Consider the following 121,767-nt stretch of genomic DNA (forward strand, 5'->3'; position numbering starts at 1 on the left):
TTTCATTCATTTTTATGGCTGAGTAGGTAGTATTTCATTACGTGTGTGTGTGTTTGTGTATGTATATATATATATATTTTATATATGTATATATAATACCATATCTTCTTTATCCATTCATCTGTTGATGGACACTTAGGTTGCTTCCATATCTTGGCTATTGTAAACACTGCTGCTATGAACATTGGGGTGCACGTATCTTTTTGAATTAGTGTTTTCGTTTTCTTCGGATATATACCCAGGAGTGCTATTGCTGGATCATATGGTAGTTCTATTTTTAGTTGTTTGCAGAACCTCCATACTGTTTTCCACATTGGCTACACCAATTTATATTCCCACCAACAGTGTACAAGGGTTCCCTTTTCTCCACATCTTGCCAACATTTGTTATTTGTGGTCTTTTTGAATGATAGCCATTCTGACAGGTGTGTACATGTTATTTTCTTAAATATTATTTGAATAATTCAGGGAAGAGCTGATTAGAGTCTGAACCCAGGGCAGGGGCAAGACGGTGAAGGGTGTAGAGAGGAGGGGCCAATTTTTCTCATGGATAGAAAGGACTTGGAAACCAATTGGATATACTTGTGGAGAGCAAAGGAGGGAGGAGTTCAGAGTTTTAACTAGGATGGTAGGGCTGCTCAGCCTGGTGAGAAATGCAGGGGGAAGGGTTGTGGTGCAGGGGGAAGGGTATAATTATCCCTTCCCTTGGCTTCTCAAAGTACTCTGTTTATCTCATTATTACACTACATTTTTAGCACCAGTGCCGTGTGTCACTCTTGGTTGTGGCTGTCTCTGTCTCCCCAGAGGGCGGCAACCCTGGCTGATTCACTCTCTCTGGATTCTCAGCAACTAATGCAGAAGAGCAGTAGCTAGATTGGAGCTAGCGGCACTGTTTCACCCCTCAGCTCATGTAATAGCAATAACTAGCGTTATGTGTGAGCTCATCTTTTATGCCAGGCACTGCTGAGAACTTTATATGTGTTAGGTATATAATCCTCATCATGCCCCTATGAAGTGAAATTATTAATAGCATTATTTAACAGATACAGAAACGAAGTCACTGAAAAGCTAAAGATGCCCAAGGTCACACAGCTCTTAATTATTCTATGTCTTTATAATCATGAAACTTGAACAACTTCTGTGAATTCAGTGTGGTGGGAGCGTCCAATCCCATATGGTAGATGAGGAAAGTAAGGCCCAGAGAGGTGATTTTTCCAAGGTTACATGAAAGGAGCAGTACTAGAAATGAGGTTGAAGTAAGGAAAAGGTGGTAGCATGGATGGATCTTAAAAGATAGCGCTGATTGAAAAAAATTAACAAACAGAAATACATATTAGTATATACATATATAGCTATTTGTGTAAACATGTACTATGCACTGCACATTTTTCAAAATGTGTACAAACTAAAAAATTACACATTAAGCACATTAGAGTGGTTGCCTTAGGCTGAGGAGAGGAAATGAGTGAGCTATGAGGTGGTATAACAGAGCACCACAGACTAGGAGTCTTAATCAACAGATGTTTATTTTCTCATAGTTCTGGAGACTGGAAGTCCAAGATCAAAATGCCAGCAGGGTTGGTTTCTGGTGTGGCCTCTTTTCTTGGGTTGCAGACAGCCACCTTCTCACTGTGTCCTCACGTGGCCTTTCCTTTGTGCATGTGCAGAGAGAGATTGCTGGTGTCCCTTCTTATAAGGACACCAGACCTATAGAATCAGGGCCCCACCCTTCTGACCTCACTTAACCTTATTTCCTCCTTAAAGGTCTTACCTCCAAATATAGTCATATTGGGGGTTAGGGCTCCAACACATGAAGTGGGGGGTAGGGGGACACAATTCAGTCTATAACAGGGGCTAAATGGGAAATAATAAATAGAACCATGAAGAATAGAGAAAGAAAATGGGGTTGGAGCAATAGGCAGGATCCAGATTGAGCAAGGCCTTATAGGCCATACTAAGGGGACTCGCTTTAAAGTTTCAGAGAGGTCACTCAGTTCATAAATGCTAAAGCTAGGGTATGTGTGTGTGTGTATATATATATATATATATATATATATATATATATATATATAGTATATTGTATACATAACTGATTAACTCCAAAGCCCATGTCATCCGAAACCACTCTGAGTCCTGATAACAAAATATAAATGTGTGTATTTCATCTTACTATGAAAAAAATGGAGTTCAGAGAGGGCAAATCACTTGCCCAAGGTCACACAGTAAGTGGGAGAGCTGAGGTTTGGGAAGTTCTTTCTGACTCCAAAGCCAAGCTCCTTTTTTTTTTTTTTTTTTTTTTGCGGTACGCGGGCCTCTCACTGTTGTGGCCTCTCCCGTTGCGGAGCACAGGCTCCAGACGCAGGCTCAGTGACCATGGCTCACGGGCCCAGCCGCTCTGCCGCATGTGGGATCTTCCCGGACTGGGGCACGAACCCATGTCCCCTGCATCGGCAGGCGGACTCTCAACCACTGCGCCACCAGGGAAGCCCAGCCAAGCTCCTTTTACAAGTTCTGCAGCCTGCCAGCCTTTGTCCCGGACTAACTTCAATCACTCACTCTTTCGTGCATTCATTTATCTAGTATATTATTTATTGGCACCTTCTTTATTTTTTCTTTCTTTCTTTTTTTTTTTGCGGTACGCAGGCCTCTCACTGTTGTGGTCTCTCCCGTTGCAGAGCACAGGCTCTGGATGCGCAGGCTCAGCGGCCATGGCTCATGGGCCCAGTCGCTCCACAGCATGTGGGATCTTCCCGGACCGGGGCACGAACCCGTGTCCCCTGCATCGGCAGGCGGACTCTTAACCACTGCGCCACCAGGGAAGCCCTATTGGCACCTTCTTTGTGCCAGGCCCTGTGCAAGACACCAGGGATATAGAAATTAGAAGACATGGTCCCTGTCCTCAGAAAACTCAGCGGGGAGTAGAAGAGACATCCAGATAAGCAAAGGTGGGCAATGGAGGGGCCTGTGAAAGGTGCTGGGGAGTCCAGAGGATGGAAAATGACTCTGCCTGGGGTGGGTGGGGAAGGTTTCATAGAGGAGGAAGAAGAGTCCTTTGAATCAAACCCTAGAAGGATAAAGAGCAGTTCACCTGGTGCAGAAGAAGGTAAAGTTCAATATACACAGAGCCTAGGATATGGGCACTCACTAAGGGTGAGTGAAAGATGGGGTGATGAGGTCAGATGGGGGAGGCTTTGGCTGCCAAGTCAGGACTCAGAATTGATTCTGAGACCACTGGGAAGCCCATGAAGGGTTTCAAGCAGGGGAGTGCCTTGGCCAGGATTCTGAAGGACAGTCTCTCTAGAAGAGGTGTCCAAAGACCTGAAGTCCTTTTAAGAATCCAGTGCAAGAGCTGGCGAGGAAAACTGATTGCCCCTCCCACCCTCAATCTTTGTTATGGCTTTTGGTCCACTCAGACCCTTGGAACATTTTTTTTTTTAACCACCTCTGTCAAAGCCTTCATCTCACTTGCTAGAGAGACCAACCCACTTCCTTCCTCTCTGCTTACACCCTACCTCCCACCAGGGTGGTGGGGTTACAATGGGGCTTGGAATAAATGTGTACAGAGAACAGAGGGGTTGAAGCTTCCTATTGGGGTTATGGGCAAAGGTATCCAGGAATTGAGGACCACAGCTGTTCTTGGTCTCGGCTTTTCCCACCTGTCCGGGCCAGTTTGAGCATCTCAGCTTCCTACATTGCCCGCCCCCTTGTTTGCCGCCCTCAACTTCCTGCCCCACCAGAGGAAGTGGGGAGAGACAGCAGGTGCAGCGACAGCTATCGGGGCCATGGTGAGTCTTTATGCCCAGGAATCCAGGCATCTCTGCCCCCAGTCCCCTACCCCCAGGTTAGCCAGGTCAACCCACAATAGGCTGACTTCTCCTAGCCTCTGAGATCAGGTTATCCTGGGGGCCCTGCCTGCTGCCCCCAGCAGCCTCATATTGTCCACCCCCTGCCAACAGGACAAGGAGTATGTGGGTTTCGCCACCCTCCCCAACCAGCTGCATCGCAAGTCCGTCAAGAAGGGGTTTGACTTCACACTCATGGTGGCAGGTCGGGGGTTTTGGAGAGGGGCCTGGCAAGGGGTCCTCAAGAGACCTTGGCTGTCCCCTCACCTGACCAGTTGGGCCTGTCTTGTCCACAGGGGAGTCAGGCCTGGGAAAATCTACCCTCATCAACAGCCTATTTCTCACCAACCTCTATGAGGATCGGCAAGTCCCAGAGGCCAGGGGTAAGACCCCCTCCTCACCGTGCTCTCCAGGCACTCTGACCCCCTCCTCCCATGTCCCTAGACTGCACTCTCTTCCTTTCCATCTGGGTTTCCCATGACATTCTGGGGGACTCAGGCAGCTCAATGCTTTTCTCCGAGACTCACTCTCCTCCCCTGAAAAATGGGTGGAGGCAACTGTGAGTCTGAGAAAGGAAATTAGTCCTGCCTCAGGCTCCTACCCAGCTCCCTGACCTCTCCCCATCCTCATAGCTCGCTTGACACAAACACTGACCATCGAGCGCCGGGGCGTGGAGATCGAGGAGGGGGGTGTTAAGGTGAAGCTGACCCTGGTGGACACGCCTGGCTTTGGGGACTCAGTGGACTGTTCAGGCTGGTGAGGAACGGGGGAGGACCTGGGGCTCAGCTTCCCAACGTGGCTACTCTGGAGACTGAGGGGTCAGATTATGGGCTGGTCTGCCCTGCCCTACCCCCGCCCCCCGCCAAAGGTGGAGCCTGTTTCTGGTGGCCTTGTGGCCCAAAGTGCCCTGTGCTTCCCGACATCTCACCTGCCAGTTTCCTCTTATGTCTTTGGTTGGAGCCAAAGAAACTACTTCCCACACCCACAGTCCTGGCTAGCCTGTCCCCTTCCCTGTGCTGTGGTCCCTGTTCTCTGACTTGCCGCTCTCTCCCCACACCCCAGCTGGCTGCCCGTGGTGCGCTTCATTGAGGAGCAATTTGAGCAGTATCTTCGGGATGAGAGTGGCCTGAACAGGAAGAACATCCAGGATTCCCGTGTCCACTGCTGCCTCTACTTCATCTCACCTTTTGGCCGGGGGTCCGAGGGGCACCCTGGGGAGTTGGGACATTTGGGGAGGGCTGGAGGGGGAGTGTCTCTGTGCCCTGAAACTGAGCCCTGACCAATCCCTGGGTGCAGGCTCCGGCCCCTAGATGTGGCCTTCCTCCGGGCGGTGCATGAGAAGGTCAACATCATCCCAGTCATTGGCAAAGCAGATGCCCTGATGCCTAAGGAAACACAGGCCCTCAAGCAGAAGGTGTGTGCGGTGGCCTCTGACATTTGGCCTCACATGAAGCCAAAAGTCATGATCAAAATCGAACTCAGCCTTGACTTCTTTGATCTTGGGGTAGCCCTTTTGGAGCGTGATGTGTCAGGCTAGACTGTGGAAGAAAGTTTCTGAGGAAGGTGGGTCATAAGCTGCCTAAGGAAGCCATGTCTCTGGAGGTTTGGAATAGAATCCCTGGGCTGGATGCTTGGCTAAGGCCTGTCTGAGGCCAGGGGTGTAGACATAATGACCAATATTATCCTTCTGGCCCCAGGATGCTGACTGCCCCACCCCCCCACCTTCCCACCCCCCTGTGTCTTCAGAGCCCTTTCCCACTGTTTCCACTTATGCCTCTCTCTCCTGATCTTTCGGTGTCTGCTCAGCTTCAAAACTTCCCAGGCATCAGTCTTCCCATTAGGGTAACTGTCTCAGTTTTTCACCATCTACGTCTCTGTCTCTCGTTGTTTGAGATTTTGTTTTCAGTCATCCCGTATGTCCATCTTTCACCATCTCTGTCTTTCATGTCTTCCTCTCTGTCTCTTCCACCCCATGTCTGCATCTATATCTCACTGTCTCTGGTCATGCAATGCCTGTGGTTCACAGTCTCTGTGCTTCTCACCGTCTCTGCATCTGTCTCCTCCAAGATCCGGGAACAGTTGCAGGAGGAGGAGATCAATATCTACCAGTTCCCCGATTGTGACTCTGATGAGGATGAAGACTTCAAGAGGCAGGATGCGGAGATGAAGGTGCAGAGGCAAAGGAGGAAGGGGCAGAGAAGTCAGGGAGGGCGGATGTGGAGGTGGGAGCTGAGAAAGAGGTTTCTGCCCAAAGGGGGCCAACGGTGATCGCTGACTCCTGCCCTCTAGGAAAGCATCCCTTTTGCTGTCGTCGGTTCCTGCGAAGTAGTGAGGGACGGTGGGACCCGACCGGTGAGGGGACGCTGCTACTCCTGGGGCACCGTGGAGGGTGAGTAAGGCCAGGAACGCATTCTGAGGCCAGCAGGGAGCCCAGGACGCCTCCGAGTCAACCGCACCCAACAGGTGAAGTTGGGGAGAGTTCTGGTCCCGGGGGTCCTAAAAGTCAAAAGAGGGGTCCTTGGGCAGCAGACCCGACCCAAGCCCCCCGACTCTTGCCGGTCCGCCCCCCAGTGGAGAACCCACATCACTGCGATTTCCTGAACCTGCGACGGATGCTAGTGCAGACACACCTGCAGGACCTGAAGGAGGTGACGCATGATCTGCTCTACGAGGGCTACCGGGCGCGCTGCCTACAGAGCCTGGCCCGGCCTGGGGCGCGTGATCGAGCCAGCCGTAGGTGAGAGCCAGAGCTGACTCCTAGGTGTTTCCAAGGCTCCGCGCTCACCATCCATGACCCCGGCCTTCACCTTCTAGACCTCTCTCCCGGAGACTTTCTTTCCCTACCCACTTTGCTTATGGCCTTAACCTGAAGGACATGGTCCCGCCAAACCCCAGGCCCTGCCTCGCGGCAGTGACTCACAACCACGGTTCTCGACTTTGATTCCTGCCCCTTTCCTCCACCCCCTAGCAAGCTCTCCCGCCAGAGCGCCACAGAGATCCCGCTGCCCATGCTGCCTCTGGCCGACACGGAGAAGTTGATCCGCGAGAAAGACGAAGAGGTGAGCAAGCACCTCTCTTTCCCCCAGATCAAGGCCCCAAATCCTCTTCGAAGTCCCTTTCTGGCCTTGCCCGCCCAGTCCCACTGCCTGCAATCTTGCCCCGCACAGCTGCGCCGCATGCAAGAGATGCTGGAGAAGATGCAGGCCCAGATGCAGCAGAACCAGGCTCAGGGCGAGCAGTCGGACGCTCTCTGAGACCCCCGCCCGGACCCTACTTTACCTCGCCTCCGCTTTCAGTTCGTCTCTTGTCCAATCCTCGAGCCCTAGGCTGCCCGGCGCTTAATCCCGGAGCCCCAGCCTGTAAGGCCCGCCCTTGCAAGGGGTTAGCGGGCTAGCAGGTTCTCCCAATCCTGGAGTGTGTAGCCCCGCCTTTGGCTCCGCCCCGACCCCGCCTTGGCTCCGCCCCAATCCGCCTCGGCCCACCTAGCGAGCCAGAGCTTCCCTCCCATCCCCTAACTCTCCCGGCCCCTAACTCTCCCACCCCGCCCCACTTCACCCAAACTGCGACTTCAATAAAAACTGAATTTCCCTGAGGCCACGCAAGTCTTCTCTTTCCCAGCGGGAATAAGCGGCGGGCGTAGCGGGTGGAACCGTTCCACCCAGGCCTCTGGGCCACTATTTATTCATTCATTTGCTGGGCACTCGTTTCGTGCCAGCCGGTGTTTCAGCGCAGCCTCCCACCTGAGCCCTGCTCACACAAACGCACTGAAGCCGTCGCGGATAAGAAACGAGACCAGTTTAATTTATTAGGAGTCAAGGTGGGGTGGTCGCACTGGCAGGAAGGCGTTGCCCAGCAGAGGCCTAAGAGGGTCCGCTACTCCTGGTCCTTGGCGTCGCCATGCGTGATGACGTAGCATATGTTCTTGTAGTCTACGTTGCCGCCCACGTCGGGGGGGAAGGCCGCCCACATATTCGTGATCTGGGGAAAAAACGCAGGGGTATCTCCAACCGGTTCCTTACGTTCCCCTTCCCCCAGCCCTCCGCTTCTCCTAGGCCCTTTCCCCACTCACCTCTTCGTGGGTGAAGCGGTCACACTGCGTGGTAAGCAGCTCCTCCAGGCTGGAGAGAGGTGACAGAGGTTGGGCTTCGTGATTCCTTTCCACTCCCTCCCACCTCATCCCCGTTGCCATTCCCAGTCTTGCCTTGAAAACCAGGGTTACTCTGGATTCCTCTTTGGTCTCCCAAACACTCTGGCCTCCCCCCTTTTGCCCTTCCCCCTGTGTGCTGTGAAAATTTAATCTCATCGCCACAGTCCTAATTTTTCCCTTATCTCTGGCAGTGCCTAACTCTTGGCAGGAATTTAAGGAGGCTTTCTGTGTGGGAGCAGCTGGAGGGTGTCACTTACAACTGCTTCTTGATGGTGCCCTTCCCCTCAGGGTCCAGGACCTTGAAGGCTCCAGTGATCACATCCTCAGGGTCGGCACCTGGGGGGGGGGGGTCAGAGGGCACATGAAGCTGAAGGGTTGCTAAAGGGTCAGTCCCTGAAAGGTCTGGGGAGAGGCATCTGGGGGTTTGGACCCAGGACACTTCATTCACCTTTGAGCTTCTCCCCAAACATGGTCAGGAAGACAGTGAAGTTGATGGGCCCACTGGCTTCCTTCATCATGTCATCTAGCTCCTCATTCTTCACATTGAGACGCCCTGGAACAGGGTGGGGGAAGCATGGAGTGGAGTGGGGTCTAGGGGCCAGGGAATAATGCTTCCCATAAATTCACATCATCCCATCCATTTTTTATCTGGGTAGACTGAGGCCCAGGGTGGACCTGGCAGGGCTGGAACCTAAGGCTGCTGAATTCCCAGGACTCTGTAGCCTTGAATCTTTACAGGTGGAGTAGGCTCACCCATGGCTGCGAAGGTGTCCCGCAGGTCCTCCTTGTCGATAATGCCATCACGATTCTGGTCAATTACTGTGAAGGCCTGTGGAGGGCCAGGATAGGGAGAGGTTAGGTCCCCCATGGCCAGGCTTCAGCATCCTTACTCTAGGCAGATCAGATTCTGAGATTCTGGCCCCCAGCCAGCCGTCCACTTCCACTCCAAGCAGGGAGGAGTACAAGGAATTCTAAACCCTTCCCCTCCCGCCAACAGGTGCACATTCCAGGGAGGGGTGGGGGGAGGGGTAGCAAGGGGAGCCTTTGGTCAGCCTTCAGTCTCCCTTCTCCCCGCCCTTACCTCCTTGAACTCCTGGATCTGGGTCTGATCGAACATGGAGAAGACATTGGAGCTTCCGCCCTCTGCCACTGCCTTTCTCCTGGCCTTCTTGGGTGCCTGAGGGATGAGGGTTGGGCAGAGGGGTTCATGGACCAATCCCTACTCCTCTCTAGAGGCGCTGGAATAGATTCAGGCTTCTTTGAGTCCATTCTTCTAAAGCAACTTTTCTGGCTCTAGGCTTCCCCTTCCTTATGCTGAGGAGACCTGCTGCAGTTGTACCCCCGAATTCCTCTGGGTAGCCCTCAAGTCCCCATCCTTCCGTCCTACCCAACAAGTGGAGTGTACCTCCCCTTCTCAGTGCCCTGACCCTGCCTCCTCTGAGTCCCAGACTTGCTGCGTGACCCTGATCACTCACTCACCTGAACCTCTACTTCCTCATTTATAAAATGGGAGTGGGGACACTTGTCTGGCTGGTCCCAGGGGTTTTAGGAAGATGGAGTGCAGGATGGAATGGAGCATGCTTTGAGAGGGACTGGGCTCCTGCGAGTGGAGTGTCTAGGCAGATTATCCTTGGTTGGATCCTCTAGGATATCATTCTGTACATTCCCCATTAGTGATATCAAGAAAGGGAAGATTCATCTTTTTTCCTCTTGCCAGACTGGGAACCAGCTACTTTCTTTCAAAGGATGAGGCTGCCCTGAGGTCTGAGGGATCTGGGCAGGGGCTGGGGGATTCTCACTCACCATATCTTAGGTCTCCTGGGGGCCAGGCAGTGGCTCTGGCTGGAAAGGAGCAGAGAGTCAGCCTGGGGCGGTCCCTCTGGAGTTATATAGTCCTGCCCCAGGGAGTCATTAACATACCAGGGTAACCTTAGCCCTGTGGGTGCCCACCCCAGATACCAAAATAGCCCAGCTCAGGGCCTCTCCTTTCTTGGGCTGGCAACAGCTGGAGCCCAGGGAGGGAGGGAGGAGGGAGTGAGTCTTGGGATGCAGGTATCACTAGGACCTGGGCAGGAAGGGATGTTCTTTTCCCCCAAAGGAGGCTGGAATGTGCCAGAGTTCAGAGAGGGCCCAGGCTGAGACACAGGACTAGGAAAGAGATGCACCAGGCTCCTGTACCCCTGTGTGGGGTGGGCCCAGATTTAAACCCAGTAAATTTATTGAGTACCTACAGTGTGCCAGGCACTGGTCCATGCTTTGCAGGTGCACTTTGACAAACACAGTCCCCCCCCACTGTGGAGTTCACAGTCAAGGGTATGTATATGTGGGGGTAGTGACAGAGGTTACAGGTGGGAGAGAGCTGCCTGGGGAAGCTGAAGGATCAGGAAGTCTTCTACATCCCCTTCAAGAAGAGGGGGGATTTTTTGAGGAAAGATGTGGGGCATGGAATCACTAGGTATGAAGAGACTAGACAGCCTGGAGCAGAGAGCCTGCTCTGTGACCTTGGGCTTTGCGCTCCAACTCCCTGGGCCTTGGTTTCCCCCTCTATAAAATGGGGATGTAATTCCCATCCCACAGAACTTCTGGATGTGAACACTATTTGGAAACAGTTAGTGAAGTATAATCATTATTTTTATTTTTATTTTTTGGCTGCACCATATGGCTTGTGGGATCTTAGTTCCCCGACCAAGGATCAAATCCGGGCCCTTGGCAGTGAAAACCTGGAGTCCTAACCACTGGACTACCAGGGAATTCCCATAATCATTATAATTAATGTTCAGGCCCTGCCTTGGTAGAACTTACAGTCTAGATGTGGAGACAGGGTAAATGCAGAAAATGACAAACCAGCTGGTCAGGAGTACAGAAGTAGAGGGCATAGCAGCCCTATCTAGGAGTATGGGAATGACGTTATAAAGGCTGGTAGAAGTGAGTCAGGTGAAAGTGGAGGAACAGCCATGCTAAGTGGTGGGCACAGATGGGCAAAGGCCTGGCGAAGTGAAAGATCAGAAGTGTTCAGTTCGCCAGAATTGGGATGGGTCTCGAGCAGAGGATACAAGGGGCTGGACATCAGACACTGGAGGGTCTTCAAATGCCATGCTGAGGGCTGAGACCTTGGGAGCCTTGGAAAGGTTTGAAACAGGAGAAGGACATGGTCTAGTGTGAGTCTATAATCACTTTTTTGGATACTGGTGTGAAAGTTGGAACTCAGAGGAGGGGAGTCAAGGACACCAAGAGGGAAGCTAATTGGTCACCTCCTCCTCGGTGGCTGGGATGGCCAATGGCTTCTCTCTCCAATCTGGGCTAGAACCAGCTAGGCTGACTGTGTGACTTTGAGGTACGCTCTCCCACCCCTCTGGGCCTCGGTGCCCCAGTCCATTCCGTACAGTGGAGGTCTGCGGAAATTGTGGGTGAGGAAGCCCCAGGAGGCCCAAGGTTGGCAAGGACACCCGTGTCTCCTCCTCCTCCTGTTCCCTCTCCTCCTCCTCCTGTTCCCTCTAGGACCTGATGTCCTAAGGAAGTCTCCTCCTCCCCTCCCCCTCCTCCAGCCTCATACCAATGCCTCTAAGACATTTGCTTTTCTGGTCACTGGGGTCCAGGCACCTGTTGTCTCTAAGAAGAGAGACAGAGCCACCCTAAACTTAGCAGCTGCCCTTGGCCTCCTGCACTGGCCCCTCCCTGCCTCAGTCAACAGCTGCCTCACCTTATACGGTTACCATGGGGGTCCAGGCCCAGGGAGGAGCCCACTTATTACTGGGTTCTGGGAGGGGAGGAGAACTCCAAAGAGGGGGATGGGGGAAGTGCTTAGGAAGCTTGGGCCAAATGGAAAGTGGAGAAGTGGAGGAGGAGGAGATCGGGAGTGGCATATCTCAGACACTGGTTCACAGGATCTGAGTCTGAGCTGGGAGTAAGGAGCCTCAGAGAACTCAGCAACCAAGTAACTGGGAAGCTGGGAGCTAGGCCTGACTGAACTTTCAAGATGGTGGACTTTGTATGGAAATTGGAGCCCTCCTGGTGCTGAATCCTGAATCCTGGACCTCAGGGGAATGAGAGCCAGAGAGAGAAGGGGCTGGTAAAGTCAGGGCTTTGTGTTTGTGGTCTAGGGTAGCCTGGAGGGCTCATGAGATTGGGGTCTGATTTCTTAGCAGAGAATGAGGAGCACAGAGGGGTGCAATGAGGAGAGAGGAGTTGATGGAATGGGTCCTGGATCCCCAAAAGAACACAGATATGGGAATTCATGGTATTGGGAATTCACGATTTGGGGTCTGGGATCCCCACTAGAATGGAGGGGGCACTCAGAGGATGAGTTCCAAGGAACTGGAGCCCAGATCCTGGGGAAGAGCTCAGATAGAAGGGGCTGAGGAGAGGGACTTGGGGATTGGGATACCCACAGGAAATGGTGGATCCAGAGAGATGAGTCACTTATAGGATTTTGGGGCTCTGGTTATAGTCGCCTGGGATTTGTTGCGGGCTGGAATGAGAATTAGAGGCTGAGTGAAGGGCAAGAGTACCTGATCAGAGCACTGGATCAAGTGCCCTGTGGTGGGCTTGGGAGCTGAATAGAGAATGGGGCCCACGAGAGGACTCAGGCAGGGCAGCGTGGCGCTCTTATTGGCTAACGGTTGCACCCATGCCCCCGGTCCCCGCCCCCTCTCCGCGCTGTCCCCAACTGTCACCCCCACCTCCCGCGCTTGTCTCCGGTTGTCACCGACATCCCTGGCTTGGCACTGCCGGCTGGCAGCACCCCTTCCCTTTGGATGCTGCATTGGCTGAGACAGCTGTCTATCTTCCTCCTTTTGCTAAAGTGAGAGAATGCATTCATTGGCTGACGAGGTAAATTAATCGCAAATTTGACTCTCCCCTCCCAGCTGTCATTTCTTCCTGACCTTCTCGGGAGACCCAAAGAATCCCTCAGCTCCTATCGACTGCGGATGCTGTCTGTCACCGCCCAAATAGACATCACTGTCTGTCAATTTGACCTCCGCCTACTCCCCTTTTCATTGGCTCCCTTTTAACCATTCCTATTAGGCAGGCCCGCCTCTTCTCGCACAGCACCCGCCTCCTTCTACATCTTTCACTCTTCAGCCATCTTTATTGGCCAGGAGGTTCATCTTCCTGCTTTTCTATTAGTTACTCCCTTCGTCCCGCCTCCTCCTGCCTTCACTCGCCCTCTCATTGGTTTTATAACCTCCGCCTTGTCTGTTTCTTCTTCCCAAATTACCCACCCCTTTCCCGCCTCCAGCCCCACCCACACTTCCAACGATTGGCAGAAACCCAGTTCTCTCTCCTATTATTCGTCCAAGCCCTCTGACGAGGCGGGAGAAAAAAGGAGCGCGATGGGGCCGCCCGCGCGCAGGCGTGAAGCGCCGAAACGCTGGCCTCTTGGCCGGCACCGGGGCTTGTGCGCAGGCGCGAGGTGGGCCGCTCGCCCGAAGCGGGAGGGAGGGGGTGGCGGCGAGAGTGCGAAAGAGGGGAGAGGGCGCGAGCGAGACCCCGGCGCCTGGCGCCCCGGGACCCGTGCCCCGGCTCCGCGCGCCGGGTGGCCCCCCGCGCGCCAGCAACGACCCCGGCGCGCGCCGGGCCGCGCCCTTCGCCCTTTCCCCTTCCTCGGCGGGCGGTGGGGAGCGGCCTGAGGGGCGGCGCCTTTTGCGGCCGCCGCGGCGGGGGGATGTGAGGGGCGGCCCGCGGTCATGGAGACGGGCCCGGCGCCCCTGGTGGCCCCGCCGCGCCGTCATGGCGCCCCCGCGGCCCCGTCGCCGCCGCCCCGCGGCTCCCGGGCCGGGCCCGTCGTGGTGGTAGCTCCGGGGCCGCCAGTGACCACGGCCACTTCGGCCCCGGTCACCCTGGTGGCCCCCGGGGAGGCGCGGCCCGCATGGGTACCGGGTCCAACGCAGACCTCGGACTCGGCCCTGGCCTCCGCCCCGACAGTCACCGGCAGCACGGAGGTGGGGCTGACCCTGGAGGCCTCACCCGAAGCCCTGAGGGCGCAGGTCTCCGACCCAGAGCCCTTGGTGCCTGAGGCTGTGGCAGGAGCCGAGAGGTCCATGGCTCTGGCCCCAGGGGCAGATTCTCCGAAGACGGAGGAGGCCAGAACCTCACCCGATCCTGGGCCAGGTACCCTCACCGGGACCTGCACCAGGACCCCTTCAAGAACGGCTCCTGGGGCCCTGACCGCCAAACCCCCGCTTGCCCCCAAGCCGGGAACCACTGTGGCCTCAGGAGTGACTGCACGGGTTGCAGCAGTGACAGCAGGACAGGTGACAAGTGGACATGGAGCTGCAGCATCAGCATCAACAGGACAGGCACCAGAGGACCCCTCAGGGCCTGGCACAGGCCCTTCAGGGACATGTGAGGCCCTGGTAGCTGTCGTGACGGTGACCCCAGCTCTGGAGCCTGCTGAAAACTCTCAGGACCTAGGCTCCACGTCCAGCCTGGGACCTGGAATCTCTGGGCCTCGAGGGCAGGCTCCAGACACTCTGAGCTACTTGGACTCCGTGAGCCTCATGTCTGGGACCTTAGAGTCCTTGGCGGATGATGTGAGCTCCATGGGCTCAGACTCGGAGATCAATGGGCTGGCCCTGCGCAAGACGGACAAGTACGGCTTCCTTGGGGGCAGCCAGTATTCGGGCAGCCTGTGAGTACCCAGTGGGCACCCAGCGGGCCTGCTTCATGGAAGTAGAGGTTGCAGGGTGGGGGGGATGAAACACCTTGCCCACGCTCTCGCTGCCCATCCTCCTCTGAGGATCCACGGGGTGATTAGTGGGAATGGGAATGCTTAACAATCCTTATCACGCCTAGAGTTTCCTGAGGTTTCTGTGGCACCAGCGTGTTAGGGTTTGAGACCAGGTGTTGGGAGTCCTGGGTTTGAGCCTAAGCCTTGCCTTTGGTGTGTGTGTGCCCTTGAGTTAGTGCCTTCCACATTTGAGTTAGTGCCTCACTTTCCTCCTCTGTGAAGTGAAAGGTTGAATGAGATTGTACCTCAGGTTGTCCCAGCTCCTTGGTGGGAAACTCCAGCTACAGGTCAGATATTCTGGAGGGTTGGCTGGACAGGGGTTCTGGTAGAGATCTTTGGTTCCTTAGGGAGAAAGTCTGGAGGGATGCAGGCAGCTCCCTTCCCCCATAGCCTTAGGTCTGATGTGGTGGTGAGGTGGGGAAGTCTGTTTGATGGAGGAGAGACTCTGAAGGTAGGGCCCGTCTGTGAAACAGAAGAGCAGTCTTGTGTTTTCACTGAAGGAAAGGGGGTGGAGGAGGCCTCTTCCCCATTTCCTCATCTCCCCAGCCGGGCTTACTCTTTCCTAGTTCCCTCCAGGGGCCTGAGTCACTTCTGAGGTGAGGGTGTGATTGCTTCTGACTTCTTCCTTCCCTCTCTTTGGATCATTGTTCCTGTACCCCTTTAACCTGCTGGTCAGTTCAGTTTACAGCACTGCCTGAGAACCCCCAGTGCCAGGCCCTGTGCTGGGTACTAAGGATAAAATAATCATTTCAAGGTGCTCATCATCTAGAGGAGAGACAAATACTTAAACAGTTGGTTTCAATATAATACGTTAGGTTTAGCCTGGAGATCATCACAGGGTTTTGTGAGCAGCTAGGGAAGGGATCTTTTGCCCAGTCTGGGAATTCAGCTGGACTGATCTGAATTGTGAAGAATGAGTAGGATTTAGTCATGGCTGTGCTTGTTGGGGTGAGGGGGACCTGCCTGGTGTTGGGGGAAGCCCTGTGGGAGGGATTGTAATCCAACAAAAAAATCAGAAAATCTTTGAGTACCAACATTCTCGGTCCTGTGTGGGGAGGGCAACTTAAGTTTGACCCTGGTGCTTTCCCATGCATGAGGGGTGCTTTCCCATGCATGAGGGATGCACTGCTCTACCTAATTTATAGATGAAGAAACAGGATTAGAGCAGTTGAGTGACTTGCCCCACTCAAACAATTTGGATCTGAGTGACCAATGGCACTCTCCTCAGTACTCTGCTGCCCTGAGGAACTTGGATTGAATTGGGTTTTAGTGAGCCCCTCTTGTGTACCAGGCACGGTGCGGGGTGCTAATTCTCTGCTTTTTTTTTTTTTTTTTTTTTTACGGTACGTGGACCTCTCACTGTTGTGGCCTCTCCCGTTGCGGAGCACAGGCTCCGGACGCGCAGGCCCAGCGGGCATGGCTCACGGGCCCAGCCGCTCCGCGGCACGTGGGATCCTCCCGGACCGGGGCACGAACCCGTGAACCCTGCATCGGCAGGCGGACTCTAAACCACTGCGCCACCAGGGAAGCCCTAATACTCTGCTTTTAATTTTGTCCCTCTAAAATCCATCTTCCATGCTGGCAGAATCAACTTCTGAGGCAAGGCTGACTGTGGCACACGTTACCTTAAAAGCTGTTAGCAGCTCAGCACTGTCCACAGGATAAAGTGCAAGCGCTTTAGCCTGCGCACAGGCTCCTTATGTTCTGGCTCTGCCAGCCTCTCTGGTCTTCTTTTCCACCACCTTCTCACCATGCACTGTGTGCTGTGGTCCTGTTGAAGTGATTGTAGTCTTTCTCCCTTCATACTCAGGCTGTACCATCAGCCAGGAATGCCCTTCTCGCAGTCTTTCCCTGCCATGTTCTACTCAGTCCTTCATGGCTTACCTCAAGATGTCCCTTCCTCCAGGAAACCTTCCCTGATATCCATTGCCCCTACTCCGATTAGGTGCCTCTTCTGTGCATCTTTGTAATTGCATTTCCCTCACATATTGCAATTATCTCCCCTGCTAGCTTGTGACCTTTTGAGGGCAGGAAAGGTATCTTACTCTTCCTGGCCTTTAGTAGAGTTTGGAATTGCCTTATGATAGAGATGAATGAGAAATCACCTTTTTTTTTTTTGGCGGTACGCGGGCCTCTCACTGTTGTGGCCTCTCCTGTTGCGGAGCACAGGCTCCAGACGCGCAGGCTCAGCGGCTGTGGCTCACGGGCCCAGCCGCTCCGCGGCATGTGGGATCCTCCCGGACTGGGGCACGAACCCGTGTCCCCTGCATCGGCAGGCGGACTCTTAACCACTGCGCCACCAGGGAAGCCCGAGAAATCACCTTTTAGTTTAAGGAGTTTCTGGGACAAAAGAAACTAACTTTAAACCTCCCATTTAACAGTCCTTTGTATACAGTTTCTCAGTAGTCTTCTCATAACTTTGTGATGTAGGTGGTGGCATTCCTTTTTACATTTATAAGGAAGAGACTTAGGTTATCACTTGCCAAGACTCCCCAACTTCTAAGGGACAACTGGGCTTTGAGCTCAGGTCTATCTGGAAACCCAAGCTCTTTCTTCCATTCCACTCACCTGGTACTGGCTCCTACAACTAACTGTTTCAAGACTGATGGGGTATCTCGAGTGCGAAGCTCTGACAGAACAGTGAGCAAACAGTGCAAGGAGAGCTTCATTTGCTTGGGAATGTGGGGTGATTTCAGGGAGGAGGAGGTAGCGGAAATTGCAGATGGTGCAAGGGATCTTGAGTCTTGTAGAAGGAAACTCAGACAGTTGCTTCTAAGGGGACAGGGAAGTATGTTTGTTATGTATTTTATTTTATGGATAATAATTGCTGTTACTTAGTCGCTGCTATGTGTTATCTCATATAACCTCTTAGGTAGATACTATTTTTCTCTCCATCTTACACATGAGGAAATTGAGGCTTAGAGAGTGACTTGCCCAAGGCCACACAGTGAATAGGTGGCAAACCTAGAACTTGGATCCAGGTCTAATGCAAAGTGTAGCTTTTCAGTATTCCGTGCTCTCTCCCCAAACTTGGATGTGTCTTAAGTGGGATTTGAACACAGCCTCTGTATAGCGGTCCAACATGAGAATGTGATCTCTGTTCAGAGATTCCAAGGAAATTCCATTTAGTGTGGTGAACTAGGACCTTGGATGGCCAGAATGACCAGACATCCTAATGTTTGGTATTGGTAGCTCACAAAATGCTTTTATGGTCTGATCTCTCATTTTTGAGCTTGGGGAAGTGGCTTGCCTCAGTTCCCCCAGCAATCTAGATTTTATACTACTGCTACTGACCTCTTCCATACTCCCCATACCCTCAGAGAGAGCTCCATTCCTGTGGATGTGGCTCGGCAGCGGGAGCTCAAATGGCTGGAGATGTTCAGTCACTGGGATAAGTGGCTGTCACGGCGTTTCCAGAAGGTTTGAGAAGGCTGTGGTGGGCAGGGCAATGGACATGGTGGGGGTGGGGAGGACAGGGTGGGCCCATGTGCTCTGGGGAAGCCCAGGAACCTGATAGTATTTGCTCTCCGGACCATGTTGGGGGTAGGTGGTACTTGGGCCTTGGGGGAGGAGTAGCTTTAAAGATAGAAGGCCAGGCGGGGTCCAGTGGAGTGAAGCCTATGGGATGTGGGACGAGTGTCCCAGGGATCCCAAGGACTGCTGGGGAAAGCTTGGAGGCTGTGCCTGCCACTGAAGCTGTTCCCCTGCCTGCCACTCTGCCTTAGGTGAAGCTGCGCTGCCGGAAGGGGATCCCATCCTCCCTCAGAGCCAAGGCCTGGCAGTACTTGTCCAATAGCAAGGAACTCCTGGAGCAGAACCCGGGCAAGTTTGAGGTGCGCACAGCTCCAGGGTGTGGGGACGTGTGACAGTGTCTGTGTGAAGGGTATCATCAGTTCCCCCAGATCCTGAGATAATCTCAGCTGTTCCACTGCAGGAGCTGGAACGGGCTCCTGGGGACCCTAAGTGGCTGGATGTGATTGAGAAGGACCTGCACCGTCAGTTCCCTTTCCATGAGATGTTTGCTGCTCGAGGCGGGCATGGGTAAGGCGACCTGACTATGTGAGTCAGTGGTGGATACAGGGCTGGGTTGAAAGCAGTCTTGCCTTCCAGAACTTCTACAGGAGTGGTCCTTAATGGATTGAGTGTCTAGCCATGTTGAAGGAAGGCTCCTGGGAGGGAGACTGTGATTCAGGGTGATGGGGGTGGGGTGGGGTGCTGGTGAGGGGAAGGGGAGGCACATCAAGGGCTCATTGAAGAGGTTGCATTTGAACTAGGTTTTAAAGGATAGATGGGAGCAGAGCAAGGGGCAGGTTTTTCCTGGCTTGGGGGTTATGTAAGCTGTGTCTGGGCAGTGGGGTTGGGTAGAGCTGAGGCTGGAAAAGCAATTAAGGGCCCTTAAATGCTGTGCCCAGGCCCTTCGATCTTTGTTCTGTTTGCCCGGCTTCCTCACGAAGTCTATAGATCGCTTCCTAGTAGTGTGCGATGTTTTTAGGTGGTTCTCAGCTCCTTGTGGGAGCATGTGGATGGACATTTAACAGTAAGTTCATCCTTTCAGCAAATATTAGTCAAGCGTCTGCTATCTGCCAGGTACTGTTTTAGCTACAGATGACAGCTGCCCCCTCGGGGCTTATATTTTAGTAAGGATAGACAATAAATAAAAGAATGAAAGTATGTTGTATGTACAATGGTGGTAAATAGAAGTGTTTAAAGCAAGAAAGGGGAAAAGAGAATGTGAGCCGAGATTTGGTTACAAGTGACCTGATCTGACTTGTGTTTTAAAAAGATCATTCTGGCACTTCCCTGGCCGTCTAGTGGTTAAGACTCTGTGCTTCCACTGCGGGGGGCATGGGTTTGATCCCTGGTCGGGGAACTAAGATCCCACATGCTGCGCAGCACGGCTAGAAGAGAAAAAAAAGGATCATTTCTGGCTGCTGTGCTGACAATAGACTGTAGGAGACAAGGGCAGAAGCAGAGAGACCAGGTAGGCTATTTCCATAATCCAGGAAAGAGATGATGATAGATAGACCAGGATGGTAGCCGTGAAACTGGATATATTTTGAAGGTAAAGCCAAAAGAATTTGCCAGTGGATTAGATGTGGAGAGAGAGAGAGCGAGAGAGAGAGAGCGAGAGAGAGTGTGTGTGTGTGTGTGTGTGTGTGTGTGTGTGTGTGTGAGAGAGAGAGAGAGAGAGAGAGAGAGAGTAGTTAAGGAAGACTCTCAAGGTTTTTGGTCTTAGAAACTAGAATGAATGGAGTTGCAATATACTGATATGGATGGGAAAACTGGGGGGGACGTAGGCTTGAAGGGTATATCAGGAGCTCATTTTTGGAATGTGAAGTTTGAAATACTCACTGGATATCCAGATGGAGATGCCAAGTAAGCTGGATGTACAGTGGACACAACATCCAGGGCGAGGTTTAAACTGGAGACAGATTGGAAATTGAGAGTTGTCAGGCTCTACACGGGACCAGATCTCACCCATGGGACTAGATGAGGTCATCAAGGCAGCAAGTATAGATACGAAAGGAAGCTGTTCAAAGATTGAGCCCTGCAGCTCCACCATTTCAAGAATGGGAAGATGAGAAAGAACCTGTAAAGGAGCCTGGAAGAAGCTGGTGAGGTATAACGAAAACCAGGAGAGTGTGATTCCTGGAAGCAAAGTGAAGAGGGGTTTCGGGATCAGCTGTATGAAATGCTGCTGACGGGTCAAGTAAAGTGAAGTCTGCAAATCGACCTCTGGATTTAGCAATGTGGAGGTTATTGGTGACCTTGATAAAAGCAGTTTTGTGTGGAGCAGTGGGCTAAAGCCTGACTGGAGGATGGGAGGAAAGAACTTGAAGATAGCGTCTGTACTCTAGGTGGGTTTGGCTGAATAGGTAGGAAAGAAACGGTGTGGTATTCAGAGGGGAAGGCTGGGTAGAGAGAGTTTTTTGTTTGTTTTTTGGCCATGCCCTGTGGCATGCGGGGTCTTATTTTCCCGACCAGGGCTCGAACCCGCACCCCCTGCAGTGGAAGCATGGAGTCTTAACCATTGGGCTGCCAGGGAAGTCACAAGAGGTGTTTGTTTTTTTTTAAGCTAGAAGAAATGACATGTTGGTATGCCAGCCTCTGTAGTTAGAGAAAAATGGATGACGCATAAACAATGGGAAGGTTGCTGGAGGGATGGCCTGTGTAGGCGAGAGGGGATGGGACCCAGTGTCCAAGTGGAAAGGCTGTGGTTGGCCAGGATCACAGATAGTTCACCCATAGCAACAGGGGAGAAGGCAGGGGCACAGAAGCAGGCAGGTGGGTGAATGTAGCATGGGAGCTTAGGGAAGTTACATGTTTATTTTAATATATATTAGATGAAATAACTAGTATATCAAACCTGTCATTTCATGGACGTTATTACAAAGTGGAGAAAAAATAAATAATAGTGGGGTGGTGTGCAGATAAAGCACAAATGAAGATCACACTCCAGTGACTGAATTTTGAGAAACACTGTGTAAGCAGTGGTTAGGAGCGTGTGACTGGAGGCAGGGAGAGGATCTGGGAGGTTATTACATCGTCCTGGTTAAGAGATGAAGGTCTGAGCTGCTCAGTGGCTGTGGCGGCCGAGAGAGGGAATAGACGTGAATAAAATTCAGAAGGTAGTGTTGATACGACTTGATAATTAGCTGTGGGGAGTGATGGAAGGCTCGCTGTTTTCTGATGTGGGGCTGAGGGGATGGGATTCCCACACACAGCGATGGGGCACCCTCAGGGAAGAGGAACAGATCTAGGGCAGAGAGTTTATTCTTTTGGATGCAGAGACAAGAGAAAGGTCTGAGGCACAGCTGGCTTCCCAAGCCTACACCGAGAACCAGGGCTCTGCCCAGGGCGACTGATGAAATCCAGACAGATAAGGCAGGGCCTGCCCTGGGAGAGTGCCTGCTCTGGGGCAGTATAAGCATTCAGACAGTGCCAGAGGAGGGCTGTCGCTGTTGAAAAGCTTCCTGAAGAAGATGACCTTGAAGGTTTACGGGATGGGAGCAGACAGCGAGAGAGCACAGCCCGTGTGGGGACACGGGTGGGGAGCACGTGGGTGTGTAGGCAAGGGCGGAAGCCTAGAGCCCAGAACAAAGCTTAGGTTACGGTCTGAGTCTTTGGCTTAAGCTTGATAGGCAGGATTAGGAAGGTGGATAGAGGTTGTGGTGGTAAAGCTCTGGGGTTGATCTGCCATGGGATATAGGGGGGCTCTGGGGGGGGTGCAGGTTAGTTTGGGGGCGAGAGCTCCCAACTCCTGTGACTTTCCTCATGGTCTTTCCCCATACCCACAGGCAACAGGACCTGTATCGAATCCTGAAGGCCTACACTATCTACCGGCCTGACGAGGGCTACTGCCAGGCCCAGGCCCCCGTGGCCGCAGTGTTGCTCATGCACATGCCTGCTGAGGTCAGCAGATGCTGGGCCTGGGTGGGGAGGGGCTGGGAGGATCTTGGCCTACAGTGGTGATGGGGGAGCTCCCTCCTCCCTGTTTCTCAGGCCCCATCCCTCCCTCCTTGTTCTTGCCCTTCTCAGCAAGCCTTTTGGTGCCTGGTGCAGATCTGCGACAAGTACCTCCCCGGTTACTATAGTGCAGGGCTGGTGAGTGTCTGGAGGCTGGGTGCAACTGGGGCTGTGACTTTTCCCCAAGACTGCAGGGTGGTCCTTGTCCTGCCCCACGCTGTACCATTCTGTCCCTCTGTTCTGGGCCTCTCCTACTGAGGTGAGGATCCCACTTCGTGGATGGGTACTGACTACCAGGGCCGGTTCTACCCCAAGGGTCCACAGCAGGCCTCTTCTCATGGTTTGTCCCACTTCCAGGAGGCCATTCAACTGGATGGAGAAATCTTTTTTGCGCTGTTGCGCCGGGCCTCCCCACTGGCACATCGGCACCTGCGACGGCAGCGCATTGACCCCGTGCTGTACATGACAGAATGGTTCATGTGCATCTTTGCCCGCACCCTTCCCTGGGCTTCAGTGCTACGTGTCTGGGATATGTTCTTCTGTGAAGGTACTTCTGTAGCCATTTCAGGCCGTGACGGGGCTGCAGTTTCCATGGTGGCTGCCAGAGGGTGGCCTGCTGACATAAGGCTTCACTGGAAGATGTCTTGGGGCTGGAGAAGCTGAGGCCTGATCTTGTTGGCTCTGCCAGCAGCCCACAGCTTGCTTTACCTCCCAGGAACCTAAAACCCATGGCAGCTTGTTTCCCTTCTTGGGGCCTCAGTTTCTTCATTTGTAAGGTTGGCAGTAGACAGGGATGGGGGCTGTGAGTCCCTCCTAAATGGGACAGGCTGAGATCCTGGGCTGATCATCCAGCCTCTCTTCCTTGGACCCTGCAGGCGTCAAGATCATCTTCCGGGTGGCTCTGGTGCTGCTGCGGCACACGCTGGGCTCTGTGGAGAAGCTGCGCTCCTGCCAAGGCATGTATGAAACCATGGAGCAGCTGCGCAATCTGCCCCAACAGTGCATGCAAGAGGACTTCCTGGTGCATGAGGTAGGTCCTAGCCTTAGCATACCTCACACCTGCTTTGGCCCATCCCCATCCCCAATCTTATTCCGGTATCTGTTTCTTCTCCGTCTAGGTGACCAACCTCCCAGTGACAGAAGCACTGATTGAGCGAGAGAACTCGGCCCAGCTCAAGAAGTGGCGGGAAACCCGGGGCGAGCTGCAGTATCGGCCCTCACGGAGACTACACGGTTCCCGGGCGATCCATGAGGAGCGTCGGCGGCAGCAGCCACCCCTGGGCCCCTCCTCCAGCCTCCTCAGCCTCCCTGGCCTCAAGAGCCGAGGCTCTCGGGCAGCTGGAGGGGCCCCCTCTCCACCCCCTCCTGTCCGCAGGGCCAGTGCTGGGCCTGCCCCAGGGCCTCTGGTCACCGCTGAGGGACTGCATCCATCCCTTCCTTCGCCTACTGGCAACAGCACCCCACTGGCTCCCAGCAAGGAGGCCCGGAGGCAGGAGAAGGAGCGGCAGAAACAGGAAAAGGAACGCGAGAAGGAGCGGCAGAAGCAGGAGAAGGAGCGGCAGAAGCAGGAGAAGAAGGCTCAGGGCAGGAAGCTCTCGCTGCGTCGGAAGGCAGATGGACCCCCCGCCCCCCAGGATGGCGGGGACAGGTCCTCAGCATCAGAGGCCCGGCAGGATGCTTACTTCTGACCTCTGCCCTGGGGCTGGACTGCAGGGCCCTCTCTTCTTCCCTCAGCCAAGAGCAGGCCTTGGCCTGGGGTGCTGCTCCCGGCCCCCTTGGCAGGCTGTCCCTCCTTCTGAGGAAAGTGGCTTGATTCCCCGTCTCCTTGCCAGCTGCTGATCCCTACACGGCCAGGACAGTCAGAGTACATGGGGCAGCTGCATTTCCCTGGGGCAGCAGCGAACAAGTCTGGAGCCCTCACCTCCAGTTAGGCCCAGCTGGGGTCTCTGTCACTCCTGCCCCGATTCCCTCTGGGATCCCTTCCCAGGTGCTGTCCTGATTGGCCTTTTGTCACCACAGGGGTGACTTGGCAATGGGAGTCAGTGGTTTTCAGATTCTTACACTCCAGTCACTCCCCTTACCCATGAAGTGGAGCTGGGTTCCTTTTCCCTTCTTCAGTCCTGCCTGTCTCCCCCCAGTTCCTGGCGGGGGGCCCAGGCTCTTCGTGTTCTCCTTCTGGACATCTCTGTGTTGTAATTATGTACGGAGGACCCGGTTGGCCCAGGGTGGGGGTGTTCACTCTCTTCTGTCCTTTGGTTTTCCTCCACCATGTTCTTGCACGCTGGTTTATTTAAGGGGACATGCACTGGAGCAGGAAATGTCCCCCACTTCCCCACCACCACCCTCCTTGCTCTCCTTCCTCTTCACCTACCTTTCTCTGTATTCTCAGGCCTCCCCTGCTTTGTCTCACCAGGGCTCCCACCTTTCACCTTGTTCCCTTCCAACCCTCCAGCCCCTACCTGGGTAAGGGGTCTTCCCTTGAGCTCCAGGGGGTGAAACCCAATGTTTACATTTTCTTCTGTCTCTGCCCCCACCCTGTGCGGCGCTTTGAGGAACCGGAAAAGAACCTGCTGTTGTACCTGGGCCTGTCTCCTGCATTGTTATTTGATGAAGGGGGTTAGAATAAGGACAAGGAGGGAGGAAGTGACGGAGCTAGTCAGGATCTGGGTGTCTCTTGAAGCAATCGGCTGGTCTCCTGGTCTCGGCAGGTAGGTACCTTTTGGCCTTTGGTCTATTAGTCACTCATCAACAGACAGTGGTTGAGCTCCCACTCCACCTCTGCCTGGGATCCGCTCCCTCCGTTGTCACTGGCCTCCTGGAGCTGTCTGTGCGCCGCCTGCAGCACCCGGATCTCCTTCCCAGAGTGCTCGTGCAACTCCTGCAAGCTGGAGAGGGTACTGCCCTCTCTGTACTGTGGGGAGCCACAGTCCTCTGGGGGTGAGCTGGTCTCTTGTCCAGCTGCCTGGCACAGCTCCTGGTGCTGGGCCTCCAGAGAGCGTAGAAGCACAGCCAGGCTCCCAGCTTCTGATTTTCTGCTGCCGGCTTGTAGGCCTGCTCACCTTCTACCCATGGGGTCAGGATGGTAAAGGCATAGGGTTCTGTGGCCCCAAGGCGTGGCTTCACTGGCAGTTCTCTAACAGGATGAGGCTCAGGGGTGTGTGGGTCAGCCTGGTACCAGTTCCAGGTAGTAGAGGAGGTTTCCCCGGAGGATGAACCAGCGGTGCTGGTAGCTGGTATTTCTGGCCCCCTTCTTTAGCAGGATGCCCTCCCGGTCCAGAGCCTGTGTTCTGTAGCCACGGAAGAAACTGAGCACGGACTTGTGGTGCAGTTTCATGGTAGTCCATTCTGGGAGGAAACCCTAGGGGCAAGAGAAAGGAGGGGTGGACCATCTGGTATCCTAGGGACCCCAGCTGCCCCCAGTGCCCTCCTCTGGCTCCAGTAGGCTCTTTCTGGGCCCAGCCTTGGCCTACTGGGATTCAGACTCTGAGTATCCTCAAGAGGTAGAGGTCTTATACCCTGAGCACTGGGACCTACTCCCACTTTCCAACCCCAGCTCTGCCCCTTGGGACAGAGTACAAAACCTGGGCAGGGGCTGCTGGGCTGGGGTCCTGTTTTGGCGGGGATGGGGGGCACGGGTATCCACTACTGCCCTTTTCCAGGCGTACCTGAGATGAGGGCACAAGGGACCTCTGGCCTCGGTACTGGGCACAGGTGCCACTGCCACCTCTCCTATTATGGCTCTTCCCACCTCAGAAACCAGGAAATTGCCCAGGTGGTAGGCGTGGGGTAAATGACTTCCCCTGGGTCCTAAAAGGAGCTGGGCTGGGAAGGTGCCCCAGGAGAACCGAGCAACCCCTCTGGGACAAGAGCGAGGCCGCACCTCGAACTAGGAGAGGGCGAACAACGGAACGCTGAGCGTAGGAAGGCAGGATGTCTAATGAGATGATGAAAGGCGCAGAGCCAGCCCTGGAGAAAACGAGACTCAACCGGGGAAAGGGAAACAAGGGCAGGGACCCAGCGGCCCTGCTGGGACTTTGCCCCTCCATCGTGACTCTGGGCGCCCCTTTAGGTAAAGCGCGCTCCGCTTTCTCCCCAGAGCCTCTACTGCTGTAGGAGGGAATCGAGACCACTTCCGGCCATCCCTCTCGTCCGATCAGGGTCTAGGCGTTCATACGCCCCCTCTGCTCGCCATCGTCGCCCCACACGTCTCACGTCACTTCTGGGAGGGGGTGTCTTTCCCCGCTCAGCGCGTACTTCCGCCCTCTCCTTCAGTTAGTCCTCTAGCACGAGTGAAGCCACTTCCGGCCTTCCCTGGCGCCTTCCGCAGTTCTCTTCCGGGTGGTGGCGGGCGGGTGACCCGGATGTAGCCCTGGCGAAAACCAGTCTCCCTGGATTCCCCCGCCTTTCCTGGGTCTTTAGGTGAGCGCGCGCCGGCGGGGTTGCTGGAGTCTTCATGGCTCTGCCGCCTCTCTGATTTGTACACAGCCCAGGACAGTTGGGGGTCACCCCACGGAGTCGGGAGTTCGGCGCAGGGAGGAGCGGGGCTGCCAGTGTGCCAGGTCCTGGGTTCGCCGAGGCCCCGCGGGCTGCGAGGAAGCTGGAGGTGGTTGAGCGGGTGTCTGCTCGCGGAGCAACGTCGCGCACAGGACTGCGGGGGCCGGGAATGGTGGTGGTCACGCGGGGGAGCCCGTCTCAAGGGGGGGGGTGCCCGTGGGGAGCTCCTCCGCGCGTCCACCTCTCCGTCCCCGCTCCAGCAGCTCTTTCGGATGCCAGACCAAGTCCTGGGGGCCTCTTGGCTGCCAGCTCCCCTTTCGGTCCCTGATTCTGTGCTCCCTCCCCTCCCAAACTGGATCCAGTACCGGCTAAGGGAAAGATATGTTGTGCGGGAGACCCTCTCGCGGTGAGTATTCTCCTCACCCAGTTTCTTTAATCTGCACCCTTTTCCTCGGCTCAGCTTGAGAAAGGCTCGTCTGTCCAGTCATGCCAAAGAGGAAAGTGACCTTCCAAGGCGTGGGAGATGAGGATGATGAGGATGAAATCAGTCCCCCCAAGAAAAAGGTGAGGGGGCCGGATTCCTGCATTCTGGGGAGGAGTGACGGGAAGAAAAAAAGCTAGAAGCCAGGAGAGAAATCTGGAGGGACAAAGAAAAGGTGGAAAGGGCTAGCTTTTCTATGTGCTCTGAGAAATGGGTTTGCAGGATTTTCAGTTTGAGTCTAGATCCTAGAGTATTTTGAGTAATAGCCAGTAACCTGCCTCTCTCTCGATTTCTGACTGCTGCCCACAGTTGGTGGACCCTGTGGCTGGGGCAGGAGGTCCTGGGAGCCGCTTCAAAGGCAAACACTCTTTGGACAGCGATGAGGAGGATGATGAGGAAGGGTCCAGCAAATACGACATCCTGGCCTCAGAAGATGTAGAAGGTGAGCTGCAGCCAAGAACAGACTTTCTGCTGGAGAACCAAGTAGGGGTTTCTGAGGTCACAGAGCACAGGAGGCTCCTGTCTCTTCTTTGCATTCCTAGCATGGGACGCCTGTGTCTTTGGTGCAGGTCAGGAAGCAGCCACACTCCCCAGTGAGGGAGGTGTGCGGATCACACCCTTCAACCTGCAGGAAGAGATGGAGGAAGGCCACTTTGATGCTGATGGCAACTATTTCCTGAACCGGGAAGCTCAGATCCGAGACAGCTGGCTGGACAACATTGATTGGGTGAGGCCCAGAGGCTGGCGTGGCTGGGCCTGGGCCTTGCTGGCAGTTTGTCAGAAACAAAACCCTCCCATTTTTACGTTGCAGGTAAAGATCAGGGAACGGCCGCCCAATCAGCGGCCGCCGTCAGACTCAGAGGAGGAGGACAGCTTGGGCCAGACGCCAATGAGCGCCCAAGCCCTCCTGGAGGGCCTTCTGGAGCTGATGTTGCCAAGAGAGACAGTGGCTGGGGCACTGAGGCGCCTGGGAGCCAGAGGAGGAGGCAAAGGGGGCAGCAAGGGGCCTGGGCGGCCCAGTTCCCCCCAGCGCCTGGACCGGCTCTCCGGGTTGGCTGACCAGATGGTGGCTCGGGGCAACCTCGGAGTGTATCAGGAGACAAGGGAGCGATTGGCCATGCGGCTGAAGGGGTTGGGGTGCCAGACCCAGGGACCCCGTGACCCCACAGCCCCACCCTCCCTGGACATGTTTGCTGAGGAAGTGGCGGAGGGGGAGCTGGAGACCCCAACCCCTGCCCAGAGAGGAGGTAAGATTGAAGGGCAGAGGAGGGATGTTGTGGGCAGGGGCAGGCCCCTTGAGGTCCAGATGGCTCTGCCTGTTATTTTAGACACAGAGTCGCCCGGAGATGGTCTGGCCGATGTGATGTGGGAATATAAGTGGGAGAACACAGGGGATGCTGAGCTGTATGGACCCTTCTCCAGCACCCAGATGCAGGTAAAATCCTTTCTTCTTCACTTTGCTTCTTCTCTCCCTCCCCCCACCCCATTAGTCCTCCCCCAGCTCTGCCCTCTCTTCTTGCAGACCTGGGTGAATGAAGGCTATTTCCCGGACGGTGTGTATTGCCGGAAGCTGGACACCCCCGGCGGACAGTTCTACAATTCCAAACGGATTGATTTTGACCTCTACACCTGAGCCTACTGAGGGCTGAGTTTGGTGGCCCCTTCTTTCCTGGATTCTGCGGAGGAGGCCCCAGTTGCCTTAGGCAGTGAGGATATCGGGGGCCACTTTTCAGTCAACTTCCTTTTCCCAATAAAAGCCTTTAGTTGTGTATTAGGGCATTGGCTGGGCTGATGGCCAGAAGTCGGGAACGTTTTCCAGACCCCTTTGGACTTGCTTTGGCCCTTGAGTGTTTCTTTTCATGAAGTTCCTCCTTGGGAGTTTGTTTCTGGTCCCTTGAACCACTTCATCTTTGTTTACCAGTCCTCGGGGCAGAGCTGGGCCTGTCAGGTGTCCTGTGGCCTTCCCAACCTGACTTCGTTCACCATCTAAAAATCTCTCCACTCACATGCCGTTCTCCAGAGTTCTCTGGCGGTTCTTGTTTTGCTGTTTTTAGGTCTTTGGCTTTTAGGACCTAAGATGCTCTGCTTTTCAGCCAGTGCAGGACAGAACCCCAGAAGTGGAGACTTTAGGTCTGGAAAGGCTGGGACATCTGTTGGGAGTGAGCAGGAAAGCTGATACTCACTGGCTCCCCACTGCCTCAGACTTCTTAGAAGTGGATAGAAACGGCCTCTTAGGTAAAGTCTAGACTCAATGTTGGCACTTGAAGGACCTTTCAAGGCCACCTGGGCCAGTCATGCTTTGTACAGGCACAGAGATGGGCAGTGTCTCACCGGAGGTTACACAGCACGTCAGAGGGCGGGCCCAGACCCAGTGGGCTCCCTTCGAAGACCTTTCTTGGCACCAGGGCTTTTCTGTCTGGCCTTGGAAGCCCTGTGGCTTCTGTTTCCTGGGCTTCCACAATGTGTCTGACACTGGTTAGTGCCTTGAGGGAACTGAGAGAACTGGGCTGGTCACCTCCCAGGAATTTAGAGTCAGGGGGAGGGATTGGGAGGAAGACTGATATGCATAATTGTATAGTCTGAACCAAACACCATCCACCTCCCACCGGTGCTGCCTTATGCCTCTCCTCACTCACACCAGTTAGTTCTCTACCTTGGCTCTCTGTTGGAGTTTTATGGGGAGCTGTAACATCACTCCACAGAGATTCTGAATGAATTGATCTAAGTAATGGCCTGGTGTTTGGGGCTTTAAAAAGCTCCCAGGTGTTTCCCACGTGCAGCCAGGTGGAAAACCACTGGGCCTGACTCCAGGACTGAGGTTACACCTGGGGAAAGGGGCCGTTTCGTGGACCCTGCTGTGGTGGAGCTGATCATGGGTGTGGCCGGGGCTCTGGTGGAGTCTGTTACCTATGGGAGAGTCAAGCACCAGAGCCATGGGGGCAGATGGGAGGGTGGAAGGAGTCAGGCTTGGAACCAGGAAAGGCTGGAGGGGCGGCGTGGGGATACTTGATGCTCTAGTGAGGCACCCAACTTATAGAATAATTAACTACTATAATAATTAGGCTCATTCTAGTGCCAGCCCAGACCTGGATTTCATTGACTTCAAGATGCCCTCAGTTATAAGATGTCTTACTTTATGTGTCAGTTAGAAAGAAAAGCCTGCGCATTGCAGTTGTAAGATGTCATTGATTCAGAGCTGCCTCCTGATTTCAGGAATGTTCCAAAGTGAAAAACAGATGTCTTAGGACCAGTGAAATACAGTGTTCACGTTTATATCCCCAGTGACCGACTCATGGGAGGTACTTAGTGTTTGGTGAATAGATGGAAGCTATGGGGGGCAGTTCCCCTGCATGTCCCAAAGGCACCCCGGGCTCCACAATCCAAAGCTGATCTCACCTTCCCCACCCGTACAGCCTCCTGTGTTCACCTCCCTGAAGACATCATGTGTAGGCAGAATAATGGCCCCCAGAGATGGCCACTTGTGAATATATGACTATATGGCAAAAGGGACCTTGAAATGTGATTATGTTAATGACTGAGATGGGGGGATTATTCTGGATTATTGAGGTGGGCCTAGTGTAACCACAAGAGTCCTATTACATGAAAGGGACTGAGGCGGGTCAAAGTGAGAGGGAGATGAAGATGTTATACCCACGGCTGGGTTTGAAGATGGAAGAAGGGGCCATGTACCGAGGAATGCAGCAGCCTGTAGAAGCTGGAAGAGGCAAGAAAACGGGTTCTTCCCAGAGTCTCCACAAAGAAATGCAGCCCCACTGTGGGTTTTAGCCCAGTGAAAACCATTTTGGACTTTTGACCTCTTCTAGAACTAATAAAATCGTGTTGTTTTAAGTTGTTAAGTTTGGGGTCACTTGTTATAGCCTCAATAGGAAACTAACACACCATCCAGCTGAATGCCTCTCCTTCATGAGCGTCAGTAAATTCTCTCTCCCTCCGCCATGTCCCTATTTCAAGCCCCTATCAACACTTAACTCCCTTGCCTTTAAAAAAACAAACTGCATATATTTATGTGTGTGTACATATATAATTTTTATATAAGCTTTGTATATCTTACAGTAGTTTTGTAGATTCACAGAAAATTTCCAAAAATAGTACAGAGTTTACCCAGCTTCTCCTATTGTTAACATCTTTCAGTAGTACGTTTGTTACAACCAATGTACCAATGACCTTGCTATTTTTAAACAGCTTTATTGAGATAGAATCCACCCGTTTAAAGTACCATTGTTTTTAGTACATTCACAGGGTTGTGCAACCATTGCTACAATCTCATTTTAGAACATTTTTCTCTAAAAGAAACCCCACCTGTCAGCAGTTCCTCCCTATTCTCCATCCCCCCTCACCCTCCAGTCCCTGCCAACCTCTAATCTACTTCCTGTCCCGGTAGATTTGCCTATTCTGGACATTTCCTACAAATGGAATCATACCGTACGTGGTCTGTGTTTTCTGTGTCCGCTGCTTCTACTTAGCATGTTTTCAAGATTCATCCATGTAATGTGTAACAGTACTTTATTCTTTTTTATTGTTGACTAACATTCCATTGTATGGACGGATTACCGCTCACTAAACCTCACACTTTATTTATATTTTACTAGCTTTTCCCTAATGCCTCTCTTCTGTTTCAGTGTCCCGATCTGGGACACTGCAGGACATTTAGCTGTCATGTCTCCTTAGCTTCCTATGTTCTGTCTGGTCCTCAGACTTGTTTTCACTGACCTTGACCAGTTTGAGGAGTGCTGGTTAGGTATTTTGTCAAATTCCTAAAGTTTGGGCTCGTCTGGTATTACCCCCATGATTAGTTTGGGTTATGGGTTTGGGGGAGGAAGACCACAGAAGTGAAGTCCCTTGCCTTTCACTGAAACTTTTTTTTTTTATAGGCATCACTTTTTTTTTTTTAACTTATCTTTGGCTGTGTTGGGTCTTCGTTGCTGCGCGCGGGCTTTCTCTAGATGCGGCGAGCGGGGGCTCCTCTTGGTTGTGCGCGGGCTTCTCATTGCGGTGGCTTCTCTTGTTGTGGAGCATGGGCTCTAGGCACATGGGCTTCAGTAGTTGTGGCTCGCGGGCTCTAGAGCGCAGGTTCAGTAGTTGTGGCACACGGGCTTAGTTGCTCCACGGCATGTGGGATCTTCCCGGACCAGGGCTCGAACCCGTGTTCCCTGCATTGGCAGGTGGGTCCTTAACCACGGCGCCACCAGGGAGGCCCCTCACTGAAACTTTTAAAGGCTCCGCATTGCCCTCAAAGTTCGAAAGCTTGAAGCTGATAGGTTTTCCGTGGCCTGGCCTAAGCCAGCCCCTCCGCCTCCACAGCTGCCTTTGCTTTCCTTCCTCCCGGCCGCCCCTGACACCAGGCTCTAGGCTCCGGCCTGCTCCCAGAACAGGACAAATAACTCACTTCTCCAGGCCTGGCCAGTGATGCCCTTCTCTCTTCTCAGACTCTCCAGGGAGACCAGTGACTATATGTCTGTCGTGCCTTAGCTCTAGGCCTCCTTTTCCTAAAGGCTTCCTGACTCCCACTCCCACTTCCCATGTTGGTCAGCATTTCTTCCACAGCGCCCAGTAGCACAGACGTCTGACGCAACACCCAGAGCGGTTTTTCCTGGCCTGTCTTCACCAGTTAGCCTGAGACAGGGAATCAGTGCTGATGAATGAATAGGGAATGAGCCATTTCTTTCCCCCTCCTGTGTGTCAGGGGGACAGCGCCTTCCTGAGCCAGACTGGGGAAGTGGGAACCTGTGGGGCTGTTTGTCTTTGTTGCCCCAGAGGGGGTGAGGTGTGACCTGGATGGGCAGTGTACAGGTGTCTAGACCCAAGCATCCCCCAGAGGGGCAGGGTGGAGGGGTCTTTAGGGTCATTCTAACTCCTGGGGGTGTCACTGACCCATGGGCAAATTTATAGGAGGGGTTCAAGGTCAAACCCTTGACACCTGCAGGTGTCATCGCTGCATCTGGGACACCAGACCCTCTGAAATGCAGCTTCTTGCCTTTGGCAGGCCATTGTCCAGAAGAGTAGCAAGAGTGGGGGAGGGTGAGTCTAGACACTCCTGGTGGAGGGCTGGCGTATCACTCTGCCCTGGGCATCTGGTGGGGCCCTGGGGGAGACAAGGACTGGGAAAGAGCCCAAAAGGGGTTAAGATTAATGAAGAATCAGCATCCACAAAGCCTGAGGAGTTTGGGCACCTTCACACCTTTGACACACCTGCCACCCCTTCCAGACCCGCCTGGCTGGCTCTCATTGCACAGTCACTGAACCCCAAGCTCCCAGGCAGTGGGGAGACCTGAACCTGGCAGCTTGCCTTCCACTCTGCTTCCAGCCAGAACCAAGCTGGAGCCCTGGAGATGCCAAGCTCTTTCTGGTGCTGAGACCCGAGAGGAATTCCTCTCAAGGGTGGATTGATTGATTGATTGATTGATTTATACATACATGCATACATACATACATACCTCGCGGCTTGCAGGATCTTAGTTCCCTGACGAGGAACTGAACCCGTGTCCTAATCAGTGAAAACGTGGAGTCCTAACCACTGGACCGCCAGGGAACTCCCTCAAGGGGGGATTTAGTAGCAGACGTTTTGCGCAGGATTCCAGGGTGGATAATGTTCCTTCAAGTCAGTAGCCATTTCTGAACTCCCTGTGGAGGCTGGGCTGCCCCTGGCCCTTTTCGGGCATTCCCCAAGTTCAATGATACACTTTCATTGTGGTGGGTTCACCACTTCCCAGACCAGCTTCAACCTCCTCCCGGGGGAGCTTCCCAGCACACATCTCCAGCTGGCTGGCTGGGGGCTGCTGCTGCCCTGTTCTCTAGGAGGCTTGTCTGGCTCAGCCTGCCCTGTAGGTAAGACCCCACCTCCCTGTGTAAATACTGCATGTGACAAGTGTGTAAAACCTAGCTGCAGACGCTGATGCTGAGATTTGCTTGGGCAGCCTCTGGTTTTCCTGTTCTGATGCTATCATCCTCGTTCTTACTTTCCTGTTCTCCACCCACTACCCCACATATCTCTACCCAGAGTATCTCTGAAGCTCTCAGTGGCATCAGGCCCTGCGGCTCCCATGCCCTATTTTGGACACATTTCTCTGTCTCAGCCTCTTCACACTCACTTCGACACAATGTGGGCTTTTGCCCTCTGGCCTAAGGGCGCTGCTGCCTCTTACCTGACCCAGACTTCTGAGGCTAAACCCATCTCTACTTGATAAGAGAAGAGGAGGGTGTTTGACATTTCTTTTTTTTTTTCCGGTCGTGTGGGGTGAGATAGGGGTAGAGGATTAAAAGGTACAAACTACTATGTATAAAATAAGTAAGCTAGTGGTTAAGAATCTGCCTGCCAATGCAGGCGACACAGGTTCGAGCCCTGGTCCGGGAAGATCCCACATGCCGCGGAGCAACTAAGCCCGTGCGCCACAAGTACTGAAGCCCGCGTGCCACAAGTACTGAAGCCCGCGCGCCTAGAGCCCGTGCTCTGCAACAAGAGAAGCCACCACAATGAGAAGCCCACGCACCACAACGAAGAATAGCCCCCGCTGACTGCAACTAGAGAAAGCCGCGTGCAGCAACAAAGACCCAACGCAGTCAAAAATAAATAAATAAATTTTAAAAAATAAGTAAGCTGCAGGATGTATTGTACAGCACAGGGAATATAGCCAATATTTTATAATAACTTTAAATGGAGTAAATCTATAAAAGTTTTGAATCACTATAAGATATGCCTGAAACTAATATCATATTGTAAATCAACTGTACCCCAATTAAAAAAATAAAGTGACAGGCTGGTGCTCAGATCCTCTTATTCTATTTTTTTTTTTTTTTTTTGGCCATGCTGCGAGGCTTGTAAGATCTTAGTTTCCCAACCAGGGATTGAATTCAGGCCCTCGGCAGTGAGAGTGTGGCGTCCTAACCACTGCACCGCCAGGGAATTCCTGACATTCCTTAAGTATCTAAATAAGTTATAGGAACATTATGTTTAATCTCCCCGACTGCCTACTATTTAGTTACGTATTTTCCCCATCTTGCTGATGCGAAAAATGAGGCTTAGAGAGATGAAATAAACTGACCTGCCCAATATGGCAAAGTCTGAAAATGGTAGAGCTAGGATTTGAACCCAGGCCTGTGTGATCCTAAAGTCCAGACAGAATTTTTGGTGAGCTGTCTGTTCCAATTTATGGCCTATTTTTAAATTGGGTCTTCTTCTTGAGTTGTGAGACCTTAATATATCTCAGATACAAGGGCTGTGTCAGATACATATTTTGCAAATATTATCTCTCAGTCCATAGTTTTTCATTTCATTTTTAAAAATCAGTATCTTTTGAAGAACAACAAATTTTTAATTTTGATGAGTTCAATTTGGTAATTTTTTTTCTTTTATAGTTTGTGTTTTTTGTGTCCTATTTAAGAAATCTTCATCAAACCTGGGGTAACTAAGATTTTCTATGTTTTCTTCTAGAAGCTTTATAGTTTTAGCTTTAACATTTGGGTTTATGATACATTCGACTTAGCTTTTGTATATGATTCATTTCTTTTTTTTTTTTGCATATGGCTATCCAATTGTTTCAGCACCATTTATTGAGAATATTCTCCTTTCCCCCATTGTATTGCCCTGCCACCTTTGCTAAACATCAATTGACCACATATATGTTCATCTTTTTCTTAATTATTTATTTAATTTCATTAATTTATATGTTTATCTCTACACCAAAACCATGTCTTGATAACTGTAGCTGTATAGTGAGTCTTGATATCATGTAATGTACTTCCTCTTTTTTCTTTTTAAAAATTGTTTTGGCTAGTCTATGTCTTTGGCTTTCTATATAAATTTTAGAATCAGCTTGTCGGTTTCTCAAAAACCTTGTTGGGATTAGACTGGGATAATGTTAAGTCATGTAGAATTGATATCTATTTCTTCCTAATAATATTTATTGATATTATTGAGTTCTTCCTTAAATATTTGGTAGAATTTACCAGTGGAGCCATCTGTGCCTGGAGTTTTCTTTGTAGGAAAGTTTTTTTCCTTTCCTGAATATTTCCATTTATTACCTTCAGTTTATGGGGAACGTGAAGGAATTCAACTGACTTTACAATGTCACCAGGAAAGAAATGCTGGAAACCTGAGGGTGAATCCTTTATGCTTCCAAATATTTTGAAAGTTGGCTCATGTAGAGACAAAAACAAAAACAACAACAACAGCAAAACCACACCCCAAAACCCTCCAAACCAATAAATTTTGTATGATGAAAGAGTATTTCTGGGAATGAAAAAGAAAAAACTCTGCCTCTCAATGCCTAGAGGTCTGTGCTAGTTTTTGTTGTTGTTGTTTTGCGGTACGCGGGCCTCTCACTGTTGTGGCCTCTCCCGTTGCAGAGCACAAGCTCCAGACGCGCAGGCTCAGCGGCCATGGCTCACGGGCCCAGCCGCTCCGCGGCATGTGGGATCTTCCTGGACCAGGGCACGAACCCGTGTCCCCTGCATTGGCAGGTGGACTCTCAACCACCGCGCCACCAGGGAAGCCCAGTCTGTGAAGGTTTGAAGATAAAGCTTTTATTTTAGGCACAGTGCTCAAACTGATTTCATAGGAAGGTTTAACTACAAATTGTTTCATTAATTATGTAAGGCTAATTCAAGTTTTCTTTTTTTTTTTAATATGTATTTATTTATTTAGGCTGCGCCGGACCTTAGTTGCAGCATGCAAACTCTTAGTTGCAGCATGCATGTGGGATCTAGTTCCCTGACGAGGGATCGAACCCAGGCCCCCTGCAATGGGAGCACAGAGTCTTACCCACTGGATCACCAGGGCAGTCCCCAAGTTTTCTATTCTTGAGTGAGCTTTGGTAGTTTATTATTTTTAAGGAATGTTTCCATTTCATCTATGTGGTTGAATTTACTGGCACAAAGTCGTTTATGGAATTGCTTTCTTTCTTTCTTTTTCTTTTTTTCTCTTTTTGCTGTGCAGCTTGCGGGATCTTAGTTACCTGACCAGGGATTGAACCCAGGCCCTCGGCAGTGAGAGTGTAGAGTCCTAACCACTGGACCACCAGGGAATTCCCTGGAATTGCTTTCTTAATTTCATTTTTGAATTGTTTGTTGCACTTTGCATAAGTCATTCTACTACCTTCTGGTCTCCATTGTTTCAGATGCAAAGTCGGCGTATATCAGTATTGATGCTTCCCTACACGTGATGAGTCTTTTGTATTTGCTGCTTTTATGATTTTTCTTGTTGTCTTTCAACAGTTTGGCTATAATGTGTCTGACCATGGATCTTTTTGTATGTATCCTACATGGTATTCATTGAGTTTCTCAGATGTGTAGATTATTTTTTCATCACATTTGGGAAGTTTTTGGCTATCGTGTCTTTTTTTTCCTTTTCCCTGGTAAAATACTTTATGTTACTAGTTTCTATGAAGACATATTCCATGAGCAAAGTGATTAAGATTTTGGTTTCTTAGTCAGATAGTCCTGGGTTTGAATTCCAGCTTTGCTACTTCTTAGTGGAAGACAAGTCACTTCATTGCTTTGTGTCTAGGTTTTTGTTTGCCAGTTTATTATACAGAATACTATAGAGGATATAGATGAACACCCAGATGAAGAAGTACATAGGGCAGGGTCTGGAAGGGTCCTGAGCACAGGAGATTCTGTCCCCATGAAACTGGATGTGCCACCCTCCCAGTATGTAGATATGTTCACCAACTGGGAATCTCTGCCATTGTTTCTTCAAATATTTTTTTCCGCCCTTTTCTCTTTTTCCTTTCCTGTTGGGACTCCCACTATGCTTATGTTGGGACACCTGTTGTTCCATAGATAACTGAGCAAAGACTTATTTTTTAAAAAATATATTTATTGGGCTTCCCTGGTGGTGCAGTGGTTGGGAGTCCGCCTGCGGATACAGGGGGCACGGGTTCGTGCCCCGGTCCAGGGGGAATCCCACGTGCCGCAGAGCAGTTGGGCCTGTGGGCCATGGCCGCGGGGCCTGCGCATCTGGAGCCTGTGCTCCGCGGTGGGAGAGGCCACAGCAGTGAGAGGCCCACGTGCCACACACACAAAATATATATTTATATTTATTTATTTATTTATTTAATTTATTTATTTTGTCTGCTCCAGATCTTCATTGCGGTGCACAGGATCTTTAGTTGCGGCATGCGGACTTCTTAGTTGTGGCATGCAGGTGGGATCTAGTTCCCCGACCAGGGAAAAAACCAGGGCCCCCTGCATTGGGAACACAGAGTCCTATGCACTGGACCACCAGGGAAGTCCCATGACTCATTTTTATTTGCCTTTTCCCTCTATGTTCTTCAGATTGGATAGTTTCTACTGACCCATCTTCAAGTTCACTGATTCTATCATCTGTCATCTTAAATCTTTTGTTGAGTCCCTTTAGTGAATATTTCACTTCAGTTATTATTGTTACTCTCAACTCCAGAATTCCTTTTTTTTTTTTTAAATGATGGGAGTATGGTTTATTAGGCTGCACCTTAGTACAGGCGCTGGGGCTTGCCCATGGTGCTCTTAATGTACAAAGCCCGGATGTTCTGCCAATTTTTCTTGAGCAATGACACCAGGAAGTTGACAGCTGATTGTATGTTGTGCACAAGCTCATCATCTTTCACCTTCATGTGGCCAACAGCCACTGCCAGACACAGTACCTTCTTTATCTGGAACTTGATCATGGACTTCACTTCATCAACTTTGGCCACCATGTTCTCATTGTGGGTCAGTTAGGGAGGGAACTTGCCAGACTTATTCAGGCCTGCACCCAGGATTCATGGGATCCGCTTGATCAGAGACTCTGAAGCCAAAAACGCATCATACTTTTTGGCCAGCTTCTTGACCAGTTTCTTATTCTTGTTGAGTTTCTTCGGCACCTTGATGTCCATTTCCAGAAGTTTTTCATCATTCCAACAGACACTCTGTACCCTAACTAAAAAACTCCCCATTCCTCTCTCCCTCCAGTCCCTGATAATCTCTATTTTTTCTGTTTCTATGAATTTGCCTATTCTAGGTACCTCATATAAGTGGAATCATACAATATTTGTCCTTTTGTGTCCAGTTTATTTCACTTAACATACTATTTTGAAGGTTCATCCATGTTGTAGCGTGTATCAGAACTTTTCTGTAAAAAAAAAAATACATGATTTCTACCCCCTTATCAAGATGATCTATTTTTGATTCATTGTTGTTACACTTTTCTTTGAATCTTTGTTTTGCTGTCACACTTCTTTGTTTAGTTCTTTGAACATATTTATAATAGCTACTTCAAAGCCTTGGTCTATTAAATGCAACATCTGGGGGCATTCAGAGACAATGCCTACTGATTACTTTTTTCCCCTGAGTTTAGACTGGATTCTGATGCCCCCTAAAGGTTATTGGTGTCATGGTATGTTTGTTTGTTTAATAATTGGCCTAGGCAAAATCTGTGAAATCTGCCTCCTTCATGGTGTGTGGCCACTGACCTTTCTACCCTGTTTTTTTTTTTTTAATTAATTAATTAATTAAATCTATTTTTGGCTGCGTTGGGTCTTTGTTGTGGCATGCAGGCTTTTCATTGCAGTGGCTTCTCTTGTTGCGGAGCACAGGCTCTAGGCGCGTGGGCTTCAGTAGTTGTGGCGCATGGGCTTAGTTGCTCCACAGCATGTGGGATCTTCCTGGACCAGGGCTCGAACCTGTGTCCCCTGCATTGGCAGGCGGATTCTTAGCCACTGCACTACCAGGGAAGTCCCTACCATGTTTTAAAAAACTCTTTTTTTTTTTTTTTTTTAATTTTAAAGTTTGCGTTCCTAGGTAGACCTCTGTGTCAGTGTAGCTTAATGGTCAGCCAATTTTTGGATGGAGGTTGTACTCAGTTACTTTGCGTCAGTGAGAATTCTGTCTCTGCCAATGGATCTGTGTGTGGGTAGGAGAGCACAAAGTTCCCGTTGTTTTCAAGTTGGCCCCAGCCTTACTTTCCACTGAGCCCTTCTGAGTCTTCTCTGTACATGTAGCCCCAGGGTTAGCCAAGCGTGTAAGGGTGGAGCGGGCCCTCTGCCCTCTGCGGCAAATGCACACAGCCTCAGCTAGGAGTATGCTTGCCTCGTCCACAGCCACAGCGTCAGGCTCTTCACTTGCATGCCACACATTTAGCTACTTATATCGGCAACGTCGCTTGGCATGGGCATTGTCTGGGTCTCTAAATCCAATGAGTCCCCTTCAGCAGTGAAGCTGCTGGTCCTCAAGACCTGCCCCACCTTGGCAGAACCTATCAAGCTGGGAAGGGGGCACGATGGAGCAACCCCAAGCAAGAACACCACAGACTCTCACTGTTCTAACTCAGAGTTGAGCAGTTTTCAACCCAATTTGCTTCTTGGATTGGGGTATGCCTTTGGTCGATCTCAGAGCCCTGAAGTAGCTGTTTTGTCTAGTTTGCCCAGATTTACAGTTACTTTTGGAGAGAGGATTTGCTGACCTCCTCACTCAACCATAGGTGGAAATCTCCTCCTCCTTATTTTGGGGCAGGGGTAGCTGTGCCACACAGCATGCGGGATCTTAGTTCCCTGAACGAACCCGTGCCCCCTGCAGTAGAAGCGCGGAGTCCTAACCACTGGACCACCGGGAATTCCCGGAAATCTCCTCCTTTAAATATTTTGAACTTTATTGTGGTAAACAGTTATGTTACTTGGCCAAGCAGTTCCGGGGAGTCTTAATGCCTTGGAAACAGTTTGATTCTTTCAAGACTTGCTTTTACAATTTGTTAGGACCAGAATAGCCTTTAGTCTAGGGTTAATTTGGCCCCCATGCTGAGGCAATGCCCTTCTGAATCCTCTACCAGATGCCTATGTGTTTGGAGGTCTTTTCACTCTCCCCAGTGGGACCAGCAGCTACTCCCACTCCGCATGAGCCCTGGGGATTTTTTCCCCTGCTCAGTACTCAGCTGAAGTCTCATGGCAACCCTCTGCCAGGGTCCAGGGTTCCCTCTTGGTGCAGTTCCCTCCTTCATTACTCTGCCCTGTGAATTCTGATGGCCATGGCCTCCACAAATTCTCAATGTCTCCTCCTCAACTCAGGGAGACTGCTGGAGTCTATTTGGGTTCTCTCTTCCTGTGCTTCCTGGGAATTCTCTCCCAGAGAAGAATAAACTAGGGCACAGAGCTCATCATCCTGCACTGCCTGTTGTCCAGTGTCTGAAAATCCTAGATTTTGGGTGGCTTTTTACTTGTTTAAGATAGGTAAGTATATCCAGCCCCCACTACTCCATTGTGGTCAGAGCCCCAGTCAGGCTCTCTTATTACACTGTGCTGCACCCCAGCCCAGCCCCACCTTGTGCCCCAGTATCAGTGGCAGAAGAGGCAGTAAACGGCAGCTCCTGGTTTTCTACAAATGTCTCCAAAGTTCTCCATGGAAGTCAGCAGGAGGGCCCATTCTCTGTGTTCATGAGCACCCATGCAATGTGGGTGAGAGGCAGGCATGGGGGAGCAGGGTGGTGGAAGGACCCGGGCTTTGAATGTCATGGCCATGGGCTTTTTACTGAATTCAGGTAAGGCTGCTCATTGCTCAAGAGTCCAATACTTAGAGACAAGTGTTGCGTAAAAGGAAAGATAGCTTTATTGAGGAAGCCAACAATCCTGGGGAGAAGGTGGACTCATGTCCCAAAGAACCACTCCCCATTCCCCAAGTTTTGCTTGGAGATTATATAGGGAAATGAGGAAGGGGCTACATGCTGAGGAGAGGGTTGCAGGGTGCATGATCAGTTCGTGGACATTTTTCTGATTTGTTGGTGGTGAGGTAACCGGGAGTCAATATCATCAACTTTCTGCTTCCAACCGGTCTGGGGTCAAAGTTCTTGGGGCAATATACAGTTAACTTCTTCCACCTGGTATCTGCAAAAGAGCTCAAAATATTATCTATAGCCCTTGAGGAGGAATTAAATGTCCTTGACTTTGTTTAATGCCTAAACTATTATTATTTTGTCTTGCTTGACTATTTTCCTTTGTTTCTGCATTTTCTCATTTCTCTGACTAAAGTTATTCTTTGGAGCTTGGGGAAGGCCAGAAGGCTAAAGTTTTTCTATAGGAAAAAGGCAGGCACAGGATGGGCAAGGGGCAGGGAGCTGTCCTGGGAGGGCCCCATAGGGTCCTACTCAGTTACAGGCTCCCTGCAGTCCTTCTGCCACCAACTATTCTGGGATTCATGAGGAGGCAGGACATGTAACATCTACCTGAAACCCACAGGAGGTTTATCTTCTGGGGAGCAGACTTTGCTCTGAAGTTGTCTTGGTGATAATAATAATAGCCTACATTCATTGAGTACTAATAATGTGCATTTAGGCACTAGGCTTAATTGTACATACATTAGTCCTCATGATAACACAGGGGCAGGGTGTACTATTGCTCTTCAGGTGTGCAAACCTATCAGTAGCAGGAATGTGGGCCCTTCTGGAGTTTCCTGAAGGAGTAGCCAGAGTGCCTGGTGTGGGGGTTACTGGAAGGATTTCTTGGGCCAGTGGCTCTTTTTTAATTTTTCTTTTTGGCCACGCCGTGCAGCATGCAGGATCTTATTTCCCCAGCCAGGGATCAAACCCGTGCCCTCCTGCAGTGGAAGCGTGGAGTCTCAACCACTGGACCACCAGGGAAGTCCTGGGCCAGTGGCTCTTTACGTAGAGGTACAGAACTATTCCAGTATCTTAACAATTGGAGAGCTGCACCAGTGTGTGCCGACTCAACTTTTGTGGGGAATCTCAGGAAGACACTGGTGTTTGCAAGTTCTAACATAAGCAGTAAATGGCAGGGCACCAGCATGACACTGCCTGGGGTGCCATTACTGTCAAGGCTGCCTGTGGATCCCAGGCCTGCCACAGAATAGGAAGCTTGGCAGGTTTGTTATTGCCTGTCCTAACAAGGCCCTCAGGCCTGTGTTTACTGCTCACAGCACATCGCCCGCCCCACATGCCAGTCACAGTGAGTTGCTTCCAGCAACTTCTACACCACAGGCTCCTTATTGCCTCCAGGCCTTTGCTAAAGCTCTTACCTCTTCTTGGAGTTCTCTACCCTCTTCTCTCTGCCTGGTTCACTTCTACTATTCATCCTTCAGGTACAGTGAATGTATCACTTCCTCCAGGACGCCTTCCTTGACCCTCAGGTTTGAGTAGGGGCTTCTGTTATGTGGTCTCATAGGTCTGTGCTTCCCCTTCGTAACCTTGTCAATGGCTGCAGCAAGTTCCATGAGAGCCAGAAACCCTGCAGAGCCCGTGTACCTCCAGCACTGAGTGCCATGCCTGGCACACAGTAGGTGCTCAATAAATATTCATTGAAAAGGGTTTTGAAGAGTGGTCTGAGATGGAGGCCAGGCCGGCTTATAACCCAACAGTCTCAGCAGATAGATAACAGCCCAAGGGAGGAAACTGAGACCTGGGGTCCAAGGGACCACGAAAAATTGAGAATTGGGATTTTGTCTATCCATGCGTTAGTTGATGGACACGTAGGTTGTTTCCACTTTTTGGCAATTAGAAATAATGCACATTGTGAACAAGTTTTTGCATATGTATAAGTTTTTATGTTTTCAGTTCTCTTGGGTATATACCCAAAAGTGGGGTTGTTGGGTCATATGGTTATAAACGTTTAGTATGTAAAGGAACTGCCAAATTTTTCCAAGGTGGCTGCACTGTTGCATGTTCCCGCCCTCAGTGTATGAGGGTTAAACATTATGTCTTCTTTTTTTTTAGGAATTCATTTATTGGACTTCCCAGATGGTGCAGTGGTTAAGAATCCGCCTGCCAGTGCAGGGGACATGGGTTCGAGCCCTGGTCCGGGAGGATCCCACATGCCACAGAGCAACTGAGCCCATGCGCCACAACTACTGAGCCCACACGCCTACAGCAGCAAGAGAATCCACCGCAATGAGAAGGCCGCGCACCACAGCAAAGAGTAGCTTCTGCTCACAACAACTAGAGAAAGCCCGCGTGCAGCAACGAAGACCCAACAGAGCCAAAAATAAATAAATTAATAAATTAAATTTAAAAAGAAAGTACATATGCCAAAAAAAAAAGAATTTATTTATTTATTTGGTCGTGCCACGCAGCATGTGGGACCTTAGTTCCCTGACCAGGGATCGAACCCATGCCCCCTGCAGTGGAAATGTGGATTCTAAACCACTGAACCACCACGTAAGTCCCTAAACATTATGTCTTGAATACCTGTTAGAATAGTTGAAAACAAATGACAGTTTAAACTGGATTCCCAAATATATAAACCAGATAAAAGTGCCTTGGGGGCTTCCCTGGTGGCGCAGTGGTTAAGAATCTGCCTGCCAATGCAGGGGACACGGGTTCGAGTCCTGGTCTGGGAAGATCCCATATGCCGCGGAGCAACTAAGCCCGTGAGCCACAACTACTGAGCCTGCGCATCTGGAGCCTGTGCTCCACAACAAGAGAGGCCACGACAGTGAGAGGCCTGCGCATCGTGATGAAGAGTGGCCCCGGCTCACCGCAACTGGATAAAGCCCTTGCACAGAAACGAAGACCCAACACAGTCAAAAATAAATATTAATTAATTAATTTAAAAAAATGGTCCACATCAAAAAATAAAAAAAGTGCCTTGGTTCTGACGGATGTGGGGGAAGGTAGGTACCAGTCCAGCCCAACAGGAAACAGAGTCTAACTCAGCTGGTTCTAGAGCAGTGCTGTCCAATAGAACCACCTGTCATGATCAGATTTCTATATCTGCACTGTTCAAAATGGTAGCCACTATCCACATTGGCTACTGAACACTTGAAATGTGTCTAGTGCAATGGAGGAACTGCATTTTAAATTGTATTTAATTTAATTATTGTAATTTAAATTCAAATACCTACATGTAGCCAGTGGTTATTATATTGGACAGCACAATTCCAGAGGCTTTAATATAGGGACTCCTGGTAGAGATATGTGTATGGTTAAAGGAGGCTACAGAGAGGACTTCCCTGGTGGTGCAGTGGTTAAGAATCCACCTGCCAATGCAGGGGACACAGGTTCGAGCCCTGGTCTGGGAAGATCTCACATGCCATGGAGCAACTAAGCCCATGAGCCACAAATACTGAGCCTGCGCTCTAGAGCCCACGAGCCACAACTACTGAGCCCACGTGCTGCAACTACTGAAGCCCACGCCTAGAGCCCGTGCTCCACAAGAGAAGCCACCGCAATGAGAAGCCCGAGCACCAAAACGAAGAGTAGCCCCCGCTCGCCACAACCAGAGAAAGCCCACGTGCAGCAACAAAGACCCAACGCTGCCAAAGAAAGGAACCTACAAAGGATGTTGCCCCCAAGGACTAAAGGAGAAGAGGAAGAAATAGTGTCGCTGAACCCCAGTGAAAGCTGGAGACATAGAGGAGGAGGTAAAATTCTGATCATCAATTCCAGTGTGTGTGTGTGTGTGTGTGTGTGGTTTGGGGAGCTCCATGCCAGAAACGGGGACAAAGGTCAAATGTATATTTCTTATTGCAAATCACAATATCACAGGAGGCCAACTCACAGATGCTATAGACATGGGTAGGGAGATAAAGCCACTGCCAGAGGCGTGATCCAGAGCAGGGAAGAAATGTCTTGACTCTCTTCACTCTTCCTCTGATCTCCAGGCTGTCCTACCTTTAGCTGAACCCAAGTGGGAGCCAGAGGGCAAGGGAGCCTCCAGGGCAGAGAGCAGGGCAGAGAAGGGATCTGGGGAGGGCAGCTGTCAACCAGCCCAGGGTGACAAGCCCCAAAGCACCACCTCTGAACCCCAGGGTGGAACTCTGTCCTAGGTGGGACAAGTCAAACTGAATAAATTCCTGGGGTAGGGGCAGGAGGGAACCCTTGGAAGTCATATGGCTTCCATATTCTTAATGGCTGAGGCATGAGATGAAAAATAAATTAAACTCTGTGCCAGGGCTTGCCGTAAGCTGAGTGACCTCACTGATATTTTCTTGTTTAACCTTATAACAGCCCTGGAGAGATGAGCACCATTACCTTTAATTTAGGATTGGGATGAGGGCAAGTAGTTGGTGACAACTATTGGTGAGATTTTTCCAGACTGGAGGAAGGCTGCAGGGGTGTAATACCGAGTACTCCACTAATTGTTCTGGGGCTGGGATGGATCCAAAATCATGTCTTAATGTTCAATATCTCCAACTTTCATAATCTAGTATTTTGAGTCCTATCACCTCCGGCTTTGCAAAGCACACAGATCTGCCCTGTCTCCGTGTGTGGAAATCCCATCAGACGTCCAGGCCCAACCCTGGACTCCTGATTCTCTAGCTGTTTTCAAAGCTCAGCTGAGAAACAACCGAGGGCTTCGGAACCTGAATGAACACCAGTTAAATCCTCTAAGTGTTCTAAATTATAGCCCTGGCTCAAATTAGATCAAAAGAAGCTTATATAGACGACTCTTAAGGAGTATTGAAAGATTCGAACTAGGACCTGGGTTTGAATGCAGATTCTACCCCCTTACTAGCCGTGTGATCTTGGGCAAGTCACTTAAACTCTCTGAGCCACCATGGCCCTCTCTGTAACTGCAGTAACACCGATCTCACATGTCAGTTCTGGTCCTCTTCTGTTAATCAACACTCACTCTTGAGGTGAGCTCATCCAGACTCACAGCTTTAAACACCAACCAGATGCTGATGGCCCCCAAATTTACACCTTCAATGTGGGTCTCTTCTGGGAGTTCTTCACTTGCTCCTAGAGAATTGCTTACTTGAAACCTCCACTTGGGTGTCTAATAGGCATATCAAACTTAGCATGTTTGATCAATGCTATATCTTCTCCCCCAAACCTGCTCCATCCCCAGCCTTTCCATATCAGAAAACGACAATTTGGTTCTTACAGTCAGGCCAGAAACCTTGGTGCTGTCAGATCCCCTCTCTCACACCCCCATATCCAATGTGTTAAGAAATCCCATTGGTTCTACCTCAGACGATAGTCAGCAGCTGACCACTTCCCTCTCATCGCCCATCATCCTGGTTGCCTAACCCTTAACTTTATAAGTGAGTGTCAGGAAAACACTGACTCCTCTGAGGAACTACTGTGTTTCTTCCTCTTTGACTAGGAAAACTCATCATGTAAATTGTCCCTTTAAGGGCCAGCCCCAGGAAGCTCATAGTCAAATGTGAAGTGGGTTACTCTATTTGCTCTTTCTTAGGCTTGGATTTTTTCCTCTCACTTTTGTTAACTTCACCAGTGTTTTAAAGTTTTAATTGAGATATATTGTCTTATGACAGGATATTGGTTTGAGGTGTGCAACATAATGATTTGATATTTGTACATGTTGCAAAATCATCACCACACCAAGTCTAGTTAGCATCCATCACCACACGTAGTTTTGTCTCTTGTGATAAGAGACTTTAAGATTTACTCAGCAACCTTTAAAAAGGCGATACAATATTATGAACTGTAGTCATCATGCTGTATATTATATTCCCAGGACTGATTTATTTTATAACTGGAAGTTTGTATCTTTGACCCCCTTCACCCATTTCACCCACCCCTGACACCCCCGCCTCTGGCAACCACCAGTCTGTTCTCTGTATCTATGAGGTTTTTTGTTTGTTTTTTATTTTTAAGATTCCACATATAAATGAGGTCATCCAGTATTTGTGTTTCTCTGTGTTTCACTTAGCATAATGCCCTCAAGGTCCATCTCTGTTGTCACAATGGCAAGATTTCCTTCTTTTTTAATGGCTTAATAATCTTCCTGTATATAAGTATATACATCTCTCTTCCTCTCTCTCTCTCTCTCTCTCTCTCTCTCTCTCTCTCTATATATATATATATATATATATGTGTGTGTGTATATGACACTTAGGTTGCATCAGTGTCTTGGCTATTATAAATAATATTGCAATGAACATGAGGGCACAATGTATCTTTTTGAGTTAGTGTTTTCATTTCCTTTGGGTAAATACCCAGCAGTGGAATTGCTGGATCATATGGTAGTTCTATTTTTAATTGTTTGAGGAACCTCCATACTGTTTTCTATACTAGCTGCAACAGTTTATATTTCCATCAATGGTGCGCAAGGGTTCCATTTTCTCCACATCTTTGTCAACACTTAGTTCTTGTTTTATGATAATAGCTATTCTAACAGGTATGAGGTGATATCTCATTGTGGTTTCGATTTGCATTTCCCTCATGATTAGTGACGTTGAGCATCTTCTCACGTGTCTGTTGACCATCTGTATGTCTTCTTTGGGAAAAAGTATATTCAGATCCTCCGCCCGTTTTAATTTTATTATTTATTATTTTTTAATTTTTAAAAATATTTATTTATTTATTTATTTGCCTGTGCTGGGTCTTAGTTGCAGCATGAAGGATCTTTAAGTGAGGCATGTGAACGCTTAGTTGCAGCATATGGGATCTGGTTCCCTGACAAGGGATCGAACCCAGGCCCCACTGCATTTGGAGCATGAAGTCTTAGCCACTGGACCACCAGGGAATTCCTTATTTAAAATTTTTTTTTGGCCACACTCCATGGCTTGCAGGATCTTAGTTCCCCAACCGTGGATTGAACCAATGCCCCCTGCAGTGGGAGCATGAAGCCCTAACCACTGGACTGCCAGGGAATTCCCCAACTATTTTTTAAAAATTAATTAATTAATTAATTTATTTTTGGTTGCGTTGGATCTTCATTGCTGCATGCGGGCTTTCTCTAGTTGCGGTGAGCGGGGGCTACTCTTCGTTGTGGTGTGTGAGCTTCTCATCGCGGTGGCTTCTCTTGTTGTGGAGCATGGGCTCTAGGTGCCCGGGCTTCAGTAGTTGTGGCATACAGGCTCAGTAGCTGTGGCTCGTGGGCTCTAGAGCACAGGCTCAGTAGTTATGGCGCATGGGCTTAGTTGCTCTGCGGCCTGTGGGATCTTCCCAGACCAGGGCTTGAACCCGTGTCCCCTGCATTGGCAGGCGGATTCTAAACCACTGCACCACCAGGGAAGTCCCCCCACCCATTTTTAAATCAGATTTATTTTTGGTCTTACAATGTGGTTGTATGAATTATTTATATGTTTTGGATATTAAACCCTTATCAGATATATGATTTGCAAATATTTTCTCCCATTCTGTAGGTTGCCTTTTCATTTTGTTGATGGTTTCCTTTGTGCAGAAGCTTTCTAGTTTGATGTAGTCCCACTTATTTATGTTTGTTTTTGGTGTCAAGTCCAAAAAGTCATTGTCAAGACCAATGTCAAGGAGCTTATTGCGTATGTTTTCTTCTAGGAGTTTTATGTTTTCAGGACTTACCTTCAAGCCTTGACCCATTTTGTATTATTTTTTGTGTATGGTGTAAGAGAGGGGTGCAGGTTAATTATTTTGCATATGGCTGTCCAGTTTTCTTAACACCATTTATTGAAGAGACTTTCCTTTCCTCACTGTATATTCTTAGCTTTGTTGTAGTAAATTAATTGACCATATTTTGTGGATTTATTTCTGGGCTCTCTATTCTGTTCCATTGATCTATGTGTCTTTTTTTATGCCAATGCTATACTGTTTTGATTATTTTACCTTTGTAATATAGTTTTAAATCAGGAAGTGTGATACCTCCAGCTTTATTCTTCTTTCTCAAGACTGCATTGGCTCTTGGGGTCTTTTGTGGTTCCATGCACATTTTAGAATTGTTTGTTCTGTTTCTGTGAAAAATGCCACTGGAATTTTGATATGGATTACATATAATGTAGATTATTTTGGATGGTATGGACATTTTAGCAATATTAATTCTTCCAATCCACAAGCATGAAATATCTTTCCATTTTTGTCTTCTTCAGTTTCTTTCATGAATGTTTTACAGTTTTCAGTGTACAGATATTTCACTTCCTTGGTTAAATTTATTCCTAGGTATTTTACTCTTTTTGATGCAGTTGTAAATAAGATTGTTTTCTTAATTTCTTGTTCTGATAGTTTGTTATTAGTGTATATAAACACAACTGATTTTTTAAAATAAATTTATTATTTATTTATTTTTGGCTGCGTTGGGTCTTTGTTGCTGCACGCGGGCTTTCTCTAGTTGTGGCGAGCAGGGGCTACTCTTCGTTGAGGTGCACAGGCTTCTCATTGCAGTGGTTTCCCTTGTTGTGGAGCACGGGCTCTAGGCGCATGGGCTTCGGTAATTGTGGCACGCGGGCTCAGTAGTTGTGGCTCACAGGCTATAGAGCACAGGCTCAGTAGTTGTGGCACACAGGCTTAGTTGCTCCGCAGCACATGGGATCTTCCCAGACCAGGGCTTGAACCCATGTGCCCTGCATTGGCAGGCGGATTCTTAACCACTACGCCACCAGGGAAGTCCCCACAACTGATTTTTGTACATTGATTTTGTATTCTGCACTTTTATGAGCTAATAAGAGGCCCACAGAAGGGGACAGGTGGGATTCAGGGCCCACTGATCCAGCTTTCATAATGCCTCCAGGATCCCTTGCTGTTTGACTCCATTCTCTGCACCCACAACGTTGTCAGCATCCTAGGGCTGGTTCTTCTTAGAGTTGTAGGATGTGTCTTTAATCATGGCTGGTGGGAAAGAGAAGTCATTTCCCTTATTTTTTGTTTTTGTTTTAAGGAAGAACTTTTGAACCTTAACGAAGTTGCATCTCAGTGGCTAGAATGGGGTCACAATCTCTTTCCTGATCTAATCGTGGATGGAGGTGGTGGTGGTTACTTTAGATTAATTAGACTTTCTCCTGGAGCTGAAGGAGGGGGTCAGTGTCCCTGATGTGCAGTGTCCCTGATGAACAAACTAGGGTTCTGTTAGAAAGGAGGGAGGCAGGATGGATGACAGGGTTGGTTTTTCTGGGTGCTTTCTTTTCATGTTTCAGTGCTTTTTTGAATGTCTGGTATGTCTTTAACGTCCGTTCATACTTTGGAGTGAGCTAATAAAAAGCTAACTGGGGTTGTAGCTACCGGAGTAGGGCTTCCCAGTTAGAAGACTGAACTTACAAATTTTTCCTTTTTTTTTTTCTTTTGAGAAAAAACCCTTGGATTAGCATCAGACTTTTCATCAGCAAAATCAAGTATTCAGATCCTAAAAGAAAATGAGTCAATGACTTCTAGGTTCTAAAGAAAATATTTTTTAGCCTACCTACAATTCTATATCAAGCAAATGTGAGAATAAAATAAAGACATATTAGGGTGCAAGATTATTTAGAAAGTTTAACTTCTTCTCAGGAATGTCACTGTCTTAGGAAGTGACTTGAGGATGTGCTCCAGCAAAAATGAGGAGATAAGCCAGGAAAGAAGAGGATGAGAGGTATAGGAAACAGGGGATCTCACTTGGGAGAGAAATAACCCCAGTCCCAGCATGAAGCTGTACAGCCATAGGGAGAGGCAGGGGGACAGATAGGCCACTCAGAGCAAGCAACTAGGAAAAACAATTAGAAATTCTAGGAAAAATTAAAAGATATATAATTAAGGGTGGGTAATCCTAGTAAACTATTGGTTGTACACTGAACAGCATTTATATAATCTTAAAAAGGAAATAAAATTAATAGTTTTCCATTTTTAGACTCAAACTCTGGACCAGACAGGGCTGATCCTGAATTTCTGAGATGATGGAAATATTCTACCTCTGTGTTATCTAGTATGGTAGCCATTAGCCACATGTGGTTTTTGAGCACTTGAAATGTGGCTGGCTAGTTGCTACCAAGGAGCTGAATTTTAAATTTTTTTTTTTTTTTTTTGCCGTGCCATGCAGCTTGAGGGATCTTAGTTCCCTGACCAGGGATTGAACCAGTGCCCCTGTAGAGGAAGCATGAAGTCCTAACTACTGGACCGCCAGGGAATTCCCTAAATCTTTTTTTTTCTTTTAATTTGAAGTATAGTTGATTTACAGTGTTGTGTTAGTTTCAGGTGTACAGCAAAGTGATTCAGATATGTATATTCTTTTAAAAATTCTTTTCCATTATAGGTTATTACAAGATATTGAGTACTGTTTCCTGTGCTCTACAGTAGATCCTTGTTGTTTATCTATTTTATATGTATCAGTGTGTATCTGTTAATAAACTCCTAATTTATCCCTCCCCCATCCCTTTCCCTTTTGGTAACCATAAGTTTGTTTTCTATGTCTGTGAGTCTATTTCTGTTTTGTAAATAAGTTTATTTGTATCATTTTTTTAGATTCCACGTAAAAGTGACATCATATGACATTTGTCTTTCTCTGTCTGACTTATTTCACTTAGGATGATAATCTGTAGGTCTATCCATGTTGCTGCAAATGGTATTATTTCATTTTTTTTATGGCTGGGTAAGATTCAATTGTATACATATACCACATCTTTTTTATCCATTGAATTTTAAATCTTAATGAATTTTAATGAATTTAAATTAAAATAGTTCCACATGGTTAGTGGCTGCTGTATTGGACAGTGAAGCTCTAGACAATGCAAAGAAGAGAATGCAAGTGTTAGCTACTTTAAGCATTATAAAAGTAAATGTAGGGACTTCCCTGGTGGCGCAGTAGTTGAGGGTCCGCCTGCCAGTGCAGGGGACACGGGTTCGAGCCCCGGTTTGGGAAGATCCCACATGCCGTGGAGCAACTGAGCCCGTGCGCCACAACTGCTGAGCCCTTGCACCACAACTACTGAAGCCACGCGCCTACAATCCAGGCTCCACAGCAAGAGAAGCCACCGCAGTGAGAAGCCCACACACTGCGATGAAGAGTAGCCCCTGCTTGCCTCAATTAGAGAAAGCCCACACACAGCAACGAAGACCCAACGCAGCCAAAAAAAAAAACACAACATTTGAGTACTTAAAAAAAAAAATGAGGCAACAGGCCCAAATGGAGTCACTTGTGTTAAGCTGAGTCACCAAAACCAAAACTTAATACCTAACCTAATTGCAGTTTCAGCTGCTCCCAGGCATGGAATTTTAAATTAATCAGCCTGGAGCTTCTTTTTTTTTTTTTCAATTTATTTTATTTATTTATTTTTGGCTGCGTTGGGTCTTCGTTGCTGCGCACGGGCTTTCCTCTAGTTGTGGAGAGCGGGGGCTACTTTTTGTTGCGGTGCGCAAGCTTATTGCGGTGACTTCTCTTGTTGAGGAGCATGGGCTCTAGGTGTGTGGGCTTCAGTAGTTGTGGCGAATGGGCTTAGTTGTTCCGCAGCATGTGGGATCTTCCCGGGACCAGGTCTCGGACCCATGTGCCCTGCATTGGCAGGCGGATTCTTTTTTTTTTGCAGGCGGATTCTTAACTACTGCACCACCAGGGAAGCCCAGTCTGGAACTTCTTGATAAACACTAGTGAGGTAATTTCCTTGAAAAGACCCTTACCTTTCCTGACCGCTGCCTCTAAGGGAAGATGTCCTCGCCTAAAATAATCCTTTTCTTTTGCTGATCACCTCCTCATCCCACCCCACTTCTGCCTATAAAAGCCTTCCATTTGTACAGCCCCTCAGAGAGCCTTTCTACTTGCTAGGTGGGATGCTACCCAATTAATGAGTCATTTAATAAAGCCAATTAGATCCTCAGTTGAATTGTGCTGTTTAACAGGTCGCTGGCACTGTTCCCAGAGCACCCCGTGTCCTACCTCACTGAATTCTCAGGACGAGGCTAACCCTTCTCACAGATCAGGAACCTGAGGCACAGGAAGGTGACATTTGTTGCCCAGGGTCACACGCTCAGTCAGTGGCTGAGCCTGGGTCTGGCCCCAGGAAGTCTGGCCCCAGAGTTCCCTCCCTTAACCACTGTGCCGCCACACATGACAGCTGATACTGAAAATGACCATGGAGAGTTATTATACTTGCAGCAACAAAAACAACTTTAGTTACGGTTACAAAGAGCCCAAAAAGAGGGATGTAGCTGACCCGGGAAGTGGGACAGGGCCAGTGGGTCAAATGCTCTCCTATTGGAGCTAGAAACCAGTAGATTAATGGCAGGCAGGATGGATACATAAAAAAATAGCAGAATTAGCATGTCGTTGAGGGATGTGGACCCACCAGAAGAGCTGAGACTAAAATAAATTAAAGGGATTAAAAAATGGTTCCTTTCCAGGACCATGACTTGGGAGGGAAAGGGGAGGAGTATTACCGTTCATGATAAACACTCAGTGCTTGTAATATGCGATACTTAGATAAAAATTAAGAAACCATTATGTTCAACCATAGATTAGTATGTAAACACCTCTCTGACCAGAATGAAATTCCCCGGGGCTGGGGGTGGCCAATGGCTGCCTGACTTGTCAATCCTGTTCCTAGAGAGGGTTGTGGATGGGAGGAAAAGGCCCCAGGCCTTGGAGGATCAGATGGGACAACACAACGCACCTCTTTTAACATCAGCTATTGTTTATTAGGCTCTTACTAAGGGATTCCACACCCCCCTTCACACTATCTAACTTAATCCTCCCAAGAACTTTGAAAAATAGTATTATCATTCTTATTTACAGATGAAGAAACTAAGGCAAAGAGATGACATGACTGACCCAAGGCCACACAGGGGCAGGGAGGTCTGCCCCTCAGAGACCTGCAGGAGGTCAGAGCTGAAAGTCCAGACCCTAGGGAGGGAAGAAACATCTTCATGGAACATGAGTTGGTTGTCCCACTGTTGCACCTGCAGACCTCTGATGACCTCCTTCCTGGAGGTCTGTGGTCTGGGTGAAGCCTTCACAGTTTCAGGCACACCCAGTGCTCGCAGTGCCCCACCCCTACCTGGTCCCTTTCTGGTCCTTGCCTTCAAGGGCACAGTTCGTCACCCAGCGCCCTCTTCCTTCTCGCAGCCAGAGAGCTCCACGTCAGCCAATAAACATCACTGAGTGCCGACTGTTTACCAAGCACTTTCAGTGGTACAGCAACCAACAGACACACACCCATGCTCTCGCGGGGCTTATGCTCCAGTGGGAGTAGAAAGACAAAACAAAATAAGCAAGTAAATGAGAAGTGCCATAGAGAGAAAGCAGAGGTGGGAGCTGGGTAGTGCAGGCCAGGGGGAAGGGGTACAATTTTAAATAGCCAGGCAAAGCCATACTAAGAAGATGACATTTGAGCCGTTTAGCTATCTGGGTGAAGAGCCTTCCAGGCACAGCTACAGATGGCGCAAAGCCCCCAGGGCTCAGATTCTCCGGGGATGAGATGGAGGCCTTGGTGGCAGGAGCAGAGGGAATGAGGACAGGAGGGGAGGGTGGGTCAGACTGGGTGTGGTCTTGTGGTCCATTTTGAGCACTTGGGCTCTGAGTGGGGTGGAAGCTGTCTCAGGGTTCAGAGCAGGGGACAGATGGAATCAGATGTTTGATCTGGGTCCCACTGGCTGCTTTGTGGCTAAGAGCCTGAAGCAGGTGAGGAAAGACAAGGTTTAGGGCAGGGGGACAGCAGTGAAGGTGGGGAACAGTAGTCAGATTCCAGATCTTTTTATTTTTTAACATGTTTTTTTTTTTTTGGCCCCGCCTCACAGCTTGTGGGATCTCAGTTCCCTGACCAGGGATGGAACCTGCGCCCTTGACAGTGAAAGTGCAGAGTCCTAACCACTGGACTGCCAGGGAATTCCCAGTATGTTCCTTTATTTTGAAAAATTTCAAACACAGAAAAGTCACAAGAACAATACAGTTAATACCCATAGACCCTTCACATGGCTTCACCATTTGTTTTTTTAAACATGCCCTTTAGTTAGATGCCCGAGCACATAATAGACAGGTGATGGAATTACATTTTCAGTACGGCATCTGGATACATCTTTAAAACTCTGTAGTTCTCAGAAGTGTCTGGGTCCCCTTTGTTCCTGACTTTGGGGAAATATATGACCCCATTCAGCGTTTTTGTTAAAGACCACTAACTAGAAACCTTTTTTTCTCTTCTTTTATGAGCACCTGAGGAGAGATTGGAGATTTGAAAGATATGCATTCTTGCTTTTTCATTTCAAAGTTGAGTGCTTCTCAAATACCAGGTCAGGTGCTAAATAAATAGAGGGAAATGGGGCTCAGGAAAACGTTAAGATATATTAGATTACTGGTTTGTTATAAAAGTATATAACGCAGGAACAGTGAGATGGAAGAGGCGTATAGGGCAAGGTCTGGGGAAGAGGGGCGGAGCTTCCACGCTCCCCGCCCCCCCCATCTCTCCTGCATCTGTGTGTTCATCAACCTGGAAGCCCCCTCACTTCATATTATTTTGCCACACATGCGTTTTCTCTTCCAAGTTTTAAATTTTTTATTGTTATTATTGTGTGTGTGAAACATTTAAGAGGAACTTGCTGCATTATGCGCCATCACTCCTACATTCTTCAAACATGTATTTCCTGCAAACTAGGAATATAATCATAACATACTTATCAAAATCAGGAAAGTTAATGTTAATTCAACACTATTATCTACTCTACAGTCTATTCGAATTTTGCCAGTTATCCCCATGGTGTCCTTTATAGCATCTTTTTTTCCAATCCAGGATCCCAAATTGCATTTATTTATCTATTTATTATTTATTTATTTATTTAAATTTTTTTTTTAAGGTCAAGTCTTTTATTTATTTATTTATTTATTGGCTGCATTGGGTCTTTGTTACTGCGCGTGGGCTTTCTCTAGTTGCGGCGAGTGGGGGCTACTCTTCCTTGCAGTGCGTAGGCTTCTCATTGTGGTGGCTTCTCTTTTTGCAGAGCACAGGCTCTAGGCGCGTGGGCTTCAGTAGTTGTGGCGCATGGGCTCTAGAGCACAGGCTCAGTAGTTGTGGCGAACGGGTTTAGTTGCTCCGCGGCATGTGGGATCTTCCCGGACCAGGGCTTGAACCCGGCTCCCCTGCATTGACAGGCGGATTCTTAACCACTGCGCCACCAAGGAAGCCCCCCATATTGCATTTTAAAAAAATAAATTTATTTATTCATTTATTTATTTTGGCTGTGTTGGGTCTTCGTTTCTGTGCGAGGGCTTTCTCCAGCTGCGGCGAGCAGGGGCCACTCCTCATCGCGGTGCGCAGGCCTCTCACCGTCGCGGTCTCTCCCGTTGCGGAGCATAGGCTCCAGACGCGCAGGCTCAGTAGTTGTGGCTCACGGGCCCAGCTGCTCCGCAGCATGTGGGATCCTCCCGGACCGGGGCACGAACCGGTGTCCCCTGCATCGGCAGGCAGACTCTCAACCACTGCGCCACCAGGGAAGCCCTAAATTGGTCGTTTTTAAACTCTACATTCCTCTACAATTATATGTTAGGCTTCCAATTGTAGAAGAACTTTCCCTACACCCTTTCCTCCCTTCCACCCCCTCCCTTCCTCCTTCACTCTGTGTCTCTCTCTAACATTTTCAGAATCAGTATGAACTCATGGGTTCTTTTTTTATTCAGTGCTTTAGTTGATCACAGCCGTTATTCATTCTGATGCTCAAAGTGTCCCTGCCTTGGCCATCAGGAACTCCTTCAAGCTGATTCTTTGTCCTTTGACATGTTTCCATCATTCCTTGAGCACTGCCTTACTTTTGTGATGCAACGAGATGTTCCAGGCTCTTCTTTTCTTCCCCCTGCTTATTTATTTATTGAAGTATAATTGACCTACAACACTGTTAGTCCCAGATGCATAACAGTGATTTTATGTTTCTATACAATACAGAATTTATCAACATGATAAGTCTAGTTACCATCTGTTACCACACAAAGTTATTACAATGTTATTGACTCTATCCCCCATGACTCTTTGATTTTTGTACTGGAAGTTTGTACCTCTTAATGTCCCTCACCTATTTCATGCACCCCCCACCCCTCTGGCAACTACCAATTTGTTCTCTGTATCTATGAGTCTGTTTCTGCTTTGTTATGTTTGTTCATTTGTTTTGTTTTTTAGATTCCACATATAAGTGAAATAATGTGTTATTTGTCTTTCTCTGTCTGACTTATTTCACTAAACGTAACACCCACTAGGTCCATCCATGTTGCCGCAATGGCAAGATTTCATTCTTTTTTTATGGCTGAGTAATATTCCATTGTATGACACTTAGGTTACTTACATATCTTGGCTATTGTAAATAATGCTGCAATGAATATAGGGGTGCACATATCTTTTCTTTCTTTTCTTTTTTGTTTTTGGCTGTGTTAGGTCTTCGTTGCTGCACGCAGGCTTTCTCTAGCTGCAGCAAGTGGGGGCTAATCTTCGTTGAGGTGCGCAGTCTTCTCATCGCAGTGGATTCTCTTGTTGCAGAGCACTGGCTCTAGGCACGTGGGCTTCAGTAGTTGTAGCACGTGGGCTCAGTAGTTGTGGCTCATGGGCTCTTGAGCTCAGGCTCAGTAGTTGTGGTGGATGGGCTTAGTTGCTCTGCGGCATGTGGGATTTTCTCGGACCAGGGGTCAAACCTGTGTCCCCTGCATTGGCAGGTGGATTCTTAACCACTGAGCCACCAGGGAAGTCCCCTCATTGCAGTTTTGATTTGATTAGTGATGTTGAACCTCTTTTCATGTGTCTCTTGACCATCTGTATGTCTTCTTTGAAAAAAATGTATATTTGGGTCCTCTGCCTATTTTAAATCAGATTTTTTTTGTTGTTATTGAGTTGTATGAGCTCTTTATATAGTTTGGATGTTAATTCCTTATCAGATATGATTTGCAAATATTTTCTCCCATTCTGTAGGTTGCCTTTTCATTTTGTTGATGGCTTCCTTTCTGCAGAAGCTTTCTAGTTTGGGGGCTCCGGACGCGCAGGCTCAGTGGCCATGGCTCACGGGCCCAGCCGCTCCACAGCATGTGGGATCTTCCTGGACCGGGGCACGAACCCGTGTCCCCTGCATCAGCAGGCGGACTCTCAACCACTGCACCACCAGGGAAGCCCCATACTGTTTTGATTACTGTAGTTTTGTAGTATAGTGTGAAATCAGGGAACATGATACCTCTTCAGGTTCATCTTGTTCTTTCCCTGCTCCAGCCCTGGAATCAGCCATTTTCCAAAGAGCCTTGGTTCCTTTCCAAGGAGAGTGGTTTTTAGAAGCCAATATTTGGCTGTCAAGCATGGCCCCATTTTGAAGGTAGAAAGAGCAGAATTTACAGATTGGATGTAGGCTATAAGAGAAAGAGAAGCGACCAGATACCCTTCAGCTTTTTAAGACATTTCTTCTCTGGAGTCTTCTTAGACCCTCCCTCAGGCTGAATCTTGCCCCTATTGAAGCAAGTATTCTATTATTTGCATTATTTATACACAAGCATGTCTCTAAATGTATCATAGTTATTAAGTATCAGCTTGTGGTACTACCTGGGAGATCCTTATCCTTGGCCTCGATCCCTTAGACCAACATGGTTTTGAAGCTCATCTCTAGCACTTGCTGGTTGTCTGAGCCTCAGCAAGTCTCTTAACTGTTTTTTCTCAGTTTCTTCACCTGTAAAGTTAGGGTAATGATATGAATCTCACAGGGTTGTTGTGAAGAGTGAGTGCTATGTGAATGCAATGTGCTGGGCACGCCAGCCTGGCCCATTCTAAATGCCTAGGGCACATTACTTAACCTCTCTGTACCTTGACTTCCTCACCTGTAAAATGGGCTTGCCGTGAGGAATGGCTGGAATCATGCACAGAGAATGTTTTTTTCTGTACTTGGCCAACTGCTACTATAGAGTTTTCTAAGTTTTGTTCTTCTGGGATGTCTTGAGGGCAGTGACCACCCCTTGTTCACATTTTCATCATCTCTCCCTGCACCCCAGGGTCTACGCTCTGTGCTGGTCAGACTGTTTTCTTGAGCACTCTGGGCTAGAGCCTGGACCCATCCACATCCTCTCCACTCTCCCCAGAACTGGAGCCTGACATTGAGCCCGGGGAGCGTACAACTTTGTCAGCAGCAATTTGGTTGAAATGAAAATTTTGTCAACAATGTGTTTTGCTTCAGTGATTTTTTTTAAAGGTTGAGAAATTGGGAATCTATATACAGTCTTTTTATTTATTTAATTTATTTATTTTCGGCTGTGTTGGGTTTTCATTGTTGCACGCGGGCTTTCTCTAGTTGTAGTGAGTGGGGCCTACTCTTCGTTGCGGTGTGCAGGCTTCTCATTGCGGTGGCTCCTCTTGTTGCGGAGCACGGGCTCTAGGTGTGCTGGCTTCAGTAGTTGTGGCACACGGGCTTTGTTGCTCCGCAGCATGTGGGATCTTCCCGGACCAGGGCTCAAACCCACGTCCCCTGCACTGACAGGTGGATTCGTATCCACTGCGCCACCAGGGAAGTCCTATATGCAGTCTTACAAATATTTTTGTTGATTTTCTTCTTAATTAAAAAAATTTTTTTAACCTCCAATTACTTTGCAGCCAATTATTCCTACTTTTCTGTTTGCAACAGCAAAATGTTGAAACAACCTAATGTCTGACAATGAAATGTTTTCCTTCCTTCCTCCCTTTTGTTCAGTAAAAAAAAGAAAAGCAAGGAACATTATGTATAATAAAATCTAATACTATAAAAAATACATGTGTATATGCATATATACCCTGTTACCAGGGTCTATCTGGTGGTGTCGGTACGGAGCTTTTTCACTTTATACACTGCTGCCTGGTGGGAGAGGCAATCCACCCCAGCCCCGAGCTTCCCTGCACACTCTTGCTGATATGCCCGCAACACAAGGTCCTGGCCGCTCTACATCCAGGCCGTTTCTCAAGGTTGTGTTTGCAGTGAGTAACGCTGAGGGATGAAGTAATGTCTCCCTTCAGGACAAAGAGCAAGCTTGCTTACCACCTACTCGAAAAGAAGGAAATTCTCCAAGCTCAGTGTTCCTCAGCTGTGGGGCAAGCCTCTCCGTGGTCACCCCTGTGGGGCTCAGGGGGGTAAGTGGAACTGAAGCAGACGGCGCTCCTGCTGAGCAATGAGTTTGCTGAGCAATGAGTAGTGGATTCCTATGTCTGTGATCCAGGAGTCTCACGTCTTTGTCAGACTAACTCGTTAGCTTGTGAGTGGGGTACAATCCCAGGCCCTGACATTGGCCTGTTTCAATCATCTATCATGTACATGCATTATTACTTTTACAACATAAAAATCAGTTTTGATTTTTTTAAAAGAAAGGCAAAAAACCGTACACATACTGAGAGTCAAAGCTTACAAATGAAAGGAAAATAAGAAAACATCAAACACCCAAAGAAGAAAGTAAAGAATTCTCTACTCATACCTACCCAGTGAAACTTGTTAATACCTCAGTGAATACCTTTTCAGACTGCCTTCCATGTAGATTCCCACATTTTTATTAGTCTTCTGCAAAAGTAAGATCATAGCATATACAGTGCTTAATAACCACCTTGATTTAGTCAGGCAGTCCACGACTGGGGGCCATTGTAGTGACCTACCCCTGCAAGCTTCTTGAGAAGTCAAGAGCCCACCAGGGATTTCACACAGCCTGCAAAGCCTTCCACTGCCCCAGCCAGAGTCGAGGGCTTCCTCTTGCCCTGGTACTTCCTGGGAGCTCTTGGGGCAGGAGAAGTGTTAGCCTTGGGTGCTGGCCTAACAGCTCGGGGACCACAAAGGCAAAGGAAACCACCTTCCCCTCCCATCTCCTCCTCTGCACCCCCTGGTTCTCAAGCATGCATTTCCACCACCCCTGCTCTGACACATATCCCTATCCCAGCTTCACGGCTTGCCATCCCATTTTCCAGAGGAGACCCGGGAATCCCCATTCCAGACCCCGCCCACCATCCCCACCTGCTTCAGCTGAGACCCCAGAGCCCCTGTCATCATCTCAGACCCTGAAAGAGCGAGTGATGCCTCTCTCATCACACGGCAATGTAGGAGCAGGGCGGGTGGGGCAGGATGCTGGGGTGGGTGGAGCCAGGGCCACTTCCTTTCCCCTTGAGGCCCCACCACCAGTCTTGCCCCAGCTTCAGGAGTTGGAGCAGCCTGGTCCCAGCCCTGTGCCCTTATCCACTGAGCTGGTAAGTGGTGTGGCCTGGTGGGGCAGGGGCTTCAGTGGACCTGGGAATGTGCCTCTGGCTTGAGAAGACCTTGATAGATAATGGGAAAAGAGGACGAGGAGCCATTGGGGCTGAATGGGGTCAGCGCAGGCCAGGAGGGGGTGGGCTGTTGCTGGAGCCGGGGCTGCCAACGCCCAAGGGGGCCTATGGGGTAGATTCGATGGGGGAGCTGCCAGCGTCTTGTTACTTCTGATACTAGTAAAAGCAAGGGTGGAAAAAGCCGTTGAACCGCAGAGTTGGGCCCGGCAGTTGGCAGGGAAGTGGGCAGGAGGGAGGGCCTGGCTAGGTCCTGCCCCCCGCCCCCAGCTCCTTATGTATTCTATTTCTTCAACTTCCCCACCCTCAGGTCCCAACTCCTGCTCATGCCTGTTGCTTTGGAAATGATCCTGCTTCTCCTCCTCTTTGGGAGCGTCTGGGCCCAAAACACGAGCTCAGAGTCTCCGGATGGCACAATTACTTTGCAGGAGTTGGAACCCACAGGGTCCTCTGCTTCTTTGGTCTCAAATATCTACGAGACCACAAAATTCAACTCAATGACATCTAATTTTGCAACAACCGAGGTCCCTAAGACAGATGACAGCACTGAGCACAAGATCTTCCCGCCTTCCTCAATTCCCTATACAGCCAATGAGGTTTCCTCTCCTGGGACTTCCATTGCTGCCAGCAGGGGCCCTCCTGTAAATGAGTCAATAATCTCCCAGAAAGATTCCGCCAAAACATTATCAATGCCCCTGGAAATCTCTAATGCAACCAGTATACCTGCTGTCCCAGTAGTGAAGTCTGCAGGATTCCACACTACGACTGGTGAAACCATGGCAACTAGCCCTCTGGAGACCTCCAGTGGGACCAGTGGACCCCCTGTCACCACAGCTACTAGCTCTCTGGAGACCTCTGATGGGACCAGTGGACCCCCTATCACCACAGCAGTCAGCTCTCTGAAGACCTCCAATGTGACCAGCGGACCCCCTGTCATCATGGAAACTAGCTCCCTAAAGACCTCCAAGGAGACCAGTGGACTTCCTGTCACCATGGCAACTACGTCTCTGAAGACCCCCCTGGGGACCAGTGGCTCCCCCACCTTTGGAGTAAAAATATCCAGCCCAACGTCCTCCACAAGCAGTAGGTCCTCCCCAAATTCAGGCTGGGAGACAAATGGCACCTTGCTGGTAGCTGTGCTTGTGGCCCTGCTGGTGGTCATTTTCCTCATGGCACTACTCCTGCTGTGGCGCCAGCGGCAGAGGCGGAAGACAGGAGTACTGACACTCAGCAGGGGTGGAAAACACAACGGGGTGGCAAATGCCTGGGCTGGGGTAGCCCAGGTGTCTCATGAGGAGGCCGCGATAATAACAGAGGGAGCGTCTGGGGGTAACAATGACTCTGGGGTCCCCCAGGGGGAGGGGTCTGGCCAGCGGCCCACACTTACCACTTTCTTTGGTAGACGGAAGTCTCGCCAGGGCTCCGTGGCGCTGGAGGAGCTAAAGCCTGGGCCATCCTCCAGCCTAAAGGGGGAGGAAGAGCCACTGGTGGGCAGCAAGGATGAGGCTGCGGAGACCTCTGCTTCTGATGGGCCAGGAGAGAGAGATGTGGAGGCCCCTTAACGTTTGAGAATAATAAGACTGGAGCTCAGAATCGTTCCCGCTTTCATCACCTTCCCTCCTGTCATCATCACCCAGCATTCTCACCCAGCACCCTTTGGATTTTCACCCAGCATCTTCACCCTGAATCATCATTCAGCTCTTCTAGTCAGCAGCCCATGCAGCACCCACATCCAGCGTGTAGATCAGGGCTGACACCCACTGAACCCTTGTAGATTGAATGAACGAACTTTCCTCATCAACCCCTACTTCTCCCCATCACATTTTCTCCACATTTCTGTCCTTGAAACCAGCTGTTGAGTCTCCGTAAAGGCCAAACTTCCTTGACTTACGATTTCTCAGAGGATTCCCCAGGAATACCAGAGTCTGGGAAGAAGAGGAAATGGCAACCCAGCAAACTCCCACCTTAGGATTACTCTGGAAAGTACATTTGGCCCCATGGATTAGGACAGTCCTACCGGCTCAGCCCATGAACTGCCTTTAACTCCAGGCGCCAGTGCTCTGTGCTAGGCCAGCCTGGAGCATGGGCTGGGTGGTGTCACCCAGCTGTGGTCTCAGGTGCGTCTGAGACGGCCCCTGGACCCTAGGCTGGCTCACGGTCCCAGCCACCACATTCTCCCCCAACTCTGGACTGAGGCAGCCAGAGGCTTCAGCTGTTTCTCCTCCCAAGAGCAGAGGTGAGAAGAGTTTCTGGGCAGATGTAGTTCTTAGAAGTCTCGGCATCTGCGTGGGTCCACTCATGCATGCAGTTTGTGTGCAAGAGGCGAGGACTCGGTGATGCTTGTGAAGGGCAGTGTCGAGCACAGTTGGGTGAGGGAGGGGGCAGGAAGGGCTGCAGAGGCTGAGGAGATGCCGCCCTCAGGAGGTGCTGAGAACATAGGCACCCTCGTCTTTGCTCCGATGGGGTGGAGGTGGAAGATTAAATTCCGTCTGTGGCAGGGCTTGACAGAAAGACTGCATGTGTGACCAAGTGTGGTTCTTCAGCTCAGCCGCTATGTCCCTTCCTCAAAGCCCCCCCCCTCCACCCCCCCTCTCCCCAGTGCACACACGAGAGTCCCAGGTCATGCTGATGCTGTTACAAGTTTAATGTGTTTGTCTGTATCCCCTCTTCCATTCTACAAGGAGGGTCAGTGAGAGAGTGAGCTGTGACAGGCCTCCAGAACCAGGGGCATCCCTGTGGCTCTGGGATGGAGAGGAGGGGACAAGACCCAACTGTGCTATCTCTGAGACCAGCCCAGGCCAGAACCCAGGGCACCGCATGGACCAGAGGCCGTTGGTATTTCCCCAGGGCAAAGAGGAAATTTGCAAAGAGGAAGTTGTTGAGTCAGAGGAGCAGTGGATGAGAGCAGACACATTGACCTACAAAAGGAGAGGCCACGCAACTCCATGAGAGCGTGACTGCCAGGTGGTTTGGATTGGAGGGGACACCAGAGGCTGGGAAAGGGCCCCCAGGTGGGTCAGTTCATGGGGGTGTGGAAGAGGGATGAGGAGAGAAGCGGCGGAAAGTGGCCACGGATCCGCCCGGAATTCTGCCACCCATGCCTGGGCGAGCTGGGGTGGAAATCCTGCCTTGACCACGCAAACCTGGGCGCCTTTTCTTTCTCTTTCTTGGACGTGCCACACAGGCACAAGGGGTCTTAGTTCCCCGACCAGGGATCGAACCTGCACACCCCTCCTCACCCCGGCCAAAATAAATAAATAATAAAATATTGAAAATACTAATTTTGTCCTGACAGTAAAATAACATTTTTCTTCTTTTGCAAAACTACCAGCACATTCTAGTTTCTTAAATAACAGCATTCTCGGGCTTCCCTGGTGGCGCAGTGGTTGAAAGTCCGCCTGCCGATGCAGGGGACGCGGGTTCGTGCCCCAGTCCGGGAAGATCCCACATGCAGCGGAGCGGCTAGGCCTGTGAGCCATGGCCGCTGAGCCTGCGCGTCCGGAGCCTGTGCTCCGCAACGGGAGAGGCCGCAACAGTGAGAAGCCCGCGTACCGCAAAAACAAACAAACAAACAAAAAAAAAAAACAGGATTTTCTCTCACACACAACCATATACAGTGTATTATTCTTCATCTTATATTTTAAAATGCATGTTTCTATTTTATTTTCAATAGTACACATTAAGATCATGGTTACAAATACAGCTTTGTCATCCAGTGCAAACTCCAGATGGAAGAAGGATTTGGATGGGGACGATCTTGAGAAGTCTATTAATGTAATTCACTTTTGCAGACAGGAAAAGGGCCTCCGAGCATGGTTCTATGGACATTTCATTTCTGAAAATGGACATTTACGCCTCATTTTCCTCTGCATCCGTATTTCTGCTCCTGTTCTGGGGAGGTTGGGGGTCGAGCCATTAGCCATCAGAAAACCCAGGGTATTTTGGAGACCATCTACATGTCCCCAGCAATGAGCTGCCAATGGGTGCCTGTGTGCCTTAGCCCCTTGGGGTGCTTAGCATCTGCCTGCCCAGCTAGTGGCTTCAGGACAGCCTAGCTGGACCATGCCCCAGATCCCCAAAGCTGCCGGCCATGGAAAGGGCCACATGCTCACTCCTGCGTTTGCGCATGCTCTGCCAGAAGCCTGTGCACCCCCGTCCTGTCCCACCACACACACATCTTGACTTCCCGCCAAACTCCTCTCAACCATCAAGATGTAGTTCAAATGTCACTGCCTTTGCGAAGCCGCCCCTGCTGCCTCTATCCCAAACAGATAGAGTATTTCTCTTCCACTCTTACAGCACCTTGCGTGACAGTACAAACAACTGGACTGTAATCACGTGAAGGTGTCCCCCATTCATTAGGGTGTAGCCCCTTCAAGTCCACCTGTCATCTTTGTGGCTCCAGAGGCCAGAGCCTGGCATGTCTACCTAATATATGTTTACTGAATGGAGAGGTGAATGGATTAATGAATGAGCAAACAATGGTTTTCAAGTAAACCATGGCAAGGTCAGATCTGTCCTTTGAATGAAACTGGCATCCAGGAGCATGGCCTGAGGCAGTGGGACCTGAGACGGGAGCATTAGTCTAGTTCAAGTTAGATAGAGTGGGAGTCTGGCCTAAGGTGAAAGAAGAGGTCAGGTTTGAAATATATTTATTCAGAGAATAAGGTTTTTAGAACTAATTGACTATTGAGGTGATGGGGGAAGAATGAGGTTAGACTCTTAAAGTTTCTGTCTTGGAAAATGGAGGAGATGCTGACATCACTATGTGGAAATGCAAAGAGGTGAGCAGTTTGGGGGGAAAACACGAGTATTTATTTATTTATTTTTTATTTATATTTTGGCCACACCGCGCACTTTGCAGGATCTTAGTTCCCCGACCAGGGATTGAATCTGGGCCACAGCAGTGAAAACGCTGAATCCTAGCCACTCGACAACCAGGGGACTCCCCATGAGGGGTGTTAGAAGTAGAGGCCTGGAAGTTGCAAGGGAAGTCAGAGCTGGAGATATAGATTAAGGAGTTATCTGATGTTAGATAGCAATTTAAATAATGGCATTGGTGGATAAATGCATAAACTGTGTAGAATGAGAAAAGGAGAGAGCTGTGGAGAGAAGCTTCATGTGTTAGTCAGGGCAGGCTAAGTGCTGTAACAAACAACCCCCAATTCTCAGGGGTAGAACTCAAGAGAAGCTTTTTCCTTGCTTATGTAACAATTTAATGTTGGCATTTGGAGGGTGACCTTCCATGAGGTCATTCAGGGACCCAGACTCCTTCCATCTTGTGGCTCTGTCATTCCCAGGGCGGATCATGGGAAGACTAGAGCGACACGCATCACTTTTGCTCACATTCCATTGGACAGAATTCAGTCATATGGTGGCCTCCATGCAAAGGAGGCTGGGAAATGTAGTTTAGCTTGTGCCCAAGAGGAAAAGAGGAACAGTCCCGCCACACTGAGGGGACACCACAGTTTGAAGGCTCCCTGTAGGAAGAAGGACCTGTAGGAAACAGAAAAGAGCCTTTAGGAGAGAAACCAGGAGAAAATGACATCTCGGGGGGAAAAAGGGAGAAATAGTTTGGAGAAGGGCTGTCAGGAGCTGACCTGGACTAGAGTGAGGCAAGCAAGGCAGTAAGGTGTAAAATGGAGCTTGAGAGTGAGACCTTCTTCAGTTTTGTGCCCCAGGACCCTTGCTTGCCTCACCCAAGTCCAAGTCCTGGCAGGGTCACATGCTGCAGAGGCAGAAATGGGAGAAGGCTGGGAAGAGGCCAGTGTCTGGCAATCAGTGGTCCCAGAGGCTTTAGCAAGTGGTTCTGATGAAGAACTGGAGTCCCCAGCACTTCTGGGACAGGAACTTGCCTGAAGTCACAGTACAATAATTGGCAGTTTCCTGGTTTTCTTGTTCAGAAGCCCGGCTCTGATCTGCTCAGGGCCCTTAAAGTACCTTGGGAAGAAGGAAGAGAAGGAAATGGCTTTTTGTTGAGTTTCTACTCTGTGTCACCTGCAGAGTTTTTTCACTTGATTCTCAGTTGAAGCCATGAGGTTGGTATTATCCCATTTTACAGCTAAGGAAATGGAGGCGCAGAAAAAGGTAAAGAAGTATTTGAGATCAAAAAGAAGGGAAGTAGGATTTTCCCAGTGCACCATCAAAAACGCTCTCCAGCCATCACAGGGAGCACACCCTGGGGCAGGGTCAGGGAGGATGGGTGAGTGGAGAGAACAGGGCCGAGGCTCAGAGAGGAGAGGACTTCTGAGTTATATGACTGAGTGTCCTGGAGGCCAGAGGGAGCCCCAGAGAACCAGGGCAGGGCCAGTCAGGGCTGGTCAGACCGGCCCCTCCCCCTCCCCCTCCCGCCCCACCCCCTCCCCCAGTCTCCGGCCTCTCCAAACACTAGACGGAGCTGTGGGCACACCAGTCGGCCAGCTCCAGGCTGTCATGGACCCTGAAGGTAAAGAAGCCTCCCAGACCTCTCTCCCCTGTATCCCTACATCACCACCTGCCCCTCTCCTGCCCATCACCCATCCCATCTTATCTCCGTCCCCATCCCCCACCTTCCCCAAGTCTTCGCTGGTCTCTAACTACTCTCTTACCCCTCCCCCATCTCCCTCCAACCTCTCTGAACCCAAGCACTCCTTTCTGCCCTGCAAAGACCTCTTCTCACTCTTCTTTATCCTTCTACGATAGGTTCCCAAGTGAGCTCTGGGGAAGAAAGGGGCTTGAGCCCCAGGAAATTCAGGGGTGGCCTGGAGTAGGCCACATCTCCTGGGGACTGAAGTGGCCGGGCAGTGGGAGGCTGGACCTGGAGCAGCTCTGGACTTTGCCCCTCACTAGCAGCTCTGGAGGAGTGAGGCAAAGTCCTGTCCCATCTGCCTCGGGGTGGGGGAAGGGAGCCTGAGTCCTGTGATCCCTGTGATTCCTGTGCATTTGGGGAGTGACATTGTGAAGGAGGCTGGATGCAGGATGATACACGCCAGGCTCTGGAGTCAAAAGGCTCCTGTTTGAATCCCAGCTCCACCAGGAACAGACTGTGTGTTCTTGAGCAAGTCACTTGATGTCTCAGAGCCTCACTTCCTTGTATTGCAGTATCTGCAAAATGACAATAATAGTTCCCTGCTCACCAGGTTGGGGATGCAGGCGGGCGGGAAACGACATGAGCGTGGAGGGCTCCCTGCAGTTCCACATTCCCCTCCCTGGGCTTCTCCTTCCCCAGCTCCGACCTTCCTCCCCTGGTCTAGGGCTTCTGCTGGCCCCATACCCAGCCCTTCTGGCTTGGCCGTGGAACCAGCTTTTGGGGGTCCAGACTACTTCTTGGTTTAGAAATGATCTCAGAGTCAGAGCCTGGGTTCAAGTCCCATCCCTGCCACCTGCTAGTTGTGTGACAAGATGCTTAGCCTCGCTGTGCCTCGGTTTCCTCATTGATCAGGTGAAAGCAGTGTCTTCCCTTGGGTTGTTGTGAGGATGAAATGAGATCATACACGTCAAGCGGCTGGCACAGAAATCACTCAGTAGTTATGCTGGAGTCACATCCATCACTCCAGTCTGCCTCTCCAGTCCTGAGCCTGTCCCAGGTTCCAGTTCCATTTTGGGGACATGTCCCTGGCGTGTCAAAATCAAAGTCCTCCCCTACGCCAGTTCCATTTCTATTCGTGCCTCACCAGCCTCCTACTCGGACTGGAAACCTCAGGGTCACCTTTGACAGCTCACTCTCCCTTGAACCCCAATATCCAGACAGTTGCTGCATCCTATGGATTTACCTCCACGTCTTTCTGTTCCCACCTCCCTCTGACGGAGCCTTCCTCTGCCTGGCAGCCTTCACGCACGTGATGACACTGATGTTTAACTCTGGGCCAGGCCAGAAGTGTCGGCTCTGGGATCACTGACCTGCGGGAATTAAACCAGGAGGGAGTAGTCGAGTCAGGGGGTGAGGCAAAGGCTGGGGACGTGGGGCAAAGGAGGGCCGAGGACAGAGTTGGGGCAGAAGCAGATGGCAGGCTGGGGGCCAAGGTGTGAGGGGGCGGGGCCAGGTCTGGAGGCATGGTGTGCAGGGAGCGGTCCCCTTACAGATGCCCTGCCCTTAAATTTTACCGGGACTCACTGCTTCCTGGTCCAGGCTGTTGCAACAGCCTTGCAACTTATATCTTTCAAAAATGCTAGGCACAACTTAAACATTTAAACTCACAAGTGCATTTTTGATCAAGTGACTTCTGATCAAAAGTCTTATGGATTTTCCATTGCTTATTTAATGAGAACCTAACTGTTTCCTATCATTCAGGGCCTGCTCAGTCTGGCCCCGTCCTACCACTCAGCCCTCTCTCTCGCTACCCTCCACGTGCAACTTCACCGACTTATACCCCAGGCCTCCCACTGCTGGGCCTTTGCTCTCTCCCATTCTCTCTGCTTGGGGGGCCTTCCTCTCACCTGTCCAATGCCAGCCTATTCTCAGAGCCAACCTTCCTGAGTCTTCTCTTACTGCTCTTGTATCTTAACGACAGGTCATCTCTCCTTGCTCTGAAACCCTATAGGTCATTTTACCACTTGTGTGATGGGCAATCGCATCTGGCTCTATTTGGAGGTCATTTCTCCTCTCTAGGGAGAGAAGGGGAAAAGGAAAGAACATTTATCTGGAAGCTGGGGTGCTAACCAGCCTCTGTCTCCCTCTGGTGTTTGCCAAATGGATCAACAAATAAATAGATGGGAGAACAAAATTGCCGCGAGTCAGACACCTGGGTTCAAAGGCATCTGGCTGGGCATTGGCTCAGGCACTTGACGTGAATCACCCATTCCCTCCTCGTTGTAGCCCTGTGACTTCCTCATGAAACTGACTCTCAGAGAGGTTAGGAAATTGCCTAGGGTCACCCAGCATGTAGGTGGTGGAGCTGGGATTCAAACGAGGCGTTTCTGAACCCCCAACCCAAGCTCTTCCTACTACACCAGGGACAGAGCCCTGGATTCTTGGGTGTGGCTTGTAGAGCTCTGTGAATAGTGATATAATAAATATATAATAATTTTAAGTATAATTTTGTGCTCAGTGTGGTGAGGTTGGGTACATGAGGGGACTCTGGGGCCAGCCCGCCTAGACTTATGATCTTGCCTCCACACTTCCCAGCTGTGTGAACTTTGGGCAAATTACTTGCTTCTTCAGTGCCTCAGTTTCCTTATCTGTAAAATGGAGATAATAATGGTACCTCCTTATGAGGGTTGTTGTGAGGATTAAATGTGTTAATATATAGAATATGCTGGGAACAGTGCTTGGGAAGGACCATAAAAGTGTTAGCTGTTATTATTATTACACATGATGTCACTCTAGATTCTATTACAGACAAGTGGTAGCAGGCACCAGAGTTGGTTTTTTTTTTTTTTTTTTTTTTTGCGGTACGCGGGCCTCTCACTGTTGTGGCCTCTGCCGTTGCGGAGCACAGGCTCCGGACGCGCAGGCTCAGCGGCCATGGCTCACGGGCCCAGCCGCTCTGCGGCATGTGGGATCTTCCCGGACCGGGGCACGAACCCGTGTCTCTGGCATCGGCAGGCGGACTCTCAACCACTGCCCCACCAGGGAAGCCCAGCACCAGAGTTTTAAGAAAAACTTATAAAGGCAAAACCTTTAAAACTGACGTCTATCTATTTAATGTTTTTTCCTGTAAATTGGGGAAAACAATCATTACTTGGTTTTAGCTGGAACACTTTGTCAGCCTCGTATAACATCACTGTTGCTGCAAGCACAGGCCACATGGTTACACGTGGTTACACATCAAATTAAGAACAAAAACTTGTGATAATTTGTTTTAGGTGCATTTGCAGACCCTGACTTTGTGCCGGCCCATCAAAGGCATGAATGAGTGTTTATTAAATGACTGAAGGAAAGATGCAGAGATGGAAGTTCTGATTCTGGCCCAGTCTCTCCCGGTACAGAGCCACTGGCCAGTTAGGGCAATATAGAAACACAGTAAAAGTCAGTCAACAATCCAGACAAGAACGGCACAAGTGCCAGTGGGGGAAAATGTCTTCAAATATTCTGCCAGAGTCAGTTTATCTATATCGTTTTACATTATTTGTAAAGAGACAAATGCAGGAAATTTCCAGATGCTTTTCCCTCAAAAACAGAGGCACCAATTTTAATAAAATTTAATAAATTAAATTTAATAAAATTCTGGAATAACCAACTAAGAAAGGATTGCCTCGAGAGATCAAGGTTATACCCCGCAGGGTAACACTGTAATCTCTGAAGTCCAGGCATCTTGAGAGAATATTTACATATAACAACGGCAAGAATAAAAAGGGGACAGGGCGTTACAGCTGTTTCCTCTGTGCAGCCACTTCTCCTCAGGCAGCTGCAAAAACAGCCCCACTCCTCTCTGCAGTTCCTTTCGCGACAGTGGCTAATTAGGGGAGCCCTTATTTTCAAAGCTACCCACAGGAATCCCTTTTGTTGGAAATGCACGAGAGAGTTGGGGCCTAAAGAAAACCAGATGTATTTATTTTTCACGAACATTCTGCATTTACAATAGGCGATCAGAACAGCTGATCTTGCCTAAGTGGGCAAGAGAGTAACCCGTGGGTGAAGGCTGTGTGGTTCTAAAACCACCTTCTGTGTGTGGACAGGGAAGACCAGAGTCCATGTCAATCATTTTCTTTTCTCTTTTTCTTTAATGTTTTGAATGGTTTGTTTGTTTTTTTGCCTCGCTGCATGGCCTGTGGGATCTCAGTTCCCCAACCAGGGATCGAACCCGTGCCTCCTGCAGGGAAAGCACAGAGTCCTGACCACTGGATGGCCAGGGAATTCCCATTTTCTAGCTCTGCTCTTTAGGTAATTTCTCTTTGCATTTCTGAGCCTAGGTTCTCTGCCTACAAATGGCCTTTACCATGAAGAAGGACAGGTGGGATTTGTGACATTGTATATATAGCAAGTGCCCGGCATCTGGTAGGCACCAGTGTATGGTAGCTATTGTTCTCTTCCTGCGATTCAGAAGCTCTCAACTCTGCTACAAATTAGAATTAAATTACCACATTCCAGACCAGTTATATCAGAATCTCTGTGGGTGGGACCCAGACATTGCATTTGGCAAGCCTCTCCAGATAATTCCATTGTGTAGTCAAGGTTGAGAATCACTGCTCTATTCATCCTAAAAACACTTTCCTTGGGACTTCCCTGGTGGTCCAGTGGTTAAGACCCCATGTTTCCAATGCAGGGGGCGTGGGTTCGATCCCTTTTCAAGGAACTAAGATCCCGCATGGCATGCGGTGTGGCTGAAAAAAACAAAACTAAACTAAAAACTTTCCTTCACCCTATCTTAAGTGAGGGCCCTCTCTCTCCTTTTCTTATTTACCTATTTATTTTACTTTTTTATTATAGAGAATTTAAAACGTACACAAAAATAAACAGAAAAGTATGATGAATCCTCATGTACCCATCATCCAGCTTCAACAACCACCAAATTTTGGCCAAGCCAGTCCCATCCATACCTTTGCTTTTCTTTTCTTTTTTTTTTGGCTGCGCCACACGGCTTGCGGGATCTTAGTTCCTCAACCAGGGATCGAACCTGTGCCCCCTGAAGTGGAAGCATGGATTCTTAACCACTGGACTGTCAGGGATGTCCCCACACCCTTTCTAATTTCTACCTTCCAAGATTACCTTAAAGTAAAACCAGCTGTCAAGTCTCTTCATACATAAACATCTCAGTATTTTAATATTTTTTATTATTTTTAAAAGATAAGGACTTTTAAAAATTAATTAATTATTGGCTGCGTTGGGTCTTTTTTAAAAATTTTAATTTAATTTTTATTTATTTTATTTTTGGCTGAGTTGGGTCTTCGTTGTTGCGCGCGGGCTTTCTCTAGTTGCCGCGAGCGGGGGCTACAGTTCCTTGCAGTACGTGGGCTTCTTATTGTGGTGGCTTCTCTTTGTTGTGTAGCACGGGTGTTAGGCGCTCGGGCTTCAGTAGTTGTGGCTCGTGGGCTCTAGAGCACAGGCTCAGTAGTTGTGGCGCACGGGCTTAGTTGCTCCGCGGCATGTGGAATCTTCCCGGGCCAGGGCTCGAATCCATGTCCCCTGCATCGGCAAGTGGATTCTTAACCACCGCGCCACCAGGGAAGGCCCAGGACTTTTCTTTTTATCACAACCATAACCCACTTCAAAAAAATGTCCTTAATGTTACCAAATACCCAGTCGGCATTCAGATTTTCAGTTGTTTCATAAAAGTTCTAATTTGGTTTCAATTTGTTTGTTTGAAGTAGTATCCAAATAAGATCCATACATTAGTTTTTCCCCAGCTCTGCCACTGGTTAGTATGCATTTTCGACTCTTTCAATCTTTTGTTTTCCTTGCAATGTATGTGTTGAAGAAATTAGGTTATCTTCTGGAGAGTTTCCTATGGTTGTATCCCCGTGGTATAGTTTAACATGTTCCTCTGTCTTCTGGTTTTCTTGTAATTGGTGGTTGCATCTAGAAGTCTGATCTGACTCCGGTTCAGCTGTTTTGGCAAGAGTATTGCATAGGTCGGGGGATGTTCCATCAGGACCGCCTAGTATCTTTCTTCTGATGTTGGCTTTTGATCCAATACCTGGATTCACTGGGTTATTAGGGTTGCAAAATAGTTTCCTGCCTTTTGGCAGAGCACTGGTTCTTGTTCGTTTGTTCAAGTGGACAATTCAAAGCTTTTTAGTAAATTTACTGAGTTTATGCCACCATCATCATAGGCCATTTCCATCACCCCAGTAAGATCCCACGTCATTTAATTTCCAGCCCCAGACCACCACTATTCTGATGTCTGTCTCTCTTAATTTGCCTTTTCTGGATGTTTCTTATAAACGGAGGGATACAACATATGGTCTTGTGTGGGCATTGGTTGTTAACCTTTCTGTGCATCTGAATCCCAGGTGGAGCATCTCCAAAACCTGGATGCATGGGAACCACCCCGGAAAGATTCTGATTCAGTTGATCTGGAATGCACCTGAGCAGCAGAGTTCAAAAAGCTCCGCACGTGATTCCAACGTGCAGCCCAGGCAGGGGGCCCTGCTTTCTCAACTTCTGCAGAGAGGAGCTGTCCACACCCCTCCCCCGCTTCCTCACCTCCTGTCTGTTCCTTGACCATGACAATGTGGCTTCTGCCCCTACCACAAGGCATTAAGTCTGCCCTGGCAAAGCCCTCCCAGGGGCTAAGTGCAATGCTCACTTTCAGCCTTCTTTCTTCTTTTTTTTCTCTCAGCCTTTCTTCTGCTTTGCTTCTGCTCACACCCTAATTGCAACCCTCTTCTCCTTCCAGACATCCACTCCCTCCTGGTGGGACTTCTGTTTTTGACAGCCACGCCTCTGTGTGACATTCAAATCCTGGCGTTTCCCACAGCCCTCCTCTTTCACCCTGCCCTGGTGATCTTACCCACTCAGTGACCATCTGCACACGCTGGTGGCTCCAATTTCTCCATTCCTCACCCCCAAATCTCCTCTGAACTCCAGAACATTCTTCTACCTGTCCTCTGTGCACAGCCACCCACGTTTCCTGATGGCATCTCGACCTTAACATCTGCAAGACCAAAGGCATTCTGTTTATTTATTTATTTATTGGCCACACTGCGTGGCTTGCAGGATCTTAGTTCCCCGACCAGGGATCGAACCCGCACCCCTGGCAGTGGAAGCATGGAGTTCTAACCACTGGACCTCCGGGAAATTCCCCCAAAGTCATTCCTTTTCCCCAGCTCTGCCGCTCTGTCATACGCTCTGACCCACCCGGAGATCCAGTTTCTGTACCTGTAAAATGGGAATGAGCCTCTGTGGTGAGTTCCAAACGAGAGAGCGTCAGGGAGCTGAGGTGCCGTCGACTGGCCATCACAGGGGCGCAGCCTGTGTGGGTTGCTGATTGCTGCCGAACCCCTCCTCCTCCCCAGCCTACCCTGAACAATTCCTTATGTCAGTTTTCAGCTACCCAGGATGGAAACCCCAGGCTTCTACGTCGTATTAGCTGCCAATTCCAGTAGATTCTACCTTAGAAAATACTCTCCCATTTGCCCCGGCTTGCTCTTCCTTTGGTTACTGCCCCAATTTGGGCCTTCATCAGTTTCTGTCTGGCCAACCGCCCCAGCCTCCTTTTGTCTCCCAGCCCATCTCCATTTGGTGGTTGAAGTGACCTTTCTAGAACAAAATCATATCATTCCCTCATTTAAAATTCTGTGATGGCCCCCGGGCTCTGTACACATTCCTCAGGCAATTGGTTTAGTCCCTTTTTCACTCTGGCCTCAGGCCCAAGACATTTCTCCCTTGAATCCTACTCAGCACCCCGTCACCTCCTCGCTCTATTTTCTTGCTTTTGAACCTTCAACACGTGCTGTTTCAGTCCGAAATGTCTTGCCCTCCCTCCTCCCCACCCCCCACCCCTGCCTGGCAAACATTACTCATCCTTCAAGGCCACTAAAACTTCCCCCTTCCCCAGGGACATTTAGTCATTTCTTCCTCTTTGCTCCCACGACTCTTGGTAAATACTTCAGTCATCTCACCAGCAAACACACCTACAATGTTCCTGAAGGCTTTGCAAATATTAACTCCCTTAATTTTCATAACAAGCCTATGAGGTGATCAGTGTTATTATCCCCGTTACAGTTGGGACAATGAAGGCCCCCGACAGGTTGAGTCTCTTGCCCAAGATCACTTAGCTCAAAGTGACAGAGGCAGTACTGGAACCCAGGCCGAGTGGCCCCGGAGTCTGGGCTGTGATTCCACAGCGCGTCCTCTCTGCTCAGAGAACTATCATCAAGCACTTAGTATTAAACTAAACAATATGAAATTGCCGGTGTTTGGCCGTTGACCTATACAAGCAGCACATTTGTCTTTGTCTGGGTCAGCGTGCTGGGCACTTGGGATACAGCAGGAAACTCAGTGGACATTTTGGCCCCAGACAGAAAACACCAGCGGAGGATGACATTGGGGGACGAACAAGGAGCTGGGTGAGCATGTGACCTGATTTAGGAGGTCTGTGAGAGCACCCGGCTGAGGAAGTGATATCTAAGAGAAGGTCTGAAGTTGAGTGAGAGGTGAAGAGGCAGTTTGGGGTGAGGGTGAGGAAAGGGACTTCTAGGAGAAGGCTCAGCCTTGGAACAGCATAAGCGAAGGCCTGAAAGCTAAGAGAAAGAGCTGCTCTCTCTGTCACCTAGCAATGAAGACGTGGCACAGAGCAGGTGCTCAACAAGGATTTGTCCAAAGAATCAATGAAAAATGGAAAGAAGTCAAGAGAGCTGGCGCTAATACAATGAAAGTGAGGCTTTAAGCAGGAGAGTGATCCGCTTAAATTTCCTTTTTCTATGGTTTGATTTTAAAGTCAGGTTTAATGAGGTATAACCACAGACAGTAAAATTCACCCTTTTCTGTGTAAAGCTTTATGAGTCTTGACAAATGCATCAGTGTTATAGCCACCATCACAGACGAGATCTAGACTAGTTCAATCACATCCCAAACTTGGTGCTGCCCCCTTTGTGGCCAGCCCCTCTGCTCCCCCCTCCCCAGGCAGCCACTAGTCTGTTCTCTGTTGCTATCTTTTTTTTTTTTTCCAGAATATAGTCATATAGATGGACACAAATAGCATGTCACCTTTTGAATCTGGCTTCATAGAATAATACATTTGAGATGTGTGCCTATTGGGTATATCAATAGTTGGTTCCTTTTTTTTTATTGCCGAGTAGAATTCTACTGTATACATGCATCACAGTTTTTGTTTATCCAATACTCACCAGTCCAAGGATTCAAATTCACTTTAAAAGCAAACAGTGAATCTAAAAAAAAAAAAAAAAAGAGTGGATATATGTATATGTATAACTGATTTACTTTGCTGTACACCTGAAACTCACACAACATGTGAATCAAATATACTCCAGTAAAAATTAAAAAAAAAAAAGCAAACATCACGGCACCTGGTCTGAATGGAGTGGGGGCCTTTGCATCCATCTCTGCTGTTCGTTCGCTGGCCTTTTGCCTGGCGGGACCGCGAACGGTGGAGGCAGGGACTATATTTTTCTCCCTATCACCGACTTTGTTCTTAGCATCTGGCCCACAGCTGGCTCTGAGTGAGAATGAAAGCCACGTGGGGCAGCTGTGGGCGGGAACTTTGGGGAGGAGAGTCAGGTGCGATAACTGAGGTCTGTGGCTGCTGGTGGGGGACAGGCTCTTGTCTTTGGGGAAGAAGGGCTGGACAAGAAGGGCCCTCCTTCTGCGAGTAGAGCAAGCCAGAATGTCTGGCCTTAACTTCAGCTTGGAGCAAAAGTGGGGGAAACAAAACTAAACTAAATAATACCCCTTCACATGCTATCGAATTGTCTACCCCTCCACCTATGGCACCGCCCACGAGACTGCAGGTCTTCTCTTGGCCGACAGATGGCGATGTTGCACTGCGCCTGAGCTCGGCCTCTGCGGTCACCCCATTCATTTCGACAGAGGCAGCGGTCCATCAACGTGGCACGCCGGCGGGAAGGACCTCAGAGACCACCTTGTCCTTAACACTTATTTTACAGGCAAAGGGCTCACCCACACTCCTGAAGCTCTGTCTCGCAGAGCAGGGGCTCAAACCCAATTTCCCCGTGCTCTTTCCTCCTTATACAACCCCATCTCTAGAGAGGTGACAGTTTTTTTAAACATCAGGTGAAGGAGAGGTTTTCAAGCTAGAGGGCAAAGGTGGAGGAACAGATGTCCATGGCCACAAGGCCTGGCCAGTCTCGCTCTGCTGTCAATATGCTGTGCGACCTCAGCTGACTTGCCTTTCTTCTCTGGTCCTCAGTCTCCACATCTGTAAAAAGCTGAACTTCCAGCTTTAAAATTCTTGGTGCTATAGAGAAGGCAGGGATGGGAAAGACACACAGCTTACATTCTCCTGGGGGCTTCAGCTAGTAAATAACTGATCCTTCTATGCAAGGCAGACGGAAAGTCAAGAGTGGCTTTTAAAATTTATTTTTTATTCGTTTTAAAATAAATTTTATTTATTTATGTATATATGTATGTATGTATTGTCTGCGTCCGGTCTTCCTCGCTGCGCATGGGCTTTCTCTAGATGTGGCGAGCGGGGGCTACTCTTCGTTGTAGTGCACAGGCTTCTCATTGCGGTGGCTTCTTTTGTTGTGAGCATGCGCTCTAGGCGCGCAGGCTTCAGCAGTTGTGGCGCGTGGGCTCAGTAGTTATGGCTCGTGGGCTCTAGAGCTCAGGCTCAGTAGTTGTGGCGCATGGGCTTAGTTGCCCACAGCATGTGGGATCTTCCCGGACCAGGGCTCGAACCCGTGTCTCCTGCATTGGCAGGCAGATTCTTAACCACTGCACCATCAGGGAAGCCCAGAGTGGCTTTTAGGTGGCTGCATTTCTCTTCCACTGGTGAATAGCTGTTGGTCTAGCACTAGGTTTACCAGATAAATTACAGGGCACTCGGTTAAAGATAACTGACAGATAATTTTAAGAATAAATATGTTCTAAATATAGCCTAGAATATATTTATACTAAAAAAGCTTTGATGTTTGTCAGAAATTTAAATTTAACTAGGTGTCCTATATTTTCATTTGGTCAACTGACAACCTTGTTCAGCTCACAAGGCCCACCCAGTGCCTCAGCCCCTCTCCTGGAACCCCCAGGTCTTCACCCTGATTGGCTAGTGCCCAATTCAGCCTGTTGTTAGGTATTTTGACAATCATCCCTGACTACCAGAAAGGCAGCCAAAATGTAACACTGCTCTCCTTTTTTCCCTCCTAGGCCTGGCACTCCTGCTGCCCCCTGCCACTCTGGCCGCCTTGGCAGAAAGCTGGCTTCGAGAGGACTGCCCAGGCCTCAACCACATGGCCTTGGTCACGGGGGCAGCCTCCTCACAGGCGGTGCTGTGGGCCAAGTCCCCCGGAGTGCTGGCTGGGAGGCCCTTCTTTGATGCCATCTTTGCCCAAGTCAACTGCCAGGTCTCCTGGTTCCTCCCCGAGGGATCAAAGCTGGTGCCTGTGGCCAAGGTGGCTGAGGTCCGGGGCCCTGCCCACTGCCTGCTGCTGGGGGAGCGGGTGGCCCTTAATATGTTGGCCCGCTGCAGTGGAGTTGCCAGCGCTGCCGCTGCTGCTGTGGAGACCGCCAGGGGGACCGGCTGGGCCGGGCACGTGGCAGGCACGAGGAAGACGACACCAGGCTTCCGGCTGGTGGAGAAGTATGGGCTCCTAGTGGGCGGGGCCGCCTCCCACCGCTACGACTTGGGAGGGCTGGTGATGGTGAAGGACAACCACGTCGTGGCAGCTGGTGGTGTGGAAAAGGTGTCTGTCTGCCCAGCTGAGCCCCTGCCCTGGCCCTGCTCCAGCCACCCCGCCAGCATTGCCCTTCCCTCTACCAGGGACCCCCAACCACCCCCTGGCAAATAGTGATGGCCTGGGAGTTGGGACACGCAAGACTCCTTGACCCCTCAGTGGTTCCATCTGTAAAATGAACGGTTGGACTTGCTTCTTCACCAGCGTTCTTCTGCTGGTCGGTATGATATTCAAGGGAAAAGGACGAACTATTGGGAACCCAGTGTTGGGCAGGTCACTCTAGCTCCCTGGACCTGTTTCCCGTCTATGAAAATGTTCTTGAAGACCCTTTCCAGTCTTAATGTTCTGAGTCAATTGAACTCAGGTCCAAATGCCAAATAGTTCTGGATTTGGCCATTTTCTTAACCCACAAAAGTGGTAATTTCACTTGGTTTCACCTAATATGCGAGAAGCCATTTCGACGCCTGGTTTCCTCATTAACCCCAAGCTCGTTATCCATCTGGAGCCTCTCGAATGCCAGTCCCAGCTCACTTGCCCAGGGCTGGTTGCCACCCGTGCTCACTCTCACCCTTGCCACCTGACAGGCGGTGAGGGGGGCCCGGCAGGCGGCCGACTTCTCCCTGAAGGTGGAGGTCGAGTGCAGCAGCCTGCAGGAGGCTGCGGAGGCGGCCGAGGCAGGAGCAGACCTCGTCTTGCTGGACAACTTCAGGCCTGAGGTGAGGCGGCGTCTGCTTCCTGGGAAGGGGAAGGGGCTGGGGCGGGGGCTCTCACCTCTCGCTGGCTTGTGTCCCACAGGAGCTGCACCCCACGGCCGCGGCGCTGAAGGCCCGGTTCCCGAACGTGGGCGTGGAGGCGAGCGGAGGCATCACGCTGGACAGCCTCCCTCAGTTCTGTGGGCCCCATATCGATGTCATCTCTTTGGGGATGCTGACCCAGGCTGCCCCGGCCCTCGATTTCTCCCTCAAGCTGTTTGCCAAAGGGGCCACTCCAGTGCCCTACGCCCACCGCTCCTAAAGCCAAGGAGGCTACGCTGGCAGTGGGATAACACGGTTTCATGCAACTCTCACGATTTCACTTCTTTAAGTCCAGTGGCCAACAGAACACTCTCAAGTTAGCCTGGGCTAAAGTCCCACTCTGTCATGTACTGCTTGTGGGACCTCAAAGGACTGACTTCACCTCTGCTCACCTCAGTTTCCTAATCTGTAAAATGGGTCTAGCCAACCTTATGGATTTCTTTGGATGATAATTAACGCAGAGTAAGTGCTTAGTAAATGTTAGAAATTACCATTATTGGGCTTCCCTGGTGGCACAGTGGTTAAGAATCCACCTGCCAATGCAGGGGAAACAGGTTTGAGTCCTGGTCCCACATGCCACGGGGCAACTAAGCCCGTGCGCCACAACTACTGAGCCTGTGCTCTAGAGCCTGCGAGCCACAACTACTGAGCCCATGTGCCACAACTACTGAAGCCCACGTGCCTAGAGCCCGTGCTCCACAACAATAGAAGCCACCGCAATTAGAAGCCTGCGCACCGCAACAGAGTAGCCCCCACTCGCCGCAACTAGAGAAAGCCACGCACAGCAACAAAGAACCAAAGTAGCCAAAAATAAGTAAATAAAATAAATAAAGTTATTAAAAAAAATTACCATCATTCATCTGTTCTAAGAAGCACTTTTCCCCCCCACACACTGAAGTCATATTTGGTGTGTGGGAACAGATGGTGTAATCAAGGGTGTCTAATGGTCACTGTCAGCCAGCCACTGTCACGTAGCCATGTGGCCTGTGCCTGTGGCTTGTAGATCCAACATGATAACGATCTATGTGGAAAAGAACTCTTTCAACATGTATAAAATAGAAATTGTAAGTGATAAGAAAGCACTGGTTTGACAATTTTCTTTTTGAGTAATAGTATGTGTGTTTTACAATCAATGGCATCTTATATTTGAGGATATGTGATACCCGTTTTGATGTTCAGCTGGAACATTACACTTGGTTGATGCCCATGTTGTACTGGTTACTAAGTATTTCACCTCTTGCCTGTGGCTGCTGTTACCACCTTTTTGGTTGGAGGTGAGAAACCTGCTTATTTTTCACTCCTGGGCTCCCAAACAGACTCCATCACGCATCCCTCCCAAAATGAGACCCCCATTGGGTGCTGAAGGCCCTTTAAGATTTGGTTCCATGGGGATATCATTAGTTGGGAGAGGTACAGAGCAGCTGGGGCCAGAGCCAAGGTCAGTTAGGGAGTAAGGGAGGGTGGTGGGAGTCCGTGTTCAGACATCCAACTTCCTTCCATTTTGAGTAAGGACTCAGAAGTCTAAGCAGTGGGTCTAAATCCAGTCCCCCAAATATGCATACAAACACACACTCCCCTGAGGTCTTGCCCACCTGTGTGGCCCCTCCTACCCTCACCTCAAGCCTAGGGTTCGCCTCTCTCTAACCCTTCTGGGTGGATCTGGGAGAAACCAGAGCATGAGGGCTCCCAAGGGTGAAGGTGGTCCCCAAGGTGACTCCTCCTGGAAGGGCTCCAGTCTGGAGCTGCCTCTCCCCTCCCAGAACCTACTCTCTCCTCTGCCCTTTGCCAGGAGGAGAGAAAAATGGGTCTCATCCACAGAGGTTCCTTCTTCAGGGGGAGTCTGGGGGTGCCAGTCTGCCCTGAGGGAGCTATTCTACCCCTTTGCTCCTTTCTCAACCTTGGAGACCAGCAATGGGCCAGGGACAGATGAGCTACCTCAGATGTGAAAGCTCCAGACCGACCAAGACCTTCACCCTTCAAGCACCAAACATACGCTGAGGAGCACCCTGGACTCCGTGCTTTCACTGCTGAGGGCCTGGGTTCAATCCCTGGGTGCAGCCAAAAACAAAACAAACAAAAAACCCACAACAATGCTGGGCAGAAGTGGACACTGCGTTTGGTGATGTCCTGAACTGAAGGGGCCATTCTCATAGGACACAGCCCAGAGATGCCAACTGGGGCTGTACCTGTGTTCTGTAATACACACCTCCATCTCGAGGCTCTCCTGTCCTTTTTCCAGGGAAAACATGGACACGCTCAGCTAGGCAGCCTTCCCTGCTCCAGGAAATTTAGATCTCTGAGTCCCAGCTCCTCAGATCTGAAGGGGAATTAACTGAACCTTCAGAGAACTAGGGGCACTTCTGGGTGTCAGGACAGGACAGGGAAGTGGGGACCCAGGAAGAGCAGGGAACTGAAAGGCAAAACCTTGGGGATCTAGGAGGGAATCAGAGCCTAGTAGAGGCAGAAGGGAGGTGTGTACCAGGAGTCTCAAACTCAAATGCCTCTAGGACTCAAGCAGATGTGACAGATGGGGGAGGCTAGAATAAGACATAGGGGCCCATGTAGCCAACTGGAGAATGCAGGCTGCACCCACAGCATCCCGATTAAAAAAGGAAAAAGCAAGCTCCCAGGCTGAGTCTCCAGCTCACCCTTGATCACAGAAGTGAACCAGTCCTACAGGAAGATCCCAGATTTGAGCCCTGGGTGGGGATTCCCTCACCAGTGGAAAAGAAAATGGATCCTGGGCAGGCAAAAGCAATCCATGCCCTTCTGGCAGGGGATGGATTTCTAGGCAGAGGAGACTGTGTGGGCAAAGGTTCAGGAGAGGGAAATGGCTAGGATTGTTTGGTGTAAGATTTGAATCTGGGATCAGGAGAGGCGAGATGACTAGATGCTGGGCTGGGTCCAGACCACAAAATGGTAGGTCAGAGGACTTGGACTCTGTCCCGAGAACAGTCAGATTGAAGCTGGAAAGTGAGGTAAGCATATTTGCGGGAAGATCTATTTGCGGGGGCCGGGATGGCTGCAGGCAGACCAAGAGGAGGCTGATGCGGCCACTCAGAGGGCTTGAATGGGGGTCACGGCAATGCGTCGGCAAGAAGGGAAGGTAGGCAAGGGAAACAGCAAAAGCTCAGAGGGCAGATGGAGCCTGATGGCTTCAGCACAGAGGGAAGAGTGGGGTGTGGCTGTGAGGGTGGGGAGACGGGGTGAGTGGCAGGAGAGGAATCTCCCATTTCACCTGGTGTCTCTCTGGCTACACTGCCTTCTTGCCTGACCCGCCTGGGACTAGGCTTGGCCGATTTCCCCAGGCTGCCCCACATGCAGTATAAAGCCCATGCCCGTTAGAGCAAATGTGCCCATCGAATCAGGTGCAAATCAGGTCAGCATGTAACGCATCATCACCGCCAGCTGGTGGGTGAGAAGGGAACACACATTTGACTGAGGGCTCCTGCTCAGCGCGTAGGTCTCTTTCTCAGTTAATGCTGGTGGGGGCAGGGATGTTAGCGTCTCCATTTGACTCATGAGGAAACTGAGGCTTTATGAAGTTAAGAATGCTGCTCAGGGTCATAGATCAATAAAATGGTGAAGCAGGATTCAAAACTAAGTATTTGTTGAATGTCTACTACGTGCCAGGCACTATTCTAGACGCTGGATATACAACAATGAGTAAACAGTGAAGAAGCCCTGTCCTCATGGAGTTTATATTCTAGCGGGGCTCTGTGGGAGCCTGGGGGTGTGGAGTGGGGGAGGGGAGAACAGACAATGAAAAAAATAGCTAAGAATACCGTCAAATCCCCTATGGCCACCAGAGGACTCTTCAGTCACACCACCTTCCAATTCCATCTTCTGATTCCATCTTCCTTCCAGGTTCCAAAGATATTAGCCAAGGAGGCTGTGAATACTGCATAGCATCTGCTCAAGAAGGAAAGCTGAGGAGGGGTTGCAGCAGTCTCATCTTCCACCCACTTTTCCAGCTTCATCTCCTCATCAGATCCCCACCCAACCGCCCAAGGTATCTCAGTGACTTCAAGGCCCTGCGTACTCCGGAGACGACCAAGACTCATTCACTCACCAACCCATCCACCCCCCACCCTCACCCTCCTGCTAACATTTACCCACCTGCCCACCCCTCTTCCGCCTATCCTCCTGCCCATCCACCCCCGCCTTGCATCTACCCATCCCCCTTCCCACCCCTCCACCCACCCACCTACTGGGGTACTCAGTCTAGAGGGTCAGGGAAGACAAGAGGTCAGACCGAGTTGGCAGAGTCAGTGAACTCAATGGGCACGAGCTTTAGTGAGCCAAGGCCTGTGAAAGCTGAAAGCATTTAAAAACGGCAAGACATTATTAGCAAACCACACTATATCTGAAAAAAAATTCAACTTTGGACCTTTGAAAAATCCCACTGTGCTATTATGTGGTGTGGACACGTATATTAATTTTATTGCTAGCCCTCCAAGACAATACAGTAGGTAAAGCTCCACAAATGTTTCAGTACCTAGCCCTCCAAGACAATACAGTAGGTAAAGCTCCACAAATGTTTCAGTACCTAGCCCTCCAAGACAATACAGTAGGTAAAGCTCCACAAATGTTTCAGTACCTAGCCCTCCAAGACAATACAGTAGGTAGAACTCCACAAATGTTTCAGTACCTCCGTACTTTGTTCTAATCACTTCCTGAGGAACAGAACATTTTGGCAGTTAGTATGTAACTGCTTTTAAGACCTGCTTTCTGAGGCCCTAAGTAACTCAGCTTGTAAGACCAGACTACAAAGATCTGAAGAGAATCTGATCGTGAAGCTGTGAATAACATCTCGCTGTGCACGTCAGATTTACCCCAGATAATGTGGGCTTTCTTTATTCAGGTAGGTAGTGCTCTTTGGATCCCTGGACCTAGTATAGCACACTTAGAAAATGATCAGAGGCAGAGATCCTCACGTATACCTCTAGTTTGGTGGGTCACTGGGTAACCTATTTCTTCTCCCAGCTCTTGAGCTAGAATTTCTCGAAGACTTAGCACCAACAAAGAACCATCCCATAAGTCACTTGCTTCTTGATATTTGGCTGTTTTTAACCAAGGGAGAGATTCTCTTTTGGAATACCACATCAGTATATAAAGAACAATGCTGGTTTCTTAAAGGCTGGATAAAAAGTCATGCTTCCCACATTAAAAATCAAACAATAAAGGCCCCTGAACTGTAATCTCACCAAGAACCAAAAATATCTTATTTTTACTTTTTGCATGATTTGCTTTGTTTTCTCAGAATATTAGAAGCCAGAAGGGGAATTCATTGAGACTTGGCAGCTTTTTATGTAAAGGACTGTACTAACGGATTTTTGTATTATTGGTATAGTAATTACCCAAATGCATGGAAGATTTCAAGGGCTAGACTAAGTCTTGCATTTTAAAATTCCAATCTAATTCATTCCAATGGATGAAAAGTCCGTCAGGGGAAAGATAGAAGATGCAAAAGAGCTGTTTCAGTGACCTATCTGAGGCAGCAGTTCAGGGATGCTCTGTGTATGATAACTAAAACAGAACCAGAAAAGGTCCATACATCTTTTCTGACACGTCATTGATCCTCTCCTGTTTTCGCTTGTTAATTACTGCTCGCCGGATGTGGTGAATTTCACCTGGCTCAGCACCAGATAGTTCTCTGTATGATTTGTTAGGCAGATCCAAAGCAGTGCTCAGTCTAGTGGATTATTTTCTACTACTAAGCCAAGACTTTCCCACGTGCACTGCCCAAGGCCTTGTGACATTTTCCAGTCTGGCTGGTGGGAAGAGGCCCTGGCTTTGTTGTGAGGCCCTGGGCACTGCTGCCTTAGTCCTTTCACGTGGCTCTTCTCTGGGCCTCAGGTGGTTTTCTCACACACGTGTGTTGATCAGCTGTTTGCTGAACAGCACGCGAGAAGGACCCACAGCAGATCTTGGGGTTCTCTCTTCTCTGAGCCCGCAGGTTGGAAACTCTCTCAAGCAGTAAGCTGGACAATCTTAAAAGGACAAGTCCCCTTTCCTTCCTCCCTCCCTCCTTCCCTCCCTCCTTCCCTCCCTCCTTCCCTCTCTCTCTCTCTCTCTCTCTCTTTCTTTTTTATATTTTGGCTGTGCCGCATACCTTGTAGGATCTCGGTTCCCTGACCAGGGATTGGACCCGGGCCATCGCAGTGATGGTGCCAGATTTCAACCACTAGGCCCCCAGGGAACTCCCTCCTTTGTTTTCCTTTCCCTCTGGGATTTCGTTGTTTTCATGACTGTCTTTCATTGCTTGGTGTTCAGTGTCTTGAAAACTGTTGTTCCATGTGTTTTGTCTGGTTTGGTGGTGGCAGTGGAGGTTGTTTCAGGCAGAAGGGTAAACCCAGTCCCTGTTCCTCCACTTGGTGCAAAGGGGAGTCCTGGTGGCGCCCGTATTCCTTGATGCTCCTCAGGTGGTGCCAGTGTGAGGCACCTCACAGACCTCTTTCTTCTGCCTGAAATGCTTCTCTCCATTGCATAGAATCTTTCATTATTTCCTCCCCTCCGTTTTCTCTGTTCTCTTTTTCTGGAACTTCTATTAGGTAAATATTGAATGAATTGATCCTTTATCTCTTAATGTTGCTTACCTGTTTTCCATTTCTTTGTCATTTTCTTCTACCTCCCGAGAGATGTTAAAAAACTTTTTCCTCCCACACCTTCCTTTAGAAGGAACTTTTTCATTTGGGCAATCAAATTTGCAATTTCCAAATTATATTAGAATTTCCAATTACAAAAGACATTATGATGCACTGCCTTCCTAGAAGCCTCTGCCGGTTTCCTGGTGTATTATTTATTTGTTTCCTCCAAGGCTGATTGTCTTGTATCTTCACCTTAACCCTTTTTTGGTGCCACTGAAAATTAGTAAGAGGAGGCCCACATTGTTCTACTTGGCAGCTGAGTGGTTCTAGGTCCCCAGCAGCCCTGTTCCTGGACAGGCTGCAAGCTCTGTGGGCCGGTGTGTTAATTGATTAAAATGCTTCACTTAGAAGCATCAGAGGGTTTTGTCTCCCTCCCCGCCCCCACCTCAGGTGACATTTGGCAATGCCTGGAAACATCCCTTCACAACTAGCGGTATGCAACTGACACCTAGTTGCTACAGGCCGGAAATGCTGCTAGATATCCCACAATGTACAGGAACACAAAGAATTATCTGGCTCAAATGTCAACAGCGTGAAGGTGGGGAAAACCCTGATTTAAGATCATCTGAGAGCAGGACGTCCCACCTCCAACCACCAAAGTCCAACACAAAGAGGGACCCTCCACACCCACTTCAGGGGCCTTCCCAGGCACTTGTTCAAGTTTGGTTTTCTGTTTTTTGGGTTTTTAAAATATTTATTTATTTATTTTGGCTGCGCCAGGTCTTAGTTGCGGCACGCAGGATCTTCCTTGCGGTATGCGGGCTCATGGTTGCAGCATGCGGACTCTTAGTTGCAGCATGCAGGATCTAGTGTCCCGACCAGGGATCGAACCGAGGCCCCCTGCATTGGGAGTGCGGAATCCTACGCATTGAACCAGGAAAATCCCTCAAGTTTGTTCAGAAGAGATCTCTGACCGGTGTTTCCTGAGCCACATGTGGCCTACAGGCTTGTTTCTTTGGATTTTATAGGTTTATAGATTCATATACATATATATAAAGTGGTCTTAACATTTTGGTTGATTTTACCTAAAAACCCAAATTTCTAGCTTCTGCTGGAAAATCAGAAGGATGGACATGATTGGTGGAGCCGAGTAGCAGCTGCCCTTACAGACAGGTGTGAAGTCTTCTCTCACCTATGTCCCCTGGCCCACATCACTCTTCACCTATATCTCTGACTTGGCCTATTTATGCATGTGAATTCATGACCCCTGTGGTTGTTTGTTTTTTTTGGGGGGGGCATGTCGTGTTTTAATACTGGGGTAAATACTGACTCTGTAATCAAGGATGACTGTGGAGAGGTTCTGAGATAATCTTTTTTTTTTTTTAAATAAGTTTATTTGTTTTTGGCTGCATTGGGTCTTCGTTGCTGTGCGCGAGCTTTGTCTAGTTGTGATGAGCGGGGGCTTCTCTTCATTGCAGTACAGGGGCTTCTCATTGTGGTGGCTTCTCTTGTTGCAGAGCACGGGGGCACGGGCTTCAGTAGTTGTAGCACACGGGCTCTAGCGCGCAGGCTCTGTAGTTGTGGTGCACGGGCTTAGATGCTCCGCAGCATGTGGGATCTTCCCAGACCAGGGATCGAACCCATGTCCCCTGCATTGGCAGGCAGATTCTTAACCACTGCTCCACCAGGGAAGCCCAGGAAGTGCGTTTTTTTTTTTTTTTTCAGATGTTGGGGGTAGGAGTTTATTAATTAATTAATTAATTTTTTTGTGGTGTTGGGTCTTCGTTTCTGTGCGAGGGCTTTCTCTAGTTGTGGCAAGCGGGGGCCACTCTTCATCACGGTGTGTGGGCCTCTCACTATCACGGCCTCTCTTGTTGCGGAGCACAGGCTCCAGACGCGCAGGCTCAGTAGTTGTGGCTCACAGGCCTAGTTGCTCCGCGGCATGTGGGATCCTCCCAGACCAGGGCTCGAACCCGTGTCCCCTGCATTAGCTGGCAGATTCTCAACCACTGCACCACCAGGGAAGCCCCAGGAAGTGCGTTTTAAACGTCAAAAAGCATAAAGGAAGATCTCAACATGAGAAAGTGATAAGATGGTGTTTTTGTTTTTTGTTTTAATTTTTGGCCACACCCCAAGGCATGTGGGATCTTAGTTCCCCAGCCAGGGATTGAACCCACACCCGCTGCAGTGGAAGCATGGAGTCTTAACCACTGGACCACCAGGGAAGTTCCAGTAAGATGGTGTTCAAAATGAAGAGGAGATGTTTAAAATAAAGAGGAGAAAGGGTAAAACAAATGTATCTATGAATCCGTCTACTTATTCATTCATTCTCCTTTCTTTGGGCTCCTGCTGTGTTTTAGATCCTGTTCTGGGTCTGGGGATATAAAGGTGACTTTGGGGACAGCAAGCTGGACTTTGCCTCAGGGAGATCACATTCATCCATGCATGGGTGTAGGTATCCATCTTTCATTTTACTGTATCCTTAGATGTCACAGCTAGAAAAGTCCCAAGAGAGCATCTGTTCAACTTTCAACTCTCTTTTTGTAAAGAGAAAGAATGTGAGGCCCAGTAATACAAAAAGTACTTTTCTCCAAGAGTGAGTGATAGAACCAGATAGAGAACTGGGGCCTTGTCCCTGGTGTCCCTTCCCCACCATCCTGCCTCTGCTGAGCCCTTGGCATGCAGGCCTCTAAGCTCTGAGCGTGGTATCTCAGTTCTGCGTCCCTGAGAGACTGTTCATGCTTCCTGGGCAGAGTCCCCACAACCCAGTCCTGTCAGCTAATGGTGACAACGAGAAGTGACATAGTTACCTGGCTTGTGAGTGACAGAGGTGGGACAGCAGCCCTGATCTTGTATCAGTTATGTCTTCCTGTCTTATCTCACCTCCCTCCACCCCCACCCCTGCCACTAGAGAGACTGAGATCTCCCTGAGGGCGGGGCCCAGGTCTGATTCCTCCCTCCTCAGGGCCTGGCTCAGGGAAGATTCTGGGAACACAGGCTGGATGAGTGCAGCCGGGGGTGGGGGTTGGATGTCCCTCAGCCAGGGGGCTTCTAAAGCCCTGGCTGCTAGTCCAACTCCTGGCATCCAAGGGGTGAGAAGGGAGGTCCAGGCCCAGGTGCTCTCTGGCCCTCTGAGGAGGAAGAGCAGAGTGTTGGCCTCTGCCTGACAGCATTTCCGGGGTGTGGGTGAACTTGGTGGCGGGGCGGGGGAGTTCCTGGCCAGCATTAAGTAGCACAGGATGGCTGCTCCCCATGCAGAGCTCTCATCCATCACAGCACTTCTCAAGGGTGGTCTCAGCGTGGCACCAGAATGTCTAACACTTTCCTAATACTTGCTGAGCCTTTTGACAAAGAAGAGCAGATCTCTGGGTCAATGCCTCCAGCAGGAAACAATGTCTGCTTAGAACTATATACCTTTGTTTACACTGTATTTATTTCCATGTTTTACCTTCTATTTCTGACAAGTGATACTTGGTTTTCCATTTACAGAAGTGATACAAAACAGATTCCTTGTAAAATGAATTTATTAAGCAAATGGTAAACCAATTTAAAGAAAAATATAAAGTACAGGTGGTAACTGACATGGCAAAATCCTAACATTCAGGACTGAGGTTTGAGAAGTCAGAGCCCAGCGAATGGAAACTCCTTCGCCTCCCCCCAACACCTGGCTCTGCACCCAGAGGGGAGGTCAGCTGATACAGATATTGGGGCTCCATTTTTGTGGGGTGGAGCATCATAAGTAAGCCTGTCTTGGGGCAACTCTGTCTCTCTGGACCACTCCAAGAAGCTGGGAGGGAAGACGGCCAGGGGCCACGTTCTGGGAGAATGTTCCTTTCCACACCGGATCAAACTCAGATCTCCTTGGCTTGGGCTTCCCTCACCGTGGAAGGGTAAGATCCAGAGGGCTGAGATGCGGCGGCCTCAAGAGGACATGCTGCCCACCGGCCTTTTGCGACTCCGGGTCCCAGGTGCAGGCAAGAGATGGCCTCTTGTTGCGAGGTGGGGGTCAAAGCCACAGTTTATATGTAATAAGATGCTCTTTTGCCTGACCTTGACCTCTCTGTATGTGCTTTTCTGGAGGGATGATGTGGCTCTGGGAAGCTGAATTCCTGTCATCTCCTGCTAGCACGGCTGACACTTGTCATCACCACACTCTGTTCTTCAGCATCCTCGGGACCCTCACTCCAATGTCGGCATCTTAGGTACACACTGAAGGAGGGTGGGAGCCGCGGCGTTGATGCTATTTCCTGTCTGTCTGGTACCTTGAGTTCTTAATCTGGAATGTGATCTTGGCAGTTTCTGGCCCAGAGGTGGCCTCAACTCCAGTTCTCTAAGCCACCGCCCCGGGCAGATAAGCAAAGGCACCTCTGAGCTTGCCCCGCAGCGCAGGCTCTGTCCACACCCAGGTTGCCCAGGCCCAGATCCAGGGGAACCGAAACCCAGAAGTTAAAGGCTTGGGAGGGGCATTCTTTCCCAGGGCCTCAGCTGTCAGCTCAGGTTCTCAGGAGCCTCAGGGTCTTAGGATCCCTCTGAGGTTGGGCCTCCCCCAGGGGTCTCTGGGAGGCCAGTCCTCCAGGCCCTGGGGATTCAGAAACTCACGCTGGTCCGGGCTTCACGCCTCCAGAAAGCTGAGATCTGCTCCAGGGTGACCCGAGGCTGGAGGCCCCACTCAGGATCGGGGCTTCCTGGCCGCAGCCTCCGGGCCTGGGGGCTCCCTGGATATGCACTGGCCTCTGGCCTCTGTTCGGGCTCAGCCCAGCTCACCAGGCCTGGGGTGTGGGGCCTCTCCTCCCAGACCTGGGGCCTCCAGAAGGTGCTACGGGTTGGGGCGTTTGGTGGGGTCTGGGGGACCAAGGAGCTGGGAGGGGAGCATGGGGCTGAAGGGGCAGGTGGGGCTGTCACTCGTGCCTCCAAGGCGCCCCCCTGGGTGGGTGGGTCTGGGGCCCGGTCCATCAGCAGGGGGACCGCGGAGCCATACCAATCCTCGGAGCGCTCTCGGGGGGTGCCCGTGGGCTCAATCCATAGCTCTCCTCCCGGGCGCCAGACCAGGGTGGGTGCGCAGATGCTGGGGTCTGGGCGGAGGGAGCGGCGGAACAGGCGTTCGGCCAACACGGCTGTGGTCAGGAGGAAGACAGCAGCCAGGGCGGCCAGGGCCAGCATGATGGGGACACAGGGCCCGCAGGGCAGCGGGGGCCATGAGGAGGCCTCTGATGCAGGGGGCCCCTCCATGTGCCCAGAGGGCTGCTCTGGGGTCGGAGGCATCTGGAGAGCTGGGGTCAGGAGAGGAAGCACATGAGACAGGGTTGGCACGATCAGGAGAGAGAGGGGCCAGGGGAGCAGGGTTCAGCAACGTCTGGCTGGAGAAACAGACCCAGGCAGACAGAGGAGCCCGGAGGACCCAGAAACAGCGGGAAGGAGCCAGATGGCCAGAGAGATGGGGCCCACCTCGGTCTGCAGCCAGGCCCTCCTGTTCAGAATCCCCAGGCCCTTTCTGGAAGCTGCATTTTCCTCCCAGACTCCAGGGTGCCTCAGACAAAACTGAACTCAAACTCAAAGAACCCAAGGACTTCTTTCCTCCTGTCTCAGCCCGCTCATGTCTTGCTTAGAAGAAGTGCTGGGTGAGGAAATGAGAGCCTCCGTCCCAGCTCTGCCCCTGCGTGTGGGCCCCGCTCCCGGCCACATTGGCGGTGCCCTGGCTGCTCCTTTGCCCTCACAACTCTCCTTGGAGTTGGTCTTGTTCTTTGCAGGCTCCCCTGAGTTTGCTGTTGTGCCAGGTCTCAGGTGCCACCTCTGCACCTGTCCCCGCAGTCTCTGTCTGCCTCTGCCTGTCCCCCAGGTCCCCCACCTGCAGGGGCCTCCTGCATTCCTCACCTCACCTCAGTCAGTCTCTGGGCTCCTGGCTCGCCCTCAGAGCCGCTCTTCCCTGTGCGAGCCAAGGGTGCAGGGCAGCTGCCTCAGATGAGGGTGGAAGGGAGGGCACCACCTGTTGCTGGGCAACTGTGCCCTGGATCTCCCAGCCCCCCCGCAGAGTGTTTCCAAGGCAACCTGGGGGGATGTGGTCACTGTGGTGGGGAGGCGTTTCCTGGTGAGAGGTGGGGCCGGAATGGGCAGCGGTTCTGTTGATCTCAGTGTCACCCCACAGTCAGGCCCCAGGCCCCAGAACAATTACCTGGAAGCCAAGAGAGAGAGACAGAGCCCATCCAGACCACCAAGGTGGCTCGCTCTGTCCTGCTCGCAGGTGGCTGCTGTGTCCCTGCCCTGCCCACTGGGCCCCGCCATACCCACTCCTGCTATCTGTCCCCACACACCCTCCTGCTTGCCCACCTTCTCCATGCATTTCACAAACATATATCTTCTTGTCCTCAGACCATTTAGCCCCAATTTTGCTTGGAAACTATCTGTGAGGTGAGGCTCAGGTAGCAAAAATGTCAGGCCTCTGGGAAGAATCCAAGGCTAAAAAATATGCTGAGGCGTCTCTCCAAGACCACGAACATTTGTCATCTCGGCTCCTTTCTCCTGGTGCTTAGTGTTGAGGAGAGAATCATCAGCTCCTGGACTGGGAGCCTTTCAGAGACTGTCTAGAATCGACCCACTCACTGACAGATGGCAGGTAAGCCCTAAATAAGGGAGGTGTTGTGTTCTAAGTCACACACCTCATGTATATAGGAGGATGGCGGGAGCACAGATATAAATGCCTTCTCTGGCAAACAACGTGTACACAACAGAACTCTTCCTACGTACTCAGATTTTGTTTTGCAAAATGACAGCCATTTAATGTGAAAGGCTACAAAAAATATGTTGAAATGTTAGTGTCTTACCAAAGAAGGTCACAAAGGCAGCCTGACTCAGATTGCTCTGTCCTTGTGGTTTGGAGGGAAGGGCCAGAAGGAGTACAAAGTGTGGCAGGGGTAGGAGTAGGTGGAAAGGAGAGTCCCAAGGCTCTGGCCTTAATATGCATCACCCACCGAGGTTAGAATTTGATGATATTATAAGCCTTAAAATAAAACCTGAGCTTAATACCACTGAACTGGATATGTACAAGTGGTTAAGATGGTCATTTTTGTGTGATATGTATTCATGACGATAAAAAGTTTTCTTTTTAAAAGAAATTCCAAATAAATAAAACCTGAAAATTGTTATGTATGTTCTCTTCTAATTAGTCTTTCTTTAAAAAAAAAAATTAAAGCTCTAGAACAGTAAACATTATTCAAAACCACAGGGCTTCCCTGGTGGCACAGTGGTTAAGAATCCACCTGCCAATGCAGGGGACACGGGGTCCAGCCCTGGTCCGGGAAGATCTCACATGCCGCGGAGCAACGAAGCCCGTGCGCCACAACTACTGAGCCCGCGTGCCACAGCTACTGAGCCCGTGCACCTAGAGCCTGTGCTCCGCAACAAGAGAAGCCACCGCAATGACAAAGAGAAGCCCCCGCTTGCCACAACTAGAGGAAGCCTGCGCATAGCAACAAAGAACAAATGCAGCCAAAAATAAATAAATTAAATAAACTAAACAAACAAACAAACAAACCAGAAAGACCAGGTATGATTTTTTGTTGTTGTTGTTCCTAAGGTATCAAACTGGCTGTTTTGATTCTTAACTGTTTTTCATCACTTACAAAAAGGCTTAAAAAATTTTAACTGGTTCCTCAAGAAATTAAACATAGAATTACCATATGTCCAGCAATTATATGTCTACATATGTGCAAAAGAATTGAAAGCAGAGACACAAACAGATATTTTCACACTAATGTTTATAGCAGAGTTATTCACAAAAGCCAAAAGGTGGAAAGAACTCAAATGAACTCAAACGACCATTGATGGATGAATGGATAAACAAAATGTTTATATTATATATAAAATATTGTTTATATCATACATGTTATTCAGGCCTAAAAAGGAAGGAACTTCTGAAACATGCTACAACATGGATGAACCTTGAAAACGTTATGCCAAGTGAAATAAGGCAGACACAAAAGGACAAATACTGTAGGATTCCACTCATATGAGGTCCCTGGAGTGGTCAGGCTCCAAGAAACAGAAAGTAGAATGGTGGTTGCCAGGAGCTGGTGTTTAATGGGTCTAGAATTTCAGTTTGAGGACTTCCCTGGCGGCCCAGAAGTTAAGGCTCCTCGCTCCCAATGCATGGGGCACGGGTTCAATCCCTGTTCGGGGAACTAAGATCCTGCATGCCGCATGGTGCCGCCAAAAAAAAAAAGTATATATATATATATATATATATATATATATATAATTTCAGTTTGAGGAGATGAAAACGTTCTGGAGATGGAGGATGGTGATGGGTGCACAACAATGTGAATGCACTTAAACATTGTTAAAATGGGGGAATTCCCTGGGGGTCCAGTGGTTAGGACTCAGTGCTTCCACTGCAGGGGGCACAGGTTCAATTCCTGGTCTGGGAACTAAGATCCCATAAGCTGCGCAGTATGGCCAAAAATTTTAAAAATAAATAGGTAATAAAATAAAAATTGTTAAAATGGTAAATTTTATGGTATATATATTTTACCACCATGAAAACTTTAAATCATAGTATAGAAAATTGAAACATAAAGAGGAAAATGATTCCTTACAATTTCCTCACTCCCAAATAAACCTGCATTTTTTTTTACAGCTTCTGCAAAGTAGGGAGCAAAACCCAGGTATTCTGACCCCTAGCTTCCTCCCCCTCCACCATGCAAGAATTTCTGCAAAAAGGAATCAGGAAGTTACTCAAGGAGTGTGTGTAAAAGGGAAGTCTCTGGTCAGGAGTCTGGAAAACAGGCCTTTGCGTGGGAGTCTTCTGGTTGACGGGGTGCTCCTGGATCCAAGTGTTCTGGGATGAGCCTGGCTGTGCTTGGAACCAGTTAAACTTTTTTTTTTTCCTTAAAGCTCTTCCACTTTAATCTCCTTTAGGATTTTCTTTGAACTCCATATGCATTTTATTTCCCCCCACCCTTTATTTTCTTTTTTGGTCCACCTCACGCGACATGCGGGATCTTTAGTTCCCCAACCAGGAATCAAACCCGTTCCCCTTGCAGTGGCAGCACGGAGTCTTAACCATTGGACTGCCAGGGAAGTCTCATTTTTATTTTTTAATTGAAATACAGTTGTTTTACAATGTTGTGTTGTAAAACTCTATTTCTCATACACTGTGCAGCTGGCCCATGGGCTGCTGTGTGCAGAGTTCTGCCCTTGGTGCTCTTCACTCCTAAGTGTATGTGGTGGTTTTTTAATATTTATTTATTTATTTAGGCTGCGCCGGGTCTTAGTTGCGGCGTTTGGGATCTAGTTCCCTGACCAGGGATTGAACCCGGGCCCCTGCATTGGGAGCGCAGGATCTTACCCACCGGACCACCAGGGAAGTCCTTATGTGGTGGTTTTAAAACATGTCTCCAAATTCCTTTTCACTCCTCCTGTCAGAGGTAGAATCTCATCCCCTGCCTTGTGAATATGGGCTGGCCGTTGTGACTCACTTCTTTTTTTTTTTTTAATTTTATGTATTTTTTTTTTGGCTGCATTGGGTCATCATTGCGGTGCACGGGCTTCTCACTGCGGTGGCTTCTCTTGTTGCGGAGCACCGGCTCTAGGCACGAGGGCTTCAATAGTTGTGGCTCGCAGACTCTAGTTGTGGCGCACAGGCTTAGTTGCTCCACAGCATGTGGGATCTTCCCAGACCAGGGATCGAACACATGTCCCTTGCATTGGCAGGCAGATTCTTAACCACTGCGCCACCAGGGAAGTCCCATGACTCACTTCTAATGACTAGAATTCAGCAGAAGTGACAGTATGGCTGCCACGGCTAGGTTAAAAAATAGGGAGAGTGCTGTTCCCACGTGGCTTGGGTTCATTCTCACTGTCTACTCATCCTTGAAACCCAGTCACATGTGTGAGGAAGCCTAAGACACAAGTAGGTGCCCTGGTTAAAGTCCCAGCAAGGGTCCCAACTGACAGCCAACGTCAACTCTCTGACCCGTAAGCAAGCTCCTTTCCAGATGACTCCAGTCCCAGGCTTCCAGCCACGTCAGCGGATGCCGAGTTATCCCCACTCAGCCCTGGCCAAAAAGCAGATTCATGAGAAAAAAAAAATATTGCTGTCTTAGGCCACTAAGTTCGAGGGTGGTTTGTAGCACAGAAATAGATAATCTGGAACATTCTACATCAGTGTTTCTCACCAAGTGAGTAAGGACAGTACTTCAGAATAACCTGTGGGGCCTTCTCCAGGGTTCACTCTTTATCCCTATTCTTCCCCCACCCCATTCTATTACACTGTTTTAGGGCCTGAATTGGGGAGGGTGAGGAGGAACATGGTAGCCACGAGAGCACTGAGTTGGTTAAGAAATCCCACAGGTGATTCAGATACGCCCTCCCTGTGGATGAAATCTGCTAGACCTGCTCTGTCCAATACGGTAGCCATGAGCTAGGTGTGGTTCTTCAAATTCAAATTCAGTCAAGTAAAACATTCAGCTCTTCAGTCTCACTAATTACATTTCATTTAATTAATCCACTAATTACATTGCAGCTAGTGGCCACTGTATGGACAGTGCAGCTACAGAACACTCCCGCCATCACAGAAAGCCCTATTGGGCGGTGCTGCTTTAGAACCTGGCTTCCCAGACGGTCAGCAGCACCCAAAGAGAGCATCAGAATGCACACTCTCGGGCCCCGCCCAGACCTACTGGATCAGAAGCTGTATCTTATCAGGATACCCAAGTGACGTGTGGGTGCATGAATGTCTGAAAAGCACGGCACTAGCCAGTTCTCAACCTTGGCCATATGTTAGAAGCACCCCGGGAGCTTTTTAAAAAGATTGAGGCTTGGACTTCTCTGGCAGTCCAGTGGTTAAGACTTCACACTTCCACTGCTGGGTGCACAGGTTCGATCCCTGGTCAGGGAACTAAGATCCTGCGTGCTGTGCAGCGCAGCCAAAAAAAAAAAAAAAAAAAGCCTGAGGCTGAAGCCACACCTCAGACCAAGTAAATCAGAATGTCTGGGGAGGGACCCAGGCATCAGTCGTTAAGGTTTTCCAGGTGATTTCAATGGGCGGCCAAGGTTGAGACCCACTGCTATGGTCTACATCCTCTGGGGATCCAACAGCTTCTGCCCTGCAGTGGACACCTGTTGGATTGTTAGACTGACGCCACTATTTGAGGAAGTGTCTTTTCTGAATGGTTGCAGTAAGAGCTGTCACATTTCTATAATGTCACCCCCACCACATACACACACTTAACCGTGAGTTGATTGAATGCCTCAGGTAGGCTGGACCAATGAGTTCTTTCCCTTGGAATTTTGGAACTGAGACTGAATGTCTCTGGGTGACTGAATCTGTTAGATGTGAGGGTTGGGAACTCTCAGTGCTCCCTCTCCCATCACGCGGACCAGAGAGAGGAGCACTGGAGAGAAAGAGAGAGATTTCTGATGCTGTTTGAGTCTCTGGTTCCATTTCCCTCCAGTTGCCCAGCTATAGTCTTGTCCTTGGCTCATGCGTCCTTATAATACATTTCCCTTTGTGCTTAATAGTTTGGGTTGGGTTTCTGTGACCTGCAACCTGCAAATGCTTATTTAATATAATCCTAGGCCTGTTAACTATGTTCCAGAACAGAATTTATTTTTTTTTAAATTTTGGTCTCATGGCTTGCAGGATCTTAGTTCCCCGACCAGGGATTGAACCCGGGCCCACAGCAGTGAAAGAGTCCTAACCACTGGATCACCAAGGAACTCCTGGAACAGAATTTCGAACTAGATCCCACAGGTAACTCAAAGTTACTAAGTAAAAAACTGCTTTATTATTATTGTACAGAACATTTCTTTTTTTGTACTTTTCTATATTGTGTAATATTTCATAATATTAAGAAGGCTTCCTGGGTAAAACTGCCTGATTTATTTGGGCAGCAGGCAGACAGGGGAGGGGAAGAAGCAGGCTTTCCCAGCAGTGCAGCCTCTCTGAGGAAACATCTGTTTGCAAAACTGGAGCTCTGGGCCATGTCTTCTCCGGTCAGAAGTTCCAGATGATGCCAGGCCCAGTGTATGTGGACCTCAAAGGAACAGAGATTTGGGGGCTTGGTGAGCTACCCACTGGGGTTCTGCTCACTTTTAGACTTGCTAAAGGAATTGCTAACTGACTGCCTGGTACCCCCTTCACTTCTGCTTGTATCCCACCTGCCTAATCTGGCCATGCCTACACCTTAGTAGTTCTCTGTAGCGCTAAACTGAAGCCCCATCTGGAGATAACTGGACCTGATGGATCTTGAGGAAACGATCATTTGAGCTGAGTATGTTGGGGGGGGGCCCTGCCCACAAGGTGGCTTTTGTGGGTCCTTTTTCTCCTCCATGATGCTACTTGAAAAGTTAATGAGGTATATTCCAGACTGAGGCTCTCAGTGGCCAACACCTACACTCTATGATGCGTCGCTGCCCACCAGATGTTTCCAGGAGAAAGGAGGGCCCAAGGGGCTACCACAACTTCCCCAACTCCTATGTGTACTGAGCCTGACCATACTCAGGTTCTTGGCCTGATTCTGGCGGAGGTGGATGCTCTCAAGAAAACATCAAGGGACTTCCCTGGTGGCACAGTGGTTAAGAATCCGTCTGCCAACGCAGGGGACACGGGTTCGAGCCCTGGTCCGGGAAGATCCCACATGCCGCGGAGCAACTAAGCCTGTGCACCGCAACTACTGAGCCTGTGCTCTAGTGCCCATGAGCCATAACTGCTGAGCCCGCGTGCCACAACTACTGAAGCCCGCGCGCCTATAGCCCGTGCTCCGCAACAAGAGAAGCCACCGCAATGAGAAGCCTGCGCACCACAACGAAGAGTAGCCCCCGCTCACTGCAGCTAGAGAAAGCCAGCATGCAGCAACGAAGACCCAACGCAGCCAAAAAAAAAAAAAAGAAAGAAAGAAAACATCAAACTTCATGTCCTTTACCACATACCTGACTATCACTGTCTCATTCATCAGAAAGGATTACTACCTCTATGGGTCATTAGTCACCTGAGATCCAGCTGGAGGACTCACTTGTATTCTGGTTCCAGAAAACTCGTCCATCCAAATTCATCCATCCTCTAGCTCTCCCATCCCAATACCAAGGGGTATCAACTGGATCCTGAATACATCACTCCATTGCTGCACTTTCTACATGTAGCAGCACTGGGTGGCCAGACTTCATTTATTTATTATTGTTTCTATTGAGCCATTATTCACATACTAAAAATCTCACCCTTTTCAGGTGTTCCATTCAGTGGTCTTTAGTGTATTCACAAGACTGCAACCACCGCCACTGTCCAATTTCAGAACATTTTCATCTCCCCAAAAGGAAACTGTATACCCACTAGTAGTCACTCCCATTCCCTCCTCCCCCGCAGTCTCTGGCGACCACGATCTGCTTTTCCTCTATGAATTTGTCTATTCTGGACATTTCATATAAATGCAATCATACAATTTGTGGCCTTTTGTGTCTTGTATCTTTCACATCGCATAATGTTTTCAAGGTTCATCCATGCAATAGCATGAATCAGTGCTTCACTCCTTTTTTTTAATCACTGAATAAATAATATTTCATCATATGAATATTTGTCTTTCCCACTACCTGAAAGTAGAGCATTCCTATGAAGCCTTCCGTAGACTGAAATGACAAAGTGAAGAAGTAATTATCTTAGGACACATCTTGCTAATGGATGCACAAACTAGACCAAGATAAAGCACAGATGCCCACAGACACAGTTGAAAACTGTGGTGGCTGGATGCTGAGATGCTGAGTGTGGTTCCTGGGGAAAGAGCTTGGCTGTGCCACTCCCTTGCTTGGGGTATGTGCTGCCTCTATAACCACTCACTGCAAAACAGACACTGAATACTACTCTCACCTTTTGGCTTTTACTGTTGTAAAAGCGAAAATCCTCTTCAGATTTCTTCTGGCTAGCAAAAACAGGTACTAATGTAGGTTTTCCTAAAAGCAAAGTGGCATAAAATGAGCTTTCAAGAAAAGTGGGGAAGGGACTTCCCTGGCGGTCCAGTGGTTAAGACTCTGCACTTCCACTGCAGGGGGCATGGGTTTGATCCCTGGTTGGGGAACTAAGGTCCTGCAAGCTTCATAGCGTGGCCAGAAAGAGAGAGAGAGAAAGAAAGAAAGAAAGAGAAAGAAAGAAAGAAAGAAAGAAAGAAAGAAAGAAAGAAAGAAAGAAAGAAAGAAAGAAAGAAAGAGAAAGAGGGGCTTCCCTGGTGGCACAGTGGTTAAGAATCCACCTGCCAAATCAGGGGACGCGAACAAAGTTCTAGCCCTGGTCCAGGAAGATCCCACATGCCGCTGAGCAGCTAAGCCTGTGCACCACAACTACTGAGCCTGTGCACCACAACTACTGAGCCTGCACACCACAACTACTGAAGCCCATGTGCCTAGAGCCCATGCTCCGCAACAAGGGTAGCGCCTGCTCCCCGCAACTAGAGAAAGCCCGCGTGCATCAACGAAGACCCAATGCAACCAAAAATAAAGTGAAAGAAAGAAAGAAAGAAAGGAAGGAAGGAAGAAAAGTGAGGGATACCTGTACCACATTTTGTTTATCCTTTCCTCGGTTGATGGACATGTGGGTTGTTTCCACTCTTTGCCTATTACAAGTAATGCTGCTAGAAACATTCAGGTCCAGGTTTTTGGGTGGACATATGATTTCAGTTCCTTTTCTGTACATACCTAGGAGTAGAATTTCTCATTCATATGGTAATTCTATGTGTAACTTTTTGAGGAACTGTGGGTGGCCAAATTTACAACTATTAAGTTCATCCACTTCTTACTTTCTGCTCAGAACTCACATTCCTCCAGCAACGACAGCTCCACACCTTCCCCTTCCACATTGTTGAGGACCTCAATGAACCTGGCTCCTGAGCAAAATGTGGAGGACACCAACCTCAGGCTAGAAGAGCAGCAGCAGCAGGTGCTGGGGAGACAACCCTTCAGGAAGACGGCGCTGTCTTCCTGCCATGCTTACGCCACCCATCCTGGCTGAAGCCTAAAGACTCCTTCTTAAGCAACGTTACTGCAACCAGAGTTCTGGGTTTCATGCTTCAAGTGGCCTTCATCCACAACCCACAACCCACATCTCACCACTGCCTACTGAGCAAGGTGTGTTTGGACCTTGCCACGCCCACCTGGGGTCAAGAGGCAGCAACCAGGAATGGCAGGGACGTGATCAGTGGGGGAGGTTCCTGATTCGCGCTCCAGACCACACATCAGCACAGCTGAGGGCTCCAAGCAGAATGTTGGTGAAAAGTTGCTTTACACTTCAGAATTTCAGCTTCTGCAGATGAAGGAACATGCAGTCAACCCTCAGCTTCTCCCAACCAGATGGAATTAAACCGCACTCCCTCTTCGTGTTCTCCGTAAAGTGCAGCCTCAGGTGTGAGAAGCAGAGAAGCGGGCAGCAGACGGGCACATTTTATACTTGGACACTGAGGCTTAGAAGGGTTGAGTAGCCTGTCTGGGGTGACTAACGATCCTATTTTGCCCGGGCCTGTCCTGGTTTTAGCAGTGAAAGTTCCATGTCCCAAAATACCCTTAATTTTGGGCAAACTGAGAAAGCTGGTTAGTGTCTTCCAAAGTCACACAACTAGCTGGAGCTGAATCTGAACCCAGATCTCACCATCTCCCATGTCCTCCTCCCGCTGAATGAATGACTTCCTGAGCAGGTCAATCACGTGAAATATATTCAGAGCAACAAGAGATCCAGGTGTTTCCTGATGCTCTTCCCTTCCCTTTTGCCCTCTCTGCAGGGGTGCCCAGACCAGCTGAGAGTTCCATCCCTTACCCAGGGCCATCCTGATGCCTACAGTGAATAAGGACAGGGCCGCTGAGCTCAGGAGAGCTTTATCACTGCCAGGGCCTGCCAGGTCTCACCTACCTGGCTCCCCAAGATCTCAAGAGTCAGAGATTCCAACCTTGAGAGCTGTGAAAAATGAATTAGAGAGGTCCCAAGTGCCACCTCTTTGGGGAAATCTGGGGAGATGGAAAGAACCTGGGCTTTGGAACCAGTCAGCCCTGGATTTAATCTGAGCTTCCCATCTTTTTTTTCTTTTTTTTTTATACTTTAAAAATTTTTAATTTTATTTTGGAGTATAGTTGATTAACAATGTTGTGTTAGTTTCAGGTGTACAGCAAAGTGATTCAGTTATACATATACATGTATCTTTTTTATACATATATCATGTATTCTTTTTCAAATTCTCTTCCCATTTAGGTTGTTACAGAATACAGAGCAGAGGGACTTCCCTGGTGGTCCAGTGGTTAAGACTCCGCACTTCCAATGCAGGGGGTGCAGGTTCGGGGAACTAAGATCCCACATGCCATGCGGCGTGGCCAAAAAAAGTAAAAAAAGAATATTGAGCAGAGTACTCTGTGCTGAGCTTCCCATCTTAATAGCTCCAAGGGACTTGGCAGTCTTCTTAATTTGTGCCTGAATTTCTATTTTTCCCAAATTCCCAACTTGAAGGGCTGCTGAGGAGATAATATTAAATACTTTATATAAAGAACCTCATTTAGCACTTCGGTCCTTGTTTACCTTGACCTAGCATTGCTTCTCATCTCATCTTTCAAGACCATAAAGATCTGCCCCTCCACACTAGGGACTGCCTTAGACCTTCTTACCATTCAGGATTGCTCTACATTGACCATCAAATTCCCCAAGCACTGAGCCTCCCCTTCCTCTTGCTCCACCTGATGGTCCATCTTACTGACACTTCTTTTTCCTGGAGCCCACATCCTGGAGGTCATCACTGACTACCCGCCCTCTTTGACCTCACTCCACTTCCTCTATAACCTTGACTTCATTGTGAATCACTTCAACCCCACTCCTTACAGCCTTCCTCATAAACCTTCTGCCTTGAGCCAATACAACCACCTGCTCTTTGTCCTATCGGAGAAAATCACACAACCCACGATAGTCAGTGCCTCTAGTCGCCCTGTAACATGGATCTGGACAACTCTCGTTCCCCTCCCAACAGTTGCTCTTCCAAACATTTCACAGCTTCCCTAAAGAGACCTGCGCAATGCCACCAATTCTCCATCAGCTGATAATCTCTTCCTCTCTCCCCACGAAGAAATCTGGGGTTTTCGGCAGGAGCCCCAGCTCTCTTCCTTGTTGATTCTCTGCCCTCCAGGATGGGGTTGGCCCCCTTACCCCTTATCCCCACCCTAGCAAGGAGAGATTAGTAATCATAAATATCATGGTCTGCTCTTGGCTTCATTCATGGCTTGCCTGGGGATTCTTACTGGCTTCCTCCGGTTCTTGCAGCCCTATCTGCTCTGATACTTTCCTCCTGTAGTGAAGGAAGGTGTTTCCCACTTTGTACCCTCCACTGACCGTCCTACCCTTTTAAAATGTCTCTATTCCTCCTATGCCCCTGCTCCCAGCCATAAATGATTGTGTCTTCTATGTACCTCACAATTTACTGAACACATTTTTCTATCTAATTTAATCCTCTAAAATAACCCTCTGAAGTGGATCTTTTAAAAAAATTTTATTTATTTATATTGAAGTACTGTTGATTTATAATGTTTCAGGTGTACAACAAAGTAATTCTTTTCCATTATAGGTTATTACAAGATATTGAATATCGTTCCCTGCGCTGTATAGTAGATTCTTGCTGTTTATCTATTTTACCTATGATAGTGTGTATCTCTTAATCTCAAATTCCTGTTATCCTTCCCCCACTTTTCCCTTTGGTAACCATAAGTTTGTTTTCTATGTCTGTGAGTCTATTTCTGTTTTGTAAATAAGTTCATTTGTATCTTTTTTTTATGAAGAGGATCTTATTGTTCCTTTATCAATGATGGTTCAGAGACTAAGTAATTTGCCCAAGACAAGTGATAGCGCTGGATGGACCTCAGCCTGCTTCTCTCTTTTCACTCTGCAATCCTGGCATCAATGACCACACTTCCCTGGCCACAGGTGGGATGTGCATTTCCTCCTCTGTGCTTGGCTGAATCCCCGCTGCGTTCATTCACTGCACTCTGAAGATGTATTCCTTTATGTTTGCCCCTCATAAGGCTGTGAGCCCCTCCAGGGTGGGGAACTTCATTTCTGTTTTCCAGGTTCCCTCAGTAAATGCTTTTGATCACATCAAGTTCAAGCTACCTTGGCCTGTGTGTCAGGTTAGTTGTGGCTAGTTGACCATTTTGCCTTCACACTTTCATAAAATGAGTGGACATGAAAAAGTGATGATACTAGAGAAAAGGTGTGAGATCTCGTGGCCTTGGTACAATAGGGACAAAGCTGAGAAGAACTGCAGATGCTAAAATCAATGACGCCGGCCTCAGTTGGACGTGCAATGGGCTTTAGTTGGTCTGCACTGTATTCAACTGGGAAGGAAGAAAACGAAATCGAAGCATGTGTATAGAAGGCTAGGAATATATGATTTAGGTGTATAACTAAAACACGAGGGGCAGTTAGAAATTTTATGATTTTCTCACTTGCCCTGGACGGAGCCCCTCCTTAGAATGTGAGACTGTGTTGTTTTACTTGCGCACACTTGATTCATATAGAAACAGTCCCTTGGCACTCACCGTGCACTAGGCCATGTTCTGGAGTGAACCCTAAGAGCTGGGTACGGTTACCACCCACCCTTCTTTTTTTTAAGATGAGAAAACAAAAGCAGAGAGAAGTAAAATAACTTGCTACAGGTGCTCACTTCAGCAGCACATATTCTAAAACCGTAGAAACAGAGAAGAGTAGCATGGCTACTGCACAAGGAGGACACAAATTTGTAAAGCATTCCATTTTTTAAAAATTTGTTTTACTTATTTATTTTTGGCTGCGTTGGGTCTTCGTTGCTGCTCGCAGGCTTTCTCTAGTTGCGGCGAGCAGGGGCTACTCTTCGTTGCGGTGCACAGGCTTCTCATTACGGTGGCTTTTCTTGTTGCGGAGCACGGGCTCTAGGCACAGCCTTCAGCAGTTGTGGCTCATGGGCTCTAGAGCGCAGGCTCAGTAGCTGTGGTGCACAGGCTTAGTTGCTCCGCGGCATGTGGGATCTTCCCGGACCAGGGCTCTAACCCATGTCCTCTGCACTGACGGGTGGATTTTTAACCACTGCGCCACCAGAGAAGTCCAAAGCATTCCATATTTTTATGACCAACTCTCTACAAATTCTTATCTGTGGAGAAGACAATGCTTAGATCTGCATCACAATCACCCTTGTTTACTGTGTGTTTTCCTGCTCACCTCCCAGAACAGACTATCCCCACCCTCAACATCCTCTTCTGTCTTTAGCTGAGGGTGGCATTTAAGATGAGGGCTTCGCCCATTTTGGCAAGTTACTCAATTTTTCTGGGACTCTCCCATGTACACATGTTATTAAACTTTGATTTTCTCCTGTTTAAAAATAAATAAATAAATAAATAACTTGCCCCAGGCACACGTGTGCCCTCTGTGTAGTGGTGGCTGGATTCCAACACAGTCTGTGCTTTTCACCAGCACATCACACTATCTCTGTCTTAATGCATTTGCAGAACACATCATGCATGAGAGCAGATGACTGTTTGAACTACACGTGATGTGTAAAGGAAACCAAATCTGCTCCTATTTTTAGATGAATTCCTCCTGACACAAAGCAAGAATGACTGCTTCCTGGTGGAGCGACTCCCACTTTGATAGTTTATCCAGCATATATGAGCACTGGATATAGCTGATCCTACCACTCAGATGGACAAGGATTTCATCCCTTTGAATATTATATTGTCATATGTTCTGGAGAGTGATTATTTTTGTGAGGAGGAGGAAAACAAATTAAAGGAAACGAAGGAAAAATAAACTAAATGAAGGAAAAAAAAGTTGCAGTTGATAATTCAGTAAGAGGGGTAGAGACTGAAAGCAAAAACAGAGCTTAAAAAAAGTTACCGTGTAATTATATCTCAATAAAAGGAAATAAAAACCAGATTCCCAAGTGACTTTAACTTTTGTTCTTCAAGCCAACTTACACAAAATTCTTTTTCAAGTCTTATGATGCGTTTGACAAGATCTCCAGGATCTAAACTCAAGCTAAACCATAAGATAAAGCTAACTGCAGATGAAAAAGATATGGCTGCCTACACCATCTTTATCTGAAAGAGACCAAAAAGGAAGGCCGTATTTTGTGAAATTCTCAACAGAGAAGAGAATAAACATTTACCCAGTACTTACCACGTGCCAGGCCTGTCAACAGAGATTGGTTGATCTCCTTATCTCCAATATACAGATGAAGAAGCTGAGGCCCAGTAGGTCATGAAGAGAGTAAGGACTGGACCCAAGCTTTAACCCATGTCTCTTTTTAATACAACATTCTGTCCACAAATTCTTGGTACATCGCTATAGGTTTCTGACTTCAAAAATGATTAATATATAATCATTTTGTAATATATACACATATCAAATCATGATGCTATATACTTGAAACTAATATAATGTTATATGTCAATTATATCTCAATTTAAAATAATTAACAGTGTACACTTATCAACCCAGATCTGGGTCTCCAGAGCCACTCTAGTTACTGCCCTAGATGTGTCCCAGTCCACTTCTATCCTGACAGTTTTGAACAAATAGCATTGGTATATGAAGAAATTGTATTTGAACCTTACCCTTTGAGTTAAAAAACTGCAATTCGTAATAGGAAATAACATGTCATATCGTGACCCACTACACACAGATAGAGTGTTTAAGTGCACTACTTCAAGAAACAATATTGGGACTTCTCTGGCCGTGCAGTGGTTAGGACTCGGCGCTTCCACTGCCAGGGCCCCAGCTTCGATCCCTGGTCAGAGAACTAAGGTTCCGCAAGCCGCAGGGCCAAAAAAAAAAAACACCCAAAAAACAAACAAACAAAAACCCCCAATATTGGGGCTTCCCTGGTGGTGCAGTGGTTGAGAGTCCGCCTGCCGATGCAGCGGACGTGGGTTCGTGCCCCGGTCCGGGAAGATCCCACATGCTGTGGAGCGGCTGGGCCCGTGAGCCATGGCCGCTGGGCCTGCGCGTCCGGAGCCTGTGCTCCGCAACGGGAGAGGCCACAACAGTGAGAGCCCCACATATCGCAAAAAACAAAACAAACAAAAAACAATATTTAACTTTGTTACATGCACTGCTCTCCTGTTTTCTTTTCTATTCCACTTTTAAAATATGCTGATCTTGAGCTGTTAAACTGATTTCATGGCACACCAATGGGTTAAGATCTACCGTTTGAAAAACACTGTCCTTTAGGGGTTTGGTTGATCTTGAGATATTTTTTTCTTGTTTTATAAATGCAGAAATATAGGCTCTAAAGAATGAGGTGACTTTCTTAAATTCACACAGCTAAGAAATATTGGATGGAGGACCTCAACACAGAATTCTGTGTTTATGCCCAGTATTCTTCTGAATACAGAATTTCTTCAGAGGAAGTGTAAATGAGAAATTGAAGAAAGCCCATATGCAACCCTGTGAGAAGAGAGACATAGCTGTGTGAAGAGTCAAAAGAGGAACATTTCATAGGAGTCTTGCTGCAGCTGACGCATTTGACAGTCATTTCTAGGGGACGCCTGCTCTGGGCCAGGTGAGATGCAGGACCTGGGAATTCAGAGGTAGGGACTACACAGTTCCTGCCTTAGGATGGGCTCCCGTTTCAGTGGAGGAGGCTTCCCTGTAAACAGATAAATTACGGTGCAGGGTAATTAGAACCAGACTAGTGATGGAGGAAGCACAGCTGGAGGCTGTGAGTGGGGGACAGAACCATGAGAGAAAGGAGCCATGAATTCTGTTCAAAGTGAGGGGCTGGGAAGAGAAGGGAGTTGAGGAGAGCAGGCTTGGTGGTGGGCGCAGGGGGTGGCCGAGCTGGTGGTATGGGCAGAATATCTTGAGGGTAGAAGGCACTGGGTGGGCAGAGGAGGGGAGCATTTTGGGCAGCCATGTAACCGAGCAGGACCCTAGGAGGCTTCCCCAGAATAGACCCCCACCCACGTTCTCCACCTGCCTTTTGTCTGTAGAAAAACTTTAGTCAAAGAATAAATTTAATCAGAGAAGCAAGAAAATGCAGAAAGAAAGGGAATCGGTCAAGCAAGACAAAATAATAATACTTTAGCCATTAATCAAAGTCAAGGACCTTTAGTTCCTCCTCAAGGACTATAGATATTATTCTAAGCCACATCCTTTGAGCTATTTTACAGATACTAAAACTCCCACCAGGTGGAAGAAGTTAACTGTACGCTGTCCACAAGCGCGTAGACCCCAGACCAGTTGGAACCAGAAGGTTGATGATGCCGACTCCCGATTACCTCACCACCAACCAATCAGAAGAATGTCCACGAGCTGACCACACCCTGCTCCTTGAACACTGTAAGACTCCTCACCACCCGCTCCGGGGTGGGGCGCACAGTCTTGAGGATGTTAGCCCACTGTGGCCCCCTTTGTCTGGCAAAGCAATAAAAGCTACTCTTTTCTACCTCACCCCAAACTCTGTCTCCTCCTTTCTCTTCGCATTTCTATTTGGCACCGGTGAAGAGGCCGGTTTTTGGGAACAGCTGGAGTAGCAAGACCAAACTAGTAGGCCACTGAGGGGCTGGCGTGTGGGGCACGAGGTTCAGGGAGGTAGAACCCCCTTTTTCAACTTAGTGAGGTCACTTCTGCTCTCTAGACTTTATCCATTGGAACAGTGAAGAGTGAGCAGAAAAGCAAGCTCATGTTTGTTTTCATGGTAAAACCCTTTGCTCAAATGAAACCTCCATGGAGGCCCAATGTATAAATGAGGAGGTGGAGGATGTTTTCTTCTTAACAGGAAACAGATCTGCTGTTGTTTGGAACTATATTGTGAAAACTCCTTGATGGGGGGAAGGGGCAGATTCTCACCCTGGGGTCTGAACATGCACCGAGACTTGGAAAAGACAGAGCTGCTTTGTCTGAGGGAGGGAGGGCCTCTCGGGCAGTCCAGGAGGGCAGGCGAGAGGGGCCCAGCAAATTGGGGGGAGGGTCACTCCCCTCTTGCCATGGCCTCCCTTCCCCAGCCTCACCCACCCGCAGTCCATTCTCCACTCTATCAAAATGCGGAGGAACCCTTTTAAAAGGCAAAACCCTTCAATGGCTCCCCTCCCTCTCGGAAGGAATCCAAACTCCTGACCATGGCCTCCCAGGCCCTGCGCCCTCCGCCCGCTGGCTGCTGCCCAAACCTTGCCTGCCACTGGCTTCCCTCACTTACCACCAGCCGCCCTGCCCTCCTTGCTGTTTCTGAATTCATCCCACGTGCTTCCTGCTCAGGGCTCTGGTACTTATTTTTCCCTCTGCCCGGCCCACTCCTCACCCAAATATCTGTATTTCTCTCCATCACTTCAATCAGGTCTCTTTGCAAATGTTACCTGAGCAGAGGACCCTTTAAGCCAGAGCAGCAGCCTCTCCATCCCTCTTCACGTTCTCGCTCTGCTTTGATGATTTCTTCATAGCACATATCATGTAGTAACATTCATTTGATGACTCCCCCTGCTAGAGTGAAGGCTCCTGAGGGTGGGATTTGACTCTCTTCTTCCTTACTATCTCTCCAGCAACTGCGGTGGTGCCTCCAACATAGAGATGCTCCATAAACATGTGCTGAGTTAGTCGCTTTGCTAAAGGGGCAGAGGAGTCAGTGAGTGTAAGTTGCCTGTGATAGCAGAAAGCTTGGGAAGGCTTTGGACTTTCCCTGCCTGTAGCACTGGAGCAGGGGTACCTTCCACTGCTTATAGGGACTGGGGCAGGTAGGCACCCAGCTGGCACATGGGTTAAATGTGAACTAGTTTAAATAGGAGCTAATGAGGTAGAAGCAGAGGGGGGCCTGGTGTCCCAGGGCCTTCACCTTCTTCCTTTTGGATCCTCAGGCACAGCACCAGCGCAAACTCTAAGATGTACCAGCATTAGCTACACAGTGGCCTTCCTTGTCTCCAGGACGACAGAGGATGAACCCTGAGACCCCTCCCACTGGAGGAAGCGTATCTCTGTCACTCTGGAAAGGGGACTCAGGAACTTTTGCCCAGAACCCAGGGACCAGTCTGCAGGCATGGAGGAGACTCTGGATCTCGGCATGAAACTGAACCTATGACAAGTGTAGGAGCCTCTATTCTGAGGGTCCCAGATGTGTCAGTCATGGAAATGTGAGGGTGTTTTCCCAAGGTGTTCACCTCAGGCCTCCCTGAGCTGCCATCTTTGATTCCCTGTGTTTGGTCACAGACTCTGTGATGTGCTCCTATTAAAGAAGAAGAGACGCGTGATAATGAGAGAGGAGAGAGGGGGAGGAGTCAGAGAGAGAGCTTGGGAGAGATGAAGAGACAAAGAAGAGAAGAGGCACCAAGAAAGAGAGAATATAAAGGGAAAAGCTCAGGGCAAGAGATGTCAGGGAAAGATCAAGACATTAAAGGAAGGAGAGAGAATCAGGGAAGAAAGGCAAGCACAAGAAAGGACAGAAGCCATAAGAGAACAAAATGGCTGGAATGAAGTAAAAGTTGTCACCAGGATGTGCTCGTTTTGGACATGCAGAAGGTTGGAGAGGGGAGATCACAAAGGGCATCCTTGGCTGCCCTCTTAGCTCCCGGAATCTCCCTGCCAGGAGCTCCACCCTACTTCCGGCTCATCAGGGTGGGGCTCCCTGTGTTTCCTGGGACGAGTCCTCAGTCCCAGATGGTGAGCCTATAAGGGGGTGGGGTACTCCGAATGCCACGCTCCTGATCATTACTAACCAAGGCTAAGGGTTCCAGCCCCTCCTTGGGCTTTGTCTTTCTGCCCTGCTGACACAGTGGGTCAGAGGGCCAGTCCTAGAGGGGCCCCAGAAGAGAAGGGCTGGCAAAGAGAAGAAATCGATGACACCAACCCTGGGGAAGTTTCAGACCTACAGGAGGGAGCCGTTGCCCTGTGTGGGCTACAGCCCCAGGAAGATTCAGCTATGGCGCCCAGGAGTCCTGAGGGCCCAGAACTGTCCCCAGAGGAGGACCTGTCTGCTTTTACTTCCTCAGCTTCCCACTTGCCTGCTGCACTGACTCTACCTGTTCCAGGGAGGGGGATCTCCAGGTGTCCTGTGGCCTCAAGTCACCGTTCTCAGAGAGAAAAAGTTTGTGAAGAGTCTGACAGATCGAGGATGGATGAATGGAAAAAATAGAAAGTACAGCAAAATATTAAGATAGAATCTACATGGTGGGCATAGGGATGTTCACTGTACAATTGGATTTTTTCAAATAAAATATAAGGGGAGAGAAAAAAGGTGTCTGGCAAATAGTAGGCATTCCTAAGTATAAGGCGTTGGGAGTGTAATCCCTTTCCAGGAGAATCTATATTTCAAATACCTGCAGAGGACAATGTTTATCCTGAAAGATGGCAGATTGCAGGTGAGGGCACCAGCAGAAACAAAATAGGGGAAGGAGAACCTTGGACCACACCCAGAGGTGATTAGGAAGTTTGCCCGCCCAAAGCAGCTGGCCCTTCGGTTGGTGATCTTTTCTCAAGTTTATTCTGCCTCTCCTGAGATCTGGGCTTTGGTCCAGAGTTGACCCCACCCTGCCACCAGACCCTGCCTGACAACTGACCCTAAGAGTTTGATCATGTTTGCTCAGGAGGTAAGGTTCACGCAATGAAGAGCAGGGGGAGGGCTTGGACGAGGTATAAAAGACCTGGAAGTTTCCAGGGGGTTACTTTGCACTTGAAAGTGCCAGGTGAGGGGTGACAGAGGTGTGGGCTGAGGGGTAACAGGGATGCCTGGATTTGAATTAGAGGGGATTCACGCTGAGCTGAAGAAGAGGCTTCCTGGATTGAATGGCTGGGAAGACCTGCGTGTCAGCTAACACGGGGCATCTGGTTGTGAGCTAGTCTTAGGTGTAAGGATATCTGGATCTCAGCTGAAGGACTGGGGACACCTGGGATACACCTACGGCCAGATTTGTGTTAGTGGAGAAGGAGGTATGACAAATAGACCAGGTGCCTGGGATCTCCTATCTTAAGCCGGTTCCGATTTCTTCTCCAACTTCTCAGTCTATCCCACCTGCACCAGAACTGCTTGGACAGTGCTGTTGGCTGTTTCTTCTATCACCACCTTCACTCCCCAAGTGACCCAGAGACCCACCTCTAAAATGCTCCTTTCCTTCTGATTTGAGACTAGGATGAAACTAGGAATTTAAACTATGCCCCAGATGTCCCACAGACTGGGCCAATCTACCACAGGCCTACTTCAGTTAGGTTTTGCTCTGACTCCTGGTTTGATAAGCTCAACCATCTCTAGGATTTGGAGATGTCCTCCACTTCTTCTTTAGAAAGCTCCTTTCCTGCTTTGTGCCAGGAGGGAACAGGGCTTGACAAAGCTTAATCCAGTTAGAAGGTCAGGACTGACCTTCTGGCTTGGGAGGGAAGAGAAGGATCGGCTGTAGCCAGACCGGAGAGAGGCAGAGGGATTGAGGACACATAAGATAGTATTTGTGACAAACAGGACTAGAGAGTGTGGACAGTTCTTTCTAAGACCAAGACTGGGTGGATGAGGTCTGAGTTGAAGGACCAAGAAACCCGAGGCTCAACTGGAGATCAGGGGTGCCTGGGTAAATGATATCTGGGGGGATAAGGGTAAACGTTCACTTTCTCCTTTCTTCCCACTCCAGCCCCAGGATGTTGACCGTTGCTTTTCTTGCCCTTCTTTGTGCATCAGCCTCTGCCAGTGAGCGTAAGTGAGAAACCAGGAGCCCAGCACTAGAGTCAGGGGAAGCAGCTTCCTGTACTGCTGGTGGCCAAGGCTGTCAGTGGCTGACTTGGGGTGGTGGGAACTGAGTTGTGGGGGGAATAAGGGTGGTGGGGAGAAACTGAGCTCTCAGGGGATTTCTCCCCCCAACTCCTCCTTTCCCTCCAGTTCAGGCCAGCTCCTCCTCTTTCAGTGGAGAGTATGGAGGCCATGGAGGAAGGCGATTCTCCCATTCTGGAAACCAGCTGGATGGCCCCATCACTGCCATTCGTGTCCGAGTTAACAGCTACTACATCATAGGGTAAGATTCTTTGCGTTTCGGTGGTTTGGGGACCTTCTAGGATCTTACTAAACTGTGAATTTCTCAGTCACTTTGGATCACATCTGTTTCAATCAAGTCACAGGGATAACAGGATATGGAAAAATTATTAGAGGACTTGGATTTGAGACCTGTGCTGTCGAAACCCCTAACACACCCACACTTGTGATCTTGGGTAAATCATATACCATCAACTCAGAGGGACCTGGAAGTTGTCTAGTTTTTCCCCCAACCAAGGTTTAAATCCCCTCTGGCATCCTCCATCTTTGCTTGATGGCTCTCCCAAAACTTTATCCTTCTGATCCTGGATTTGTATCCTAGCACAGCATGGACAAGTCTCTTCCTTCATCGGAGCCTTTCAGATGTTTGAAAAATCCCTTTTCTTGTTTCAAGTAGGGGGTGGGGGCCTGGTGGGAGTGTAGACTTCAAATTCAAGCTCTGATATTCCCTGTCTGGGTGATTCTGGGCAAGTTGTTTTCCCTCTGTGAGCCTTTTTGTCAGCAAAATGAGGAGTTGAAGTTCCATGTATGATCTCCAAGGGCTTACCCAACCCTCACATTCTGTGGGACTGGCAGGGGGTTTGTCATCCCTGTCACTAGTCTGAAGGTCTCAGCCTGTAGGCCAAGAGGTCCTGAATTCTGATCACCTTACTCAGTGTCTCCCTTCCTTCCCTCCTCACCCCTGTCCTTAGTCTCCAGGTGTGCTACGGCAAGGTGTGGAGCGATTACGTGGGTGGCAAGTTGGGAAAGCTGAAAGAGATCTCCCTGTACCCTGGGGAATCAGTGGTCCAGGTGTCGGGAAAGTACAAGAACTACCTGAGAAAGCTGGTCTTTGTGACTGACAAGTCCCGCGTCTTGACTTTTGGGAAAGACAGAGGCAAGAGTTTCAAAGCTGTCCCCTTGCACCCCAACACTGTGCTTCGATTCATCAGTGGCCGATCTGGCCGATCCATTATCAATGCCATTGGCTTCCACTGGGGTGTCTACCCCAGTAAACACGAGAACTGCTGAGTTGTCCTGCAACACTGCAGTGGGGGTATGGGAACCCCTCACCACTAACCACCATCCACCTGTCTCAATAAAAAAAATAATAAAAGGGCATGGCTAAAGCGTGTGTATGGGTGCCTGTAGCTGGGATCCACCTCTTGACTCTGGGTATGGACGTGTGACTCTCATTTCTGGCTATTCGTCAGACGTCAATCTGGGGAAGAGTGGGAGGATGAGGGAGAGAGGTGTAAGAATCCTGGGCTTTTCTTCATAATTTATTAAGAGGAGATAAGATTCTGGCCTGCACCAATTCTTTTTTTCAAGTGTTTACCCAAACTGGAGTTCTAAGGCTGAAGGTAAGACCTAGTTGTGGCTTATTGCGAAAACCCCAGATGTTCCACTCTCCAGCCCTTTTCTCCCCTTTGTCTTCCCCTTGAGATAGTGCCTCTCCACCAAAAGGCTGTCACCTCACTCTCCCGACCTTAACCCCCTCACTGTACGTGGGTGGCCTGAGCCATCATCCTTTGTTATTTCCCAGAACCCACCTGACTCCCAAAATTTAGCCTAAGTTCCTGCCAAGGGCTTTGCCTATTACCCCAGCCTAGTTGCTCCCCACCTTTACTCATAAGCCCTGGTGTCCTTGCTCAGCTCTCTCAGACCGCAGTTCTTTCCTCAGGAAGCCACCACCTCCTCAACAGCTTCTACTCTGCCAATATTACCCTCAAAACAAGGACATCCCAAGGTGGGGGGGTAGGGGGGTAGAGATTTCCATCATGGGTTTCCATGAAGAGAAGGGGCTGGTTAGAGTCCAGGGGAAGCATTAGGGTGACTGGATAGATTGAGCAAGGATACAAAGTTGCTTTGGAAATAATTCTTAGGACTCTAGCTCCCGGTCCTAAATTTTTGACTGTTTTTTGTTTGTTTTTTGTGTGTGTGTGCTGGTGATTGGGGGTGGGGGAACTTACTCACTGCTCCCAATAAGTTTATACACATCCCAGAGAATCCCAGTCACATTTCTTCACAATTAGACAAAGATAACAGTTATGCACATGTAATTTTATAAAGAAATATTAACATTACACAAACTTATGCCTAGTCTGTTTTTATAAAAATTCCTTTATTTCTCTCAATTCCATGGAATGGAATACTATGCCACTGTAATTATATTTTTATTGAGATATAAACCACATAATATAAAATTCACCCTTTTAGAGTGTGCCATTCAGAGGTTTTTAGTATATTCACAAATTGTGCAACCATCACCACTCTCTAATCCCAGAATACTTTTACCACCTCAAAAGAAACCCCATCCCCATTAAGTAGTCACTCTCCATTCTCCTCTCCCCCAGGCCCTGGTAACCCTCATCTACTTTCTGTCTCTATGGATTTGCCTATTCCGGACATTTCATACAGATCAAATTATACAACAATGTGGCCTTTTATGTCTAGCTTCTTCCATGTAACATAATATTTTCAAGTTTTATCCATGTTATAGCACGTATCAGTACTTCAATCCTTTTTATGGCTGAATCTGACAGGCTTCTGACAGATCAGATATCTGGTCAACTGTAGGAAAGCCTCTGTTTTCACACTATGCCCACTTAAGGCACTGGCACCTCAGGGGCAGCATGGCACAGGGGACTAAGGGAAGGGATTGCTGGCTCTTATCTAGTCTACACATTAGGTTTTGGCAGGAGATTATGACTGAAGAAAATATCCCCTTACTTAAAAACTTAAGCTTTAAAATTGCTGAATTAAGCTAATCACACATTTACCAACTATCCCCTGCTAGGATCTGGTTCTTTCCCTCTAGTCAAACTGTTTTATTGGTGCCATAAGAAAGGTGTTTTTCATAGGATGCTAAAGGAGCCAAAAAGAAGACTAACTTTCTCTGGGAGGTCAGGGAAGACTGTGTGTGTGTGTGTGTGTGTGTGTGTGTGTGTGTGTGTGTGTGTGGTGTAGGGGAACAGTACTGGGCCCAGCTTATGCAGAAATATGAAGATATGAGAACTACAAGTGGTTCAGTACAGGTAAAATGCAAATCACAATTGGGCCAAAGATGAAGCCTCACGGAAAGGCAGGAACCGCGAATATCATACTGAACTATTTAAACTTTATCTTATAAGTTACGGGGAGCCACTGAAAACTTTGCCCAGGGGATTGATAAGATTTAGAAGAATATATAATTTTCCTGGTATAAGTGGGGAAAATGGACTAAAGGTAAAGCAGGATGAGATACGAAAATAGTTAAGAGACTAGTTCTAGATCAGAAATGATGTCTATACAAAGGCAGTAATATGAGGAAAAGAGAAAAGGGAAGAATTTGAGAGATTTGAGGTGGAAGATAGGCTCAGAAGAACTTGATAACTGAATGCACGAGGGTGAGTGAAGGAGAATCTAGGAGAATTACCATGTTAGTAGCTTGGGAAACTGGGAAGACTGTTACTCTCTGAGACGGGGAATACAAAAGAAAAATTAATTAGCTTTTGGACCCATTGAGTTTTGAAATATAGTTGATTTACAATGCTGTGCCAATCTCTTCTGTACCGCAAAGTGACTCAGTTACACACATTCTTTTTTGTATATTCTTTTCCATATGGTTTATCACAGGATATTGAATATAATTCCCTGTGCTATACAGTAGGACCTTGTTGTTTATCCATCCTATATATAATAGTTTGCATCTGCTAACCCCACACTCCCAGTCCTTCCCTCCCCGCCCCCTCCCCCTTGGCAACCACAAGTCTGTTCTCTGTCAGTGAGTCTGTTTCTGTTTTGTAGATAGGTTCATTGGACCCACTGCGGTTTTGTTTTTTTCTTATAAATTTATTTTTATTTTTGGATGCGTTGGGTCTTTGTTGCTGCGAGCGGGCTTTCTCTAGTTGCAGCGAGCGGGGGCTACTCTTCATTGCAGTGTGCAGGCTTCTCATTGCGGTGGCTTCTCTTGTTGTGGAGCACAGGCTCTAGGCATGCGGGCTTCAGCAGTTGTGTCACGCGGGCTCAGTAGTTGTAGCACACGGGCTCTAGAGAGCAGGCTCAGTAGTTGTGGCACACAGGCTTAGCTGCTCCGCAGCATGTAGGATCTTCCCAGACCAGGGCTTGAACCTGTGTCCCCTGCAATGGCAGGCGTATTCTTAACCACTGCACCACAAGGGAAGTTCCCCCATTGCGTTTTTTTGGTCTTTGTTTGTTTGTTTGTTTTGCGGTACTTGGGCCCCTCACTGTTGTGGCCTCTCCTGTTGCAGAACACAGGCTCTGGACACGCAGGCTCAGCGGCCATGGCTCACGGGCCCAGCCGCTCCGCGGCATGTGGGATCTTCCCGGACTGGGGCACGAACCCGCATCCACTGCATCGGCAGGCGGACTCCCGACCACTGCGCCACCAGGGAAGCCCCCGCATTGAGTTTTGATGTATCTGTGGCACATTCTGGAATGGGGACATGTCTGGAAATATCATTGGGCAGAGGGATATTTGGGAATAAAGCTTTGATATGAGTTTGATATAGGGCTTAGGTTCAGGAGTCACCAGCACATAGATAATGAAGTTCAAGTGATGGGTGTGGAAGAAGTCACCCAGGGAAACTGTAGGCATATAAAATGATAAAAGGCTGAAGTCAGAGAGGACTGGGTAACACCAGAGTTTGACAGTTGGTCCGAAGAAGAAGAATCAGTTAAAGAAATAGAGAATGGAGTGGTCTCGGAGGTGAAGGGAAGGAGGAGTGATGCACTCAAAGGCAAGACAGAAATTTCAAGGAGTGGTTAATGCCTCTGAGGAGTCAAGAAGAGGACAGACTTCAGTTTCTTTAGCTTTGGCAATCAGAAGGCAATCTTGACAAAGAAAGTTTTGGCTGGAACCTGAAAGTTGGGGCCAGGCTGCAATTGGTTAAGGAATGAATGGGAAGTGAGGAAATACAGCGGCAAGAATTGAATATTTCAAGAAGTCTGGCTCTAGAAAGGCAGAAAATATGTAAGTAATATTTATGGGGAATGTAAGGAAGGAGGTTTTTTTTTTTTTTTTCCCTAGACATGGGAGACGTGAGCACGAGTTAGAGTAGAGGCTGAAGATTCAGGAAAGAGGAGATAATCGATGGAGCAAGGTCTCAGAAGAGATTGGCAAGGATGCTTTATGTAGGTGTTGGAGCAGGAAACTTTAAGAGAGAAGAAAATAGAGTGAAGGTATAGGTTAGTTTGTATGTGGAGTAGGTGAAGAGTGAAACTTGAGGGAGTTAACACCTAGCCTTTACTTGTTCAGTTAAATAAAGTTACTTGCTGTGTCAGTCAGGTTCTACAAGAGAAAGAACCATGAAGAGTTATACGTACATATATACATAAAGAGATTTATTGCAAATAATTGGTTTATGCAGCTGTGGAGGCTGGCTAGGCAAGTCTGAAATCTGTAGGGCAGGCCAGCAATCTGGAAACTTCCAGGCAGGAGGAGATGGTGCAGAGTCTGCAGGTGGAATTTCTTCTTCCTCAGGGAAACCTCAGTTTGGCTCTCTTTTCTTCCCTTCAGAATACGTTATTAGGTTATCAAAACCTACACTTTTAGTAACTTCATTTTATTTTTCAAAAAAGTTTTACCGCTTTATTAAAATATAATTGACAAATAAAAATTGTAACATATTTAGTGTACAAAGTGATGATTTGATGTACATAGTGAGTCCCCAAGCTCCCACTGCAGAGCACAACAGGGAGAGCCATGTCAAGGGAACACAGGGCCAGGCCTCTTGAGCAGCCCCAAGAATAGAGAGGCCTCAACCTGCACAAGCTGATGCAGTCGTCCAGGAGACAGCTGAGGTCAAATCCCTAAACAACCATCCCGACAGAACCAGTTCTCTAGTAACAGAAGACTCCCTTTTAGGCTACAGCTCATGGATTTCAAGAAAGTTTTTGGTCCAAAAAATTCAAGTCTAGCCAATGAAAGTGTGCAGTTCTTGGTGTTATCATGAATGTGGACCTGTATGTGCTGGGGAAAGACAGCAAATACAGACCAATTTTTTTTTCCTAAATTTTTGTTTATTTATTTTTGGCCGTGTTGGGTCTTGGTTGCTGTGCATGGGTTTTCTCTAGTTGTGGCGAGGGGGGGCTACTCTTTGTTGCGGTGTGCAGGCTTCTCATTGCGGTGGCTTCTCTTGTTGCGGAGCATGGGCTCTAGGCACAGGGCCTTCAGTAGTTGTGGCTTGCGGGCTCTAGAGCGCAGGGTCAGTAGTTGTGGCACACGGGCTTAGTTGCTCCGCGGCATGTGGGATCATCCTGGACCAGGGCTCGAACCCGTGTCCCCTGCATTGGCAGGCGGATTCTTAAACACTGCGCCACCAGGGAAGCCCAGACCAATTATTAACATAGGCTATATGAGAGAACATTAAGGATGACTTCAGGTAGGAAGACTATATTAATATGTTTACATGTTAACATGTCATACATGTTTATCTATTTCAGGGAAAACAGTAGGGAGAGGTGAAAAATGGAAGAGACAACTAACATTTATTGAGCATCCATTTTAAGTTTGGTACTCTTCAAAATTACCTCATTTAATTGTGACTACAATTCTATTGGAAAGTAGTAGCATTGTTCCCATTTTTCAGATGAAGTCACCAAGACAGAAGGCAGTTGATATGTTTGTAGGTGATGAGAGTCACAAGGACAGATGTCAGAGGTCACTGTGTCCCCTCCCCACAAACTTACACCCTTGCCTATTTCCCATTAGTATTTAATAACTGAGCAAACCCAAGCAAAAAGAAACTTTTTTTTCCAATTCTCTGCTTCAGTTTGCCATCAAAATGAAATTCACCCAGAAACACTATGAATCTTAGTAGAGCAAATGAAAATGAGATCTGTTATCCTGAGTACAAAATTAGAGCTAAGAAAAATTACATTACTTCACTTGGTCATATTACAAGCATTTATTAGGTGCCTGTGATGCACCAGGAACTCTGCTAACTGTTGTTATTATACTTGTTCAAAGTCACAAACATAGCATGTAGCAAAATCAGGATTAAACTCAGGTCTTTCTGATGTTAAAACGTGGGCATTTTTCACATGTCCTTGATTTTCAAATATCTTAGAAACAAAATCTTACAAGGAATGCCAATATGAGGATCACACAGTTGGGAAATCATGCCATGCTTCCACACATGAGTTTTGACAAATTCATATGCCTGTGTAACCCAAACTACTATCAAGATATAGGACATTACCATCACCCCAGAAAATTCCCTCTGGGCCCTTCCCAG

At 49.0% G+C, this 121,767-nt stretch overlaps 8 protein-coding genes, 1 non-coding gene and 1 pseudogene across 19 annotated transcripts; 7 read left to right on the plus strand and 3 right to left on the minus strand.

The window, feature by feature from the left end:
- Nucleotides 1-1,161: 1,161 nt before the first annotated feature.
- Nucleotides 1,162-12,751, minus strand: MYL11 (myosin light chain 11). The gene is made up of 7 exons (XM_089895393.1): nt 12,497-12,751; nt 9,070-9,207; nt 8,742-8,817; nt 8,437-8,541; nt 8,246-8,324; nt 7,911-7,959; nt 1,162-7,819 (listed from the first exon to the last, which is right to left on the minus strand). Exons 1-7 carry the CDS (start codon nt 12,749-12,751, stop codon nt 7,715-7,717), a joined length of 807 nt encoding a protein of 268 aa, XP_089751519.1. The 3' UTR covers nt 1,162-7,714.
- Nucleotides 3,538-7,434, plus strand: SEPTIN1 (septin 1). Of its 3 annotated transcripts, none has more exons than XM_089895908.1 (11): nt 3,677-3,784; nt 3,956-4,046; nt 4,138-4,224; nt 4,474-4,597; nt 4,904-5,038; nt 5,138-5,255; nt 5,909-6,010; nt 6,131-6,230; nt 6,413-6,578; nt 6,810-6,900; nt 6,979-7,434. In XM_089895908.1, the coding sequence occupies exons 1-11, from the start codon at nt 3,782-3,784 to the stop codon at nt 7,093-7,095; spliced, it is 1,134 nt and encodes a 377-aa protein (XP_089752034.1). In that variant the 5' UTR covers nt 3,677-3,781; the 3' UTR covers nt 7,096-7,434. The 3 variants fall into 3 exon arrangements, with proteins under 3 accessions (XP_089752033.1, XP_089752034.1, XP_022444009.2); XM_022588301.2 differs by having other exon boundaries at nt 3,703-3,784; nt 7,009-7,434; XM_089895907.1 differs by lacking the exon at nt 3,956-4,046 and having other exon boundaries at nt 3,538-3,784.
- Nucleotides 12,752-13,555: 804 nt separating the features above from the next.
- Nucleotides 13,556-24,768, plus strand: TBC1D10B (TBC1 domain family member 10B). Its single transcript, XM_022588303.3, has 9 exons — nt 13,556-14,619; nt 18,039-18,138; nt 18,444-18,551; nt 18,653-18,759; nt 22,017-22,131; nt 22,258-22,323; nt 22,543-22,732; nt 23,061-23,215; nt 23,304-24,768. The coding sequence occupies exons 1-9, from the start codon at nt 13,676-13,678 to the stop codon at nt 23,871-23,873; spliced, it is 2,355 nt and encodes a 784-aa protein (XP_022444011.1). The 5' UTR covers nt 13,556-13,675; the 3' UTR covers nt 23,874-24,768.
- On the minus strand, nt 24,539-26,457 carry LOC149747398 (sesquipedalian-1-like; annotated as a pseudogene).
- On the plus strand, nt 24,877-31,017 carry CD2BP2 (CD2 cytoplasmic tail binding protein 2). 5 transcript variants are annotated; one of them, XM_030763676.2, is made up of 7 exons: nt 24,877-26,604; nt 27,140-27,243; nt 27,470-27,602; nt 27,730-27,887; nt 27,972-28,407; nt 28,489-28,595; nt 28,662-31,017. In XM_030763676.2, the coding sequence occupies exons 2-7, from the start codon at nt 27,166-27,168 to the stop codon at nt 28,791-28,793; spliced, it is 1,044 nt and encodes a 347-aa protein (XP_030619536.1). In that variant the 5' UTR covers nt 24,877-26,604; nt 27,140-27,165; the 3' UTR covers nt 28,794-31,017. The 5 variants fall into 5 exon arrangements, with proteins under 5 accessions (XP_030619536.1, XP_030619535.1, XP_089752035.1 ...); XM_030763675.2 differs by lacking the exon at nt 24,877-26,604 and adding an exon at nt 26,611-26,788; XM_089895909.1 differs by lacking the exon at nt 24,877-26,604 and adding an exon at nt 26,611-26,744.
- A 30,776-nt stretch (nt 31,018-61,793) lies between these two features.
- SPN (sialophorin) lies at nt 61,794-65,244 on the plus strand. The gene is made up of 2 exons (XM_022588307.2): nt 61,794-61,888; nt 62,274-65,244. The coding sequence occupies exon 2, from the start codon at nt 62,290-62,292 to the stop codon at nt 63,523-63,525; it is 1,236 nt and encodes a 411-aa protein (XP_022444015.1). The 5' UTR covers nt 61,794-61,888; nt 62,274-62,289; the 3' UTR covers nt 63,526-65,244.
- A 2,752-nt stretch (nt 65,245-67,996) lies between these two features.
- On the plus strand, nt 67,997-81,270 carry QPRT (quinolinate phosphoribosyltransferase). Its single transcript, XM_022588309.2, has 5 exons — nt 67,997-68,001; nt 68,332-68,408; nt 79,668-80,203; nt 80,779-80,910; nt 80,990-81,270. The coding sequence occupies exons 1-5, from the start codon at nt 67,997-67,999 to the stop codon at nt 81,206-81,208; spliced, it is 969 nt and encodes a 322-aa protein (XP_022444017.2). The 3' UTR covers nt 81,209-81,270.
- A 9,146-nt stretch (nt 81,271-90,416) lies between these two features.
- On the plus strand, nt 90,417-115,647 carry ZG16 (zymogen granule protein 16). 3 transcript variants are annotated; one of them, XM_089895917.1, is made up of 9 exons: nt 90,417-94,188; nt 94,798-95,118; nt 99,214-99,324; nt 102,364-109,111; nt 109,741-109,890; nt 111,399-113,123; nt 114,153-114,214; nt 114,398-114,530; nt 115,240-115,647. In XM_089895917.1, the coding sequence occupies exons 7-9, from the start codon at nt 114,160-114,162 to the stop codon at nt 115,556-115,558; spliced, it is 507 nt and encodes a 168-aa protein (XP_089752043.1). In that variant the 5' UTR covers nt 90,417-94,188; nt 94,798-95,118; nt 99,214-99,324; nt 102,364-109,111; nt 109,741-109,890; nt 111,399-113,123; nt 114,153-114,159; the 3' UTR covers nt 115,559-115,647. The 3 variants fall into 3 exon arrangements, with proteins under 3 accessions (XP_089752043.1, XP_089752044.1, XP_022444022.1); XM_089895918.1 differs by lacking the exon at nt 94,798-95,118; XM_022588314.2 differs by lacking the exons at nt 90,417-94,188; nt 94,798-95,118; nt 99,214-99,324; ... (1 more) ...; nt 109,741-109,890; nt 111,399-113,123 and having other exon boundaries at nt 113,135-114,214.
- Nucleotides 91,085-93,579, minus strand: C15H16orf54 (chromosome 15 C16orf54 homolog). Of its 3 annotated transcripts, none has more exons than XM_022588310.3 (2): nt 93,455-93,579; nt 91,085-92,848 (listed from the first exon to the last, which is right to left on the minus strand). In XM_022588310.3, the coding sequence occupies exon 2, from the start codon at nt 92,838-92,840 to the stop codon at nt 92,166-92,168; it is 675 nt and encodes a 224-aa protein (XP_022444018.1). In that variant the 5' UTR covers nt 92,841-92,848; nt 93,455-93,579; the 3' UTR covers nt 91,085-92,165. The 3 variants fall into 3 exon arrangements, with proteins under 3 accessions (XP_022444018.1, XP_022444019.1, XP_022444020.1); XM_022588311.3 differs by having other exon boundaries at nt 93,450-93,559; XM_022588312.2 differs by lacking the exon at nt 93,455-93,579 and adding an exon at nt 93,024-93,443.
- LOC115803797 (U6 spliceosomal RNA) lies at nt 106,233-106,335 on the plus strand. The gene has a single exon (XR_004024590.1). It is a non-coding gene; the product is annotated as a U6 spliceosomal RNA (small nuclear RNA).
- Nucleotides 115,648-121,767: the final 6,120 nt, after the last annotated feature.

The sequence above is a fragment of the Delphinapterus leucas genome, chromosome 15 (assembly GCF_059928025.1).
Source record: "Delphinapterus leucas isolate spDelLeu-1000000601 "Yukka" chromosome 15, BTC_Dleu_Yukka2, whole genome shotgun sequence".
Lineage (NCBI taxonomy): Eukaryota > Metazoa > Chordata > Mammalia > Artiodactyla > Monodontidae > Delphinapterus > Delphinapterus leucas.

What these genes read in the sequence shown, in the direction of transcription:
- CD2BP2 (XM_030763676.2), top strand. Translation starts at nt 27,166, where the DNA reads ATGCCAAAGAGGAAAGTGACCTTCCAAGGCGTGGGAGATGAGGATGAT. An exon ending in TCAGTCCCCCCAAGAAAAAG is followed by an intron (nt 27,244 to 27,469) that starts GTGAGGGGGCCG and finishes TGCTGCCCACAG; the next exon opens with TTGGTGGACCCTGTGGCTGG. An exon ending in GGCCTCAGAAGATGTAGAAG is followed by an intron (nt 27,603 to 27,729) that starts GTGAGCTGCAGC and finishes TCTTTGGTGCAG; the next exon opens with GTCAGGAAGCAGCCACACTC.
- C15H16orf54 (XM_022588310.3), bottom strand. Translation starts at nt 92,840, where the DNA reads ATGCCTCCGACCCCAGAGCAGCCCTCTGGGCACATGGAGGGGCCCCCT.
- ZG16 (XM_022588314.2), top strand. Translation starts at nt 114,097, where the DNA reads ATGATATCTGGGGGGATAAGGGTAAACGTTCACTTTCTCCTTTCTTCC. An exon ending in ATCAGCCTCTGCCAGTGAGC is followed by an intron (nt 114,215 to 114,397) that starts GTAAGTGAGAAA and finishes CTTTCCCTCCAG; the next exon opens with TTCAGGCCAGCTCCTCCTCT. An exon ending in AACAGCTACTACATCATAGG is followed by an intron (nt 114,531 to 115,239) that starts GTAAGATTCTTT and finishes CCCTGTCCTTAG; the next exon opens with TCTCCAGGTGTGCTACGGCA.
- TBC1D10B (XM_022588303.3), top strand. Translation starts at nt 13,676, where the DNA reads ATGGAGACGGGCCCGGCGCCCCTGGTGGCCCCGCCGCGCCGTCATGGC. An exon ending in TCATGCACATGCCTGCTGAG is followed by an intron (nt 22,132 to 22,257) that starts GTCAGCAGATGC and finishes TGCCCTTCTCAG; the next exon opens with CAAGCCTTTTGGTGCCTGGT. An exon ending in GGATATGTTCTTCTGTGAAG is followed by an intron (nt 22,733 to 23,060) that starts GTACTTCTGTAG and finishes TGGACCCTGCAG; the next exon opens with GCGTCAAGATCATCTTCCGG.
- MYL11 (XM_089895393.1), bottom strand. Translation starts at nt 12,751, where the DNA reads ATGCAGCATCCAAAGGGAAGGGGTGCTGCCAGCCGGCAGTGCCAAGCC. An exon ending in TGATCCAGTGCTCTGATCAG is followed by an intron (nt 9,208 to 12,496) that starts GTACTCTTGCCC and finishes AGAGAGGAGTAG; the next exon opens with GGATTGGTCCATGAACCCCT. An exon ending in ACCGCTTCACCCACGAAGAG is followed by an intron (nt 7,820 to 7,910) that starts GTGAGTGGGGAA and finishes TTTTTTCCCCAG; the next exon opens with ATCACGAATATGTGGGCGGC.
- SEPTIN1 (XM_089895907.1), top strand. Translation starts at nt 3,553, where the DNA reads ATGTGTACAGAGAACAGAGGGGTTGAAGCTTCCTATTGGGGTTATGGG. An exon ending in GGCAGGATGCGGAGATGAAG is followed by an intron (nt 6,011 to 6,130) that starts GTGCAGAGGCAA and finishes CCTGCCCTCTAG; the next exon opens with GAAAGCATCCCTTTTGCTGT. An exon ending in CTCCTGGGGCACCGTGGAGG is followed by an intron (nt 6,231 to 6,412) that starts GTGAGTAAGGCC and finishes TCCGCCCCCCAG; the next exon opens with TGGAGAACCCACATCACTGC.
- QPRT (XM_022588309.2), top strand. An exon ending in CAGCTGGTGGTGTGGAAAAG is followed by an intron (nt 80,204 to 80,778) that starts GTGTCTGTCTGC and finishes GCCACCTGACAG; the next exon opens with GCGGTGAGGGGGGCCCGGCA. An exon ending in TGGACAACTTCAGGCCTGAG is followed by an intron (nt 80,911 to 80,989) that starts GTGAGGCGGCGT and finishes TGTGTCCCACAG; the next exon opens with GAGCTGCACCCCACGGCCGC.
- SPN (XM_022588307.2), top strand. Translation starts at nt 62,290, where the DNA reads ATGCCTGTTGCTTTGGAAATGATCCTGCTTCTCCTCCTCTTTGGGAGC.